This window comes from Balaenoptera musculus, chromosome 18 (assembly GCF_009873245.2).
Source record: "Balaenoptera musculus isolate JJ_BM4_2016_0621 chromosome 18, mBalMus1.pri.v3, whole genome shotgun sequence".
Classification (NCBI taxonomy): Eukaryota; Metazoa; Chordata; class Mammalia; order Artiodactyla; family Balaenopteridae; genus Balaenoptera; species Balaenoptera musculus.
In genome coordinates this window covers 20,518,078-20,662,256 of record NC_045802.1, presented here as the reverse complement: position 1 = coordinate 20,662,256, position 144,179 = coordinate 20,518,078, and the positions used below count along the sequence as shown (strand labels likewise).

The following is a 144,179-nucleotide window of genomic DNA, read 5'->3' as shown; positions in this document are numbered from 1 at the left end:
CTACCTTCAAACCAAGTGTTTCTATTGCTTTTTTGCTTCTCTTTTCATCTATGCCTGTCTTGCCCAACCTACATTTGAAATGTCTTAAAGTTACCCCGTCTCTGAATTCCCACTGCCACCATCCTAATTATACGCAAGAAATTAAATTTTCCTTCCTACTTTGTTTCCTTCTTGTATGTCTCACTAAAATCAATCCTGCATGGAAGCCTAGGGCTTTAATCCATTTAACTTACTGCTCAATGGATCCCTATACACGACACATCTTCAGGCCTAACATGATCTACTTGGAGTTATCAGTCATTTAAATTTATTTTTAATTTTATTTTAAAAATTGTGATAAAAAACACATAACATAAACTTTACTGCCTTAACCATTTTTAAGTGTATAGTTCAGTAGTGTTAAGCACATTGTCAATTTTAAAACGTGGTTAGCTTGCCCACATTAACTAGCAGATGAAAAATGCTTGCCCACTTCCAGGATGCTGCTACAGGTGTCCGGAACTAATCCCACTCTGCTGTCAGGGCAGAAGTTGAAAACCAATAAGTCACTGAAATGGAAGATAGTGTCAGTAATTATGTGATTTTTTTAAAAGCTTGATGCCATTAAAACTTCACAAAATTGAAACTATGAACTGACAAAAAGGATGAACAGAACTCCATATATACTTTGGTCACATTATTAACTGTGTACTATGCATAATCGCTTTTCCTTCATAAAAATTCACATGGCTTGCCCACAGATGAATTTTTAATCCACCCTGGGGAAAAACAGCATCCATGAGCTCCAAGCACCTTAAATTAGCTCTCAAAACTGTCTTCAATGGTCCCACAGTATTTGTCTGGCCTTGTTTTCTGTTATCTTAATTTAGTCAAACTCAATTATGTATGATTCTAGAATAGCCCGGTTGTTTCTACTGGGTGCCACGGTACAATGGTTTTAGAGCAGGTTGTGGAGCCAGGGTCCTCCAGGTTCAAATTCTGGCTTTACCACGTACTATTACACGGTAGTTGTTTGGTAGTGGTAGTGACTTCGGGCAAACTACGTCATCTTTCTATGCCTCATTTCCCCATCTGTAAAGTAAGGATATTAATAGGATCAGTTTGATAGGGTTGTTCCCGGGACTGAGTTAATTCACGTACTTCGAACACTGCTGGCCATGATACGCACACAAATGTTAGCTATTGTTATTCCTGCAACCTCGAATGCCCTCCAAGGTCCGCGCAAATGCCATCGCCCTGACGACGCAGTCACGGACGACCTCCAGACCCCTACACAACTTACAGCGCATTTACAAATACGATCAGCCTTCCAAAGTGCTTGCGAGCGTGTGCGGAGAAGCGGGATCCCCAGGTGCCCGGCCCCGACCCAGGCGCCCGTGGAGGCTGCGAACGCTTTGGGGTCTGTTTCCTCCACGAGCGAGGTACCCATCCACCTGACGCAGGAACAGCTACGCAAACGTAGTGGGGTACTTGAAAAACCGGCAGATGCCCTCAGAGACCGCACGCCCGAGCGCCCCGGGTTACACATTCTTGGAAGCTCAGTGAGGAAAAGGGATTCGGGAAGAGGCGCCGAGCCTCGGGTCAAAGTCCTCGGCTCAGCGCCCCTCCCTCGGCCTCCTGCCGCGGCTCGTCGCGCTCTGGGCCCGGGGCCGCGTTCTTCGCGATCGCACCCACGCGACTCGCCGCAGGCCTCTGCGTGCGCCCCGACCGGGCCCCGTCGTGGCACCGGGGCAGCACGAGACCCAGGTGGGCCGAGGACATCTGGGCCTCTATCCAGACCTAGTCTTACCTCGGGCCGCGTAGGGAAGAGGAGCAGCAGCCGCAAGGGAAAGGCGGGGCCTCAACATGACCGCCAGGGCCACCGTCTCGGCCCCGCCCCTCTAGGGTCCGCCCCCCCTAGACCCGCCCACTCCCCCTCCTAACTCCCGAGACCCTTCTCCTCAGCCCCGCCCCTCATCGGCCCCGCCCCCCACAGTCCCCGCCCCCTCCCTCGCCTCTCACTTCCCCGCAGCGCTTTGTGGGCGGCTCCTCCTTTTCCTGACGCGAGTCCTACGTCAAGGAGCCGCCAGCCGCGTTGGCCCAGACTATTACCAGCGGGCGCAGGATAAGGCCCAGCCTTGCATGAACGTGAGCTCTGGCCCCGCTTAATTCGTGGAATATGTTTCCACGTAGCCTTTTGAAGTTATTTAGAAACCAGGACGTAGTTTCAAATCCCCTCCCCCCCGCCTCCCCAGTCGTTCCAGTTCACCTACTTGGTAGCTGGAGTGAAATAGGAGCCATTTAAAAATCTCCTGTGCTGGAAACATAGTAGAAGCTTCCCCAGTGTCCTCTTTTCTCCCTTCTCTCAATGTTAGTTGAATTGAGCAATACAGTTGTTGGTTGCTGACTTACAACAAATGCTTGCCCTTTTGCTTCCGTTGCTTGATTTAACGAAATTAATTGTGAGTGTACTTTGCCTGTTGAGAAAATTAAACATGATTACCGAAAAAAAATGTTTTTTAACCAACAGCTAAATAGACATATTGTAAATGACTCTTCTGAAAGACAAGGCTAGTTTTGTGGGCATGCAACCTGTCCAGTGGAACAGGACCTCGGAACGAGTCTGAGGTCCTAGTTTCTTTCCTGTGCTGCACTGTTAATAAATTCTGAAAAGGCCCACATATTTCCGTTTTGCACTGGGCCCTGCAAATGACGTGGCCGATCTTCTGAAAGGAGTGGTAGGTGAAGTGACCTCTATTGGAACCGATGTTATAAACATAGATGCCACTCAGGAGACTACCTGTCAGCATTTGTCCCCGTGGCCCAGGCCCATTTGGCCATAGTGACCTATGGACTGAACTAATCTTTGGAGCTGTGGATCGACTGGAATTGGGGCTGAAGATAGTATTTATTTAATCAAAATAATATTTTTATTCTGAGGAAGCATTGAAATGAAAAATTCATTTTACTTTCTACTATTTTTTAAAATTAATTATTAAAAAAATTTTAATTTATTTGATTTATTTTTGGCTGCGTTGGGTCTTTGTTGCTGCCTATGGGCTTTCTCTAGTTGCGGCGATACGGGGCTACTCTTCCTTGTGGTGCGCTGTTTTTTAATACAAATCACTGAAAACGGAATTTTCTTCAAACTGAGTTTCACAACTAAAATAGAATACCCAAGTTTGCAAGTTACTTAGAACTGATAGGAAATATTTGGAGAAACTTAAAGGGGATTTATTTAATAAATTGAGTGCTGTGGGGTGCAGACTAGCCTAAGAACTGTGAGATGAAGTCTTCTACTGAAACGTTCTTGTGTTGATACAGTGTGATGACAACCAGAAGTAAAATTTAAAATTTATTTTACCCAACATAAATACAATTGTAATATATAGCTCCAATAAATTTCTGTTTCTTCTTTAATGTTATATATATAATTTTGTAATATATAATTTGAAAAGATATAAGTATGCGCCCCCCCATATTCATTGCAACATTATTTACAATAGACAAGACATGGGAACATCCTAAGTGTCCATCGATGGATGAATGGATGAAAAAATGTGAGATTTTATGTATATGTGCACAATGGGATATTACTTTGCCTTAAGAAAGAAGAAAATCTTGCCATTTGTTACAAGATGAATGAACCGGAGGGCATTATGCTAAAAATAAATCAGACAAAGACAAATAGTGAGTGATTTCATTTATATGTAGGCTCTAAAAAGCAGTTCAACATGATGACATAGGAAGAGCCTGAACTCACCTCGTCCCAGAGACACACCAAGTCTACAGCTACTTATGGTACTCCGAAAAAGACGTGAAAATTAGCTGAGTAACGCCTTCACATCAGCAAACACATCAAAGCAGGTAGGAAAGGCTGAGACAGAGTCTCGCCATAAACCCAACCCCTGGCATGGCAGCCCGCAATCCCAAGGGACCTCACAGACCCTGAGCTTCTCCCCAGGAGTGAAGGGTTATCCCCTGCTTCAGGCACTCCAACTTTTAAGACCTGCATCTGAGAAATGAGTCTCCCAAACATCTGGCTTTGAAAACCATGAGAGCCAAAAGGCTGTTCTCTCAAATTGATACCACTTTCACCTTACCTGTCTTTCACTAATTTCAAAGCTTCACAAAGCAAAAATTACATATTCCCACTTTCATGATTTCAGTTAGATTCATCCCAAGGTCTAATAAATTTTAATTATATTATTAAATACAGTATTGATTATATTAATACAAATATATATTTGAAAAGAACACTTAAAATATAGAAATTAATAAAAATTAAATCACCAATAATCCTACTATTTAAGAGAGAACTTCATTTAATTTTTCTGATAGGTCATTTTGTTACGGACCAGGTTTCTAGGCCTTCTTAATAGAAATTGATCAGAGGCCAGACAAGAAATTCAGGCAAGGCATTATTGGGGCCCCTGCTGCAGCAGGGGGGAGTGAGAACAAACAACGGTTTCCCTCGCTTGCTTGCTCCCCGAGCGGGGGGAGGCGAGCTTGTTCCTTATATGGGGTGAGGGTAGAGGTGTGTCCAGGGGTCGGCTGGAAGGGTGGCTTAGGTGTTTCGCCCACCGCTTAGCTGGTGTTGTGTCTAGGGGGCATGCGCAGTACCCTGCTTTTGCTCCCAACCCCCTGCCTTTGCTCCAGACTCTTCAAAAGTGGCAGTTGGGTTTTTTGGTCTCTTTGTATCTTTTGTCCAAAATTTGCCCTAGCTGCAGCTTTCGTGCAGTTATTTTTAGTCCCATATAGTTTCTTTGTATTTTGTTGCTTGAAGAGAGGTGTGTCCAGGTGGAAGCCCTGCAGCACTGCAGCATGGGTCCCAGGTCCCAGCCTGTCTCTATCTGATCATTTAAAGTTTGAAAACAGTTGCCTGCAAAACTCTTGTGGCTGATGAATTTTTGGAAGCAGCAGTGACACCTTTTTCACTTTCTAACATGAATATTTAGACTTTTTAAGTTTTTAAGGTAAATTTTGATAATTTATGTTTTCCAAAAAGGTGATCTCTTTTATCCAGATTTTATATTTTTTGTAGCATTTTATTTAAAAAAATAAAAATCTCCACACCTGTGGTTATCACACTTTTCCCCTTGTTAGTGCTGAGTGTTTGGGTTCTTTCTCTTTTTAGCTTGCTTCTTTCATTCAGAGATGATTCTTTTTAGTTGGCCTTTCCAAAGAACAATACTTAGATTTGTGTATGAATTTTTTAAATGGAAATTTAAAATGTATTCCTACAAGAGGGATTATTGGGTCAACTATTTTGAAGATTCTTACTATTCTTGAAATATACTGCCAAATTGCTTTCTAGAAAGTTCCTAAGATTTATGTGCAGTGTTTATCTTTATTTCTCCCTTTCATATATTGGTCATAACTGCCAATTATACCTCAATAAAGTCGGAAAAAAATAAAAATAAATAAAAAACAGGCCAGGGTCACACTATATGTACTGTTCTAAAATTCCCCATCTTTTCTTTTTAACAGCTGTATACTGTTTCATTCTGTGCATATACCATATTTTATTCAACCAGTACCTTATTGCTCTGGTTATCAATGCTGCATAAAAATGACTCTAAAACTTTGTCATGTGATAATATCATTTTGTTGCACTGACTCTGTGAATTCAGACAGAGCACAGTGGGGATGTCTTGTCTCTGATACATGATGTCTGGGGCCTCAGCTGGGGAGAACTAACAGCTGAGGTGACTCAGTAACTGGGGAGTGAAATCACCAGTAGACGTTTTTACTTACATGCCTGGTGGCTGGTGCTGGCTCTTGTCCAGAGCTCCTGCCTCTCCATGTGGTCTGACTTCCTCACAGTATGACAACTAGAGGGAAGTTGGACTTTTTACATGGCGGCTGAAGGCTCTAAAAGTGATTGTCCTGAGAGAATCAGGCAGAAGCTGCGTCCCCTTTTCTGGCCACTTTTGCATTCTATTGGTCACAGTAGTCAGAAGCCTTCCTAAATTTCGGGAGAGGGGACATAGACCCCCATCTCTTGATGTGTCAAAGAATTTGTGGATGTGTTTTAAAACCACCACACCTATTATGAACATGTAGACTCTTTATGGTTTTGTTCATTACAACATTAGAACAATGAACATGTACATACCATATCTGTGTGCACACTGCAAGGATTCCTACAGGGTATATTTCCCATGAACAGGGCATGCACATTTAGAATTTTGATAAATCTACCTAATAACACTCCTACAAGACTTTGCCAAATTTGTGCACCCTTCAGCATATGAAAGAAACTGTTTCCTTATCCCTTTTATTACACCAACCTGTATTTGAACATTCCAAGGTAAAAATATTTTTCTATCAAGGAATTTTTAATGGGTAAACAGTTTTCCATATAATGTATTTTACCACTCTCATTTGCATGTTTAGATTGTTCCTAATTTTTCATTACTGTAAAAGAATTGATGATGTATATCCTTGTAAGTAAACCTTTGCCCGCTTTCTTAATTATTTCCTAAGGACACAGTCCTAGAAGTGGAATCTCTAAGTCGAAATTTATTCTCCTCTTTAAGCCTCTTGATATGTAGTGCCAAAATAACAGAACGTTTATACCATTTTACATTCCCATCAACATCTTCCATTCTCTTTATACTCCTTTCATTAGGCCACATTGCTCGGCTTGTGGGATCGATCCCTTGCCCCCGGCAGTGGAAGCACCGAATCCTAACCACTGGACCACCAAGGAATTCCCCCCTTAGGCAATGTTCTTCAACAGTGGGATATTTTGCATTTTGTAATGTATAACCCAAAGCACATTTCACTACAAATTCCCAATGTGAATTCAGAAATCACATAGAATAACTGTCTAGTTGTAATTCTTTATGATTGGGATGTTTTGATGAATAGAGTGTCTCTTTGCTGCATACCATGTGTTAAAAAAATTAGAAAAGCTAATACCTAGACTACACCATTGTCATTATCTCCCTGCTCCCACTATAGCTGCATTTTCAGAATGATGCTTTGGCATTATTTTCTTATACAGATAGCTGAAATGAAAACATGTAACATTTGAAATGGCTTTATATAATATTTATAAAGCAGTTCAATGCCCTCTTACAAAGTCTCCTGTAAGTATTTCTCTTAGCACTAGGGGTCTTAATAAAATTTGCTTAATAAAATCCCCAATAAACTACTATACTTCTGTCCATCAGTAAGAGCTATGTATTGTATTTCCTTCTTTGTCCTGTTTTTTAGGATGTTCATAACTAAGTTTTACCCAATTACTATAGCACTGTTTACTTTAATCAAGATTTTTATAAATACAGATTTTCTTTTCTTTTCCTTTATTTCTTATTTCTCTCTCTCTTTTGGGAATCTTCGGCTCTGACTACAATTAATCTACCTTCAATAATTTTTAGAAGATGGAGAGGGAAGTTCAAATTATAAATCAGTTGGTAAAAATTACATCTTTAATTAGTAATACAGATGATTTGGAGGTTGGGCTAAATATGTATTAGTTTTTGTATTAGAACAACTTTGAAGCACTTTAAAAATTAGAGTGTGAAATGCTTATTTAGGTCTTCTGCCCATTTTTGATTGGGTTGTTTGTTTTTTTGATATTGAGCTGCATGTGCTGCTTGTATATTTTGGAGATTAATCCTTTGTCCGTTGATTCATTTGCAAATATTTTCTGCCATTCTGAGGGCTGTCTTTTCATCTTGTTTATGGTTTCCTTTGCTGTGCAAAAGCTTTTAAGTTTCATTAGGTCCCATTTGTTTGTTTTTGTTTTTATTTTCATTACTCCAGGAAGTGGGTCAAAAAAGATCTTGCTGCGATTTATGTCAAAGAGTGTTCTGCCTATGTTTTCCTCTAAGAGTTTTATAGTGTCTGGCCTTACATTCAGGTTTTTAATCCATTTTGAGTTTATTTTTGTGTATGGTGTTAGGGAGTGTTCTAATTTCATTCTTTCACATGTAGCTGTCCAGTTTTCCCAGCACCACTTATTGAAGAGGCTGTCTTTTCTCCATTGTATATTCTTGCCTCCTTTGTCATAGATTAGGTGACCATATGTGCATGGATTTATCTCTGGGCTCTCTATCCTGTTCCATTGATCTATATTTCTGTTTTTGTGCCAGTACCATACTGTCTTGATTACTGTAGCTTTGTAGTATAGTCTGAAGTCAGGGAGCCTGATTCCTCCAGCTCCATTTTTCTTTCTCAAGATTGCTTTGGCTATTCGGGCTCTTCTGTGTCTCCGTGTAAATTGTAAAATGTTTTGTTCTAGTTCTGTGAAAAATGCCATTGGTAATTTGATAGGGATTGCATTGAAATTGGGTCATTTGTAGAGACGCGGATGGACTTAGAGACTGTCATACAGAGTGAAGTATGTCAGAGAAAAACAATTATTGTATATTAGCGCATATATGTGGAATCTAGAAAAATGGTATAGATGATCTTATTTGCAAAGCAGAAATAGAGACACAGATGTAGAGAGCAAATGTATGGGTACCAAGGGGGAAAAGGGGGGGGTGGGAGGAATTGGGAGATTGGGATTGACACATATACACTACTGATATTATGTATAAAATAGATAACAAATGAGAACATACTGTTGAGCACAGGGAACTCTACTTAATGCACTGTGGTGACCTGACTGGAAAGGAAGTCCAGAAGAGAAGGGATATATGTATATGTATGGCTGATTCATTTTGCTGTACAGTAGAAACTAACACAACTTTGTAAAGTGACTATACTCCAATAAAAAAATAATTTTAAAAAGTTAGAGTGTGAGTTATTTTGCTATTCACCTTTCTGTGCCTGGCAAAAGAATATAGGAATTTGGGATTAATAAAAGGCTTTATTTTAGGTTTAATCTAATTTTGTTTTCATAAACTATATTTAATAAAACATCTAATGGATTCTTTTATAACACAAAACTATCTGTAGAAGAAAGTTTTGCACATTTTAACATTTTGCATTTATAGCAGTGATAGATCTAGCAACCCTAGGTTGACATCCTGAAATATATATTTTTGAAACATTATTGTGTTTGGAATTTTATCTTTCTATTAGTATGTGTTAGCTTGGAGCAGACCAAGATCTACAAGAAAGGCAAAATCAATCCCACAGAATGAAACCTGGTAAGTGTTTGTAAATGACCATTGCTTTCAGCCCAGACTAGCTCAGTTGAATTTGAGAAGACATAGCCAGTATCTCCTGATTCTTTTAAATTCTGATTTTTTCCAGTCTACCTCCAACTAAATTAAACCATAGAATATGGAAGTCAGCAATGTTATATAAACACTCTAGAAACATTATGTTGTGAATAGGAAACAGGGGGAATGAGCCAGTTCTAAAAATGTTTTTATTGGGATCAACCAGGGAAGAAGAGAGGAGTTTTTAAAACTGTGAGTAAAATGAGTGGAGAGTAAGAGTAATAAGACAATAAGATGTGTGAATAGGAGAGACTTTTATAGATTGAAACCTGATTCAAAATGAAAGAACTAGAAAAATGCCAGGACCATTTTGAACTTATTATAAATGGTAAGGAAAACAGTGATAATTTTATTATTACATTTGGATTACCTGGTATACAAAAGACTATTCCTGCAAAACTGACAGATTTCTGGTATTTTCACAAACTAGTTATATAAAATTATAGGCTAGGATGTTTCAGGAATACACTTAGGTGAAGTCAGAGCTCACATAAGAATTTATATCTCACTTTAAATTTTATCATCACTTGATAAAACTTGATTAATAAACAGACTTTCTTTATAAATCTGGTCCCACATTTCTCAAAGTGACATTAAGAAATTCTAATACCATAGGATTTTATTTAGATTCATGTTTCTATGATTAAATATGAGAATGGTAGGCTAAACAAGGGAGGCTTCCCTGAAAATTTAAGGTGCTAGTGTGCGTTATGAATCTCCCGTTGAGAGGTATGGTACCGTTTTTGTTGCTGAGCATTCTGACAGATTTGTGTCGTCTGGAACACAATTTGGGAAATATTGATCTAGTTTAGGGTTGGTCATGTTCCCATTGAATTAGACCCAATCATAATCTTTTTCTGTTAATAAAGTCCTTAACTCTTTACGTTCCCTTAATCATTTGAGGTCTCTATCTTAGTTTTCAATACCATAGTATCACCCATTTCTCAAACAAGAAACTCCAAGCAATTTTACATTTGACTGCTTTTTATTCTATCAATACCTCCCCCATCAATTGCCAAGTCATGATGCATTTTTTTCAAAGAATTTCCCAAATATTTCTCACTTTTTATTTTTCTGGACTTACATCCTCATCTGGGGACTTTGATCAACACATGCTTAGGCTGTTTCAGCCTTTTCAATAAGCCTAACTTCTCTGCATGGAAATTTTTTTTTTGTTACTGTTAAAGGTGTTACCCCTCCCTCTTCTTTCAACCATGCTGCTGTCCTTGGTTTCCTTAGAGGAAACACTTGTAACCTTATAGTACTTCCCATGTAATTTTAAGAAGGTTATGTGCATGATTCCTATACAAATAAAAACTGCACATGAATCAAAGATTTTATTCAACTCATTAAATGAGGGACCAGTAAGATGTTAAAACTGTTCAAATGGGAGCTTGAGTTACAGAGATTTATGTTTTCTGCTAGATAAAATCAATTCATATTAATTGCTATGAGCAGAAATCATTTGCATTGCTATTAACTGGAATTCTTTGCATTGCTATAAGTTTTTTATAATTTAACTTCTACCTCTATAGAGTTGTAAAACAGCCTAGTCAAGAGAACGTCAATCACAGATGCACATCCCCATGAAATAGGATAATACCCAGAGTGTCCTTAGACAATACCCAGTCTCCACTGGGTTTAGCTTGCCAGGGCAAAGGCCTAGCACAGTACCACTAGATTTAAGAGTTTTAAGGCTTTTAATGAGAACTTGCAAGAAAAAACTTATTCTAGTTAAACAAAATTAAAAATAAATTTCCATGTAGATTTAAATAGTCTATGATTTTAACCTCTGAACAGTACCCCACTTCCCAATCCTCAGGCCCCCAAATACTGAGCTAAGTATACAGTCCCCTGATAATAACTGCATATGGCTTAGAGGTGTGCATACATTTTGTGGTCTTGAACGATATCTCTGTGAGCAAGGGTAGCTGATCCTTTCAAAGATGAAACCCGGGACTTCCCTGGTGGCACAGTCGTTAAGAACCCGCCTGCCAATGCAAGGGGACACGGGTTTGAACCCTGGTCCAGGAAGATCCCACATGCCGCGGAGCAACTAAGCCCGTGTGCCACAACTACCGAGCCCATGTGACACAACTACTGAAGCCCATGCGCCTAAGCCTGTGCTCCGCAACAAAGAGATGCCACCGCAATGAGAAACCTGCGCACTGCAAGGAAGAGTAGCTCCCACTCGCTGCAACTAGAGAAAGCCCGCGTGCAGCAATGAAGACCCAACACAGCCAAAAATAAATAAATAAAATAAATTAATTAATTAAAAAAAGAAAATATGAAACCCACACATTTGGACTCTTTTAGCACCGTTCTTTAAAATGGACACTACTGACAGCATAATTCAGTTATAGTGGGGATACTTGTTCAAATCAAGCAAATAAACAAATAAAAATCCTTACCAATTCATTGGATGCTTTGTCCTTTTAGTGAATGAGATCAGGTCCTTTCAGAAAGCAAACACCCCTGAGAGGCTGGCTTGTTTATGCATTAATCAGCCCTTTAACCAACCAGTACCTCTGAAACTGTCTGTGGTTAACTATGCATATATAACTTCCAGTGTCATGGACCAATATAATAAAAATGACTTTCTAGTAAAATGAGACCAAAAAACCCACAAAGGCCAAAGTGCATGGTCCAATTTTTAATTATTATATTCAACGATGTAAATTACATTTCAGTCAATATAATCAGAACAACAAAGAGCCCAAAAGAAAATAATCATGAAAAATGTTCTTTTTTGAATATGTTGCTATAGGTGGATAATAGAGAGAATCACTAATAACTTTTTTTTATTCCACAATCATAAGTAAATTAAAAGTTGAATCGAATAGTGATTTCCATATATAAAATGCTTATATGCATACTTTGAATGAACATAATGCATATCAATACTAAAAGTTTCAGTGTGGCAAGTGAGTTTGCTTCTTGCGTGTTACCTTATTAATCTAGGATGAATTGATAACCATGTTACACACAGGGGATAGTGGATGTCTAAACTATTTTTACGTTTTGTTTTAATGGCACCACGGCAGGGAAACCAGTCTCAAGGAGGTGCATTGCAAAAGCGGCGGAAGAGATTTTAAAAGAATTTTAGCAACTTGGGATATTCATTTTTGGGTAATATTTTGTTATGATATAATTTAAAAGTTACAGAAAAATTGCAAAATTAATATAAGAAACTCCTGTGTATCATTTACTCCTTTTGCTTTATCAAGGACACTTAGTACTTAAATTCTGAAATAACCTAGTACCATTATTGAGATCAAGAAATTAACACTGATAATAACTCTATTATCTGATCCACAGTTCACATCTAAATTTTGTCAATTTTCCCTTTGATTATTCAAAGTGTGTATGCATGTACGTACGTGAGTGTGTGTGTGTGTGAGTGTGTATCTACCCCTCTCAGTCCAGTATCATGCATTTAACTGCCACATCTCTTTAGTATCCTTTAATCTAGAGCTGTTCCTCAGGTTTGTCTTTTCTGATCCTGATATTTTTGAAGAACACAGGCCAGTTACTTTAGTCTTAGAATATCCTGTAATTTGGATTTTTTGATGATATCTCATGATTATACTCAGGCTTTTTTTCTTCTTATTTTCAGCAGAACTCTCTCTGAAATAATGTTGTATCCTTAGAGCATCATACCAGAAGGCACAGAGGCACATAGTGTTTGTTTATTCCAATATCGGTGATTAATGTTGATCATGTCGTTAAGTTGGTGTTCTCCAAGTTTCTCGACTATGAAGTTAATAATTTTACCTTTGTAATTAAGAAATAATGTATGCCTTGTGACTATGTAAATGTCAAAGATTGAGTTCCCCAGGGAGCAGATTCTGAGATGGACACTAACCTGCAAAAGTTTTAACAGAGAATGCTGTTGGGATAATACTTGTGGAAAGGAAGGGAAGGATACAGGACTGGGCAGAGAGAAGTCAAACTGCAGTGCAGTCTCAAATGGGCCTCAGTGGATCCTACAGGATATTCTGAAGATGGGATGACTGTTAAGCGCTGTCCTGAGTTGATGAGAGGGCTGGGCTTTTATACACTTGCATTGATTAGATATTGATTGTCAGGTGCCCAAAATAAAAGGTATGACCTTGGGTGAGATGGGTCTCTTTGGTTGGAGCAGTTTCCAAAAAGGGCTTATTGACAGCTGGAGTCGGGCCTGCTCACAGACCTCCAGCAGCTGGGGTAAAAAGTCCTTCACACCTCAAGTAGGATCTGAGAGGCACATCACAGCATCCACCAGAGTAACTTTCCTCTTATTAAGCTTTTAGTCACTAGTTTTAGTACTCACTGATGCTTTTCTAACTCTGCTATTTCTTCTCTATTTATTAGCTGCCATTCTACTGTAAAGAAAAGCTTTCCCTTCTCCCTTATTTGTTTGTCTATTCATTCATTCACTATTTTTTATCATATTGTACTCATTAATTTTTATTTTTCAGTGGATTATGTAATCCACAACTAAGATTATTTATTTTAATGCTTGAATTGTGCCAGATTTTGCAAGCAGCTCCCATGTCTTTTTGATATGTTCCCATCATTCTTTAAGCAATTCCTTACTTTCTGGAGTAACAAGATGTTGTAGGCTTATCCCTGTCTCGGAGCTAGAATTAGACTTTTCTCCAAGGAGGCCTGTATCTATAAATTAAGATCTGGGAGCTAAATGTGCTTGTTGCTTCTGGTATGTAATAGCTTCTGGGTCCTTTCAGGAGACCAGACTAGGATGGACACACACACACACACACACACACACACACACACACACACACACTTTCCTGTATGTATCTATTCCTATACTTATTTCTATATTTTTCTCTATACATATTAAAATTAATGGGTTCATATTGAGATCCCCAATTTCTATCCGACATCATAGGTCTAGTCTTCCCGCCTTTCCATACTTGTAATTCTCCTTTTCATCTTCTCTATCTATTGTCATTGATTTTCAGTTTAATTCCCTTGCAGTCAGAGAACATACTGTGAAAGACTGCAATCTTTTGAAATTTACTGAGACATTTTTGTGACCCAGCATAATGTCTGTCTTCATGAATATTCCATCTGCCCTTGAAAATAATATGTATCATGGGGTTGTTGATTGTACGGTTTATAAATATTCATGCAGTCAAGTTAGTTGATAATGTTGTTCAGATATTACATATCTTTACTAATTTTTGTCTAGTCTTAAAAGTGTCCTATTAATTATTCAGAAAAGAATGTTTAAATGTATAACCGTGATTGTGGATTTATCTGTTTTTTCCTTTAGTTCTGTCAGTTTTTGCTTCATGTATTTTGAAACTCTGGTATTAAGCATGTAAGCATTTCTTATTATTATACCTTCCTGATATTATTATTATACCTTCTTTGTCATTATGAAGTGTCTTTGTCCTTTAATTGGAAGGTTTAGTCTATTTATATTTAATGTAAGTATTGATGTGATTAGATTTTGGTCTTTAGCTATCTATTTTCTATTTGTCCTGTGTTTTTATTTCTCTAATTCTTCTTTCCAGATTTCTTTTGGGTTTGTTAACTATTTTTCAGTATTCCATTTTCAGTATTTGGTCAGTATTCCTCTACTGGCCCTTTACTTTTACCTCTTTATATTTTTCAAGTGGCTTTTCTAGGAATCACAATATGCATTCTTAATTTATCATGGCCTATCTTGATTTAATATTATGCCACTTTATGAAAAAATATAAGAATTTTGTAACAGTATAGTTCCATTTCCCCACTCCTCATCCTTTTAGCTCTTGTTATCATTGATATTATATCTACATACATTATAAACCCCATGATATGACTGCAAATGTATGAAATACTATACATCCAAAGTTATTAATTACAGTATTGTTTATAATATCAAAACAAGGGAAACAACCTAAATCTCTATCAGTAAAGGACTGGTTAAGTAAACCATGTTACATCACAAAATGGGATACTATGCAGCCTTATATAAGAAGGAGAAAGTTCTTTTTGTACAAATGTAGAATGATCTCTAGTTCAAAGAAAAAGCAAGCATAGATCAGTGTATGTAGTATGCTAACTTTTGTATTTAAAAGTGAAAAAATACAAATACGTATTTGTACTTGTGTAAAGAAATACTGGGAGAATACACAAATCTACTAAGGTGTGCTAACTATAAATAAATTATAGGGAGTGGATATGAGGGAACAGGAAGCAGTGAGATTCCTAATTATATTCATTTGATTTTGAAACACATGAATCTATTAACTATAAAATGAATTTTAAAGCAAAATGAAAACATTTATATTCTGTACTTAGCTGTAAAACAAATATATCATTTATTTAAAAGTTCTGTTCATTCATAGTTGAATCAAGGGCTATGACTAAAGATGGCCTTGTGCTGCTAAAGTTATCTGCCACTTAGCTTTCCACTTGCTTTTCTATTTTAGATGAAAATGAACATACATCCCCTCTCTTTCATCTTTGCTTTTAAATAACCAATCTTTGTATCCCAGCTTTTTATTCTCTCCAAAGAAAATAAATGATTGATTCAGGAAATGAATGCTACCAGCTACTGAAGAAGGAAATAGATTTACTTTGGGCTATGAATTTTTGTCAATTGCCAGGTCTTTTATTCCCTTGACTCTTTAACCTTTTTGAATGAATTGTTCTTCTGCACGTTAGGTTAGCAAGAGAGTACATAAGTACCGAGAAACATGTCTTTTCTTATGCATAAGTTAACAATGGACTGTTGAGAAGAATGCTGGTTTGTGTGTAGAGACTCTCCTCCTCATCTCAGCCTTGCACCTGGAAGCACTTTTACGACTTGTGTGTAGAAGGAGTGCTTTTTGTGACTACTATGAAATGAAGGGTAGATTATGTATTAGTTTCTTATTACTTATATAACAAATTACCATAAATTTAGTGGCTTAAACAACACAAATTTATTATTTTCCTGTTCTGGCAGTCAGATATCTGCAATGAGTCCCCCAGGGCTAACATCAAGGTGTTGGCGGAGATGCGTTATTCTGGAGACCCTAAGTGGATTCAGACCCTAAGTGGATTCGGACCCAGACCAGCAGGGAAGCCGGTGTGGCTGGACAGAGCCAGGAGAGTTACAGGACATGAGCTCAGAGAGACAGGGCTGGGGCAGGTTGTACAGGAATTTCTAGGCCCCAAAGGACTGGGCCTTTTACTCTGCATGAGGTGGGGAGCCGTTGGACGCTTGAGAGCAGAAGACTGTTTCCAGAAGGATCCCTCTCACTGTTGTGTGTGAACAGTTGTTTAGGGTGGGGTAAGAACAGAAGCCAGGAGACCAGGAAGCAGATTATTGCAGTCATCCAGGTGACAGATGATGGTTTGGACAAAGGTGGTAGCAGTGTGGGGTGATGGATATATTTTGCAGATTGAGCCAATGGTATTTCCTGATGGAGAAGATAGTAAATGTATTCTTCTCTCTCTCTCTCTCTCTCTAAATGTAAATATAAAAGGAAAAACAATTGAATTCTCCCTTTGAACTTCTCCTGGAGCATAGGAACAGGTGTGGAGGGTGTGGAGACTTACACAAAACTATTGTCAATGGCGTGAAGTAGGAGAGTCTCAACAGCTGCAAAAGGAACCTTCCCATTTTGCTGTGTGCAGCTGTATATTTGAATCTTTTACAACAACAATATAGCTTTATGTTACTCGCATAGGTTTTTTAAAAGTTATGGGTAAGACTGACAACTTTTACCAAGGACACATTTCTCTTCATTTACGCAACATGTATGCCATTTTAACATGAGCTTTACAGATATGCAGGTTAATCAAGAGAAATAGTTTGCATCTACAGTTAGCAAGGGCACTGCAAAGTGCCATCGAACCATCTGATAAATATAGCATTAGAAAGAAAAATTCAATCAAGAATGGAACAATTATATTTGTTATTGACTCAGGAGATTGAGATGTAAATACAATTGAGGTTAACAGATACATGATTATAGATTGTGGTGCATTTGTTTAGAAAGGAGAAAAGTTTACTGATTGAAAAGAAAATAGTGGTCAAACCATAATGTTAGAATGCTTGAAGGGAGAGAGGTACAGGCCGGCCCCCCTTTTTTTACAGCAGTCCCATAGTGCAGTATTATTTGATAAATTCAGTATAGATTTCCACATTTTTCATATTGATGTGGAAGGACAACTAATTAGAATGAGTGTGGCTCTGTAGATTCTTTTTCCCAGAATATCAAGCCTTTCTCTGAACAGAGAGGCTTTTCTGGTATTGAATATAATTTTTGAAACATAACGTATGTAAAAATAAACTGAATGCTTTTTTTGAAATTAAGATTTAGCTAAGTGTGAACACATGCATACAAAAATGCCTTGCGGTTCAGAGGACTCAGTGCAATAATTATAGGAAAGTGCTCCGTAAGTTCTAAAGCACTACAGTGATATAAGGCATTGTTTTCCTTCTCACTTATCTGCTTTTGAAGAGGTTTGAGATATTCCAGACACATGGTTTTCTAGATATGTATAATGATGCATTTAAACACTGGTTTTAAAAAATGAATAATTTGAATTGGAAAATTCCTAAACTCCAGGGGAAGGTTCCTTAATTTGGGGGGCTCCTTCTTCCTCATTCTGGATAGTGATCATCTTTATTGCCTTAAACCCAAACCAGAAACAAAATTTCTTCCTCTCCATCATGTTCACGGCTAAGTCTTGTTGATCTCCTCTTCTCTCTGATGCTATGTATTTGTAAACTCAGATTGTTTTGGCTTTAGAAAGGTAATCTAAACCTTATAATTCCCGAAAACATGTCTCCAACAGGGTCTAGAACAGCTCCCAGGAATCATATACTTTAATATTTCTGCAGTGAAACATATGAATAGTCACACCAAGTGGGTAACTAAAAATTATGCATAGTTTCATAGCTCAGGGCAGAGTTTGCCACAAAAGACGTTAGATCAGGTCAGGTATTGTTACCAAATCAGTTATTAAGAATTATTTTTTAGTGTCCAGAACTTTTGGGCTTTGGAATTGAGGATAAAGGATTTGGGAATTGAGGTTAAAAGGTTGTGAGCCTGTTGTGTAATGGTTTCCGGAGGGCTTGATGCTACAGTTCTCCCTTCTCCGATTCATCCCTTATATTAGCAAACAATTTCCACATTTTGTGCTTCTTCACCTCTGCTACCATTGTTTTCGATAAAACTGGGCTGTTCGGTTGTAACCATCATCGACTCCACCTTCCACAGAGGGCTTTCCACTGGCACCAATTTGTAGTTTTTCTGCCTACTTTTTTCAGTGGCAGTCCCATACCTCAACTGTTCTTTATTATTATTATTTTTTAAATTTTTCTTTGAATTTTTGTATTTTATTTAATTTATTTTTTATACAGCAGGTTCTTATTAGTTCTCCATTTTATACACATTAGTGTATATATGTCAATCCCAATCTCCCAATTCATCAACTGTTCTTTAGATCCGACTTCCTCTCTATCTCCCCATCTCTTGTTTCTTACCTATTTTGTAACAAGGGACCAGTGGACTTTGATTATCCCCTGCTCCTCACAACAATCTCGAGGTGCCTGGGACTTCAAGTTTATAAAAGTTGTGGGTGAGAGAATTTTGCCCATTATCTCGATCGAGTGACTCTGCTTCAGGGTTTGAGGGCATTTTCTATGGAATAAAGGGCAGAGTTGGTCTATGGCTACTCAGAAGTTCTTTTTAGTCATTTCTATTCATAGCCCTGTTCTAGAATGATGAGACTGCTGGACAGCCGATGCTAAGAAAGTGTCAGCCATGGTGTAAGAATTTCCCTGTTAGAACAGGATCGTTCTGCCCAGGGACGGCTTACCTAGAACATAATGAGGCCGCCTTCTGTACAGGAAGGCAGGACTGATAGTCTATCATCAAAAGGCTGATCTGAAAAGGAAATGTAACTTTCCCTCATTCTTCCTTCTTATTACCTCTCTATACAATAACATTTGAGAGAAAAATATCACCTATTTTTCTAAATAAAAATAAATCTGGGCCTGATTTCCCCTGTCAGAAGTTGGTGAGAGCCCAGTTTTGTCACTGATGCCAGGAAGCAACAATCTCCCTACTTTCAAGGAATCCAGGTCCTAGTCCAGAAACTTTGAGATGCTCGTGTCTACGGCTGTGCAGTGGGGAGGCTGGGAGGCTCACTCCCTCTGTGCCGGCATCAGGCTTGGAGTGCTCTTGGCAAGGCGCCTAACAGAGGCCTTACTAACTGGCAGATCTTTCGCACTTGTAGAAGTACTCACCCCTTTACTTTCTGAGTTTCAGGAAAACCTTGGCATAAGCCATTACTCCCAACTGCAGTTTAAAACGTTCGTTCCCAGCCTCTCTGCATGTGAAGTGACACACCCTCAGTGCGCCTGAAACAGGCCTGTGGACCAGCCCCCTCTGGGAAGAAACCTCAGACCTTTAGAGACAGGTGCAGGTAAGGAAAGGAGATGCCTCCTTTTTAAGTCCATATTGGTAAAAGAGTCCCAAACAATAGTAGATTGTTGTTTTTTTTCTATTATATGAACACCAAGGGAAAACCAAGATGGGGATAGATTAGTTTGACAGGCTGCCAGACCTCACATGTAAATTTTGCCTATGGTTTTTTTTTTTTTTTAATTTATTTAATTTATTTATTTTTGGCTGCGTTGGGTCTTTGTTGCTGTGCGCGGGCTTTCTCTAGCTGCAGCGAGCGGGGGCTGCTCTTCGTTGCGGTGTGTGGGCTTCTCATTGCAGTGGCTTCTCTTGTTGTGGAGCTCAGGCTCTAGGCGCACGGGCTTTAGTAGTTGTGACACGCGGCCTCAGTAGTTGTGGCACGCAGGCTCAGCAGCTGTGGTGTGCGGGCTTAGTTGCTCTGCGGCATGTGGGATCTTCCCGGACCAGGGCTCGAACCTGTGTCCCCTGCATTGGCAGGCAGATTCTTAACCACTGCGCCACCAGGGAAGTCCTGCCTATGGTTTTTAACTCTGGACATTCCTTTGCCTACATTTTTGTCCCCCTTTCTGTGGGATATAGTCACGCAGGTCCTCCTAACAAGCAGTTACCTCTTTGCTCTTTAGCTAATAATGTTAATAGTTGTCACGTGTTCTATAATTGGCCAAATCCTGTTCAAGGATCTAACTCTAATTCTCACAACTCCAGAAGATATTATTGTCTCCGTTTAACAGATGAGGCTCAGAAAGTTTAAGTAATTTTTTCATTTTAATATTTCTAGTAAATAGCAGAGGCAGAATTTGTTCTTTTTTTAAAAATATTTATTTATTTATTTTTGGCTGTGTTGGGTCTTAGTTGTGGCATACGGGATCTTTTGTTGCTGAGTGTGGGCTCTTTGTTGTAGCACATGGGCTTCTCTCTAGTTGTGGCACTCCAGAGCCTGTGGGCTCTGTAATTGTGGCACACGGGTTCAGTAGTTGTGGTGTGCAGGCTTAGTTGCCCCGCAGCACGTGGGATCTTAGTTCCCTGACTAGGGATCGAACCTGCGTCCCCTGCATTGGAAAGCAGATTCTTAACCACTGGACCACCAGGAGTGTCCTGCAGAGGCAGAATTTGAAGTAATGTCTATGTAACTCTTGAAAGCCCATGAAATTTCAAGCATGTTCCTAAATCTTTTAGCATGAGATTTAAAATACAACCTTCCCTTAATGGCCTTACCATGAACTTTAACTCATTGCAAAATTCACTAAGATAAAGTTCACAAGCTCTGTTATGTAGCTTCTTGTTTTTGTGAACCTAAGGAGTATGGAACAACTCAAACAATTCTTGCTGCACTGCAGGGGGAAGTATTTTATTAGATTATTTTTACTTATGTCCTATAGTTAATTCTCTCATTTCTTCTTAGAGTTTTGGTTTGTAGATAATTAAATCCATGCTCTTTTCTACTTACAGGTGTAAATTGAGCATCTTCCTGAGAGCTGCAGGTACATGTGTAATTCTGTGCCTTTCTTCTCCTAGGTATATCTTCATAACATTGGGGGATCAAGTGGTTGGAGGCCTATGTCGGTCCCATGACATAAATGTTTCTAGTTCAAATACTAAATGATTTTCTTCTCTCTCAGGCTTGGCAGATTTTTCCTCCTGACTTGTCTAATTTTCTTTAGATTGTAACATGGCTATTTTAATCACAGTACGTTGTGATTGCTTGTTAAGGTCATCAAATCACGATTCCCAGGGCAAGTGTTGGAAAAGCGTCACCTGAGTTTGGTTTATTTCCTGTCCATTGTATTTCCCGGATTTCATATTTAAGCTTCTGTATTTTAAAGCAATGACTCTTTTGCAGATTGCGCCGTAAAAGAAAACTGGCTGGCTCACTTTTTGGTGACATTCTTTAAAGTGTGAATCTTCTGTTTTACAGATTAGGTAACAGATAGGAAACTGGAAATAGTTGTACTGGAAGGAAAATAATGTAAAGTAAGAAATGGGAGTGCTATTTGAAAGAGACAGCAACACTTACCAGAAGAGTGAGTCAATAGATTCTCTCTTTTTTTGAGAAGGTGTTGACTAGACACAGTGCTGACCCTTCTTAGCCCCTTGTGTGAAAACTCTTTCTGTCCAGGGATCCAGCAGGGGGAACATTCTGTCCCGCTCACCACAGCTGGTTGGATTGCAGCAACTGGCCATAATCTGGTGAGAAGACTATAAGAGGGGCTCAGAACAAAATCTCTGCCCAAACTGAGAGAACCTGGACCAACCTGATTACCCTCTCTTAGAAATCTGAACAGGGGAGTATAGAAAAGATCAAGTAGTGAGTGGCAGGTGTAGAAGATGAATGAGGTCATGGTGGACCATGAGTGAGGATGTGAAAAGTAAGGAGAAAATGAGGGAAGCCAATGGGTAGGAGCAGGAGGAGAGAGGGGCACCAAGAGGAACGGGCTGGGAGAGAGTAGCTGAATCCCATGGAGAAGTGGGGAACTTGGGCCTGTGTAACCTCAGGCGGCCTTAGGTTTGGTACAGAGCTGATTGTGTTTTTCTTTCTGGGCTTCTGTGGGGCCTCTTTGACATCAGTGATTCCTGCTTGCTCGTTCTATGTGTATCCTGACAATAAACTCCATTTATTGATGGAGGAACTTGATGGAGATTTTTCAACAAATCAGCAGGTCTAACACTCATTTTAAATGGTACTTTGTACCCTCAGCCCAAATTTATTCTTTTATTTGTTAGTGCAAGAAATAGAAAGGATATATCAGAAATTTACTTTTGAACATAATTCTACTGGATGAAGGGCATAGAGTTTACTCATTTTTCCCTTCATTTAAGAGGAACTTAATGTTAGTTATATTCTCCGGGCAAGAAGGTGAATCAAGAGAAAAGACAGCAACCAGTCTATCATGACTGTATCTTATAAGATCAGGAATGCTCCTTTATAGAGAGAATTAATCATGTTGACGGTGAACTATATTTATGGGTTGAAATTATGTTTATTCGGCAAAGTCTAATTTAACCTGTGTTGTAAGTTAGGGACTTTGGGAGAAACTGTACCTTCACAAGGTTAGAGTTCTGTTGAACTTCATTCTTCAGTTTAACTGAGGCAAAGCAGACTCAGACATAATGCAGGCCTGATGGTGATGTGCTCTTGCATCTCTGAATTAGGCAAGAAATAGGGCAAGGGACAGAGAATACAAATGTTGATTCAAAACCCGGCTCTAAAACTTACTACGTGTGAGCTTGGGCACATCACTTAATCTCTACTGTCCTTATATACAAAATGGAGATGATAGTAGTATTAAGCATGGAGTATTGCTTTGTGAGAATTAAATAAAATGATATATAAAAGGACCTAACACAATACTTGGCATCCAATAAGGGCTCAAATACATAGTTGTGAAGGTAGTAGTTGTATGTGTTATAGTGTTGTATTAGTTGTAATTATCAGTGTAGTCCAGAGATTGGCTAACTATGGCCCGTGGGATTTGTCTGGCCTGTTTCTGTAAATACTGTCTTACTGGAAGACAGTTGCATCCTCTCATTTGCTTATTGTCTGTGACTGCTTTCACCCTACAACAGCAGAGTTGAATGGTTGTGATAGATCATATGGCCCACAAAAGCTGAAATATATACTGTTTGGCTCTTTACTGAAAATGTTTCCTGATCTTTGGCTTAGTAGAAACAAGAAACAGTAAAAACTTAACAGTCATACAGATCTGCTCTTGAGTTCTGATTCTACCCCTTAGTTTGGTGAAATTGGGCAAGTTTCCCTCTGAGACTCAGTTTCCTCATTGGTTACAATGAGACATAAACAGATGTTACTGTGATTACATATGGTTGTTGGAATGTATACAAATATTTACATCCGTATCTTCTTTTTACATTCCTTCTGCATTTCTCTCCTATAGTCAGGAAGGTAGGCTGATGGTTCTGGGTTTAATTTAATTGTTTCCAAAAAAAAGGTCAAAACATTGCTAATTTATGCTATATGTACACATTATCATTTACCTATAAGTGGGTAGTTGTACTTCATCTGAATTCTTAGAACCAAGTAGGATTGCTCAAAGCCATGAGCAGCGTAAGCTGTTACTAAATTTAAATTAAAAATATTCTTCTCCAAGGGGAAAATAATTTGTCTTTCAAAGTCATTAAAACAAATTTCTTAAAGAACATTAGATAAATGCACCCATAGCTTCAATATTTATTCATTATGCTTAATATAAATTGAGATAACTTGATATTTGCATCATGGTTATGATTAGAATTCTAAGGTTGACAAGACTTACTCCTTTTGAGTGGTCCTAATGGGTTACTGGACTTGGTCTGATCCATCTGGTGAACGGGTAGAGGAACAAATGTGGTCATAGCTTCCACTTTCTACTGCAGACAAGTGCAGGGATGAATTAATCATAGTCGAGTTCTCTGGTGATTATATTTAAAGGCTGACTATAACGTGACATTTTCATGCAAATCACTCTTCTTTCTCTTCAGTCTTAAAAATGTTTAGTTTTCCTAGATTTGTCATACTCAAAATTGCTCATGAATAACTACTTCCTATTTTCCTGCTAATTCAGAAAAAAAACACATCATTTTTAGAAATTAAATACTTGTAGATATATCCCATTTTTAGAGGTCAGAGAGGCATATTATTAAATGTGTGCATGCTGAGCAAATTAGTTTTGATTTTTTTATCATTGTTTTTTAATTTCTTTTTTTCTTCTATTTAAAAAATTCTTCTTGGTTTACTTTTCTATGTTGACTTAATTCCCGTCTTTTGGATGTTCTTTTTTATAGACCCCATTGTGAACCCTGGGTCTTAGAATGCAGAACTTTAGTAGTGGAGCCTGGAGATGGTGATATTGAACATTTTATCTAATTTAAAATTTTTTTCCCTTTAAAACTAATTTCCAAATGCTATGTTCTTAACACTTTTGCCAAAGGTGGCGGCATTGCCTGAGGGGACCTCTATCAGATGCAGTTTCTCCATCGTTGGGTAGGTGTGTCAAGTTACCAACATATTAATTAGGCTAATTTTTGACAAACGTAGTGAGTTCAGCAAAATCAACATGAATTTTAGAAAGAAGACAGGATAATTCCTCATGAAACATCTTATTTCTATTCTTTAAAAAAAGACTTCCCACATCCCCAGACTTCCCACACTTAATAATGTCTTAGGTATAACATGTACATAGTAGACCCTTGCTAATAAACCTGTTGAGAGAATAAGTGAATTTGCAATCCTGGTCTCTCAACCTGATTTAAATATATATTTGGTGATATGACCAAATAAGCCATGTGGTCCATAAACCAATGGGCCCTTCTTAGACCCATTTTTCATATAAAAGGAGAAAAGTAGAGATTGGGTACCATGAGGGAGGTCTGAATCCCATAGCTGACTTGGATGCTACTAGGCCAGGTGACCTTGGATAATTTCTTTAAATTTCCTGGCTCTTCATCACCACTTCCACTAATGAAGAGCCTGGACTAAATGGTGTTTAAGCTCCTCTAGCTCTTAAATATACTATGTTTCTTTTTATTCATTCCATTTCAATAGTTTAGATCGATCACTTAGGATAAATAAATAGAACTCATACAAAAAATGGGGCTAAATAAATAGAACTTATACAAAGAATTTATCGTTTACATATTCAGACTATACAGTGCTTTTTTTAGGTCTTCTACAGCTCCGGTAGGAATGATATTGGCTGACCATAACCATCTCAGCAGAGGTGAAAAGAATTATCTGCAGCATGCTTCTGAGTTTGATTCTGTATGAAACATGTATGCTGATCAGAGAAATAAGTTTAGGTGTGATTGTGTTTAAGTGTTTAATGTGAGTAAGTTTAGATGTGATTGTGTGATACGAACATATGTTTATTTAAAAGTTGTTACTAACCATAATAATACCACTTTCTATTAAGGAAGCATAATGATTTTTAAGACCATGATTAATTACCAACTGGATAAAACATTCATGCAAGATCTTGACCAGGTGCTGTTGGCTCACCTTTGATTTTAGTTGTACCCATGGTGCAGAGTTCCAAGTCATCTCCTACTGCTGGTGGAATTGGGTCCTAACTGTCTGCAGTACCCTTGATACCACACCCTTAATTAGAATTTTACATCTTCTTTACTTCTGTCTGCTTCCTGGGATCACTTCCAACATAAAATAATCTGCGCTCAAGTTCTTGTCTCAGCTCTGCACTTGGGGTCAGCCCAACTAAGACAAGATCATCTGAATAATAACATATTATTACCTTTCAACATTTGAAATAAATGTAGGATAGGAAGTACAAATTGTACTGTTCTCTAGAAGCCAGAATAAACACCCCTGTAAGAACTCATAATCTTAATTATAAATAAAAACTTAAATAACCTTGGCTCACTTTCAACAAAAATTTAGCTTTTGAAAAAGAGATTTTCTCTGCAGTGTGCATTCTAAATCTATTTGGGCTTTTAAAGTTTAACTGCTCAAGGACTCAGATAGTGGGAACATTTGTTCTACAGCAAGCCTAGAGGCTGTTAAAAAGAGTAACCCGATATCTTGGAGCAGCTAGAAACTACAAAAGGAAGGCTGACCTTGAGAAAAACGCCACAGCAGGAATCCCACCTGTTGATATCTGACTCTTGGTCTCATATCTTAGAAACTCCTTAAATCACTAACAACTTGATTTTTCTCATAAGATTCCCATATAAAATTAAAGCTGTCATTTATTTGAAATTCATCTAAAGAATTTAAGAAAATGTGAGAATTGTGGGTTCCAGAATATTCCTTGCACATGAAGCTGTCTTCATGTGCAAGGTTCATCAAAGCTGTCTTGACTGGACTCCCTAGCACTCAAAGAAGCATAGACTTAGACCCTGAAACGATCATTGACTCTAAGTCCTTCACAATACTCTTGAGGGAAAACAGGTTTTGACTTGTCCAGTGTCAGACAGCAACAGCAGACCTAGGTTTCCTGCCTCACGCTTCTGCTCCAATGGGATCCCATCAAATCCTGAGGCTCCAACTGGATGTAAAAACTTCCCATAATGTGTTAGCTCAGGTGTACATACTGGTGTTAAACATCAAAAAGGAAGAACAGAGCTAAGATGGACATGAATACTATTAAGGGAAAATAAGGAAGCTCTTTGTTTTTGCAAACTGCCTGTAAAGATAATCAAAAATTAACAAAGAAGTTTTGTCTTACTGCATATTTACTGGGGCAAATATCCATTGAAAGAAAGCTTAGTAATATTATTATCGTCCTCAGTTTAGAATGAAATCTTTAAAGTCACAAATATTTCTTTCAAAATCATCGTTATTATTGTGGAATAAAATTCAATGTTAAGTTACAAAACTTTATATAAATTATGAAGTGTCTGAAGGCACCTGTGTTTTTGCGGGTCATTTGAGCAATACCAGGAGGATGTTTCTTGCCCCCCAATTTCCTTCTCACTTGTGTCTCTGGTGCCTAAAATTTTTGCCTTTGGTTCCTGCCTTTTGGTTTATCTTCATGGTGGACAGCTAAAGGGATCTCAGTGAGAGACAATGGATTACCAGCTTGAATTACTTATTAGTGATCTAGCAAAGAGGAGAAACCTGAGGGAATGGCACATAAAGTAAATAGGTTTTGATGTTAAGCAGCAGAGAACCAATGAAGGGAACTCTACATTATGGCGAGAACAAAGCAGAAGCAAATAGTTGTAAAAAATGAGAAGCATTCAGAGAAAGGATAGAAGCTGTTGAATAATAATGTTGCTTATCCCACAGTTTTGTTTAGAATTTACTCTGATGGCTAATAATGTATAGAGGCTTTTTTTTTCTTTTTAATAACAACACATTTACAACATTTATACAGTGTTTTACAGGTTATCAAGCACAGCCATAGCCGTGATCTCACTTAAGCAACATTGTTAGTTAGCCAGGACAGGTACTAGTAGTTCCATTTTAGAGACAGTGAAATTGAGGCACAGGGTTATTCAATGACTTGTCCAAGTTCATGGAACCAGTGTGCAGGGAAGCTAAGATGGGAACTTGCATCTTTTGGTGCTGAGCCCAGTGCTTTCTCTCCTGTACCGAATTGAGCAGGGGAAAGAGTTTATGCTTCAGAGTCAGGTTTGCACTTGCCACTCTTCTTGCCAGCTGTGTGACCTCAGGCATGTTACTAACTGCTCTGAATCTCAGTCTCTCCATCTATGAAAAAGAGTGAATAATAATACCTACCTTGTAGACTTGTGAGGATTCCATCAGGTAAAGTAAGCAGAGCAACCAGCTTAATGCCTGGCACATGATAGGTACTCAATACATGGAGCTGTAAACACCTGGAAAAGATACGAACTGTCCCTATTTCCCTTTCCCTACATTTAGAGGTGAAATGATGAATCAGAGCAACTTTCCTGTTTATTCAATGATATAGCGTCTCCTTGGTTTACTTTAATTCTTGAAACTAGCTCCTGCAAAAGTATGTGTGTGTGTGTGTGTGTATAAATGTATCTGTGAATGTCTTCAGGTACACCTGTACACATGTACCCACAGATGGAACCAGACATAGTGATCAAACATGGAACATTTGTCTGCTACAGATAACTAGAAACGGGATCATTAATGTAAATCTAACTCAACCAGGTGGGTCCTAGCTCTATGACCAAGCTCCAGAAGCACAGGCTTTGTACTCTCAAAACACCTGGATGGTACCTGGAGTTCCCAGCCTGATGACATGGGAGGTTTCGGGCAACTTTCTTTAGCAGACACAGCTATAGACTCAAAAAGTTGCATTTATTTTTGAGTATACTTTATTTAAAATTATTCATTCTTTCTTGAAATCTTTTAGAATAGCCTTGATTAAAATCATGACATAAAAATATTCGCTGTATTTGTTATGTATGGCACAGAATAATTTAACACTTTATGTTTCATTGATTCACAAATGGAAGAAGCACCTTGTGCAAAAGCAGTACAATAACTTAGTTCAATTTGGCTATGGTAGCATTTTAGAAAATGACCATGAGATGGTGCTGTGTCCAAGTAGATTAAGTATGCTTGAACCTGAAAGTTTTCCCTAATTATGGCACTTAATTCTATTCTTTAAACTTAGAAGAATCTACCATTCAACTTAAAGTAGAATAAGGTTGGTCGCTCTGACAATATTGACTAGGAGTGAGTCCTTTGATCACAGATCCATAAATAATTCAAGGACTGTTTCACTGGAGTGAGGGTGTGTTAAAAAGCCTTAGTGGGACTTCCCTGGGGGTCCCGTGATTCGGACTCCGTGCTTTCACGGCCGAGGATGCGGGTTCAATCCCTGACTGGGGAACTAAGATCCTGCAATCTGCGTGGCGTGGCCGAAGAAGAAAAGAAAAGAAAAAAAAAGAAAGGAAAAAACAAAAGTCTTAGTAATCAGAACGTCCCCAGACTAAACAAAGGGCCAAAAGGTACCATTTTATTTAGGATCAATCAACTATGTAAAAGGAGCATTGTTTTCACCACCCTCATAGAATTGTGTTAAAAGTCTTCTCACAAAATTAGGTCAACATCCAGTTTATTTAAAGAGCTGACATTTCTGTTACATTTTAATCTGCTTTGACAGCAATGGAAGGTCATAGAAACATTAGAACATGAAATTCACATTTAAACTGACATGATACAAACATGCACACGTGTATATACTGTGTTTTCATTAATGACTTGCTTTTCCTCCATATAAATATATAAATACTGAATAAAGTGCATGGGAACATGTCTGTACAAGAATACAGATACATGTTTGTCTATATACACTTGAAAAGATAATTATGGAGAGAAAAAACATAACACATTTGTAATATATATGTAGTCAAAAAACTTATCAGGCAGTATTTATGTTCATTCTCATCAAGATTGAGTATATGGGTGTAGAATCTGTAGTCTTTTCTCTAATATATAATGAGATGGGCAGAGTTATAAACTAAGGCAAAATACATTAGAGTAGAGACTTTTTAACATTTGTATCAGTTAGTATGGTATAATCATGAAAATAGTTTAGTTCAAATGCAGCCTAGATACTAGCAGCTTATTATAAATTCTAGCTTTGAAAAAAACCCCTTTCAATGTACCTAAAAGGACATAATTAGGACAGACCTAATGCATTTCCAAATTACGCAACAGAATCTCCCACATTCTTTAGTTTTCAAATATATAGTTTTTTCTAATGGCGTACAGCAAAAACGATTTCTCATTCAATAGAAATGCTTCAGTATTGTAATCACATATCTAACATCCATTCCAATAAGGATGTGCAATTTAACCTAGAGTAATAATATCAAGGTGAATTAACTGCTGTTAATCTCTGTCTCCTTAACAAACTTTTCTTTGAAATATTATATTACTGCTTTTTGGGGGGTGGGATGTCCAGCGTCAGTGAGTAATAAATGAGTTTGTTTTCAGGAAAGTGGAATAAAATTTTGCTCAGAACTACGGTAGTCATAGTTGGGGTCCAGGTTGAAGCTCATATTCCTAAATTAATTGCAGATTTTGACCTCAAGTGGTATTTTCCCCCTCCTTTGTTTGGTTGGTATTCGTTGGCAACCAGTCAGGAAACTTACTGAGAAAACTACCCTTGGAGTTGAAATAAACTTGTTTCTGAGCCAGGTGAGAAGGAAATAAATTGAACTGATTCTCCAAATGTCTGTTAATTACTATTTTTGATAAGTGCCATTCAAATTAGGTCCTTTTCTTTAAAGGCAAAGATCTTGTTTTAATTATTTTTATGTCCTTAGTACCTAGGAAATTTCTTCACAGATGGTGTACACTCAATCAATGATTGTGAATCCAAAGCCGAACAGTTTTAGTAAATAATATAGATTGATCTGAAAGCATCGACTTATCTGATGGGTGCCAACAGGTGGGTCACCTGCGTTTTACAGAGATGTCCTAAGACTCTACTTCTGTCAGTAGCCAAAAACCTGACTTTATTCCTCAATCCTGACACAGTTACATCAATACCACTTACTGCTTAGAGGAGCGCAGGCATGATGCAGTCATTAAAGGGCAAGTTACCAAACACTTCTGTGGTGCTGTTAGGAGAAGCAATTTCTAGAAATGTATCTGGTAATGTTTGATTATCCTTTTGATAGTTTACCTAATAGAGCAAACACTAAACAAGACCACACTGGAAATTCAGAATAAAGCACAAGTAGTAGAAGAGAAAGCAGCAATAGTTATTAAATAACACTTAAAATCTTGTTCACTTCTGAGAAGAATTAATTTGCAGTGCAGCAAATGCCAGCAACTTTGTGAATATCGCAAAATGGCATCTATGAAAAAGCAGGATTGAAAAAGTTGTCAAGTATTTCTTTTAAGTATCTTAGCAATACAGATTTCATAACACCGTCTTTAGTGTCTTTTTGTCGTTGTCATCCAAAACGTGTATCATGGTAAGTCTTAAAGAGAATTTTTTCTTTATGTAAGAGGCCATTATATTCATCCAATGTTTCACTATTTAGAGCTATTTTTGTTTACAGCGACAGGTAACCAACTCATGCCATCAATTAACAACACAGGAGCAAGTTTTACACTTGCAAATGGAAGATAATTTAGATTTATTTATGGCCTCATTGTAATTACACAATAAAAGCTAATTATTTTAAAGACATATAATTTACAATGTTAAAAATAATATCATAAAGCTCACAGCTGAAATGCTGTCAGAATATTTTTGAAGTGCACGTTTTGTGGCATTGAACCCTGCTTTTCACTGACATAATAAAATGAGGCATATAGATATTATTGTTGGTTCCATTAGACTGGCCTAATTTTTTCCAGTCTCCCTATTTTCTTTTCTTTTTTCTTTTTCCTCCCAGATAGGGGGAAAATTGCTCAGTGTGCCCTCCGCAGTTGCCATGGCAACCAGTCCATCACACACAGCTAACCTTTTCATTCACTGTGTTGATATTATCTGTAGGAGCATCTTCTGAATGTTGTTTTCCTAGAGCAACCATAGTGCAGTCGTTATCTGTCGTCTTGTCATCTTCCTTTGAATTCTTTCTTTGTCCCATTTGGAGTTGACTAGACTTGTAGGCCAAGGCTGGGATAGTGTTCACTAAAATTAACTGCAATGGTTTTTTATTTTCCTTGTACTGACACTGAATATACCTGGAAAAGGCCGACCTATAGGTCTTATTGAACAGTGTGTACACTAGCGGGTTGACTGCTGAGGAGAGGTAACCGATCCAAACGAACACATTGAGCAGGGCTCCGATGACATCCTCGTTGCAGGACTCTTTGCAGATGACGGCCATTATGTTGGTGATGAAGAAGGGGCACCACATCACCACAAACAGGAAGAAGACGATGCCCAGCACCTTGCAAGCTTTCTGCTCGTTGCTGATGGACTGCATAGTCCTCCTGCCGTAGGAGCCTGGCTCCCTGTGGATCGACCGCTGGAAGAGCTTTTCTGAAGACAGGGAGCTCTGAGGCAGGAAGCTGAAAGAAGCTAATTTGGCCCGTGTTCCAAGATCACTCACACACAGAGTAGCTTCTTTCTGGAGCGACTTGATGGTTAGAAAGTAGGTGATCACCATGATGGTTAAGGGAATGAAAAAGGACACGAAAGAACCAATCAGGACGAAGTTATCATCGGCGAGTAAGCAACTTCCTTCCTTAAAGACCTTCGAATCATCCTGGAGCCCAAAGACTGGTATTGGCATGGATATACCTGGAGTTGGACAGAAAATGAAACATGGTTATTAAGGAATTGAGTATATGAAGGCAGGAGCATCGCCACATAATGGCTGTTCACAGGATTTTATGTCAGCATTGTTCAAACCTGAACACAGGGACTTCCCTGGCAGTCCAGTGGTTAAGACTTTGCCTTCCAATGCAAGGGGTGCAGGTTTGATCCCTGGTCGGGGAGCTAAGATCCCACATGCCTCGTGGCCAAAAAACCAAAACACAAAACAGAAGCAGTATTGTAACAAATTCAATGAAGACTTTAAAAATGGTCCACATCAAAAAAAAAAAATCTAAAAAAAAAAACTTAACATATGCTTTCAAAGAGAATTAAAATTCCCTTGGACCTACTTACCTGTTTTATAAATATATATTACATAGTTCCTTATATTTACATTGCCCTATATAGACAATCCTTTACTTATAAAGAAATACAATAAATCTAAGTTTAATCTTTTTCATGCTATATTTTTCTGATTAGAACATTATACTTACTAACTGAAGAAGAAACATATTGAGACAAAGAAAAAAATAAAAATGACCAAATGATGCCACCACCCAGAGATAATCATCATTAACAATCTGATGATGTTTATTTTAGGTACACACACACACATCATGCACGCATATTTAAAAACAAATTCAGATTCTATTTCATATACAGTTCTATAACAGTTTTTTTCACCTTACGTATCATGAGCATGGTTTATACAAATAACGTCATAAAATCAAAAACATAATATACTTTCTTTCTAGAAAATTTGGAAAATGCAAAAAAGTAACAACATGTAAAGAATAATAACATGTATTCTTGCCAGTCAGGGGCAACCATAATTTACTTTTTGTGTAGTTTTATTCTTCCATTTCCATGCATATATATATGTGCATGCAATATTTTATGTGCAGTTTTATATCTTCTTATTCCATTTAACATTAAATCATAAAATTGCACATATCCTAAAGTATTTTTGAAAAAATGTTTTCTAATGTGAATTTAAAGTAACTTTAACCAATTTTGATTCTTTTTTAAAAAACTTTTTATTATGGAAAAATTGTAACATATACAAACAACACAAAACAAAACAAAACGAAATCCAGCACAATGAACCTATTGCCCAGCTTCAACAATGATCAACTCAAGGCCAATCTTGTTTCACCCATATCCCTACCTGCTGCAACCCTCCCATGTTATTTTGAAACAAATCCCAGACATCATATCATTCAATCTGTAAACATTTTAGTATATATATATATATATGTACACATATATATAAGCTATGCACTCTTAAAAATCCTAATACTATCACAATACCATTCCTACTCCTAAATAGAAATTTAATATTTCCTTAATATCATTAAATATAGAGTTGGTGTTCACATTTCCAATGTCCCATAAAAGTCCTTATATATTTTTAATAATCTTTTTATAAGTAGAGCATTCCAAAGGGTGGATTACAAACAAATAAGCAGCCAGAGACTTTTCTTATTGACAGATACAAATTTGGGTACATAATGAGACAAATATATGGGAACATGAGTCCATGGTCAGTTGCTTTGTCACTCAAATTTGGGGAACCTGTAAAGGTCTTAGGCTCAGGCAGAGGAGGGAGCAGAGAGAATGAAGGCAACAGTTGGCCTCTAATCATGCTAATTTCTCCCCCATGATGATAGGACCAGCTGGCCACAACCACCATTGTACAGTTTGGGGGAAGTGGGAATGTCTTCCTCTACTGGCCCGGGACTGGTCGGGCCAGGCAATCATGTGTTTGTCATAAAGGAAGAATCAGGATGATGGAGAAAGGAGAGGAAACATGTATCAAATACTCTTTATAACTTAGTTTAAGGTTGCTTCCTTTGTGAAGGGTAGATACCACAGGGGCACCCTGGGAGAGTCAGCAAAAAGTGTCTTCCTAACTCTTGCCCATGTTTTCTTCAGAAACTGTATAATAGGGAGTGTCCTGGTCCCTGCTTCTGACCACCCTTTAGAGTCTAGTAAGTGGTCACAATCCAGCCAGGAACACAGGTTCATTCCAGAGGTGGGAGCTACTGCTTGCTTGACTCTTGCTATCCGTGGAAAAACTTCCTTTGAGGATCTATACTCTAACTTCTGCATACTCAGAACAGAGCTCATCTCCATCCAACTAAGGATCGGACCGTCCTAACCTCACGTCACCTCACACTGGCCATCCTTGCAAGGAGGGTACATTAGCTTGAGTTAATGTAATGCTTAACACAAATCTCCCTCAGTGACATTCGCCACTATCTTCACAGACTGAGTTGTCAATATCTGTCACTTGTCTGTGCAGGGCCATCCCAGGATTCTTGGAAGGTGGAGGCAAATGACATCAGAGCCGTTCTTAAGGACACTCAGTGTGGTTGATGACTCTTCATTTCCGTCATTCCCCTCTGTCCCTGGCCTGTTTCTGGGAACATTCTGTGGGCCAAGAAGAGATGGAAGAAATGTAGCTCCAAGAGGGACATCCTCTGAGATTCTGGATATGCGTCAGTTTTGCTTATCCTTCAAAAAACTCTTGATTGTAAAAGTTAAGACACGGTTTCCAAGAAGAGTGTTTTGTTTTTCTAATGTTTGAACATATTATCTGTGAAAGGTGTTGCCTGTACTAATCTACAGGATCTTTGTTAGTGTAGTTATTCACTAATTAGAATGGATGCAACCAACATGCCTCCATGGATGTGGTGAGGAGAAAATGAATCAATATGCAGAGCACCTATGACAGTGCTTAGTGCAGAGTAGATGTTCTACCAATGGTAGGTAAACATGAGAGTAGCTTTCTTTGCAGGGTTTTTCAGATTAAATACACTAACTTGATTTTTCTCTAATTTTGTTCTATTTTGCTTTGTTTGCGTATGCTGGACTATAATGTATAATAGATCTTAAATCAAAAGAAGTTAAAAAGACTTTTGGCTATTGGCTCTATAGTTAATAAATAATGATGTAATTATTATCTTCTGCCAGGGTGACAAAGGGTCTCAATCAATTTTAGTTTTGTACAGCTAGAACTGTTGACTGCTTTTCTAATGTGATGAATTATAGCCATTATGATTAGTCATGATATACAGAAACAAAATATCAACTGTCCCAGAAAAAAGTATATGATTTTGTTATTCAACTCTTGGGTGTGCATTTTCCTGATTAATACAAAGGAAGTCACCACCCTGAGAGCCTTTTTACCCTATTTGTTTGTGACCTGGTAATTTATATAAGTGGCAATTCTCAATTAACCAGAATATAGGATTACCTAAAACACCAAATTTCAGTCATGTGGAATTCAGATACGTGCCGTGCCCTTGTTTGAGGAGAAGACATACTTTCTCTCTCTCTCTCTTTCATACACACACACACACACACCCCTCCAGAATGGCCCAACTTCTGTGTTCAGGGAGGAAAAGGGATGATGGAACCATTTCACTGAAGTACAGCTTCCTCCATTAGCTCCCTGGGATGAAGAGCCACTTTAAAGCAGCTGGGGCAAGAGGGCACAGGTAGGTCATCTCCTAGGGAGACCTTGGTTTGGAGGGACAGAATCAAACTGATTAGGTCTTTAAATGGCCCATTCCTCTTTATATGTAACAAAAATATCTTGAATGCTCTCAAATACCGTTCTCTTCAGTGTCTTACTCATAATAGATGGTAAGCAAGGGTTTAGGGAAAGAATACCTAGACAGTTAAAGCAATACTCTATAAAAGAGGGGGAGGAATTTATGGCAAAGAACATTTAGATAGACCTTGTGGGTACAATAAGCAATTCAAAAACAAGCTCCTACCAAGAGAGATGAAGACGCTCCCTGATAGCCAAGATTGTGCTCACAGCCATCTCCAGCGCATTAATTTTCTGATTGCTTTGTTTGATAATGGCTGCTTTTGGAGACCTGAGATCTCCTCTCGCTTGAAATTTCTGCATATAAAGCGTTTTCCTTTATGAACAAACAGACAGTAGCTTGAGCTACGTGACTCTGCATTTTGTTTAACATATGTTTCTGAGGACTGGAAAACAGCAATCAAAATTCAGTATGAGTATTGGATCCTCCTTGCTCATTTTTATTTCTATTTATTCAGACTAAGACAATGAAATAATAGGAAGCATTGACACCCAGGAACATGAAGGCTTTGGCTGGTGTCTTTCTTTTAGGGTAGCCCTGCCGAGTCTTTGCGTATAACATTTGCACTTCTGGTTAACATCTTACCACAGTCAGGATAAATCGCCCTATCCCTGTAGCACTGGCTGTGAAAAGCAAGCTTTATTCTTAATCCTAGATTTTTACACTTTAATATTTTGGGACTGAAGGTACTTCTGAGACAGTGTTTCCTTGGGAAATAAGAAGATTGATTTACTAGGGAGAGATCCTCTGATAGGGAACCAGTGGGAATCCCCAGGGCCTCAGGTCAGGTAGGAGATGGAGGGGAAAGAAACAAATACCTCAGGACTCCCATGAAAAAGACCAAATTTTTGTTCATGGGTTTAATTTCCCCTGAAACTACTACTTTCCCTTTGCATTTTAACACAAGCTGAATTTTTTAAAGTTATAAGAATGGATTTACTAGCAGTTTGACAGAAAGTGAATACTAAAGGCTGGTCATCATACCACAGGGAGAGAGAGATGGAATATATAGGCCAACTGGGGCTGGGACTCACCGTCCATCTAATACAGAGTTAGCTCTGAGTTAGCTCAAGAGTTGCTGAATTCCTTATAATTGATGGTCTGCTGACAGGGCAGGTGTACATAGCAGTGAAAGCGAGACATACATGTCAGTTACCCAAGAAATTGTATGTTTCTTCTTAGATTAATTCTGAATATCTCTGACAATAAATCGTAACTTTTCAAAGTACTTTTACATGTATTCATTTACTCTGAATTGATTTTTTTTTTTTTTTTACAAAATTGTAAAAATACTAACCACATTGCCCTATAGGCAGATAAACATTTCATTTTATAGAAAAACTGAGGCTTAGCAAGCTTAAGTAATTTATTTAGAATCACACAGCAATTTAGGGGGAAAAATCAAGACTCAGTCTTAGGTTTCTCAATTCTTATGGCTGATTATTTTTATCTGCTTATTTGTTTCTTTTATGGTAGTTATAAACGTCTATGACTATATCAGAGGTCCTTAACATCGGTTTTAGGAAGAGAGTGATCGTCCTAAAATCTGCAAAATTTGCATTTATGTACATTGTTTGGAGAATGGAGATACAGCCTTCATCAGATTATCAGAAAAGCTTCTGCTCCCAAGGCTGTTAATAACTACTGAATTATATCAACACCCTAACTATAGAACACACGCACACACACACACACCCACACACACCCCCACAAGGATTCTCTACACCTTGATACTTTCTTTTTCATTCTTTAATCTCGAAGGCGAAATTTCCTCCAGTGAGACATTATTTTTGAGGCCAGACAGATATTTTAAAACTGAAATCCTTATAACCAACACCTAGTTTTTTTTTTTTTTTCAATATAGCAGTTATTCTCAACTTTGGCTGCATATTAGAATTACCTGGGGAGCTTTTGAAAATTACTTTGCCTGGGCTCCATTCCCAGAAGTTCTGACATTAGTACCTTAAACAATACTAATGTTCAGGTCCCGCAGGGACATTATTACCAAAACAAAAGAACACCCAGCTGATCCTAATCTACAACCGGTGTCAAGAACCTAAAATGTATAGGATTAAAAGTGTAGCAAAAATGTGTTTAAAATAAAACCAAATCAAGTAAAGTTTTACAATTCTGCCCTTTGCCTTCATTAAACAAATCTATTAATTTTCCAAGGGGCTCAGGCTAACTTCCCGCAGCAAACAGCAAAGGAACATGGAGAATTGATGGAGAGGAAAAGAAACCTGCCCTTTATCCCTTCCCCTTCCTGGGCAAGAGTTGTCTGGGGAAAAAAAAAGTGTTGAGTGAGGTTATTATGTTAAGCCCTAAGTCCTTGTTTCAGTTCTTTGACTGTTATGACTAAATCTCCAAAAAGCTTTTAAAGCTTGTGTTCTGCCCTAGTCCATACATGATACTTGGAAGAAATGCTCAAAGTCTCCTTGCGGTACAAGCAGTCGTGCACTCACTGCGCGAGCTGGTGGCCTTGGTTCCCAGTCCTTGCTTCCTAGAAAGGCGATTTCTTGCTCTTCTGACCCTCACTCCTTTCCCATTGTGTTTCATAGCCCAGAAATTGTGCTTTTTTTAAATTTAATTTTTATTTTATATTGGAGTATAGTTGATTTACAATGTTGTGTTAGTTTCAGGTGTATAGCTGAAGTGCTTTAGTTATACACATACATATATGCATTCCTTTCAGATGCTTTTCCCATGTAGGTTATTACAGAATATTGAGTAGAGTTCCCTGTGCTATACAGTAGGTCCTTGTTGATTATCTATTTTATATATAGTAGTGTGTATATGTTAATCCCAAACTCCTGATTTATTCTTCCCTGTCTCCCCCAGAAGTTGGGCTTTTAATGTGACGATCTTGCACTGAAAGGTAAAGAGATTGAATTCTGACTTGTCAAACATGGATTGTCAGCTGTCACTGGGACACCTGAAAGTCCATCCACATCTCTCATCCCAGGCAGATTGGCGTCCACCCACCACCTTCTTCCCCTGAAACCCAAATAGAATCTGAATGATACAATGGAATTTGAAAAAATTATCAGAGCCTCGTTTTGTTGTTGGAATCACAATAAAGCTACTTTTCAAATTCTTCCATTCAATTTGTCGTCTGTAATAAGTGGATATCATTCTATCCATCAACAGAAAAGTGTTCTTTTCTAGACTGCATATTTAGCAACGTGCTCATGAGCAAAGGTTTATTTGCCAAAAAAAATTCATCTCTGTCCCACATGATGGAACCTCATCTTTAAAGAACTACATGCTTCCATTTGTTTAAAAGGGGGTAGATTTTGGAGTGGTTCCTTCTGAAAGCTTGCAGAATGAAACTCACATGTGACATCTCATTTCAGAGCCTCTGGTCTAGAAAGTGTGTGTAGAAATGGTTACAGTGTCTGAAAAGTGAGCTTGTAGCAGGTGCCCTCATAATCCAGGCCTATGGGGAGTCCGTTATTCCCCCAGCCTCTTTCATCCACGGCTTCTCAAAGCACCACATTTATCACATTACGTTATGATGAAATACAGTGTCCCTAATGCTCGAGCCATTACCAGCGACAGAGCCCACCCTACCCCACAAGGTCTCTGTGATGTGGTCTTAATGTCATTATTCAACCTTCTCGATTTTGACATAGCCATGTGGCGTGCTCTCTCTTCTTTATGTTATATCTTGAACTATCCAGGAGGGTATTACACGTAGCTTGACTTTTCAGCTAATCACATAGTGTGGTCTGAGTAGCTCCCAAGATCCTTCTGGTCCCACTGTGTCTTCCCCCAGTGGCGTGCTTGGTATACTGCAGTGTCCCGCTGCTAGAGTGAAGGGTCCCATTTTGTGTACCTATAGTACCTTGGTGGGTACTATAGGTCTTGTGGGTACTATAGGTCTTGTGGGTACTATTAATCCAAACTTGAGTTGTAGAGGCACAGAGATGCACAGCAGGGGAAACTCCTGAGGGCATGGGCATCAGAAAGAAGCCCATCATAGGAGAGAGACATAGAGAATAGGTTGGGATGCAGGTCAGAGAGGAATGTGGTGTCCATGGCATGTTGAGTTGTTCCTAAAAGACTTGAGCACCATGGGGGAAGGAAGATGCACTGTACATAGTATCTGGGAGGATGGACTCACTTTTTCTTTTTGCCCTGGACCAGTTCTGATGCTACCCCCTCCCCTGAAATGCTCTACCAGCCCATGGGGGGCTCCGGAATTTCTCTGTAGCAAGGACCTAGGGGTGGCAGCTGGTTGGGTGTGGGGAGCCAGGCAACCTGTCTTGTGGCTACATTTGTTTTTAATTTGACTGTTTGATTATTTGGGGGTGGTTTGGAGGCTGTAGATGGAGGTCATGTTCCTAGACCATATTCTACATTTCTTTTGAGACATATCTCATGACATCCTTCTTTCAAGACATCCCTTGTACGAAGCTTTCCCCAAATTATTTCTCTCTGTAATAAGAACTCTTTTTTTCTTACTCTCTAGTCCTTCATCACCTCCATAAATAATTTACACTGAGCTAACTCACACTTCTAATGCCTTAGAATTTTTCTCTAGAAATGTCATTTCAACCATGAGATGATAATCTCATTAATGGCAGGGATATCATTTCTTTTACTTATTGCAGGTCCCTCCAGCATCATGCAGCTCTGTTCATACTTGGAGCTTAGTAAATGCTTGTGGGATTAGTGAGCAAATGAATGAGAAGAAGAGAAAAGATAAGGAATTATAAATGTATAATCAATTTTATAGACACAACTTGCATTTACTGGATTATTTCAGAATATTTTCCTACATTTTTGCCCAAAAAACAAATGAGTAAATGAGGTTACCAATTAGCCATATAGGGCAGAAAGAGGGAAAAGCGATATTTATGTGACACTTAACTTGTATACCTTCTGAGAGAACTATGTATAGGATTAACCAGCACATGTGCTGACTACCTTAACAGCTAAAATCACAAGGGAAAAGATGGCTGTGAAATGCAGCACCTGAGAGAGAATCAGGAGACCTGGGTTTATTCCTGACTGTTCTGACTCATAGATCTAGAGCTGTTGTTTTTCTCAAAGCTCTCTTTCAGGTAAATTAAATAGGTATGTATTAGGAAACTAGAGCATGATACAGTGGGGAAAGCACGGAATAGGGCATCACAAGACACAGGTTGGCATCCTGACTCTGTCCATCACTAGCTGAGTGACCTTAGGCTGCTTAATTTTAAAGCCTCCCTCTGTAAGGTGGAGATAATAAAAAGAGGCCTTCCCTAATTTACCTACAGGGCTTTGGTGAGAAAACAGTGAGGTGATGTGTCAATTATTTTGTAAACTTTTAAGTTGAAAGTGATTATAATTAACTTGGCACTATGCTTGATTCTGTGGGCACCACAGAAGACCTCTGAGAACCTTCGTGAAGTCTAAGATCTTGCAGGGAAAACGAAATAGACGCAGGTGATTTAGAAAGACAGCAGTGCAGGATAGAATGAGATCAAGAGGCAAAATAGGTGACATGGATAAACACTCCTACACGATGTCAGAATGTGATGATCATTGTGGGTTAGTGTCTCCAGGAAAGAGTTGTGTAGGGGTCAGGGTGGCTAAGCTGGGTCTTGTGGGTGAATAGACTCTGGACAGGGGTCAGGTCCAAAGGCAGGGAGACAGGTATACGATCGCTGTACATCCGGGGCCGAAGTGCACTTGGCCTTGCCAGGGCTGAGTTGAGCTGGGTTTGGCAGGCAACTGAACTCAGGAGCAAGGGCACATGTTCATCAAGCAGAGGCATCAAGCAGGTCCTCTGTCTGTGATAGCAATCTGTTTTAGTCATTCATCCAGTGATCAAATATTAATCGAACATACAGTGAACTAGGTACTTTAGGAATTGAGAGGAGGAAGCTGCTTGAGTCTATAATCACTACAGTTCAAGACTTTTGGCTGTCATTCACGAACTCATCAATCCAAATCAAGACAAGGAGGAAGAGCATACAAGGTGTAAGCAGAAAATCTAGGTTTAGCACTGGCATCAAATTGTTAAAATGCAATCAAGGTAAATCTGTATCTACCCTGGATATTTTTTTTAAGGCAGCTATAATGCAGGAGAGCAGTTCTCAAACATTTTGGTCTCAAGACTCTTTTACACATTGAAAAATTATTGGGGACTCCAAAGCGTTTTTGTTTCTGTGGGTTACATCTATAAATATTTGCTGTATTAGAAATGAAAGCTGTGAACGCTGAAGATAATGTATCAATCCATTTTAAAACAAAATGAATAAACCCATTATATATTAACATAAATAATATTTTTTATGAAAAATAGTTATGTTTTCCAGAACAAAACAGTGAGAAGAGTGGCACTGTTTTGCAGTTTTGAAAATCTCTTTAATGTTTGGCTTAATAGAAGACAGCTGGATTCTCACATATACTTCTGCTTCAGTCTGTTATATTGCATGTCAGGTATCCTCTGGAAAATTTCCCTGCACCCTCATAAAAGGATGAAACAGAAGAGGGCAAATGACACTTTATATTTTCCCAGCTTTGCTGAGATATATTTGACATATACCATTGTGTATGTTTAAGGTGTACAATGTGACGATTTGATACACATATATTTTGCGAAACGTTTACCACAATAAGGTTAGTTAACACATCCTTTACCTCACATAATTACCATTTTGTTGTTGTTACAGTGAGAACATTAAAGCTCTACGCTCATAGAAACATTCAAGTATACAGTAAGTATTGTTAACTATAGTCACCACGCTATACCTTAGAGTCCAGAACTTATTCATCTTAGAACCGAAAGTTTGCACCCTCATTTCCCCCAACCCTTAGCCCCTGGTAACCAGCATTTTACTCTGTTTGTATAGATTCCACACATAAGTGAGATCATACAGTATTTGTCCTTCTCTGTCTGATTTATTCACTTAGCACAGTGCCTTCAAGGCCCATCCATGTTGTCACAAAAGGCAGGACACAAATATATATACACCATATTTTCTTTATCCATTCATCAGTGGACACTTAGGTGTTTCCATGTCTTGGCTCTTGTGAATAATGCTGCGATGAACATGGGGGTGTAGATACCTCTTTGAGATAGTGATCTCCTTTACTTTGCATATTATTATTACTATTATTATTATTAAAATAGTATTGACCTCCTTGGTTTCCCGAAAGCATCCTGGAGATCCCTGGAACCCACATTGAAAGCCACTGACGTGTAGAAGAAAAAGCCACCAGCTTTGAATCAGAAAACTCAAGTTTGGATCCCCTATGACTTTAAGCTAGCCACTTAATCTGTCTGAGCTTTTTCTCCCATAAAATGGGGGATTTAATAGTATCCCCATGAAAGGATTCTCATGAGGACTATAAATGAGAATTGCTCTACTGTTTGTAGTAAATACAGAATTGTCTAGCAGACAGAAATAATAGAGAAGAACATTTGACAGCCTTTCTTAGTGGGCAGAGTCCTTCATTCTGTCTGAAAATCCCTGCTGTAGCTGAGAACTCCTACATCCTTTGTTTGGCTCTAACAGAAAGGAAAACCAGCTTGCTGTCATCCTTGCAGCTTAGCTTAAAATCTGTGTCTTGCCTGCACAGAGGTCCGAGAAGAGGGAACCAGTTCACTAGTCACTATAAGGGTCATGTAGAGCAAGACCATCTCCCAGACCGGCTGAGAATAGACTCCTCAGCTCTGTCATTTTCCACAACTGACTAAGTAGCAAGTGGTGAAAATTTAACCACCTCTTCTGCAGATGGTGACAATTAAGTCAACTGCCAGGAGTACTGAGTAATGGGTGTGCAAGGTGATATGACTTTAGAAAGTACATGTTAGGATTCACAGAGCAAGGATAAAAAAGAGTTTTCTCCTGTGCACTTCCTCTGTGGGAACAAGGGCGGCCTGATGACATCTGGGGCTTCTTTCACAGGTGTTGGGATTCGTGGAAATCAGCACGAATGGCTTTCTCCCAAGGCAGCCCCAATGAAAGGTTCTCAAAGATGTATCTACCACTGCTTGCTTTATCAGTCATGGATTTTGGTTTCAAGCAATAGAAGCTGATTGGGCTGATTTAGCAGAAAATGAGTTTAATAAAATGATACTGAGTAGTTCAAAGAATTCTTGAGAGGGCTGGGCTCCAGGCTAAAATTCCAGGAGTAAAATTGCATTGCTGACCCGGTCTGATGAGGAAACTTCTGCTGTTTTCTTTGTCCACTGAGCATCAGAGCCTGCTGCCTCATCAATGTCACTTCTTTACTAGGGAATCAATTATGCAACCACTGGGAACCTGATGGCCCAGCCACCTCCATGCTGGCAAAGACATCATATTTGTTCACTTTGCTCTTGTCCACATCACAGTTTTGCCAGGAACCACAGTTTTGCCATGGTCTTTGCAGGAACCTAGACCATGAGCCAATGTCCTAGCTACCAGGAAGGCTGGGAATTTGAGTTCTGCCTCTCGGGAATTTCTCCAAATATAGAAAGGCTAGTTGAAAGAGACAGGCAGCTATGACTATGCCGGGTACCCATTTCACTGGACGTAGGTATGGCCCGATTTGCAGCTGTTTTAATTGGGCTGGGTGTGGGGAGATGCCTCATCCAAAGACGGCAAGGCTGGAATTTCTGGCCTTTTCCTATTTTCCTCTTTTTCCTAGGATTGTTCTCTTTCTCCGTCATCCCTGCAGTCAGCATATGTTCAAGTATCTAATACTTAAAAGTAAGTCAGTCTGGAAATTACATACCAGTAGCTGTGAACCTGAATGCCTATGGGACTAATGTAGTCATATAGCTGGGTTATGGGTTGGGGTAGAAGATGACAGGAGAGTGGTGCTTGGAAAACTGAACAGGACAATTGGGTTCAATTAAGAAAAAACACATTGCGCAAGCCAAACCAAACAGATCTCTGGGCCAGACCGATGTTTCATTTTTCAATTAGCTTGGCATAGGTTTGGAGCTTTAAAAAGTGTTTTGGGGGTGGATTCTTCTTTATTCACATCTCTTATAGGCTTCTCATCTTGGCCTTGTTCTTGGGGTCACGGTCCCTGCCCTGATAAACCGACACTGTTTCTACCATAAGGCTCGAACACATTTTAATTTTTGTTCCTAAGTCCTTTGATCAAGCAGTGTCTTTCTCAGCGTGGGCTGCAGAGACACTCCCCTTGGACTCAGATCAGTGCTGCTGCCACACAGCTGGATAAGCTCTTGTTCTGACAGGTGTCCCTGGAGGAGGGGGACACAGGAAGTCCCTAACTGGTGACTCCCTTTTTTAACCTGAGCTGGTCTTCTGTATGGCCCTCCTGTCTTAGCCCCTCTCTCTCTGAGCTGGTAGGACACTAGAAGCTTCTTGACAGCTTCCCACTCTTATCCCCCATCCATCTGGTTGGCCCAGACCTCCAAACTTCCCGTCCAGTTTAGGGGAGTCTGAGATGAAGAGCTTTGGGTTTTGATTCTCCTAGACTGTGTTTTCAGCAAGTGTTACTAAAAGTACCACTCTGTGAGATTTCATTTACTCTAACTTCTACAAGGTTATTCCTACCCTGAAATTTTACTGATGTTGGGGGAGATAAAATTTTTATAACAACTGTTGGTGGGAATGTAAATTGATACAGCCACTATGGAGAACAGTATGGAGGTTCCATAAAAAACTAAAAAAAGAACTACCATACAACCCAGCAATCCCACTGCTGGGCATATACCCTGAGAAAACCATAATTCAAAAAGAGTCATGTACCACAATGTTCACTGCAGTACTATTTACAATAGCCAGGACATGGAAGCAACCTAAGTGTCCATCGACAGATGAATGGATAAAGAAGATGTGGCACATATATACAATGGAATATTACTCAGCCATAAAAAGAAATGAAATTGAGTTATTTGTAGTGAGGTGGATGGACCTAGAGTCTGTCATACAGAGTGAAGTAAGTCAGAAAGAGAAAATCAAATACCATATGCTAACACATATATATGGAATCTAAAAAAAAAATGCTTCTGATGAACCTGGGGGCAGGACAGGAATCAAGACACAGACACAGAGAATGGACTTGAGGACATGGGGAGGGGGAACAGTAAGCTGGGATGAAGTGAGAGAGTAGCATTGACATATATACACTACCAAATGTAAAATAGATAGTAGGAAGCAGCTGCATCACACGGGAGATCAGCTGGATGCTTTGTGACCACCTAGAGGGGTGGATAGGGAGGGTGGGAGGGAGACGCAAGAGGGAGGGGATATGGGGATATAGCTATACGTATAGCTGATTCACTTTGTTATACAGCAGAAACTAACACAGCATTGTAAAGCAATTATACTCCAATAAAAGTGTTAAAAAATTTTTTTTTGCAACATTGGAGAGACATTTCTCTGGTCTAATGCCTGCTTCTGAATGCTGCATCTTCCCTAGTCTAAATATGACCTAAGCTTGCAGAAAGATGTACTAATATTGGGTTAAAAAGTAGCTTTAACCAAGAAGTTTATCCAGTTGTTATCAAGAGGATGGTTTATTGGTTTTTAAAGAGCTGAAATAGAGCTTAATGATCATCTAGCGAAGCATCTTCTTTTTACATTTGATGAACCAAGGTAGAGAGATAGTAAGTAAAAAGAGTGGGAGAAACCTATATTTACAGATGTCCACCATAGATAGTATAGGCACTGTGTAGGTGTTCACAGATGTTAGCAAATTTCATCCTCACAAGGCACAAATGAGCCAGGAATTATTATCCCCATTTTACAGGGGAGGAAAACTGAGGTTCCAAAATATTCTATAATTGGCTCTAGGTTTTTCAGTTAGTAAAGGAATGAGCTAGGAGTCAAGCCTAGGAATCATTTGTTTTCTTCTGTACCTTTTTTTTTTTTTTTTAATAAGCTTTACTTTTTAAGAACTTTAGATTTACAGAAAAAATGTGCCCATAGTACAGAGAGTTGTCATATGCCCACAGCCAGTTTCCCCTGTTACAGACACTACATTACTGTGGTACGTTTATTACAATTAGGGAATCAATATGGATACATTATTGTAAGTTCATACCTGATTCCCATCTTTTCAGTTTTTACCCACTGTCCTCTTCCTGTTCCAAGATCCCATCCAGCACCCCACACTACATTTTGGGGTCATGTCTCTTTGGCTTCTCGCGGCTGTGGCAGTTTGTCAGACGTTCCTCATATTTGATGACCTTGACAGTTTGCGGAGTACTGGTCAAATATTTTGTAGAGTGAGTCTCCATTGGTATTTGTCTGATGTCCTTCTCATGGTTAGTCTGGGGTTATATGGGGTTTTTTTTTTGATTAAATTTAATTTTTTTATATAGCAGGTTCTTATTAGTTACATATTTTATACATATTAGTGTATATATGTCAATCCCAATCTCCCAATTCATCCCACCACCACCCGGCACCCCCCGTATCTCACTTTTTGTCATGACCTTGGCTTCATGGTCCCTAGGCTAGTGGTCTTTGACTACATCAGAATGTTTGGTTCGCTCCTTCACTGCTTTTCCTTTATAACTAATACTTTTTTAGGGATTAAGAATGTTCATGGGTCAAGAGCCTTGAGACGCAAGTGAATATTATGTGGGACCTTATACACTGGAGGTAGGAATAGAAACAGGAGATAGAAGTGGAAAACAAACAAAAGGGCTGTGCATTGCCATTGATATAACTAGACTTCACTCTCAGGGCTCTTCAATACAAGTATCCTATTCAAGGTCACAAATAACTCTTTCATAAGCAATAAACAAATATGTAGTTGCCTACTTGGCCTTGCAACGTGGATGTCTCTAATAGGCATCCTAACTTTACACGGCCACGATAGAGCTCTGGATTGCATCCCTCAGCGCTCCACCAACTTTCTCCACTTTCCCCGTCCTAGTTAATGGCACCACCAACCATCCAGGTACACAGCTCAAAAACCAGAGTCATTCTTTTCATTATCCTGTGCTTGCAAAAAACTCACCAACATATTATTAATTCTACCTCCAATATATATTTTATATCCAGATCTGTCTACCTTTCTCCATCTCCACTGCCATCTCTATACTCCAAGCCATTAAGATTCACACCTGGATTACTGCAAGAGCTTCCCCACTGCTCTCACTGTGTCCACCCTTACCCATGTAACCCTTTGCTTGAACCCTTCAGAGATCACCCATTGCACTTAGAATAACGTCTACCTCCTTAGCTTGGCTGCAAGGCCTTCTCTTATCAGCCCAGCCTCCCTCTCGTTCCTTGTCTCCTAACACACATCTCATAGCTTCTTGATGAATTGCTTGAGCTGCACTGGCTACTTTCTGATCCTTCAACCCCATCAGCTGGTTTCCACATAGGACTTAGGACTTGCTGTTCCCACTGCCAGGAACGTGTCCTCCGTGTTCCCATGGCTGGCTCCTTCTTTATCATTCAGCATCAGTTTTAATTCCCTCTCCTTAGTGAGCCCTTTCCTGACAACTTAACCTAAATTAGCCCTTGCTCACCCTGCCTGAGTCACTCTATAGCACATTTCCCTGATTTGTTTTCTTTATAGCACTTGTCATTATACGAATTTTTTTTATTGGTCTATTTATTTGCTTGTTTATTGTTTGTCTTTTTCCATGAATGTAAACTCCATAAAAATCAGGGACTTTTCCCAAGATAGTGCCTGGCACACAGTATCTAAGCATTAGAAAATAAATAAAGATTCGTGGAATAAATGAACAAGCAAATTCAGAGGCCTTTGGGACATAAAAAGAAGAGCAGAAAGCAATTATGATTAGATAATAGACTTTCTCATTACCTTGGTTATAGGGGTAAGGGCAAGAGGTTGCCCAAATATAGGTCATTTGGGGCACTAGAAATTCTAGTCAAATTAGGTCTTTGTAGGTGATGAAGGTAAAGCTATTAAATATGAGGGCTTTCAAGAGATAGTACCCTTTCTCTAATACCCTGCAGTTAATAAGATCTTTCATCTTTACAGCCTAACGCTTCTTTAGGGACACTATGTAGTGGTGGTAGGGATGGTAATAATAATAATAATAATAATAATAACATAATAGTAGTAGCAAATAGTTGTATGATATTTTCTATGTTCTAAGCACTGTCCTAAGTGCTTTACACAAATTAGCTCACTTAATTTTCACAACAACCCTGTGAGATATGTACTATTATTATCTCCATTTGCTGATGAAAAACAAGGCACCGAGAGGTTAAGTAACTTGCCTAAGGTCACACAGTAAGAGGCGGAACTAGGATTTTGAGATGCAGCCAGTCTGGCTCCAGAGTGTGTATGTTTCTTTGCTTTGTGGCCCCAGCACAGTGCAGCCGTCAGGCGTGCAGGCTCGAGGGGTCAAACTACCTCATTTCAGCAAATCTGCTACTTAACAGATCACATCACTCCTGGATTCTGCACCATGAGGTCTGGATCCTGAAATTCATGCTGGGCTCTAGCTATGAAACATGCTGCTGAGTGCAAGCCTTCTTCTTTCTTTGTATCTAAATTTCACATTGAGAGCCATTTAGATGCTATTCACGGGAAGGCCAGTCATGGCTTTCCATGAGAGAGAAACAAAAATGAAGAGATACGATATGGAACCTGTCGTTCAGGAGCTTAAAGTTAAGGAGGAATTATCAACTATAAGTCTTTAATGCACATCTCCCAGTTTTTTTAATTTGACATTTTTACATTAACGTGAACAATTGTAACATTTTAAAAATTGCAATTTCCTCCACTATTTTTTTACACTCATTCTCTTTCCCTGGGTTCCGGCTGATTGATATCCTACACCTGTGCTGATGTTGAGTGCTTTTCTTCCAAGTTAACCTTTAGATGATTTCATGGATGGGGGTGGGGCAGAAACCCTCTGACAATGAATGCAAAAGTGTATGTTCTTCTGACTGTGTAAAACTTTCAGGGGAAAGGTAATCCTGCAATACCCTGTAACACAAAAATGATTCTGGACCATTGAACCTGGATATACAAAGGCTACATTTGTGTGTGTGTGTGTGTGTGAGAGAGAGAGAGTGTGTATGTGCCTCCTGACAAAATCACAGCTTCACAGCTTCATGGTTCCATATCTCCTGGAGAGTGCTTTTCTGAGCATATGGAAGCAATTTATGCTTTAAAAACACATCAAGAGACCCAAGTCACAGTCAAAAATCTAATGAGCCAGTTAATTTTAAGGAAATGCAGGAAAATGATCAAAGGATGAGCTTTTTGATGAATTGTGTATTCAGGTTAAAACACACGTGCACACACACACGTGCACACACACACCACAAAACACATTAGTATCCTGGGGAGAAGGTAATTTGCCAGTTACATACGTGTTAAAATTGAAGCAATTCTTAGAATAAGTCAGACCAAAAGAATACTTTCACATAGACAAAAGACAACTTTCATACAATGGAAACAGGAACTTCTGAAAAATTGCTCAGTTGTCCAGTTTACAAGGGTAGGATGGTTTTAGAGAAAGTGGGAGAGAGAGAGAGAGACCCTCCTTTTAACAACATTTTGGGCATGTGGGGTAGTGGTGGATCCGGTTAAGTAAACTGTGAACTTCTTGATGATACGCTCACTGCTTTTCTAAACTTCGTGACAGTAGCAAAGACACTGTTTAACCAGCTCCAGCCCACTAAATTCTTGAACTGATACATTTTGTGGGGGACAGAATAATGATCCCCTGAAATGCTCCCATCTAACTCCGGGAAACTGAATGCGTTGTATTTCACAGCAAAGGGGACTTAAGGTTGCAGATGAGAATTAAGGATGCCAATCAGCTGACCTTCAAACAGGGCGAGGATCCTGGATCATTCAGGTGAGCTCACTGTAATCACAAGCAGCCTTAAGGTGGAAGCGGGAGGCGGGAGAGCTAGCTCAGAGTGATTCAGTCTTGGAAGATGGCGGCCGGTGGACTCTGGAAGCTGGAGAGGGCAAGGTGATGCTTTCTCCCCCAGCCCCTGGAAGGAACGCAGCCCTGCTGATGTCTTGACTTGGCCCGGTAAGACCTATTTTGGACTTCTAACTAGACTTGAAGGTAACACATTTGTGTGTGTTTTTTTAAGTTGACAGAAGTGTTGCTTAAGTTTGTGATAATTGTTACTGCAGCAACAGGAAGGGAACACACATTGCCTGGACGGGTTCCTTCTCTGATACTTGGGTGTTGCTGTAAGTAGGCACATTCAGGGGGTCAGTCAGAGAGTGGGGCCTCTCCAGCCTTTGCTTGTGCACAGTGTCCTCTGCTCCCACTGTTTTGATGGCATTGCCTTTGTTCATTTGGAGTGAGATTCAACCCGGCAAACTCTTCAAAACTTGATGAGTTTTGATGCCATCCAAGCTCATGTATGAACTTTTAAACCTTCCTGTGAGGAAGAAAACTGTTCCACAATATGAAGAGCAGCCTTGCTTTTCACCTTTATTTATTGTTATTAAAGTGCACTTCACAGCTGTAGCCATGTGGGGTGAAATAAGCATGAGACTGGGGGACAGAAGCCCTGCCTTTTGTCCTTGGTCCTTCCTCTTCCTCATACAAGCTACGGATGTGATGGACTTGTTCTCCCATAAACATTTACGAGAACTTTGTCGAGTTCCTCAAATCCTTTTGATATTTGAATTGAAACCGTGGGTTTAATTTTGGGGGAAACTAACATCTTAGTTCTGCAATTTACGATGTCAAATTATCCCAATATGAACATGTTGTATCTTTTTAACTGGCTAAGTCTTATTATTTTGTCTATAACAGTTTAAGGCTTTTTTGTCATAAAGCTCTTGGGAATTCTTATGTTATCTTTTTTGCATCCAGTGTTGCTGCCTGCGTCAATCTGTGTGGTGGTTATTGTTCCTTTGTATGGTGTGTTACTTCTGAATGGTCAGGTTAAACGTTGGGCTACTAGTATTTCCTTTACAGATTCGCTTCTCATAGGCCTAAGTATTTTTTCTTGAGTTTGTTCTGAGGATTTAAGCTGCCACAGCTGATTGTGTTCAGCAGGAGAAGGGGGTTTTACAGCTCATGCCCTAGCCTGTGTGCCTCCTGGTGATTCTATTTGGCGGGGGGGGGGGGGGGGGGGGGGGGGCGGGGAGGATGGACCTTAGGGCAGAGGACCTCTAGCATTAAAAGGTGGGCTCAAAGGTCCCCCATTTGCCCACACCCTGCCTGGATACCTGCGTGGACTGCTGCTCTAGCTCCCAATCCCCTATCCCTTGGGCTGGGAGGACCAGGAGGAGAGAAAGCTCGGGGGCCAGCTGGGCTGCTTCTCCGCTTTCCCCGTGCTTTGATTCGGCGGTTCTCGACCTCGGAGCACGTTGGAATCACCTCGGAGCTTTAAAATACTGACACCTGGACTGAACCTACAATCTGACTTTGAGCCCCAGGTGAGGCCTAGGACAGAAGGTTTTAAAACTCCACAGGTGATTCTTATGTGCTGCGAAGGCCAAGATCTGCAGCCCTGGGCCTGAACTTAGCCCACCGGCTGGAGGAGGTACCAGCCAAGGTTTCTGTTTCTCTGTTTGGTCACCAGGCAGGCAGTCCCGGCCAAGGGCAGTGGCTCTAAGGGGAAGCCCACTGCACTGTCTGTGGCTCTCGGCACTTTTCCCCTCTGGGCTATGCGTCTCCCACGTGTGGACCTGATCACCTTCTGTTTTCCTAGAGGTTTTTCACAGCTTTTATGCTAGTTCTCCGATTCCCCAATTCCCCGTTTCTGTTAGGTTTAGAAGAAGTAGTCTGCAGTTCCAGTGAATCTGCCTTTGTAATAGCACCTGGAGGCCCTTCTTTACTTTTAAACCTGGAAGACTAAAGGGAAACCGGCCTGAGGAACTAAGCCCGAAGGGTCCTGGTCATCAGCAGCACATATATTTTCCTTCAGAACATTATCAAATTGTAGGGGGAGGGCTCTGGACACAGTGTCGAGTCTGGGATTTGATTCTTTCCTAACAAAGTTTATCCCTCAGAGTTGTTGTGAGCATTAAATGAGAGAAAGTGGCAAGGCCCCCAGTGGCATCTTTTAGGAGATGCTCACAGATGTTAGCTGAACTTGAACTCTTGTGGTGTGAATAGGACAGAAACGTTCATTAACTGATGTGTGACGGGGGGATCAATGCTCTGAGAATAAGAGAATCATCTAGTAGGTGGTGTTACAAATATCAAAGGCTTAGGTATTTCTCCGTGGCTGTGAGCCATACCTTTAGTATTCTCTTCTGTTACGATTGCTTTTAGACTCTGTTAAAACTTAATTAGACTCCTCTGTTAGCCTACAAGAGGGGCACATAATAGAGCTCATACAATTTAGCTCATTTCAGGCTTGTACTGGCTTGAGGTAGAAGCTGCTAGAATTGACTTTTATTGTCAGGAATTCCAGTAGTGGTCTGTTTTTCTTCCTTTACTTTTTTTTTTTTTTTTTAGCCTCTATTAGAATAAAATATCACTCTTCCAGGTCTGGCCCTACCTGACTTCAACTCTTTCTAGGCTGAACTTTTCCCGGGGATTTTATGGTGTACGTCACTAATAAAAGAAGTCAGCAGAGACTCCCTAGGTTCAGGGATGTGATCATATAATTAACATTTGATTAAGGGAAAAACAGATCACAGCCTTTGGTTAAGATCATAGATTACGTCCCACTCTCCCCTGCCAGCCATCCGCAACCCCCGGTTTTAGTTGAAGAGTATTCCTGGAAAAGATGTTGAAGTCCTAATTCCCAGCATCTGTGAATGTGACCTTATTTGAAAATAGTTTTTGTTGATGATCAAGTTAAAATAAGGTCATGAGAATGAGCCCTAATCCAGTATGACTGGTGACCTAACGAAAAGGGGAAATTAGGGTGCAGAGAGAAACACACAGGGATAACATTACATGAAGATTAAGGTAGACATTGGGTGGTGCATCTATCAAGACGAGGAATGCAAAGGATTGTCAGCAAAGCACCAGAAGTTGGGAGAGAGGCACGGAGCAGACTCTCCCTCACAGCCTGCAGAAGGAACCAACCCTGCCAATGCTTTAATTTTGGCCTTCTGGCTTCCAGAACTGTGAAACAATACATTCCTGTTGGAGTCACCCAGTCTGTGGCATTTTGGTATGGCGGCCTAGGAAGCTAGTACACCCTCTTTCCTTCACTCTGCCTCCCCGGAGAAGTGACGCTGTGGGTCGGTCAGATTCAAGGACACTCACTGAATTATTAGGTTGAAACATGGAAAGGCCGATAGTTAGCCACCTTTGACCTTCAGAAAGTACAGTTTCACATGATCCAACCTCACATTTTTCTTGTGTGAGACCCTAAATAGATCTCATTAGGGTGGGCTGGGGGGGCTGTCTCGCATTTCCACTTCTTCCCTTGTCTGGAGTGTGAAGCGGGTCCCAGCTGGGAGATACCCTGGCCATCTTTTTCTTTGGCTTCTGCTTCTGCGTCTGTGGATGCTCTTTATTACACGTAGCCAGACAAACTATAACAGGGGACAGAACTCCAAAGCTTGCTTTCCCTAAAAAGGTCTGAGGTGGGGTGGCAGGTGGGGACCTTTTGGTGTTCTGAAGGGCCTATGAAAATTTTAAGATCTAGCAAAAATCCGAAACACATATATGTAACCTTTTCAAAATAAACATCTAAGTGTCGATACCATGTAACATCTAACGATCAGAGCTGACCCGGCTACATTAATATGCCACATTGAACGTACATGTTTAAGATGATGTGGGTGGAGGCTGTAGAAGTAAGAGTTACCAAAGGTCTTAAACAACCCTGGGCACGGGGGCAAAGGGTCTTTCCTCTGGCTACCACCATCTGATACTTACAACTCTTCCTTGCTGGTATATTCTTGACATTCAAGATAAGAGACTGGATTTAGGACAAAAGGGGTAGAACGAGCCTTTGTCCTGCTTCATCCTCTGGTTATACATTTCTCTTGGAAAACGGACAGTGTTCTAAACAGTGGGTTAAGAACAAGATTCAGGCATTTGTGTCCTGCCAATATGATTCTCATTCTCCTTATAAGAGTACCCAATTTGAACAGTTTTTCTCTGTAAAAATCCCTCATTAAAATAAAGCAAAACAGTAATCCCTCATGGCTTTCTAATCAACCTAATAGGCAATTTAGAAAAGACTTGAAGTAAAGTTGTACCTAGTGTTTGCATTTATCTTTCCAGTGAATTCTCAATAAACCTAATTACTTAACCTCTCTTTTTCCCAACAAAGACAGGTAGGAAGTAAAGACGTAGGAATGTTACTTCACTCACTATGAGCTTATGAAACTCAAGAGATTAAAAACTGCAGCAGGGTTCTGAATAGAAATGAGTCTTCTAAATGGACGTGGGGCTTGGCTAGCTCTCTACCTTATGGAGTATCGATCTGTTAAGTCAGTACGAGTCTTATATATGCCTTAAAGTTTGTGAAAGGTAAGACCAGCTTGTGTTTCTCTAGTGAAGCCTGTTCAACTCTTAGTACAAAATACTAGGGCAAACGGGGCTACTGGTATATCTAGTATGGTGGTTCTTATATATGCTCTCTCACAGTACTTTCATCCTGGGATCAGGGTTTCTTATGAAAAGGCTTGTAACTTAGGTTAAAGGGATATCATTATCTAACTCCTTATCATTCATGGGGAAAATAATTTTTGAATGTCTCCTAAGTGTCAGGCATGATGATGAGCACCAAGGATACAACCTTGGCCGAAACAGTCCCTGACATCAGAGTTTACAGTTCAGTAGAAGGCATTACTAACAGGGTAATACATCCTAGGGTAGCAGCAGTTTCAGGGTACAATGAGGAGCACAGAAGGGCACTTGGATATGGGGACAGATCAAGAAAACTTTCTGTAGAAAGGGATCAAAAACTGAGACCTCAAAAATAAGGCTTTATCCAGACAAATTGGATACATTCCCTAGAGACAAGAAAGCAGAGCCCATAATAAGAACTGAAAGTCATTCAATATGAGGTAAGTATCCTCCAGAGAGAGATGAGTCTGAAGAAGTATGCAAGAGCTATATCTTGAAGGGCCTTGTGAGTCATTTGGAGAAGTTTTAACTTTATCCTGAGGGCGATGGGCAGCCATTAAATGATTTAAGGCGGAGAATGGAAATGATCGGATGAAAGGTCTGGCAGTGTGGAAAATGGATCAGAAGGGAACTAGACCAGTAAAGAGGCTGATGCAGTACACAAGGTGAGAAAGTGACAGACAGCAGTGGGGACAGAGAAAAGTGGAGGATTCATAAGACGTTAAGAGAATTAGTAGAACTTAGTGATTAGGTATGGGTACAGGAAGAAAAATGAAGACTGAAGGTGTTTTAGCTTTGTAGAGTGGAACCTGAAATAGAAAACAAGTTTTAGGGAGAAAGTCATAAGTCAGTTTTGGACACATTGATTTGGAGCTTCTTAGTAAACAGATATGAGTCTGGACCAGGAAGGTGCTAAGAATTCCTCCAGGACAAGCCCCTCAGACAGCTGTCAGGGGAAGACTCTAGGAAGAAATGAGTGCCGAGCTGAGTCTTGAAGGGTGAACAATAGTGGTCGTAATAAAGAAGGGGAAGATGCTCCAGAGAGAGGGAGTATCCTGATGAAAGAGACTAGAACGCAATGAGGAGTTGCCGGTAGCATAACAGGGTTGAGATGGAGTAGAAAGGCAGAGAATAATTCTTTTTTTTTTTAACTGTTAAATTTTCTTGTAATAAAAATTGCACAAATATTCTAAATGATAATACAGAAACGTAAATGATTGCTTAACTGATTTTAATAACATGACATAAAGCCCCTACACTTGATATAATTGTTATGCAAAATACATAGATGAATACTGTCTTCTTTTAAAAATATAAATAAGCAAGACCTGAAAATAGGCAAGTTTCCATTAAATAAATGAAAATTTTAAAAGTTTTGCTTTCCACATCATTTGGAGAAGGGAAATTATCATTTTAAAGAATATTCAAGTTTATTAAACATTTTAAAAAGTATTATAAAATGTTTAACTTTCATCAGCTTCAAGGTTTATGTTACTCCCATATTTTGCATATAACTGTACTTTCAAATCTGCTAACACCCGCTGAATTGATTCCATTCTGGATTCTAAGGCGTCAGTTTCTTCTTGCAAATTTTTCTTTGCTTCTTCTAATACTTCTTGTGTTTCTTCTTCAGAATGGCTAATGGAAACATCACAAATCTGATAAGGTATCATTAAGCAGTCGTTGTCTGCAAGCATGATGTCCTCACAAACATCTTCTAAATTCTGGAGTTGTTTCTTCTTTTACTTCTATTTCTTCCTTCAGCTCTGTGATTCTACTTGTATTCTGTGCAAATCTCTTTGTCTTTTGTTGATCTTCAAAAGTAACATCGACATCTTCTGCAGCCGCCTTCATGGTGGCCGCCATCCTGTGAGAATAATTCTTGATAAGGCTTCCATGTCATGCTTTATGCACAAGGAACTAGGGAGGAGCCGATAAGATTCTAGGCAGAGGATAGACCTGGTTATATTTGTGCTTTACAAATTAGACTGGGTACTAACATGAGCATGAACTAGAAATGGGAATAAGTCAGACCACTTTAGAGAATATAGCACGATTCCTGTCAAAAGGTAAAGTCTCAGATGAATGCCAAGGCAGAGGGGATGGAGAAAAAGGAATGAAATCAGGTGATATTGAGGCAACAGAAATAATAGACATGACCATGGACTCTGGGAGGTGAGGAAAATGGCAAGAATGATGCTCGGGGCTCTGACTTGGCCACTTGATAAGTTAGACAAGATGGGTGAAGGGAAGGAGCAGCTATTGAGAAAAGCAGGATAGATGGGCCATAACCCTTGGTTCTTCATTCTACTGGAGCCATGAGTTGTTTAAAAGACTGGAATTTTTGTTCACTACAAGAAACAATTGTAACTTTGATCTGCAGTAAAGTATTTGTAGTGATGTCACATTATCCTTTTCTCTCAATATTAAGGCTCAGGAATTATTTCACTCTGAAAAACTGCTTTTCTCTAAGGAGACAGCAATACTCAACATGCAGGGAAAAAGAAAATACTACTATAACTTAGTATCTACAGGCATTTTTCTTTCCCAAATAATCAGACACAAAGGTTTTTAGTAATTTGTCCAAGGCCTCAAGATGTTACTGTATGGCTTACTCAGTTTCCAAGTTTCAGCTGAAATAAAAATGGTCAGAAAAGCTTTTCCTGAACATCTTCTCTAAATAGTTACCATTATTACTATGGTGGTACTATGTCCTGTTCGTTCATAGCACTTTTATCTGCTTCAGATTATATTTTGTTTACATATTTGTCTCTCACTGTACCACAGGGTCCTGGGTTGGTGTCTGTGTCATAAAGGGTACTAAATATTTTGACTGTTCCCCTGGCTGGACTTCTAATCTGAGGTCTAAGTCTACTCTATGTTGCTATATAATACATGGAAACCTCCATACTAATTAAGAAATTCCCAATGGTAACGTGAACAAATTAAAGCAAAACCATGGTGCCAGTTATGGTAAACTGGGGGGAGGGTCTGTGGGTGTAGGTTTGTGTTTGGGCCTGAGATGGGGAGGTCTGTGGCAAAGGAGGATTGCAGAGCGAGCTCCTTTATTTTCTTTTGGATGAAGGAAATCTCTGCTGCTTCCAAAGAGAGGAGGAGCTAAGAAGTCCAACTTATACTATGTTGTCTCTGTGACTATATTCTTAAGCAGAGAGATCCTGAGTGAGCCTTTCTCCAGAAGCTGGCTTAATTGGATTCAAACCGGCCAGAATGAATTCTTAATCAGAACATATTTTATTTGCTTAAAATGAATATTGTTGCAGTTACCCCCCTATTTATTAACAAAGTGGTCATTAACAGCTATCAGTGGCTGACCTTGACAGATTCCATTACTGAAATAATGAAGTCTGATGGGTTACTATTATTAACATGTGCTAATGGTTTTACATTTGCCGAGCAAGAGATTGGAGTGAAATAGAGCTGCTTACTCAGGCAGGTTGACCACAGGGAGATGGAAGGAAGTAATGAAAAGCACAGGGAGCTTGATGAAAAATGAATGGCTCCCAGGAAGAATTTCTACAAATGAATGCAAATTCAGATATATATCTTTTAATCACCATGTTGAAAAGGTTGATTACTTAATATTAGAATCACCAGATGTTTTTGTTGTAGGCAGAAATGGGAAACTAAGTGGGAAAATAGGAATTTATCCCTTTAAAAGGTCCTAGTGATTTCATAATAGCTGGTAGGAAACGGAACCAAAATGATAAAATGAAGAAAGCAACCAGGTTTAGAGCCAAATGGAGGAGAAAAGCTTAGAAGCAAGAAAAGGAGAATAAGATGAAATCCTATTGAGTGTTAGCATTTCTGAAACTTGGAGTTTGGGATTCCAAAGGATATGATTTTATTTTATTTTTTCTCCTAAGCAGCTTCCTTCTCACTGACATACTTTTAGATTGTGAAAAATGTCCTTCCCTTATCCCCAAAACCATTATTAAATTTTCAGTACCTCTAGACACATGACCCAGCGACAGATACCAACACAGCTCCTTCTACCACCCCTCCCCCATCCTCAATCAGCTGCGGGCCAAGGAGTAAACTTGCCCTTGTGATATAGTTTGGGAGACATAGAAAGGTCTGTTTTCAAATTGTCTCTCCCACCTTCCCCAAATTTTCCCATCACAGATTCATTTCTTTATATTGCACGTCTTGATCTTTCTGGCAATCTCTACTTAAAATCTCTACCTTCCATTTCTGGAAGGGGTGATAACTTAGAACCCATTAGCTCTTATCAACTAAAACCTTATCCCAAATAGAAGTCCTGTAGGGGCTGAAGCAGATGGAATGAATTATTTTGGAGAAATTTCCCCTCCTCCAAGTGTTACTTTGCAGAGGTGGAAAAGCCCATTTGTGCCTCTCTTACAACTCTGAATAGGAGGTTCCTTCTCTGGCTTAATCTCTATTGCCCAGACTTCCTGGATCACTAATTACCAAACTGAAATCAGTTTGTTTTATGCCTTTACCTATTGCCAAAGAGCCCAAGGTAATGAGGAATACTGGATACATGAGGGGACAACCCCCCTTTAGAAGACAAAAATAGACTGTCTTGCTGTTGCCTGCCCTTTAGTTCCTGGGAGTTGGGGCAGGATCCTACTAATTTCTGACATAAGAAATTAGCTGCGGACTTCAAAATAACCTCTGTGCAAGCATGCAAAATAGAGAACCAGACGACAGCGAAGAAGTTCCTTGTCAGATTTGACTATTACAATGAATCAAATTATTGTACCTTCTGTAAGTGTACTTCAACCCAGCAGTTGGTGCACAGTATATAGGCAATACGTACGGTTTTGAACCAATCAATTTGAGCATTTCACACTTTAGAGGAGATGACTCACAGCAAGTAGCTCCTTGAAAAAACATTTTTTCCCCCTGTGTGTTCAGTCATTAAGGGCCTATTCTGTAGGTACCACAATCTAAGAATAGAGGTAAGCACTGTGTAAGATACGCTCTATGCAAATTAATGTATTAGGGAAGGCAAACTATACTATCAAGTTTAATAAAATATAAGCAGGTCAAGGAAAATTAGCAGGGAAAAAGGTACTGTAGAACTTTGGGATAGATCCAGGGTGGCTCTGAGGGACATAGAGGCCCCCAAAGAGAAACCACCCAAATAGGAAAGAGAAATGGGGAAATAAAAACTGGCTGACCCTTGATTGGAAGATGCAGTTGTTAGTGACTCCTATTAAATGAAGTCTTTGTAAGACAACTTACAACATCTGTTGGGGCAGTTAACTCTAAGAGTGTCCTCTAATTGGTAAGAACTTTGCTGGTAAAATACTCCACTTTACAGAACTTGGAGGCAAGACCTACAGGAAGAGTAAGAAGTGAAGTGAAGGGTGGGTAGGATCGGAAATGATATTTCAACCCTGAAGCCAAAGAGCCTAGTAACTGGGGGAAGAGCAGGCAGGTCCTAAGGGAGATAAGGTGCAAGTGAGGTGAAGTGAGGGTGGAGAAATGGGCAGGTGCCTGAGGGCAGAAGGACTTATTTAGCATTTAAGCCTAACGAAAGCATTTCACAGTCATCCTAAGGGAGATGGGAAGCCATTGAAAAGTTATTAAAAGGTCTTTACTTACATAGCTCATACCTCTGAATTCTGTTGAATAATGAATCAAACCTGTGGTGGTTTAAACACTCAAGTGTTCATCTACAAATTAACTGGGTTAATAGGTATATGTATTGAGTATATAAACAATTTTGGCACCTTTGTGACCAGTTGATTACCATGAAGGCATTTTATGAGAATGAAATATACAGAGTACATCGACCACAGCTGACTTTTCCTTGAGGTAAGTAATGGTATGACTTTCTTGATTGTGAATCTTATCAAGTACTGAAATCCAACTTTTTAATAAAGTAGTATAGGGGGTTAGTTTTCATAAGGTATAATGGAAGTTCGTGAGAGCATATGATTGTTAAATGCAACATTTTCAATAGCACAACACATGAGGCAAAGAGCTATAGTAAGGCAATATACCCAAGGAAAACTAAGTCCTTTGCTTTGTTCATTATAACACTTTATTTGAATATCCCTATTTTGGACTATGTAGAAAAATACTGGTACTACTTATAAAATGACATTTGTTCTACAAATAAAACAAGTTATTGGTGGAAATATTAACTTAAAAGAGTAGAATGCTTTTAAGCACGTGTTGGTCATTTCCGTGTAAATGACTTAAATCACTAATTATACAAGTTTTCAATTTAATCCTCAAAGAAAATATCAAGGACCTCTATACTGACAGTCTCTTTGGTATACCCTGTTTTACCATGTACGTTTGAGAGTAAAAGTTTCTTTTAAAATCTGTAACTTAGGTTCTTTAATTCAGACTTATTTTCCCAGCAATTAATCAAATAAAGTCACATTATAAATGGTTGTACAACTTTGAGTTAGCATATTACTTGTATAGACTTTAAGGGCAAATACAAATTAAAAGCAAGAGGATAAATACTCCTTATTAAAAATAAGGGAAGAGACATTCCCTTCCCTTCTCTTAGAGCATTTTCTTTTGTAAAGTTGTAAATTCTTTCTCTGGCTTTGGGCTTAAAATCTTTTAAAAAGCCTCTTGCAAGTCTTACAACTAGGAATGTCTTTCCCAAGGACCAGGGAGCTAACCCTTTGAAATGCCATCATCAAGGGAGATAGGACCTTTAAATAGCAATAGACATGTCTAGTGGCTATCTTTACAGTTCAGAACTATTGGATTCAAGGCAAACACATTTTGGGGTCATTTACTTAGAGTATATGTATATATGGGTACGTGTATGTATATACACAACCTGTGCTATTGGGGGCAGGGGGCGGATAAATCTGTAGTATGGAATGCTCATCAACATTTATCACTGACTGGAGGATACACAGACCGAAGTTGAAGCACCCCTGAAAGTTGTTAGCGGCAATGGGAATGTGTGGGTGCTCAGAACAAAGTAAACTTTTCTGGGCTCCCTCCAGCCATCTCATGAGACCTTTTTGCTCTCTTCATTATTTTCAAGTTCTGCTGTCTTTATCTTGCCCACATCCTGGGAATCCTAAGAGGATTCATTTGTAAGAGTTTTATAAATTGCTTTGTAGATTAAAATTCTCTATAAGGTGTTTATTACTCTGAGCAGTCCTGACTTGGAGAGATTAGACTTCTGACAGTTCACACTTCCAGGGCTCAGAGAAGTGCATCTGTGTTATTAACGCAGGAGGCCAGCTCACATAGATACAGTTGGATCAGGTGATCCGCTTCCTCATGTGCTTACCTGTGAAGCTGACCTGTCCTTCAGCCTTAGCCTGGCCTCACAGTTCTCCCTTCTCTGCTTCCCTCCTTTTCCTGGGGTCTCTCAGCTCTTGGGCAGAGCCACCCTAGACCTGCCTAAAGGCCTTAGGGTAGGGAGAGGCTGAGGAAAGATAGTGCTGCACAGTGGAAATAGTCATGGACTTCAAGTCAGAAGATGTGCATTTGACAAATTCTGCCTTCTTAATTATGAAATCCTGACTAGCTACGTAGTCTCCTTGAGCTAGTTCTCATTTAACAAATTTATTGAGCACCGACTCTTGGGCTTGGTATAGTACGTGGGGCTGGAGATTCATCAGTGAAGTAGACTACAAACCCCTACCCTCATGGAACTTTCATTTCAGCTGAAGATAAAACATAAGTAAATATATAATAGAAGCTAATAAAATAAGGTAGAGGGAGAAAATGGATAAAATGGATGGGGAATAGATGGGAGAGAATGTGATAACTTCTCTGGGGAGATCAGGGTAGGCCTCACAAGAAATAAGCATTTGAGCAAAGGCTTAAAGCAAATGAGGCAATAGAGCATGTACCCAATAGAACATGTACCTATCTTGGGAAGAACTTCCAAATTGAGTCCAGAAACAGGAAAATAGGAAACTAAAAACTAGTGGTTGACCCTTGCCTGGAACTAATAACAATGACAACAGCATATTCTTAAAATGCTTACTATATGCTAATCATGTAGTAGACATAAAGTTATCTGGCATATATCTTATATCTAAAATATATCTATTCTACAAGCTGGTTACAGCTGACCTTCATCCTGGAAAGTGGAGGCTAACCCCCAAATCTTAACAAATTCCCAGTCTCGGGGAAGGGGCCATTTTCAATTTGAATGTCTTATTCTACAGTCTACCATTTATGGATTTATATCAACATTATGACAGAGCCTGGTACTAATATGAATATGATGTATTATAAAATTGTGGAGACAATTCTTCATGGAACTTTGAGTTGCTATTTCTCCAGAGTATCTTTTCAAGGATGTCTGAATAGTGAACAACCTTGGATGATATAGTGTATCCATCTGAAGCAAAGGGGGAGGTTGCTTACTGCTTATCATAAAAGATTTGGGTTTGTTACACTCAGATTCCTTTTCTCTGTGCAATCTACTGTGGCTCCCTTGGCATTGCCCTGTGTGAAACAGGGCTCAGGCAACCAGCACAAGAAAATGATAATACTCTGGTTGTTACTGCTGGGAATCTCTGGTCCAAGAGTCTCATGTCATCTGCCAGCATCCATGAAACTGTGGCAGGCTAACCTGTTACCTTGCAAGTAAAGTAAAATCTAAGATGCACCCTTCAAACTTCATGTGCACTTTTTGAATGAATTAGCAATTTTGTTAGACCAAGGGAATAGTTAAAGGAATGTAAGAAATGATGATATACCTTATAAACAAATTATTGAAGAATTTCCTGAAGTCTAAATTTTAACTTTGTCCTGATTGAGTACAAAATACCCAGATAACGTAGGAAATAGTTCATCAACTGTCTCAGCACTGCTGCAAAGAGGGGGTCAATTCTCAAGTAGCTGGTTTCCTTAGGCAACTGGGAACCTAGTCAGTCTGTTAAGTTCACAAGTTTATATTATCAGTGGAAACTCTGTTTCCATATTCAAACAAATTTTTTTCCCCCATTTCTCTAAAGGTATGGGGATGTGTTTTCCCTAAAGAGGTCAGACTTCAGGGAGCACATAACATTTGAATAATCTGAACACTCAGCTTTCTTGGATGTGCGATGCTGCCAGAGCCAGGGCAGAGAGTCAAGCTGAATGGAATTACTGAATGTGTTTGTGTGGCTGGAAATGCAGCTTGAAGATGAAATGGAAGGCAAAACTCTGACAGCTTGGTATTGAGATTTAACGCTTGTACAAGGTCTTCGAGGGTGAAGGCATGGCTAAGAACAAAACTATTCAGAACATGTATTTGGAGGAATTGACCATATGACCAAAAGCAAACTCCTACTCAAGAAATTACAAACTAACACTTCCCTAAAATATCATCATTGGATTTTTTTCCCCTTAAATTAGGGAACTGCACCTTTAAAGATGTATAACTATTATACGTAGTTCTTTGAGAGAGACTACTCACAGGGAGTGTACCTTAAATTCCCTATATTTGACCGAGTTTCTATTTTATCCTTCATACAGAATTTATATCATTTATCTTCAGGCACTTCCCCAAGGAAGTCTAGGGTGGCTATTCATCCTTGAAATATCCAAAAGGGCTTATAAAGTAATCTACATTCACTAACAACTGGAAGATTGCCATTTCTAAAGATGGAAAAATTATTCTCAGCTTTTAACATTGTCACATAGAAATTTCAATACTTTAAAATATTTTAAAATAATTATAGGAAAAACACTTTTTGCAAGTCTGCTTTTTTACTCTCAGATAACTATTGTTGGATTACTATTTAACAGTAATACTTGAGGTGATAAAGTCACTTTAAGGAATTGGAAGGGAGTAAAAAGGGAAACTAGATTCAAAGAACAGTGATGACACCAAAAGCACAAGCAACAGAAGAAAAAATTGGACTTCATCAAAATTAAACTTTTGTGCATCAAAGAACACTATCAAGAAAGTAAAATGACAACCCATAGAATGGGAGAAAATATTTGCAAATTGTATCTGACAAAGGTTGAATATCCAGGATATATAAAGAATTCCTAAAACTCAAACATTCTAATTAAAATGGACAAAGGACTTGAACAGACATTTCTTCAAAGAAGATATGCCAAGGTCAATGAGCATATGAAATAACACTAATCATTAGGGAAATGCAAATCAAAGCCACAGTGAGATAACACTTTACACCTACTAGGATGGCTATAACAAACAAAAAAGAACAAGCTTTGGCGATGATGCAGAGAAATTGGAATCCTTGTACATTACTGGTGGGAATGGAAAAATGCACAGTTACTGTGGAAAATAGTTTGGCAGTTCCTCAAAAACTAAACATAAAATTGTCATATGACCCAGCAACTACATTCCTCAGTAAATTCCGAAAATTGAAAATGGGACTCAAACAGATCCTTGTATGCCAGTGTTCATTACAGCATCATTCACAATAGCTGAAGGATGGAAACAACCCAACTATCAGATAAAATGTACATGCAATGGACTATTCAGCTATAAAAAGGAATAAAGTTCTGATAGCGTGCTATAATATAGATGAACCTTGAAAACATGACAAGTGAAATAAACCAGACAAAAAAGGACAAAGTTTTACTTACATGAAATGCCTAGAATGGATAAATTCATATCCAAAGTAGATTGGAGGTTACCAGGGGCTGGGGAAGGAGGGAATGGGGAATAATTGCTTAATGGTCAGGGTTTCTGTTTGGGGTGATAAGTCTAGAAATAGACATTGGTAATGGTTGCATAAGATTATGAATATAATACTCCTAAATTGTATACTGAAAATGGCAAATTTGTTATTTAACCATAATTTGTGTAAATGTACATACCTTTCATTTGTGACTTTTAAATAATTTAGGTTCTAAATTGGTCAAGGGATTTTTAAAACTGACAAAGTAAAATTACTGGGACCAAAGTAAATATATCTGAGGTAATTATAGGCAAGTGAAACTAAAAGGACAAATAGACTACTGTAGGGATAGAATGCGATCAAATTATATGCCAAACTACTGTTTTGAATACACTACTTTATTAGTCAAAACTAGAAACAGAATTGGGAAAATGGCTAATAAAGTATAATATATCAACATGAGGGAATAACTTGTAGCCATTAAAATCATAATTATGAAGCCCCTATGGAAAAATAAAAACACATTAATACATTATATGATGTATCAGAATATAGAATAGCAAATATAATATCTTTGCTAAAATACATTTTATGTGGGAGTCAAAACAAAAATAGTTCTAGGAATAAAATATTTCTAATGCTATTGCTCCAATTTTTTTCAAAAAAGGAAAAGTGAAATATATTGGTGGGCTCAATACTTTCTCTCTCTAGTAATTACCTATTGTGCAAAGTAATGCTGGTGTTTTGAACTAGATTCCCTTTATCCTGGAGCTGTATCAATTATATTCAATTTTAGTCTGAAGGCTTATGTCTAAATTGGGCTACAGTTAATGACAGTAGAGTTAAATCAGTGGTTTAAAGGTGTTATAAGTTAAACTCCAATTAAGTGTTGCTTGGGATCTCACGAAATATTCTCATTTAATGCCAAGACTTCAGGGTTCCTTTTATATAACTATAGGACTATAGAGTTAGGAAATTGGTAGTCCAAACTCATTTTACAAGTGAGGAAACATATACACAGCCTGTATTCTGAAGAAAGCCAGATAGTAGCCCGGGTTGCCTGGGTCTTAATACTCTGCTCTAATCCGGTGCTGCACGTGCATGACAATGTATTATAGCCAGAGGAGCTTGGTGCTGGAAGATTCATCTTCAAAATGTTGTTAGCTTATTGCTGTTAATACTAAATTAACCAAACCCATCATCCCTTCTCTCCTCCTTTAACTTTTAGGATATTTTACATTGTGAGAATTATTTCAGCTGATCAGTAATTAGACTTTTCTGCATGCTAGAAGCTTAATGCAGAAAAAGCTTTCTAAAGACATATAAATGCAACCTGATTTGTATTTCATAGCTTGTGAAAAATCTGTTAAAAGCCCATAAACTAATATTATTCTCTCAATAGGGTCTGTGGTTTATTGACCAAAACCAACTCTATTTCAAAATATCAATAATTACAAAGTGTTAGTAAACTCTCCAGGTAGGCAAATGGATGGGAGTTGGAGATAACACCACCTGTCTTGGTCAGGCCAGTAAGAGGTTTCAGTGCCTTTCTCTGTATCTTGACACCCAACTTGCTCTAAGCATAATTCTGAAGGTCGAAATAGAATCCCTCTGTGCCAGAACAAAAGCCTGTTTGTTCAGCGGCTTGCTGACAATCTTAGGTATTGAGACCTAACAGTAGAAAATATTATAGAGCCGGAAAGGATTATCAAAATGTAATTTAATTCTAGACAAATCACACATAAGTCTTATGATTTCAAAAGACGTCCAGGGAAGTCACTTCAGTTGTATCTTTTGTTTCTTCCTCTTCAATTCTGTTAATGTTCATGATGTGCAATGATAGCTTTAAAATATCATGGTGCTCTTTGAAACGTGAGAAGGTACCTTGTTACCTTGACCAGTTTGGAATGAAAACCGTACTTAAATTTAGATTTTTAAATCAAAGATAAAAGATTATAAAGAATCAAGGCCAACGCACCTGGTTGAGGAAATCAGGATTGGCTCATTAATGGTCAGTTTTGCCAGCATTTATCAAGTGCCTACTGTGCTAGTGATGAGTGAATCAAAGACAATAAGACATGACCCCTCCCTGCACCTGAGAGGTTAAAAACCCAGTATGGTCTACTGCATGGGTTGATAGCTCTGTGCAACACTATCATTGGTTCGTTGCAAACAAGGGTACGTGCAATGTACTTATCTGAAATTTTAGAAAGTGCATATGTGAGGCGATCCATGAGAATAGACATTAAAAAGTCCATCCCAATTCTAAACTGATAGTTTAGACAGTGCTTCTTGGTGCACACCAATTCTTGGGCTTCCCCTTGGTTTCTCCTGAATCAGATTATCTGGGAGTGGGCCCTAAGAATATGCACTTTCCTGTGATTCTAACACACTTCCATTGTTTCCTTAGAGAAAAGTCATCCTTCACAGCAATAGTTTCTCATCCAAGGGTGAAACGGTCTTCAGTGATGGGTCATTATTTTTGTGTCTTTCACATTGTTTCAAAAACTGGTCTGAGAGTGGTTATGAGGGATGCTTAGAGAACTAGTTCACTGTTTATCTTTGAGTCTTTCACTCAGTTTTCTCTAACACTTATAAATGGTTTAGCCAAACGTGAAGAAAACAAAACAGGCAGGTGAGCAAGTGCTGGCTAAGACCATTCCCTGAGGAAAGGGTGGCTGGTGGAGACTTCGTTCTGAAGGCCATACCCAGAATCCCAAAGTTCTCCACTCCCCTGAGGACATTCCCTAGTAACACTGCTCCTGTAATGGCTTTCACTATAATGATATACACAAACAGTCAAAAATGAAACCCTCATTAATGTAATGAAACTATTTCTTAATAAGGCTCTCTGATGCTGAGTTTAAAGCACTAAGTTATTGAAAAGACAAAACCATGAGTTAGCTTTGCTTGAAGTTAGAATGTGAAATTTTCATGGTATGTGTCTCTCATTCTTAGCTTCTATGACGAGCCTTGCCAAACCTGTTTCTATGGAAACAGACATTAAATCTGTGAGAATACTAGAGAAGCTACAATCGAGATGTTCTTGTAAATTTTCATTTGCTGTCCTTTGCCAGGTGATGCCCCCGATGCAAAATGGGCACAGGTGGACCTTCTAAAGATGACTTGCTATCAGGGAAAAATTACAAGGGCTTCTAGGAAACCCTGTTTCTCTTTCTCCCTTTATTTTCCTATCCTCTTCTTTCTTCTTTTTTCCCTCCTTTCTTTGTTCATTTATTCCTTTTATTTATTCAATCAACAAGCATAATTGAGCGCCTATATGTGGTTAAATCTAGACTTTATTCCCATCTTATATGGGTCAGATAGATGTCTTTAGGAGACAAAACCAACCGGGATACTGTCTTCAAGTATATTTGGGGAGCATGTCAGTTAAACACACTGATAGAAGGGCAGGGTTGTTGTCTCTGCATCCCAACCATCCAAAGCATGATGGCTCAGTGCACATCTAAGAATGATGATGCCTGAATAGAATGGTTGGAGCTGCAACAGAACGCTGACAGACTCTTGTATGGGGAGATGTTGGAGAGTTGGGGTAGCTGAGAAACATAAAAGGCATCCCTCCTTTCCCTTTAAGTAGAGAAACCACAGGTACATGGTTTGTGGTACATCATGGACATCTACCAGGGGTTCAGAAACCAGGGCCTAAAACAGAAATAGACAAAATAACCAGTGTGCCAAAGACAAACAACAAATGGAGATCAGCTTTCTTCCAGACAGGCTTGAATATCTTTCATGGATGAAACAAAAAGTTTAATAAGCAACAGCCCTTACCCAATAGGTGGGTTAATTGCTGTATTAGAGGAAAAAAGAGAACCCCTGAGTAGACAGACTTTTGGTTTCTATGTCAACTGGGTGGTTTCCAAAGTTCCTATATCAAATGTAAAAACTGGGTGGTTTCTTTGAATAAAACACACAGTGGGCATTAACTTGGTCATGTTTTAATTATCTGAGTACAGCCTGTAAACAAGGTCACCCATATAAACCTTTACAATGGTTCATCTGGGAGTTAAAAAGGAATAGGAATATGAAAAAGAATCCATCCTATAGAATATAGAGAAATGTAACTAATTTTGGAAATGTTTTAAAAATCTAAGATAATGGCAAGCATTGATAACTTATCATAAAGGTTGTCATGGCCATATTCTAATAGGAATTGAGCAAGAAGTTTCTATCCACCTGTACACCCCACCATAGCCAACAGTCCTAACTCCTGAAATCAAGCTTTAATTAAAAAAATAAGAAATATGAGGCTAGATTAGAAACTAAATTTAGGAAGACATTTTAAAGTACCGGCATACTTCACGCTTCCGGACCCTGTGGCCAAAACAAAGGCTGTTACCCCTCACTAAGCAAGAGAGCAGAATACAGGGCAAGATCAGAAGATGCCACCTTCTAGAATTAAAATCAAGAAGGATCATAATAAAATGGATGAAACTCTTCATCTGCAGAATTCTTCCTAGAAGCAACTCTGTAGAAGAAAGTTTTGAAAATGTATCTGATAAAAACATATCTTCCTGTTTATCCGAGACTCCAAGGTGCCTCTCTTAGCCAGCACCTGTAACATGACTAATGCAAGCAATCTTAGAGCCATAACGTTTATATATAATGGGCTATTTTGATGACTGAGATGAAATATTGAAAGAGTCCGAGAGCTAAGAAATCTTCAGCATTCTTTCAGTGCTGTCCAGGGGAAAGATGTTCTGATTCTTGATGACCGGTCTTGCTTATTTAAAGACAAATATCCCTAGAGTGGAAAAGGGCATCTAACTCATCAGTTAGAGTTAAATGAATTTAGACATCCTTTAAAGGATATTTTGATATCTCAATCCTTTATCAAGCTATATCATGTCTTTTGCCTGCATTCTCTTTCTGGAGAGTTCTGTCTCATTCTCCATTTCCCCAACTTTTCCCCCTTTTTCAAAGCTCCACTCAAATGTACGTTTTCATACAACCTTCTCTTATCCCCCAATTCTGGTGAGTTCTTTGCATTTATATTATAATGGCAAATTCTGTTTTCTGTTGTAGATCGTGCTCCATTAGACTGTAAGCCCTTTGCTGTGTACTTATATTTTGATTCACGTTTTAAAAAAGCTTAAATGTATGCGTCAAACCCTTTGCTACGTGCTTGCTTGTATATTTGTTCAGTTCTCACTGTGTCCCTCACGTGCTTGTACTGCCTCTGGCCCATTATGAATCCTCCCTTACTTCACATTGCTATTTTGTACAGCCATCTGAAGGGATTGCCCTGCCAGGAAGGAGACTCCCAGGCCAGTGAATGGGTCCAGGAAAATGGGTATATATTACCTATGTATTAAATAAGTCAGCTTACTGGAATTTGACTCATGTAGGTCAACTTCCCAGAGTGTGATTATTCCTGGGCAAAGCAGGGGAAAAATCTGAACTTGCAAAGTTGATGTCTGGACTGTAGAATGTGGAGACCTTACTGATGTCCAGCTGCAATGGTGAGATTCTGCCTGGGAGACCCATGAGGCCTCTAAGAGACACATTACGTGCCTTCTCATAATGAGTTTAAAAAAAAAAAAAAAACAGCCAATGGAAAACTACCCTGAGATGCTATGTAGATTCTGACATGAGAGAACTGGGCTTAGGAGTGGGACAATTGTCCCACACTTTCCAAATAGGTCTTAAAAATCTCAAACTAAAACTCACCATCTGGTGGGGAAAAAATTCCACATCTTTCTTACAGACCCTACTAATTAGGCATTTATAATAACCACAACATGATTGGTATTAAGTAGAAAAATAAAAGTAGTTATTTTACATAAATGTTAGGCTTTCATAGAGTATGGGGAAAGCAATCTCTAAAAATAGCTTTCTGAAACCAAGTGCACAAGGAAATAAGTTTCTTAAAGATGCTTTCAGCCTCTGACTCTAGAAATTAATTTTTGGATAGGCATTATCTATTATATAACTTGGGCTTAAGAGGAAGTATATATTTTTTTGTTTTCTCTGGGAACTCATCCGGTGAGGGAATAAACAGATGATTATAATATGTGAAAAGATAATACATGTAAAGGTTGTGGAAGACTCCAAGCAGGGCAAATACCTAATCCTTGGAGAAAAGGGAGAAATCGAGAAGGCTTCCTGAGCCTGGCAGCTTCCACTCCTTCTTGGAACACAGTCACCATGCTCTGAGGAGCCCAGGGCTCCTTGGAGGAGAGGAGACCCGAGACACTCAGTGTCTGTCCCCAGCTCAGCTCCCAGCCGACAGCCAGCGTCAACCACCAGCCATGTGAGCTCTCCATGGCAGATGTCCAGTTCAGAAAAGCCTCCAGATTGTCGACTAGAGGCCCAGCCAACAACACATGGAGCAGGAAATCACCCAGTGGAGCCCAAGTCAACCCACAGAGTTGGAAAGATAATAAAATGCTGGTTGTTTCCAAATTAAAAAAAAAAAAAAAAAGAAGGCTTCCTGGAGGAGGTGGTGCCGAAAGAATAGTAGAAATTAGCCCAGCAAGGAGATGAGAAGGCATTTGCAGCAGAAGATGCAAAAATTAAGGTGAAATGACGTGGGAATTAGGGGCAGTTTATTGTAACTGGAGAAGAAAATGTGAGGCAAAGTATGGTGGGAGATGAAATGGAAGTGTGGATGGGGACCATACTTACAGGGCCTTGTGTCTCTCACTGAAGAATCTATAATCCATCGGCAGCAAAGTCATTCAAGCGTTTCCAACAAGAGTGATTTAGTTAAACCTTTATTTCATAGGGTGACTTTGGTGACAAGGTGGAGACTGAGGGCAAAAACCAAACAAAAAAACCCAAAACCCTGTGGACAGGGAAATGCGTGCAGTATCACAGGACACATGATGCGGCTGAATGAAAGGAGAGAAGGCTGATGTATGAAACAACTAGCAAGTAAAAACCAAAAAACCCAAAGGACTAGTCAATTGCTTAGGTGTGGAGGTGAGAAAGGGGAGGGATTTTGGGTATCGAGTGACTGAGCAGATATTAATGCCATGTTCTGAGATAGAGATTTCAGGAGGAGGAATGGCAGACGATGAGCACAGCTTTTGATCTGGTAAGACTGGGGTTCCCGTGGGCCTTCTGGCTAGAAGCGCTCAGCACATAGTTGGATGCAGGAGTCTTAAGCCCTGGGGAGCACTGTGGGCTGGAACACAGATTTGTTAGTTCCTCAGTGTTCTGCTAAGAGCTGAATCCATGGAAATGGAAAGGACCCAGCAAAAGCAAGGAGGAGAAAAAATAAGGTAGAGAATGGATCTCTAGAGAACACTACCATATAAGGAATAAGAGAAAAAGGAGCTAACAAAAGCAACAGATCAGAGAGGGAGGAGAAGATGATGAGGAAGGAGACAGTTTTGAAGAGGAGACGTCAATACACACAAATAAATGCATAAAAGAATAGTAGATAAGGTATGATATGTATAAATAAAATTTGGATCAAGATGGTATTCAAGCACATGTCCATGTGTCTATACTCCCTCCTAAAATTCCATTTAATGATTAAAAAAGATAAAGCACATTGATCAGAATAAATTATAACAACCCAAGAAAATGTCAACTCGTTAGTATTTCACAAATGATGGAGGACTCTCTGGAAGACAGCAGATGGGACCTGGTTTAGAGAGAAGTAGAAGTTGAAGAAAGGGCCAAAACAAAAGAAAAAACTGCAGTAGAGGTCAGCAGGGTCTGGAGGGCACAGCTTGAAATGCAAGCCTAGAGTCGAAGGATATACCAGTAGAAGGGGACTGAGGGGGCTTTGCTTGGCAAGACTCACTCCTCTCCTGCTTGTGCCCTACATTGAACGGTCACAGAGAGGTTCAAGGTCTGCACAGTACCTGTGGGTGCTGGTCTGGAGAGATAGGGAGCGATGAAGGGCAAGTTCACTTTTATTCCCTATAGTTGGAGCCGTTTGACTTTCTCACATTGAGGCTGTATTCATGTATTACCTGAGTACATTATTAAAATAGAAACAATCTTTTGGATTTAACTGGGAATCAGGATGGTTTTAGTGACCTTGAAGAACAGTAAAAAGGAGGGAGGTCAAAGCTGGATGGTGCTTGGAGGTATAAACGAGAGGTGACAAAATGGAGCAAATGAGTAGAATCTTCAGAGGGAATTAAATCAGAGGGAGGGAGATGGAGAGGAGTCAAGAAAGATTCTTCTGGGAGGGATAGGAGGTAGAGACAAAGTACGGAAGAACCTGCGTCTTCTTGGGATACCAATTTGGAAATTGAGAACTGAAAGTGGAATTGGCACGTGGGAGTAGAAACAGAAAACGAATTGCGCCTGACGGCCCCTTCTTAGGGCAAAAGGGAATAAGATGGTCTGCTTAGAGAATGGCACCCGGGGTTGATAAGAAGACTTGAATAGGAAAAAGACTTGAAAAAATCCACTAAGGACGAAGCAAAGGATTGACAGCAATGAGAGTCGAGGCAAGGTTGGAAACCACGGATAGGTGGTGTCCGATTCACAGCATGTGACTTTCTCCAGGAGCGCTTGGTTACAGAACGCAGCAAAACAGTAAAGTCCGGTTGTGCAGGGTTGGCGTTTTGTTAGGCCACTGAAAGAACAGGTACCAGGGCACAAAGGGTGCGGGTGATAACAGATTGATCAGATGATCTGCTATCGCTCCTGACTTAGTGAAGATTCCTACACAAAGGGTGCGGGTGATAACAGATTGATCAGATGATCTGCTATCGCTCCTGACTTAGTGAAGGTTCCTACCCGCGGGCCCAAAAGGGATGGATAGATTTGGAGCAAGTATATACCTCCATAGCTTGTGAGTTTCTGACACAGTCCAAGGGCAGGAGGGGTGATATGTGGATGCTGGTCCTCTGCTTTAAGTGGCCAGAAGCAATAGGAGTCCCAGCCCTGTGCTTCCTCCTCTAACTTCTCCTCCTTGGAAGAATGATGAACCAAAAGCCAAGAAACTCAGTCTATGACGAAGGTCAAATTAACAGAGGATAAAGCGTTTCTTTTTCATTGGGTCATTTCTTAATTTTGTCCACCAGTTTCCCGTGGCCACGGAGAGTGTATGCTACTAAGTGCTGTTTTATTCAGCACGTAGTCCCATGGCTATGGCTAGAGTTTGCCCTGCAGAGAGAAGTCAGCTGTCACTCTGGAAGGCTCTGAGCTGCCCAGGCCAGTAAACCTCCTCTTACCCATGGGACAGTGTCCTGAAGGACAACCAAGGACACATCCTCCAAGAGCACAGTCTTTGTCGTGATGTTATGTTCTTAAGTATGAGACGAGGTGGTCTGGTGGGGGAGATGTCCCCAAATTCCCTGCACCCGTGTACAGAAAGAGACAGGACCGTTGCACTCAGGGGTCAAGAGAAGGTGGTGGGCTGAGTGGCAGGGCAGTGACAGTGACAGCTGGCTCCTTGGCAGCTCTCTGGCGCTGAAGCACCCTAGGGAAGGCCAGCAGCCCCTCTCGCCAAGGCCGTGAGCATCCCTGCTCTTGGGCACCAACCTGCTCCTCTGCAGGCTGCGGCAGTGCCCAGAGCTCCTTCCTGGACCTCTGATGCGCTAATGCGTTGTGGCAGGGACAAAAAGATGGGGGAAAAAGGGGAGGCGATTTTACTTCACCCAGGAGAGAAATTAGAAGATAGAAGAAACTGAGGGAAAGGCGACTTAGACTAATTCTTCCCAAGTTTCTTTTTGTATCTCGGTAGATGCTCACCTACAATGTGATCTCTTAAGCAGTGGGAGAGAGAACAGGTAACCCAAGTCCTTTCCTGTCCTGGTTGCATGATGAGTATCTGAAACCCAGCTCCTAGGCTGACTCCTGGCAGTAAGGGACTCGGGCATAAACCTTGTAAGGTCCTAGAGGAGAGACTCCCAAGTGGGTTCCGCAGATATATTTGTTTCTGACGGTGGGGTTAGGGATGTCGCCCACTCTAAAGGGCAGCAGAACACCATCTGGTTTTGAGCCCATTTTATTCAGCCAATTTATTTTGTGTTTTTCCAAGCCATTTTTTTTTCCCCAGAAGATATGTTATGATAGGAATACTCAACATACACATTTCACTATCATTCCTTTTGGACCTAAACATGCATTCAAAATGTTTTAAACCTAAGTGCTAAAATTTTAGGTTTTATTTGTTTATATACTTTCACTTTATTCCATATAGAATTTGAGGCTGCTTACAAACCACAAAAAATAAACAAGACCAAAAATATAGTACACAGGTATGCCAGGAAAAAGGTCTAGAAAGTTGACTTAAAAAGTTACATGCAGCTCTAATACAATTTTCTTTTCTGGGACTAGATAGAAGCTCATTCCTAAAAAAACTCAAGCAAGTGAAAATGGTCAGGAAAAGTCTGAAAGAAAGCAATGAAGGAATACTAGATTTAAGAGATAATAAAAGCCATATTACATATCCTCAATTAAAAATATACTGCAAGTGAATGAACAGACTGATCAATAGAACATAAAGTCCAGAAATAAACCCAAATACATACATGGGAACTGAGTATACTAAAGGTGACATATCAAATCAGTGGGGGAAATAAGGGGTATAATAAGTAGCTGTGTAGAAATAATAAAATTAAACCACAGGTTAAATTCTGGATGGGTCAAAGACTTAAATGCATAAAACAAAACCATAAAAATAATGGAAGAGAATATGGAAGAATTCCTCTTATAATTTTGTAGTGGGAAAGGCAATTTTAGTAATGATTCAAAACTCAGAAGCTGTAAAGGAGAAAAGAACATTTATAGATAAAATTATATAAAAATAAAAGTCCATGTGGGGGGAAAGAAAACCACTATAAACAATGGCAAGTGACAACACACTGGGAATACATAGATAAATCGTGAAAATACAGACAAAAAGTTAATTCTTCTATTTTATGTTAGGAAAAGTCCAAGAACCTTACAGAAAGGAGTTCAAATGATGTTGTAAGCTCTTAACATTTATGAGACAAATGCTGTATTTATTTAATCATTCAAGCAACCTCACAATATACGTACTGTTATTATCATTTATTCATCAGGAACTGAAGGTGCAGAGAGGTTAAGTAACTTGCCCAAGGTTACACAGCTTATGGGGACAGAGCCAGATATTTGGCTCCAGGCTTTTGCTTATAACCACCAAATTCTACAGCAAAAACAATAAGCAGCCAACCATAGAAAACATAATATAAATTTGCTCATAAACATGAAAAGATCCTCAGAATACTATATGATCAGATAAATACAATTTAAAACTATAGTGACATATATCATTTTCACTGTCCCTCAAACCTGCCTTATTCAACCGCACTGTCTAGGGAGGTAGGTTTTTTGACCTGCCTGAAGGCATGAGGTTGGACCCAGTGATCTAAGCATTTGGTTTCGGGTTCTATGTGTGGTGTCCCAGTTTGTGAAGGCAAAGGACAAAATAAATGGACACAGCTTGTCTCTTCTTTTATAAAAGTAATAGTGCATAAAATACAAGGTCATGCTTAGCCTTGAGGAAAAAAAAATCTTATTTACACTCATGATACTTCAAAATTACTCTATGAGCTGCAAATATATTTCTGCAATGAAATGAGCACAAGAAAAAAATTAAATCGGTGTCTTTGCTTGCTTGTCAGCATATGACAATGTGAAAATAGTCATTTTCACATTTTCTATCTAATATATACTTTAACCTGCTAAAGATGGTCAAGGAATAAATAGCATCTACTTTCTTTTCTCACATGGCATTAGCAAGGCAATCCTCATGAGGAAAAGGTTTGCTCCTTTTATATATTGTAGTTGAAGTCACGGTTTCCCCTGATCAAGGGAATTGGGTTTATGAAGGCAAAATGAAAAAAAATCCAGAGAACCTCAGGATCATTCTTAATCTAATGCTTCCATCTTTACTCTTATCACTTCTTTGCTCAGAGAAGCTCACAAATAGAAAACTCAGTTGATTTGTAATTATGTTCATTTTCCTCAGAGTTAGATAGAAGCCTTGGCAAAAATAAAACGACCAAGCCGGTTGCAGTAAGGAGGGGAAAGACGAGGCTAATTTCAGAAATTCCTAGTGCAAGAAAACTTGAGTAGTCTATAATGTGGTTGCCAAGGTTGCCGTCTGTTAGATCCTCCCAAACTTTGAGGGTCAGCCATCTCCTCCATAGAGCCCTCCCTCCCATGATGCAGGTGTAACTGTTTCATTCTTGATCATCTAAAGCACTTTCATCATCATCATAACTTGTGGCAAAACTATACAGAAATATATAAGGGAAAATATAACAATCCTATCATTCTTTCTAATTTTACCTTTTTTATGTTGTATACATTTTTTTTAAAATTTTTATTGGAGTGTAGTTGATTTACAATGTTGTGTTAGTTTCAGGTGTATGGTAGGTCCTTATTAGTTATCTATTTTATATGTAGTAGTGTGTATATGTCAGTCCCAATTTATCCCTCCCCATCCCTTACCCTCTGATAACCATAAGTTTATTCTCTACATCTGTAACACTGTTTCTGTTTTGTAGATAAGTCCGTTGGTACCCTTTTTTAGATTCCACATATAAGTGATATCATATGGTATTTGTCTTTCTCTGTCTGACTTGCTTCACTCAGTATGACAATCTCTGGGTCCATCCATGTTGCTGCAAATGGCATTATTTCATTCTTTCTTATGGCTAATTTTACCTTCTTGACAAGCGTGAAGTCTTTCAGTAGTTTCTCAGCGCTAATATGTAAATGTCTCCATATATTATTACTATTATCTTACCCGAATGGGCCCAGGCCATGCATACCACCCTGAAACTTATTTTATTTTTTTGCACTTAACATTCCTCCGGTTGAATATCATAACCCCAACTCGATATTTTTAAGAGCTGCAAAATATTCCATAATTTAGATAAAAATAATACATTCAGCCATGACCTAGCCCTTCCACTTTTCTGCTGTTTCCCCAAATTCCCATAGATTCTTACGTGTACTTTTGTTTTTCTGTAGAACAGATTCTCTCAAGTGGGGTTGGTAGGTCAAATTTTAATATTGAATAACTTCTGCTAGATTGTCCAAGAACAAACAATTCAAATTCACACAAACAGAATCTGAGTACATAGGGCACCATATCCAAAACTGCAGTGGGTGTTTTCACTCATTTTAATGTTGCCAGTTAGATGGGTGAAAGTAGTATTGCGTTATTGTTTTAAATTACATTTCCATGACTGTAAAAAGGCTGAGCATTTTTCATGAGCTTTGTCCATTTTAACTTTCTGTGAATTGCTTGTTCATTTAGTTTACCTATTTCTCTGTTGGGTTGCTTGTCTTTTCATTTTTTATCAAAATGTGCGTGGTCTTTGTATGTTAAGGATAGCAACCCTGGGTCTGTTATTCACAGACATTGAAATTTTTCTTTTGACTTTGTTTATATTGATTTTAGCCACATAAAATGTACTATTTCTAGTGTAGTCAGCTATGTCTATATCAATCTTTATGGTTTCTGCATTTTTTGACTTGTTTAAAAAAGATCTATTGTGCCACTAGGTTATTTTAAAATTATAGAAAAACCTATGAATTGGGACTCAGGGTGAATGAGGAAATAAAACAATTTAGTGGGGTTATTTATTTTATATATAATAATAGAAATATCAGTGTAATGATTATTTGGGATGAGACTATAATCATGAAAGGAATGGAAAAGCCAAGTAGAAATTCAAACTAACTGGGATGGGGCGAGGGAAATGAAGAAAACATTGTGTAAGTCAGCAAACATATGAAACAGGGAAGAAAATGAACTATTACAAAGAAAGATACATGATGAATGTAAAATGGGAGGAATAAAACCAATTATGTCAGTTGTCACAGTAAATGTAGACAGGCTGACTTTTGTTATCAAAAGGCAGAGACTGTCAGATTTTATTTTAAAAAATCCATCTGTAAGTTACTTGTGAAAATATATTTATTAAACAAAAGAACAAAGATATTAAGAATGAAGAGTTGAGAAAAGATAGACTGGAAAGATTCAAACGAGGAGGAGGAGGTATGGAATACTAGTTTCAAATAAAGCAAAATTCAAGGCCCCAAACTGTGTCTCAGCGGGGATTGGGAGATCAAAAATTGGAGTTAGGGCTGTCTAAGCAGTCAGGATTTCAGGGGTTAGGATTCTGGAGTGAAGGGAAGAGAAAAAAAGTAAGGTAATGGTATGAGCCTCCTTTCCCTTTAAGGCATTTACCAACTTGTGAGAAGAACAGATCTCCAGAGGTTGAGTAAAGACATATACACACTACTCTATAGAAGGGAAGTCTACTCAATTCTCTGTAATGACCTATATGGGTAAAGAATCTAAAAAAGAGTGGATATGGATAACTGATTGACTTTTTAATTAATTAATTAATTTATTTATTTTTGCCTGTGTTGGGTCTTTGCTGTGTGCGGGCTTTCTCTAGTTGTGGCAAGCGGGGGCTACTGTTTGTTGTGGTGCGCGGGCTTCTCATTGTGGTGGCTTCTCTTGTTGAGGAGCATGGGCTCTAGGCACGTGGGCTTCAGTAGTTGTGGCATGCGGGCTCAGTAGTTGTGGCTCGCGGGCTCTAAAGCCCAGGCTCAGTAGTTGTGGTGCACAGGCTTAGTTGCTCCACGGCATGTGGAATCTTCCCGGACCAGGGCGCGAACCGGTGTCCCCTGCATTGGCAGGCGGATTCTTAACCACTGCACCACCAGGGAAGCCCCTGATTCACTTTGCTGTACAGCAGAAACTAACATGACATTGTAAATCAACTATACTCTCAATTAAAAAATTAAAAAAAGAGTTAGCAGCAGCCTTATAGTGCTGAGGAGACAAAAACTGGAGTTGAAAAACAAAAACAAAAACAAAAAAAACTGGAGTTGAGGGCTCTTCAAAATGGAGAACACCTTGGTTCTCCATCTGAGGTCATGCAGGAATATATCCCAGGTGTAAGGGCAAACTGAAAACAGACCAGTGGTTACAAAAACTCAGCCTAAACCTGGCTTAATCCCTGATTGGATTTAGGGGACCTATTCTAACTGCCTGCTAAAGTTAAAGGACCCCTGTCTGAAGACTGAGAACATCAGTGGAGTATCCACATTTTTTTCCCCCAATGTCAGTGTTTAATAAAATTACCAGGCTTACCAGCTGACAGAACCAAGCAGAAAAAGACCCCAGCAAATAGAAATTCCCAGGTAACTAAGATACCTAGATACCTGTGATTAGTATTTAAGAAAATAGATGAAAACATGGAGGGTTATTCCAGAGAACCAGAATCTATAAAAAGAATCAAGTGGCAATTCTAAAACTAAACATGCAGTACCAAATTAAAAATAAAGTATATAGGCTTAAATAGCAAATTAGAAGTAGCCGGTGAGAGGATTAATAACCCAGGAGAAGAAAAGTCAGTAAAATTATCCAGACTAAAGTAAGAATTGAAAAAAGGTGAAAAATGTAGATAAGCATTTAAGAGTCATAAACATGGGTAAAAGTTCTACCATACAAGAAATTGGAGTCTAAGAAGTGGGTGGGGGAAGGGAGAGAGAATGGGGCAGAAGCAATATTTGAAAAGATAACGGCCAAGAGTTCTCCCCAAGTGACAAAAGGCATTGAGCTACAAACTTAAGAATCAGTACAAACACCATGTAGGTTAAGACCAGAACTAACCCACATCTAGGCACATCATAGTAAAATTGCTAAAATACAAAGAAAAAATCCTAAAGCAGCAGAGGGTGGTAAGAGACGGTAGTTTCTCAGGCAGCGGTCCCCAAACTTTTTGGCACCAGGAACCAGTTTCATGGAAGACAGTATTTCCACGTATGGGGAAAGGGGGGGCGGGGATGGTGCAGGCGGTAATGCAAACGATGGGGAGTGGCAGGTGAAGCTTCCCTTGCTCGACACCCGCCGCTCACCTCCTGCTGTGTGGCCCGGTTCCTAACAGGCTGCAGACCGGTACTGGTCTATGGCCCGGGTGTTGGGGACCCCCCCCTGTTCTAAGGAACAACAATAAGTCTGACAGCAGAGTTCTCACAAAGAAGCAATATAAGCTAGAACTTCAGAATGTTACCCATAAATTGCTGAAAAAAGATAACTGCCAAATTTGAATTCTGTACTGAACAAAAATATGCTTAAAATGAAGGCAAAATAAAAATGTTATAAAAAGTTTTTTGTTATAAAAATAACAAAATTGAGTTAAATATTCTAAGGTTTTGGCATCATTTAAGAAGAGATAAGGGGCTTCCCTGGTGGCACAGTGGTTAAGAATCCGCCTGACAATTCAGGGGACACAGGTTCGAGCCCTGGTCCAGGAAGATCCCACATGCCACGGAGCAACTAAGCCCGTGCGCCACAACTACTGAGCATGAGCTCTAGAGCCCACGTGCCACAGCTACTGAAGCCTGCGTGCCTAGAGCCCGTGCTCCGCAACAAGAGAAGCCACTGCAATGAGAAGCCCGCGCACCTCAATGAAGAGTAACCCCCGCTCGCTGCAACTAAAGAAAGCCTGCATGCAGCAATGAAGACCCAACACAGCCATAAACAAACAAACAAACAAACAAACAAACGTGATACAAGTAATTTGTATTAGCCTCTTTCAGGTCAAAAATGAATGCTGTAATCACTAAAAGGATTTAAAAGAATGGGATAACTAACAAGCTTATAAAGGGGAATAATTAATTAACAATTCTTGATTAGTCTAAAAGAAGGCAAGGATGGAGAGAATCTGGAATATAGAATAAATGGGAAATAAAAAGAAAATTGTAAGAGGGTAAATTTAAAGCCCAATATATCTGGGTTACATTAAATGTAAATGAATGAAATATTCCAATTAAAAGATAGATTGGGGACTTCCCTGGTGGCACAGTGGTTAAGAATCTGCCTGCCAATGCAGGGGACACAGGTTCGAGCCCTGGTCCGGGAAGATGCCACATGCTGTGGAGCAACTAAGCCCGTGCGCCACAACTACTGAGCCTGTGCTCTAGAGCCCATGAACCACAACTACTGAAGCCCTCGTGCCTAGAGTCCATGCTCTGCACAAGAGAAACCACTGTAATGGGAAGCCCCTGCTCACCACAACTAGAAAAAGCCCATGCACAGCAACGAAGACCCAACACAGCCAAAAATAAATTTATTAAAAAAAAATGGCAATGTTCAAAAAAAAGTTTAAACAAAAAAAGACAGATTGACTAGATAAAAACAAAACAACTTTATATGCTTCTTACAAACAATGTACTTAATATTAAGTCAGAGAGGAGTTTGACAGTATATAGGATGGAATAAGATATATCCAGAAAATGACAACGTAAAAAAACTGGCATAGCTATACTAATATCAGATGAAGCAGACTTTAAAACAAATAGCATTACATTTAATAATGATAAAAGAATCAATACAAAAGATAACTTAAACTTTGTATGCAGCTAATGACCCAAAACAATGTAGAAAATGTAAATGAAAAATTTTGAAGAGGTTTGTGATATAATTAAAGACACCATTTGAAAAGGCACCAGGACGAGAAAGATTTGAACTAAATTCTATATAACCTTTAAAGTACATTCCTACTAAATATTTCAAGACCTTAGGGGAAAATCAGAACCCTCCCAAATTTAATAAGGCTACAAAAAGAAACCTTATAAGAATAATAAACCAACTAACAAAGTCATAGAAATCCAATTTCACTCATGAATACATTCCAGGCATGCAAGGGCAGTTTAATATTAAAATCTACAAAGAAAATGAAATACATCAAGAAATTGAAGGGGAAAATCTGATATCAATAGATACTGAAAGGGCTCTAATAATTGGTAGAAGAAAACATGTTAGACCATGTACAAAAATTCTAGCCTAAGGATTTAAATGTACAACAACAAAAAAACAACAATGGAAAGAGAAACACTAGAAAAACAATTCGGGAGGATATTTATGCTAAGTCCCTTCACTAGAACAGACATTATTATTTTTTACCTTTACTAACTCCTCAGACACACATCTCACAGACTTGTGGTATAGAGCCTACATAACTTCAGCGTTCCTTATGTCTTCTTATCTGCCTTCCCCGACCACATGGTCAGAGATCTCTGAATGCATACCTTAGTATATTCAGTGCCAAGCACATAGTAGCTATGCAGTAAAAGTTTGGCCAAATGGGTGATGACCCCTGACCATCACCCCACAACTATTCATTCCAGCCTGCCTGCCTCCTGGGGTGATGGCTGAAAGGAGCAGGAAGCAGACTGTCTTACTGGGCAGTAGTAAGGGTATAGGCTTTCAAATAGGATTGACCCAGGGTGATTCCTGGTTATGAGCTATGTCATCCTGTGCAACTTATTTCTCTGCAGCTTATTTTCCATAAGGTGCTTTGAACACGACTGTGTCTCTGGTCGTTGCTCAGAAACAGCCCTTACTACTAGTGCTATTATTAAGCTTGACTAAGGCAGGGAAAGGGGTGGCATTGCGGCTGAGGGTAAAAGATTGGGTGACTCTCCCCGCGTCTGTCTCACCAATGGGACAGTGTCCAGGGGTAAAGCTAAGTAAATTTGGCAATAGCTCGGCTCGCTTCCTTCACGTTATTCTTGCCCCTCTAATTGCATTTCCCTCAGCAACTGTCGATCTCAGTCCTCAACCCTGGCTGCACCTCAGAGTCACCAGGCCCTGCCATGGACCAATGAAATCAGAACTCTCCCCAGGGCTTTTATGTGCAGCTGGGGTTGAGAACCACTAGCCCTTCATTCTCTTGATCCTTGTAGGAGGAGTCCAAGATTGCACAGGCCCAGAAACTACAAGCATATTTTGGGAGCGACATCTGTTTCCCAGGAAGGAACTTATTAAGTTCAGCAGTACAAGCAGGGTTTGGAGTCCTTGATATCAAGCCTGCCACCAAATCCCAAAGTTCCTTGTGTTAGTAGATACTGGCACCCATGTGGCCGTAAGCAGGCACATCGTTCCCACTTGGCAACTTGAAAACAAATCCCAGGGAATTTTTGGTTATGAACCAAGCCTGCTTAGGGGACAGGTACAATTGATTTAGCTGCCTGGGAGCTATTCCTTTAGCTTCCACTACCTGGGCTTTCCTGGCTGTTAGTTGTGTGAGAGAAGATCAATACTGGCAACAGATGAAGGTGTGTAATCAACCTAAGTGAAGTGGGTTGAAATCCTCTGGCATGTTTTATCATAAGAGGAAGAGGAAGGTTGCAGAAGTGCTGGGTACCCTATGAGCAAGTCCTGCCACCATCCTCTGTCCTCACTTTCTTTCTCCCTCTGAGTTATGGCACCTGGTACCTTCTCTATCCCCCAGAAGCTGTGTATTCTCCAGTATGGGGCTCTGTATTCTTATACTGACCACAAGTCCAGTGATTATAAATATTGAGGTCTCTGGGGAAACTCAAGATTTAGGAATTTAGAAACTTGAACTGAGTGAATTTGAAAGTGTGAGATGGGGAAAGTTTTTGGAGGTGGCCATGGCACAGTTATTCTCGCGTTTGGCTCTATTGGTTTATATGTTTTTACCTGTGCAAAAAAAATACAAATCTATGTTGTCAGCCAGTGACATTAACAGATTTTTCTTTCCTAAAGCAAATCTAATAATTACTATAACATGTCTTGCAACAAGCAAAACAGTACATTCAGGATGTCAGGGTTCAGTGCAACAAAACAGGACAAGTCTACTTAGAAGGCATGAACCGTCATTTCAAATGAGATTCCAAAATACCGTTCCTACTTACCTACTGATATAGTCCAAACAGCAATTATTTTCAGAAATGCTTTAGTTCTGGAGTTGAATCGGCTGTGATGGATGGGATTCTGGATGGCAACATAGCGATCCAGGGAGATGGCACAGAGGTGCATGATGGAGGCCGTGGAGAAGAGCACATCCAGGTAAATCCATACGGCACAGAGCTTGCTAGGCAGAGGCCACTGGTACCCTATGATGCAGAAGGTTAGCATCAGTTAGTGACCTTGAACTTCTCTGGTGTGTGGAATTTACCCTGCTTTGAACAGTTTCCATCTTGGGAAAAGGTACAGGTAACAGCAAAGGGCAACACAAGATATTAATATTTTTAATATTTCAAAAAAAGCCTGATGGCAACTGTACTTAACTACAGTAAGATTGCACTGGCTGAACACAAGGTTTGAAAACTTCTTGTGGCTGGAATCATGCTGGTGTGTTGTAAACTCAGGTTGTGTCTCCCTGGGGTTTCTCTCGTTCTGTCTCCTCTGCCTAACAAAATCTACCTCTTTTTTGTTTTTGATGACTTCGGTCAGGAGCTATGAGGTACTATGGGTTCCTCTATCGAAGCACCTCTTGCAGTGTACTGTCATTATTTATTCACAGATTGTAGGTTGCCTGAGGTTAGGCCATCTCTCGGCCATTATTACAACTGCTCAGTCTTGCACAGTGATGGCATTTGGTGGTCTCTCAAAAATGCTACTGGTGTGAATGAAGAAATGATTAAAAATCCAGATTGGGAATTTCTCTGTGAAAATGAAAAATAATTACCTCCTAATACTTTGGGGGTTAAACTCAAACTTGTGGGGTGTGGGGTGAAAATGAAGACAGTGGTAAAGAAAAGCACAGTATTCTTGTCCTGAGAAGTGTTTCAGGGCAGTGGTGCTCAAACTTTAACGAGTCTCAGAATCTCCGAGATGGTTTCTTAAAATGGGACTGCTGGACCCCATCTCCAGGGGTTCTGATTCTGAAAGTGTGCAGTGAAGCAGTAAGATTTGCTTTTCTAACAATTTCCCATCTGGTACGGATGCTGCTGGCCCAGGGACCACACTTGGGCAACTGCTGCCCAGGGCAGTGGTTCTCACCCAGGGCTGCACATTAGAATCAGCTGGACAGCTTTTCTGTAGGTCCTGATGCCCAGCAGGGTGGGTGGAGGGCGCCCCAAACATTAAAGTGATTTAAAGCTACCTGGAGAATTCCACTGTGAGACACACTGCAGGACGTCACCTGCTGCACTAGGAAGGCAGGGTATGCCTTCTGGACACACAGTCTCCTGTTTCTGTTTGTTTTAGAGGGAGATCAAACGGTTATATAAACCTTAATTAGTTTTGATGACAATATAAGCAATGGTGTTAAATCTGTGCACAGGTGAGAAGGAAAATGATGAAGACCACCTTTCTTTCACGGCATTCTGGACCCACAGAGCTGAACGAACTCTCTAGTCACAAACATACTCTCTACCAAAATGCCACCACCGATGTTTAGAAAAGTAAAGGGTGCAGGATACAAGTCGGACTTGGTGCCTTTCACGCCATTTGCAGAGAGCTTGAGCTAAAAGGAGAGACTTTTCTTAGCAGCGCCTGGGGGGAAGCCATGCTTTGCCTGGTCGGAACTGATGTTGACCCTGGGAGGAGTTTTCTCTGCAAGGAGGCAGCCGCGGGCCGTAGTTTGGGTTTCCGTGGTGGGGATAAGGAGGGGGCATTTCCTCACCCACCCAGCGGTGTCCGGGGGACCAGTCCAGGGACAGGGGCATCTCTGGGCAGGAACCAACTGTGCGCGGAGTGGTGGCCGCCAGGGGGCGCCGTTGCACCCCGAGCCGGAGGCTCCGGGCAGATCTCGGCTTCCTAACCCGGCTGGCCGGTGCCCGTCCCCACGGGCCGCTCGGGGGTCCACCTGCCGCTCGGAGATCCCCCGCCTTCCCCCCACCGGGCTTTTGGTTCCCGGACAGGCCCTCTGAGAGTCATCTCCCACTCCTGGAGTTTGCCTTCAACGCAGCGGGGTTTTAGGAAGCGGGAACCTCTCCAGGATGTCTGGGAAATGACAGGCGAATTTAATCAAATCATCCTGGTGTGACATTGTGAGTGGTCAAGCGGAGGCTGGCCTTGCAAAGAGCTCTATCGACCCTGTGCAAACCGGCGCGCCTGCGCTCCATTGCTCACCTCCTTCCTCCTCCATATTCCTTGGGGCTGGGTTGATTTTTTTTTTTTAATCCTTAAGACTTGGCCAGAACATCCCTTCTAAAAGACAGTGCTCATAACTTGTTTCTAGCTCTGGGTGACTGCTGGTGTGCCTGTATCAGCAGTCTGCTGGTGTGCCTGTATCAGCAGTCTCAAGATTCTCTGCCCCCTTTTAAAGAGAGAAATCTAGCTGTATTACTCATAATTTGTAAAGAGTATCACATTCTGCTTCCCGCTGAAGCCATCCCAGTGTTTGCCTACTTGCTGAGAGGTCTGACTCTTTCAAACTCTATTGAGAAGAAAGCAAGATTAATCTCTTCCCATGTGTTTCCCACCCTCCTCCAAACCAGACGGGAGGAGTTTAAGCCTATGCATTTTTAAAGAGTTGAGGTTATAATTCAAAGGTACACTTCCAAATTAGCTTCTCTGGGCAGGGAACAATTTAAAACTGGTGTAATTCATTTATTCTAATGGAGACTCCATATTTTAACAGTAAACCCACTGCACCACTAATGTTCTCTCTGCAAATGTTCCAAGGTAATTGGGAAGGTTTTACCCCTTCATTAGAAGTGCTGAAAACAGTGTGACAAAGATAAAACTGTCTTGTCTTGAGGGCTGGAGTATTTGGTTGAGAATATAAAGGAGAGAAAACCAAGTGGATTCAGAACGACAGATGTCATTGCTTTATGACTGTATTGGGACCTTTATAATTCTACATAAAATGTACATGTTTTTCAGCACAACACCTTATCTCCCTGCATAAAATACACACGTTTCAAAGCACAAAACTCTCCAGTGATCACACATAACAGGTTGTCTGATTTCTTAGAATGTGAGATCTCATTTTAAAAGTACAATTTAAGTAGTATAACATGGTAGACCCTCCTGTATAAACAAAGCCTTGCGCTTAGTTTGCCCCGTGAGCCCTGACTCATCTGCTAATGACATGCACATGCTTTGTTACCAGTGTGGGTACAGCTGGGAAACTAACGCCACTCACCATAAAGGATGGTTAATGTGGACACGGGCATGACAAGGAAACCCAGCAGCATATCAGCTATGGCAAGTGACATCAGGAAATAGTTGGTGGCATTCTGCAGCTTTTTCTCTAGGGACACTGCCATGATGACAAGTATGTTTCCAGCAATGGTTAGAATAATCACTACAGTTGTCAACAAAGCAGACCAGTTCTTTTCCTGGAGATGAAGTAAGGAGAAGCAGGGTGGTGACAGGCAGCCCTCACAGGAAAGGTTGGTTCGATTTTCTGAGTCCACTGTCCAGTTAAACGCATCTGAAGTGTTAGCTTCTCCGGAGTTAAAGTCATTGTTGTAGAGCCTTGTGTCATCATTTAATTGCATTAAGAAGTTTGTAGTTGAGCTCAAAGAAGTGTTTTCGTCACAGAGAATATCCATCTCTAAGCTGGAACTTGTAGCAGATGAAGTGCCGAAAAACTGAGTTACAGGCTCTGCTCACCATTCAGCTTTATGTCCCCATGCTCTGTCACACTGAGGCTGGCGTACGTGCTGGGCTCCTTTGGTTGGCTCTTTTCCTCCCATTATTACAATCGTAGTTAAAGAACTGCGGTGGCTTCCTTATACTTCCTTCCTTCACAATTTCAGTAGAATCCTTTGTCTGATTTCATTTTTTTCTCCAAAGCAAGGGCAAAAAAGCAGAATGAACTTTTAACATAGAGGTTGCTGAGTTTTTTTAGCAGTCAGGGAGAAAAATGTGATCCTGGCCAAAAAAGAAAAGTTTTGTAACCCCCGGGAATCTCTCTTAGCTCTGTCTCATTCAGTTGGTTTTGCTGATCATTACTCGTTGAGCCACAGCAGCATTAAAACAGCAAGCAATCCAAAACAGTGGGGCTGTAGACACTCTACCCTGGCAGTCAATTAAAAATACATCCAGGGTTAATTCCATAGTAATTGGATGTACTTTGGGATATAGTTCTCCGTCGGTCTTAGGCTGAATCGCCACGGCTGCCGGCAGGAATGTCAGCTTGTATCATGTGGCTTCGTTAATCAAAGAAAGAAAAAGTCTTCAGCAAAGATCAGCAGACAACTTTCCACTCTAGAAATTCTCATTGAAACGACTGCATTTCGGCCAAGCAGCCTTTCAAGCCAGCAAGAAAATTATACGGCAATAAAATACAGCAGCCTGAGAGCGCTACAACTCACATAGGTCTTCGGGGTCCACACGGTAGACACACTTGGCTGTTGTGTGACTCGCTGCATCTCTCGTGGCGATTAAGCCGGCAGAAAGGCCCTTGTCCCTGAGCGTCCACCAGCATCATAGTAATTCGATTTCTGTTTTGCTGACTTCAAAAACTGCCTGGGAGAGTCGAGCCAGTTCCAGCGCTGCAAGGTCCGCGGCGGCTCCCTCTGTCCCCGCCTGGCTGGGTCCCTCCCTCCCTCCCTCCCGCGGGGCTCGCCTGGGCCGGGCGCGCGGTGAGACATCGTCCCCAGCCCCTCTCAAAGTCGCACAGAAGACATCGCAGGGCACAAAGTAGGCAGACGCGCCTGCACACGGGCGCTCGTGGTCTCCCCGGGAAGGGACTTGCTGCCCGGCCGCCTCGTTCACTCCGGCAGCCCTCCCTCTATCTGTGTGTCATAAACTGCAAGGTAGCGACAGCCAGGGAGGGCGGACCAGACGGGCTTTTTTTTTTTTTTTTTTTCCTTCCCTCTTTTTGCTACATATTAACAGCGGGAAGTTTCCCATTATTTTTAAAAAAGAGAGAAACGGGAGAAATCGCCCTTTGTACAGATCCCTAAGGCAGGTAAGCCCCACTGTGACGTTTTCTAGGGTGAAGGGTGAAGAGAGAATGTAAATAAAGCCAGAGAATGGTATAATCGGTGCTTCCACGCAGAGCCCACCGAGCTTGTGCCTCAAGTGGAATTGTTGACATCGGTGACTTGGGCTCAGAGTGGCCGAGCAGATTTTTGGTGATAACGCTGATAAACTATCAGTACTGTTTATTATCAAATACATACATCATTCAACTAGCTTATTTTCTTCGGCAGAAATATACCCCCTAGAAGTAATTCAATACCTCACATGTGGAGGAGAATAAGTTGGTTTCTCCAGAGGTAACACTAAGGACAACCAGCTTTACTTCTAAGAAAGCTCCTCAGATTTTTAAAGAAGGCAGATATGTCAGGGGCTCTGTGTGTGTGTGTGTGTGTGTGTGTGTGTGTGTGTGTGTGTGTATCTTCTTATTTTTACAGGTGGGAAAATGGATTCTTTCCTGAATAGTTGATGTTTTCTAGGTTTCTGCCCATCTTCTTATTCTTTACACTTTCCCGAGACAAATTAACCTCCTCCCATGCCTTCAACATGTTTTTGGCCAAATCTGTACCTTCACGGTGGATTATTTTCCTCAGCTCCCAACCTAAATATCTAGCTGCCCAGCAGGCCCTTCTGTCTCTAGCCTAGGTAGAACTTGACCTTAGCATCGTTTTTTTTTTTTTTTTTTTCCCTCACATCCTGCCGCCCACCACTCAGTGCTTATTTCCACCCGTTCACTTGGTTAAGGAATCACCATCTCTTTCCACATCTATTCCCTCGTTCTCACGGCCCGATCTTAAGAAATCTCCAGTGCCACCTCTGTGTACGTATTTCTCAAATCTCTTCTCCAGCCCGCAGCTCTCACTTCTTTGGTTAAAGGCGGCTGCATCATTGTCTCTTGGGCTAGAGCATGAGTTCCCTCCTCACTGCCCCTCTGCCTCCTGAGTAGGGGTGGGGTGGGTGAGGATAAGGGGTGATCGTCGCGTGTTGTAGACCCAGCAGCTGAGAGAGCACAGCTTTTGGGGTTAGAGTTTCCCTAGTTTTGAACCACAGCTCTGTAACTCATAAGCAGCAGAACCCCGGACAATCTAGTTGCTCCCTCTGATTGTAATGAAGCTGAAATGCGATAACGAGTAGAAATAATGTAGCCCATGTCTGACTGCTCTTGAAGAATGTTAGCCATTTTAATTCTTAGGAATATTCTTATTGATATTACTAAAAACCACGGCAGTTTGTGTTTGCATTCCTTCAGTCTCTGTAGGGCACGTGGATTCTGTCTTTGCCCGTCCCCACCGCTCCCACTTTTCAGGCCCGGACCCCTGTAACTCTCCCACCAGCAGCCTACATGCAGATGAACTTGCCGGTTTCTGAGGATTTTTAAGCATTGGTACTTGCAGTTTCCTGTGTCTGGAATACTCTTACTACCCCCCCCCCCCTTTTTGTGTCCATTTGGCAAATTCCTAGTCAGCTTTCAAGGCTCAGTTCCAGTGTTACGTCCCCTGAGAATCCCAGGCCACCACTTACCACCTGTGTGACCTTGATTAAGCTGCTTAACCTCTCTGGGCTGTGATTTCCTCATCTGTAAATAGGGAATAATAACAATACCTACCTCAGCGGACTGATTTGAGGGTTAAATAAACTTACGTATATGCTTGGCACCTTTTACACCCTCAGGAAAGGTTAATTGTTACTGTTGTTGAGCTTACTGTTAGATAGCTTTCTGTGGCACTCCTTCCCTGTGTAGGCAGAGACTATAGCACCTTCTACAGTCTTCTATGTGAACACTTCTCACACTGTATGTAAGCCCCATGAGGGCAAAGACTATGTTATTGTTGTTCAAGGTGGGGCATATAATTGGTGCCTAGGTATGTTTGAATGAATGAATGATTTATAATTACCTGTTTACATGTCTGTCATCTTTATTAGATGGTGAACTTCTTGTTCATCTCTATACCATCAATACCAAACATGATGTCCCTTAATGTGATGTCCTTGGTAGATGCATTTTGAAGGAATATATGAATTGATTGTTAGCATACATTAAAAAGCAGACTCAGGGAGACACCTCTAAATACTTTTTAATTATTTTGTCCAATGGGATACTAAACTTTATTTTTAAAAAAGACAAAGGAAACAACAAGGTCCTACTGTATAGCATAAGGAACTATATTCAATATCCTGCAATAAACCATAATGGAAAAGAAATGAAAAAAAATGTATATATATAACTGAATCACTTTGCTGTACACCAGAAACTAACACAACATTGTAAATCAACTATACTTCAATTTAAAGAAGTGGGGCTTCCCTGGTGGCGCAGTGGTTGAGAATCTGCCTGCCAATGCAGGGGACACGGGTTCGAGCCCTGGTCTGGGAAGATCCCACATGCCGCGGAGCAACTGGGCCCGTGAGCCACAATTACTGAGCCTGCGCGTCTGGAGCCTGTGCTCCGCAACAAGAGAGGCTGCGATAGTGAGAGGCCCGCGCACCGCGATGAAGAGTGGCCCCCGCTCGCCGCCACTAGAAAAAGAAACTAAGAAAGAAACCTCGCACAGAAACTAAGACCCAACACAGCCATAAATAAATAAATTTAAAATAAATAAATTAATTAATTTAAAAAAAAGTGAAAAAAAAAAAGGCAAAGGAAAATATGATGGAAAAAAAACCACTTCAGTGTTGGAAAGTGATTCTAAAGCTTTTTGATGCTAAATCTTGTTTTACTGATTGTTGTGTTTCAGTTCTTAAAGAAATCTGATGTTCTCAGGCCATTATTCTTCCTGAAGAACAGCTAGGTTTCCAGTCATGGCAAAGCTAGTCATATGAGTTTCCTGGTGTATAGTTTATATTGTGAGAGAATTTTTTTTAGTAACCATCTAAGATTATTTGTAGTTTCTATTGCAGTTTTGTGAATGCTTGTCAAGGACAAAGCAATATGGGCAAAATCTCAGTCCTTGACTCCTGGTACTTAAACAGAGCTTGTCTATTAATAGCATGAGAATTAGATTTGGTCGGGGTGGTTTCTTGCAGATCAGACACCCCTTTGAGCCTGGTGAACGGGGTGTGTATTGGCTGCTGTAGTGGACACTGGTGTGTGGCGCCTCTCCCACTTCAAGGCTGAGGCACTCACTCTCTCTGCTGCTGGAAGTGTTGGTAGCTGATGGCTCTCAGCTGATCCGTGGAAATTACCCTCAAAGAGGCCACCGTGCCCATAGTTGTGCCCCTTTCCTAGGGCAGCCAGCATACAGTGATTGGTCTGTTGTGAGGATATAAAAGTCTGGCCCCCTTGCCTCAAGGCTGGACAACACTTAAGGGCTGCCCTGGTTCCAGAGCTCCCCACCTTTGTTGTGGTTGCACCACAGATACACTTCTCCCCCTGCCTAGTCCTGTTTCCCGACAGGTGTTGGTCTGGAGCTTTCCACAGTAAATCTGTACACGAGGGTTCCCAGGGAACCCAACCTAAGACTTCTATTTTTAAACTTGTGTTTCAATGCCTTGATGCCACCTCTGGATGAGTTGCATGTCTTACAGAGAACAGAGAGATAAGTATTGTCTATATCGTTGCATGCTTTCTTGACACAAACTTGGAATTGTTTGATAGACAACTGGCTTTACTGTCTAATAATTGTGAGAAGGAATTTGAGGTCAACAACTCCAAAATGAAATTTATTATTTTGGACAGAATTACTCCAGTACTTAATTGGACTTTCTTTAAGGGTACATTTTGCAACTAGTTTATTCTGGGGGATTCACTAAAAAATGATGTTGATTTTATTTTTTCAGAGACTGCAGTGGTATTTATAGCCTTTGTTTGAATTTTTCCAGACTAAATTTACTGGGTTCTGAAACATTAGTGTCTTAGAGACGTTAATATATGTAAGAAAAACATAAAGTTCCTTGAGCAATTGAACCTGGAACATACAGCATCCTGTAGCCTCTCTTAGAGATTTACAGTGCACAGAAGCATGTTAAAGGCTCTGAGAGATCCTGCAGTGAAGGCATTTGTTTCTTATTTTTCCCACTTACCCCCAGCCCCCAGAGCACTCATTGCAGGAAAATTTATTTGTTAAAATTGAGTTATATTTTACACTCATTAAAATATTAAGATCTTAAACGGTTCAATGCATTTTGATAAATATATTATACACCCATATAACTATTACCCAATCAAGACATCTACCATTTCCATAATTTCTGAAAGTTCCCTTATGCCCTTTTTGGACCTTCACTTAAACGGAAGCATGTAGTACATGCTTATTTTGTGTCTGGCTTATTTTGCTTAGCTGTATGTCTGTAAGATTCATTCATATTGCTGTGAGTAAACTTTTTTTTTTTTTTTTTAATGGATTGCAGTCTGGGAAGCTTAAATGGCCTGGACATTTGGGGTATCAATCACTTATTTTTATTCAAAGAAGCATAGACTAGATCCTTCTTCTGTCTGTTCTTTATAGGCTTTGTTTTTAAAGACAGTGGCCACCTTAACCTCCGCTCAATTGTATCTGATTTTCTTCTAAATTGGCTGCATAGAATTTGTTTATTTCATGATCATTCTTCACAATATGTCCCCAAGATTTCTATTAATCAAATCTTACTAATGGTCTAAGAATGAGAAAAAGAATTTCCCAGATTTCCTGAATGATATGTAATCCATCATTTCCTTTGGATGTTCCAGTTCTGAGGTTTGGAACAAGCCAGACCGCTTGACCACTGCATGCTTGGAAAGCAGTGTCTTGCATTGCCTTCTGTTAATGTCATTGGCATGTGTGAAAAGAAACAACTACTTGAAATTAGCTAATGACTGTCATCTGTCTTTTCAGTTTTCCCACAGTGGCGTCTAGTTTTAACAATATTCATAAATTTAATGGATAATTACCAAGTGCTGTGTCAGACACTGTTTTGGGAGCTGAGTAACACCATGAAGATGGACAGCGTTTCTGCCTTAATTCATTCACTTAAGGAATTGTTGGAGGTAGCAAGTGTGAGTATAGGGTTGAGGTATAAACTGGGCTGTCAATGGCCTGTTGATGGTATTTAAAGTCTGAAACTGGGCGAGATCATCCAGAGAGTGAATGGGGATATGAAAAGAAAGAGTTCTGAGGACTGAGCCCTGGATTACTCCAGTCAGGGAGTTGTAGAGGGACCAGCCAAGAAGATGGAGAAGGAGCAACCAATGAGTAAGGAGGGATGCAAAAAGAAAGTGATATCCTGGAAGTCAGGTGAAGACCCTCAAGAACAGAGAGTGCTATTGGGTCAAATGATCCTGGTAGTCTGAGTATAATGAGAACTAAGAAATGACCATCATATTTGTCAAAATGGAAGCCTTTGGTGGCCCTAACTGGAACTGTTCCAATGGAGTGGTTACAGTAAAAGTCCAACTAAGTGGGTTTAAGAAAAAAATGGGAGGAGAAGTTACAATGAATGTGAAGAACTACTTTGAGGATTAAAAAAAAAAACAAAACACAGCAGAATAATGCAGTAGTAATTGAAGGGTGATAAGAGGCAAAGACTTTTTTTTTCAGGATAGGATAAATTATGACATGTTTTTGTGCTGATGGGAATGGTCCAGTAGAAAGGGGGAAATTGACAGTGCAATAGAGGCAGGAGATAATTGCTGGAATGATGTCCTTGATCTGATGAAAAGGGATGGGTCAAGGACACAAGTGGAAGGGTTCCTCCATCATAACAAGAGAGAAGACAGAATACGTGGGCTCAGATACAGGCAGCTGGTAGATGTATTGATGTCAGATGACGACCAGAGTACTTTATGAGGTTTGTATTTTAGTTAGGGGAGAAAGTAAATATATTTATGTGTCAATTTAAGTTCTGTGGTGTTGTGATAGAAATGGATGAGGGACATTTTGTATAAGGGGATCAGGGAGGGTCTCCTGTGGTCTTCGGATCAGAGCTGAGGTCAGGAGGGTGAGGAGATGGGGGGAGACTCTCAGCAGCAGCAGCAGCACGTGGGGAGACCCTGAGGCTGGGCCAAGCTTGGTGTGGCGGGAGGAGGCGAGGTTCTGAGGACGGGATGGGATTGGAGGGGGGAGGTTGGTGCAGGACGAACGCTGAGAGGTGGTCAGGCATCCTTAAGGATTTTTGGGCCAGGATGAATAGCCTGGATTATATTCCAAGTACAGTGGGAAGTCACTTAGGGTTTCAGGGAGTGACATACCATAATTTAAGCTATAAAATGTGATGCCTATTTAGATGAAGGCATTGAAGAGTCCATTGGATTTGGCAACATGGGTTGGTTGGTGACCTTGATAAAAAACAGTTTCGTCGAAAATGTTAAAATGTACAGGAGCAACGTGGTGGTGGTGAGCAGGGCGAGTTCTGAGAGTGTGAGGTGGAAGGATATAAATTATATAGTGTCTCCAAGTGATAGGTGTTATGGAGAAAAATAAAGCATGGGAAGGGGATAGGCACTGGAGCAGGGGTTGTAATAGTAGGTGGTCAGGGAAGGCTGTATTTGATCAATGGCTTGAAATAGGAGAGGGAATGATCCAGGCAGATATATGGGGAGTGGGGTGAAGATTGTTTGGCAAGTTTCTCTCTGAGCAAAGGCCTTGAGGGGCATGACTAGGGTGGGTGAGAAAGCAATGAGGTCAGTGTAGCTGGAGCAGCATGAGTGGGCCGGGAGTCCTGTGGATAACCTTCCACAGGTCACTATGGGCAAAGGATTTGGCATTTGGTCATAGTGACGTGGGAAGCCATTTGATTTGGGCGGAAGTGTGCTATACTCTGACATACATTTTAAAAAAATTATTTATTTATTTATTTATTTATTTACTTATGGCTGTGTTGGGTCTTCGTTTCTGTGCGTGGGCTTTCTCTAGTTGCGGCGAGCGGGGCCCACTCTTCATCGCGGTGCACGGGCCTCTCATTATCGCGGCCTCTCCCGTTGTGGAGCACAGGCTCCAGACGCGCAGGCTCAGTAGTTGTGGCTCACGGGCCTAGTCGCTCCGCGGCATGTGGGATCCTCCCAGACCAGGGCTCGAACCCGTGTCCCCTGCATTGGCACGCAGATTCTCAACCACTGCGCCACCAGGGAAGCCCCCTATACATTTTTTTAAAAATAATTTTTATTGGAGTATAGTTGCTTTACAATATTGTGTTAGTTTCTGCTGTACAGCAAAGTGAATCAGTTATATGTATACATATATCCCGTTTTTTAGATTTCCTTCCCATTGAAGTCACCACAGAGCATTGAGCAGTGTTCCCTGTGTTATACAGTAGGTTCTTATTAGTTATCTATTTTATACATAGTAATGTATATATGTCAACCCCAATCTCCCAATTCATCCCCCCGCCTTTTCCCCTTGGTATCCATAAATTTGTTCTGTACATCTGTGTCTGACATACAGTTAAACTGATCACCCTGGCTGCTTTGAGAACAGAATGAAATGAGGGGTGAGTAGCGGGTAGGATGGAAGCAGGATGGAAGCAGGATGTTGGTTTCAGGTGAGAGAATGGTGGCTTGGACTAAGGTAGTGGTAATGGGTTTGTGAGAAGTGATCAGATTCTGTGTATAATTTGAAAACAGAGCCAACAGGACTTGCTGATGGATAGACAGGATGTGGCATGTGAGAAAGAGAGCAGTGACAGGACGCCTGAGGCTTTAGATCTGAGCAACCGGAAGGATGGAATTGCCCTTCCCTGAAGTGCTCCAATGGGGAGCAAGTTTTGGGTCAATATGAGATCAGTTTTGGACATGCCAAACTTGAGATGTCTATGACAAACAAATGACTATGCTGAATATAAGGGTCCAGGGTAGAGTGGAGAGTCCAGGCTGCAGATGTAAATTAGGAAATTGTCAGCGTATAGAGGGTATTGAAAGCCATGAGATAGGATGAGATTTCCCAACATCTGAGGAGAGAAAGAAGCAGTTGGAGAGCTGAATCCAGTGATAACCTCAACATTTAGAAGTGAGGAAGAACCAGCAAAGGAGACTTGATGTGTAGGCGTGGTGAGGAAGGGGGAAAAACAGAGAAATATTTTCTTCCCTTGGTGTTAGAAGAAAATATTTCAAGGAGGAGAGAAGGCAAATGAAACACCGTGAAGCTTTAAGATTCATATAGTTGAAGAGCATTTCATTATGTGGGAAGTTACTCACACGTTAAATAAAAGCAGGATAAAAACTCAAAAGAGTATGACCTCAATTTCAAAAAACACATGTGCATGGTCCTAAACTGAAAGGAAATGCATGAAAGCGTTCACAGTAATCACCTGGGCCAAGGAGTTATGGTGATTTCTTTTCTTATTTATGTTTATTTTGGATTTTATAAAACTTCTGAAGCATGTATGTGTTATGTTTATAAACATAAAATAATTTAAAAATATTTAAACTAATTAAAGGTCATAGGAAGAGAGCCAGGGATAATCTTCTGTTCTAACCATGACTGGGGTGCACTGGCTTCAAGGTGAGATATTAAAAAAAAAAACCAAAAACAACAGCTTGTTCTCGTTAGGCATAGCAGTTGTATTATTCAGGATAATTATTGACAAATGGCAGAAATCCAAGACGAAGAAGCGTCAAAGGAGATTCTTAGGTAATTGACAAGTCCAGGAATGGAACTGGTACTTCAGGCATGGCTGGATCTAATGGCTAAAAAGGTGCAGACTCTATTTCTATCTCTGAAATCTGTTTTCCCCTCAGTTGACCTGATTCTCTTCTACTACACATGGCTTCCTTCGTGGGGCTGGGAAAGATGGTTGTTGGCAGTTCTGATTTTACATAATTGAAACTTGTGAAACAGGATTTAACTTTGTGACATTCCTTTATCACATGCGGGGAAGACCCTGACTGGACCTGCAGGGGTCACTTGCCTGTTTCTGAACCAGTCATGGTGGCTGGGAGGAATGGAGCCCTCGAATTGGCCAGTCTGGGACCTGCCACCTGCCCATTCCTGGGGGGAGAGGTCAAGGCAAAGTGATTGACTGCTTCCTTGGGACTGTATAGAATGGACCCCTTTCCCAAATAAGGATTTCTGCCCAGACTAGTAAAACGATGACTATCCACTCTGTTAGTGGAAAGTCATACTTGGCTTATCTATTTTTTTTTGCCATGTGTTTTCATTCAGTCATATAGGCTCTGGTGCCCAAGTCATACTTAGGTATTACTATGTCTTAAAATTGGTTTTTATTTTAACTGATAAAATACATGCATATTGTTAAAAATCCATGTAGAAAAGGATCTGCCTTCCAATCATACTGCCCATATTTTAGATCCTCTCAGATACTTTCTTTGCATATGCAAGTGTGTTTGCATGAGTGCATACATGCAATATATAGACATATAATATATATGCATACATGTGATATATGTATGTATAATATGTATTAAATTTTTAAATGTATAAATTAAAAAAATATAGGCAATAGAATTCTTCTGAAGGACACGCCAGGATTCATTTGACCAGTCTCTTCTTGATAAACAGGCAAATAATGTATTAGGATTGAAAATACTAAATTTCAAAGATACTACCAAATATCTATTCAAAATAATATGTTAATTTATATTTCCACCAACAATTTAGTAATATTTTCCCCACATCTAACACAGCGTTCTTTAAATTGGCAGCTCTAACATTTTCACATCTTATGAACCACCATTTGGTTACTCTAATAAAATTTGACTCATTAGAAAACAAAATTATTCTAATGAAGATATCTATGAATATAAATGTTTATGAAGTATTGTTACTTAGGAAAAAGTTCTTTTCACTTATGTATAAACTTTCAAGGCCTAAAAAATGTAGCAATTTTTGGAAGCCACTATTTTAGTAGCCACTTAAAAACCCTGACTTTCACTTGGCGTATCTTCATCCCTCATTTGGAGACTCTCTGCTTTTATCATTTCCATCAATGTTCATTTTAACTGCATTTTAGTAACTTGGTTCCAGGTAATTTCTCTCCAAAGCTCAAGTGCTTTTCTCTGGATGATTTGCCATTAAAAAAGTCAAAGACTGTAATGTGTTTGGAGAAAATACTTCACCTACTAATGCACTGTGAAATTTTAACACACAGGACTTGTGCGGGGCTGTGTCTGTGATCACGGTCTTTACAGAGCTTCTGACTTAAGTGTATGTGTACCTTTACTTATCAGCATTACATAATATCTATAAAGGAAGAGAAAATCATCATGCTCACATTACTTGTTGCTTTCTTTCTGATATTTCCTTCCAGTTTTGTTAATTATATCATTTCTGAACTATTCTGGGGCTTATAATGTTAAATTCATTTTGTGATCATAATTTTCACGACTGCTCTAGTTGTGAAAACTCCTACAGTTTGCTGGCACGACTGCTTACCAACATCTGTTCTGCCACTGCTGTCTAGTTATCTCTTGGTTGATTGAAGATTGTTCTTTAGCGGGTTCTTAAAAATGAGTCATGGAACTGTATTCCCTGAGTGCTTAATAGTTCAAAAACATTTCTCTATCTTTACACCTTAGTCTAAAATTCTTGTCACATTTTCTTTCCTTGAACACTGTGTGCATATATATATATATACATATATATGTGTGTATATATGTGTGTATATATATATATAACCATTTTCAGGTATGATTGACATATAAAAGAACTGTACATATTTAATGTATACAACTTGATGAGTTTGGAGATAAGTACACATTTGTGAAACCATCACCATTATCTATGTCATAAACATATCTATCACCTTCAAAAGTTTCCCCCTGCCCTCTTATCATTTTTTTGGTGATAAGGACACTTAAGGTCTACCCTCTTAGCAAATTTTTAAGTATGCAACACAGAATTGTTAACTGTAGGTGCCGTGCAATATAACAGATCTCTAGGACTTCCTCATGTTGCCTAACTGAAACTTTGTACCCTTTCACTAATACCTCCCCGTTTTCCCCTCCTCCCCAGCTCCTGGCAAAGACCATTCTTTCTACTTCTGTGTTTGACTATTTTAGATTCCTCATGTAAGTGGTATCAGCTAGTATTTGTCCTTCTGTATCTGGCTTCTTTCATTTAACATAATGTCCTCCAGCTTCATTCATGGCACAAATGGCAGGATTTCCTTCCTTTTAAAGGTTGAATAATATTCCATTGCATGTGTATATCACATTTTCTTTATTCACCCATCAACGGGCATTTACTTCCATTGCTTCCGTGTTTTGGCTACTGTAAGAGGGCATTGTACATACTGTCTTACCGTCTTCTGGGGTTGAATATGGCTGTGTAGAAGTATGAGTTTAGTGAGATTGTTTCCCCTTTCTGTCTTGATGCTCAGAGGACTTTTTTCATTTGTTTTAAGCTTTTGGTGTCTAGTTAAGTTTATCAGGAAATGTATTATTCTTGCTTGTTTGGTGTCAGTTTTTCTTGAAACATAGTGTGCTCTTTTAATGTGTAGATTAAATTCTTCTTGAATCTCTGTCTCTCTCTCTCTCTCTCTCTCTGTGTCTCTGTTTCTCTCCATCTCTGTGTGTCTGTGTTTGTGTCTGGCTCTCTGTCTCTTGGCCAGATTCAGTTAAAACGTTGTTTGATGTATTCCACTCAATAGGAAGGTGGTCTTAGTGATGGTCTCTAGAGCAGGGGTCATCAAACTGTGACCCTCAGGCTAAATACTACTTGCTGCCCATTTTCTCAATAAAGTTTTATTAGAAGACAGCCATGCTCATTAACTTGTATATTGTCCATGGCTTCTTTTATGCTACATGGCAGAGTTGAGTAGTTGTGAGAAAAAATCATTTGGCCTGCATATTCTAACATATTTATCTGGCCCTTCACAGAAAAAAAGAAAAAAAAGTCTGCTGATTCCTACTTCAGAAGAACTAATTCTCTATCACCTCACGATTGTCTCATTTAATTTTTCTATGGTAGTGACTCTAAGAATAAGCCAGAAACTTCCATTTCTCATCTCTGTCACCACAGTAGAGAGCATGTGAAAATTTGGCATGTAAACAGACGTTTCATGTTATTTCTTAGCCATGGACTTGACCACATTTTTTGTAAGCCATCAATTCACTTTTCGGGAGACTTTAAACTTTTAAAGGTTTAAAGGTAAAGAGCAAAGTTAGAATATTTTACTATTGGTCATCCTTTTTGATATTCAGAAGTCTGTCATGTAATATATCAATCTTTCATGACTGTATAACTGCCCCCAAATTTTGTTAGTATCTGTTTGGGGGGGGGGTGGTCGTCATGATCCATGACTTTCAGAGCCATTTACAATTGACTCTGTTGGCCAAGGAATGTAATGGAAGATTGGAGAACATAAAACAAATTTATTCACCCAACCATCCCTTTCTTTTCCATCCTACTTTTTGACTTCCATTTGCAGGCATATTTTTCATTTTTGTAATCAGAAGTTACAGTGATTATACACTGACTGTATGTGCTTTTCTGAAAACAATATAAAGCCAGTAGGGAGGCATCATTATTGCCTGGGAGAGAACAATAATGGAACCAATAGGCAGGGCACTAAAAACATGCAGCGTGTTTGATTTTGTTGACAATGTACTTGTTACTTTCCCCCTAAATCTTTGATTTTTTTAAACTCAAAGACAATTAAAGATGGTTGTTGAATGGTCCACTACTTTTCTCTTCTTTGAGTGAATAATGCTGGGTGATTTTAAGTTTTGCTTATTTGTCTTTGTTTTCAACCTTTGCTCCCCTCAATCTTCTCCAAATTCCACCTGTTCTGGAGCCCAGATGAGAACTGAGTGGTGAGGCTAGAGGCCCCATACACGGTAGCTGTTCAGTCAGTGCACCACGCCAAACGATACGCCAGCTCTCACTGAATCTGATGATGATCTGCCTTTTAAATGGAAACATGCTAGCACTGATTGCCATGCATTTCAAAATCTTTCAATACTCAGGTCTTTTTTTTTTTTTTTTCCTGCTGCATTTGAATTTGGGTCCTGGAGTTTCATCATCACTTCTTCCTTCAATGACACTTACTTTAATGACACCCCACGGAGTCAGGATCACAGCTCCTGGATGTTCAAAGCAGTGTGTCACAGCCAGTATTCTTTCAGACAGCACGTTATACACCCGTATCTGTCTGTCTGGTAGGTTAGTCACCACCTACCGTTTGTTTTCCCACCCCAGAAAAGCATGTAAAATTGGAAATATTTTAAAATCCTCTGGAATTGTCTTATTCTAAGCTGGCATGAACATTCCTTTATAATAGGCTTGTCCACATTGATGTTGAGTTATACTACTGGTTATGAACTCTTGCTACGTTTAAGAATAATAGCAGCTGCTTTTGTATGAAACTTATAGTCATATCTTGTTCTAAAACCAAGGAAGAGAAATGAATGCTTATGGAACCATGTGCCAAGTATTATGCTTTACATACATGTTATATAATGCTGGCAACAACTCTGCGAGAGAGGTGAAGTTAAGAGTCTCTGACACAGATGCCCCTCAGAAGTCAAGAGATGTGCCCAAGTTTAATCTCACAGGCCAGTGCTGGAGTTGGGATCTTAACCCATGTCTCCATTTTTCTTTCTTTTTTTATGACATCATATTTTCTTTGACTATATATTTTAAATTTTATTGTGTCTTGGCTTTTAAATTTTAAACTGTGCAATAACTGCTGTTTGTTTTGCTATGGACACTTCAATTTTATTTTACCTTTATTATATTGCTATATAATATATTACAGCAAAGTTCACATATTGTAAGTGTGCAGCTTGATTAATTTTTCCTATAATGAACATACCCATGTGGCCAGAACTTAGGTTGAGAAAGAGAAAATTCCAGCATATAAGAAATCCACTTTATTTTCCCTTTCCCTCTCTATCCACTCCAAGTGTAACCGTATCCTGACTTCTAACAGCAAAAATGAGTTGTATCATTTATTAAATTTTATGTTACTAGAATTATACAGTATGTACTTTTTTGTATAACTTAACGATACTTTATAAATATTATACAAGCACATTATTTATACTTTGCTAATTATTTTCTGTTTTTAGCTGTCATTTTCTTTTTTTTTTTTTAACATCTTTATTGGAGTATAATTGCTTTACAGTGTTGTGTTAATTTCTGCTGCGTAACAAAGTGAATCAGCTATACGTAAACATATATCCCCATATCCCCTCCCTCTTGCGTCTCCCTCCCACCCCTCTAGGTGGTCACAAAGCACCGAGCTGATCTCCCCGTGCGATGCAGCTGCTTCCTACCTACCTGTCATTTTCTTGAAGAATAAAATATTTTAACCCAATTCAGTTTTGTCTAGTAATTACTTAGTGCCGACTGTATTTTCAGCACTCAAGGGATTTGATGTTTCCATACAACAGGTGTCTTATCAGATCAAGGAATTCAATAGTTTTTTTTATTATAAAAATAATCCATTCTCCTCGCTTAAAAAAAAAAAAAGCAGTAGATATAGAAAATAAGAATAAAAGTTGTACTTGTTCACCCACCACCTCTCACGCTCACTTCCCAGGGGCAGCTACCATCTTTCTCCTCCCTTTTTCTAAGCATTCATGAGATATTTGACTTTTCTTGGTGGCAGCCTGGTATTCTGTTTTGTGACCTTAGGCTAGTTTACTCATTCTGAGCCTCCATTTCCTCTTCTACCTCATAGGATTATTGTGAGGATTCAATGTGATGACACCTGGAGAGTACCAAGTAGAGGAACTGGCATGTGATGGGCCCTCAATAAACAGAACAATTAGGATTATAATTATGACAGTTGTTAATCTGCTTTCATAACAAAGCACTTTTATGAGGTAAGAAAGGAAGGTGCTTCGTATGATACTCTCAGATAGCATTGCTCATCTTATTAAAATGTCTGTTCCATTTGAATCCTTATTTGCACACGAGCAGAAGCAAGTTGGAAGCTTGTCCCACTCACAGAAAATGTCAGGGATAATGGTTTTGTAATTTGCTGAGTTAAAATGTCAAGCTGCCTGAAGGGAAAAGTTCTGGGGCTTAGACTTCTCTTACGAGCAGAGATATAACAAAGTTCCATCCTGGTATTCACAGCTTGTGTGAGTATAACACATTTTTGGTTCATATCTCCCTATTTAAAAGCACTTCTAGTGTCATAGTACAAGGTCTCTAATTTCTAAAATATTGTATTGCTTTTTGGTTTGAGTTTTTTAATCTCGATAGAACTAGTTCATGACACTTTCCTAAAGGCTCCAGCTTACCTTCAGCTGTCATACAACAAGCTGTGAGATAGGTCAATGTTGATTAGATTCACACACGAACTCATCAATACAACCACACTAGTTTACTTTGAATCAAGTAAGTTTTGCTGCTTACCTTTGCACATCCCAGAATACTTACTCATGTACTGATACAATCCTGAGGTGCAGTTCACAGACCCACTGCAGATGTGGTACCCTTATTGTCTGTGAGGGTCTTAAGGACTAGCTGTGTTTGATAGATCTAGCTCAATGTGTAACAGTGTGAAGACCACAGCCGTGTTAAATAAATGCATACCTGGGTGGATGAGTGCTCCTCGCTATGTATAATAAATATGTTCTGAAACAGTTATGGCTAATTTTTGTAAATCTGGATTTTATGAGAGGGAGGGATAATGGCTATTTTAAATAAACCTGAGAAAAATGCTTCTGAGAGAATTACGTCTTAAATTGAATCATTTCTTTCTAAGACAGGATCAGAATCACCTTTTGCAATTATTTGTGGGCACATTGAGAGCATAAGAATGGGCATAAGCATACAAGCATAAAAATTAGGTTTCACTCATGGTCCACACAGCCCAGTAATATAGATATAAATATAAATAAATTGATTACCGCTTATGCTATCCAGCTTGAAAAACAGATGTCCTCCAAACCACCATGTTTCTCTTAAATATTCTCCTCTTGTTTTTCTAATTATTGAAGATGAACTGATTTAATGATGAAAAGTGAGGTAGAATCAAAACAGTTTGGTTCAACTACTGGAAAAACGATTTTCCCACTGAAATGGAACATCTCAATGCCATTATATAGTTACATCACAGGTTAATATATAGGTTAATTAATCTGGGCAGGTGCATGTTTACAACTGTAATCAATACTGGTAATATAAACATTTATGTAAATTTACTACATCACACTATATTAGCCTTAAAATTAGTACCCTGGTGGGACCAAAACAATAAGGTATGTACCTGTGGTGTATCCTGCACATTTAAAAAATATTCCATTTGGTTCTGAGTGTTGACGTAATTGTGAACATGGCTGTCTTCTTTAGAAATTGTTTGGCAGTAAGAAATAGAACCCGCCTGTACTAGCTTAAGCCCAAAGGAACTTGAACTGGAAGGACACAGGAGTATGTGTCTCACAGATCTGCCAAAATACGGTCCGAAGTATCTGCAGTATTTTACATTCACACTAGCTATGCACGAGTAGTTTGAGTTTTCCATATCCTTGTCGGCACTTGGTGCCGTCACTTTTAAATTTTAGCCATTATGATAGGTATGTAGTGATATCTCATTGTGTTTTTAATTTCTAATTCCCTAATGGCTAATGATATTGAAGATCTTCTCATGTGCTTCCTTGTCAACAGTATACCCTCTTAAGTGAAATTTCTGTTCACATCTTTTGCCCATTTTCAAATAGAATTCTTATTGTTGAGTTTTGACAGTTCTTTGTATATTAAAGATACTGTCCCTTTGTCATATATGTGGCTTACAAATACTTTCTCACTCCATAGCCTGTCTTTTCATGTTTAATAGATCTTTAACAAAGCAAAAATTTTGATTTTAATGAGATCAAATTTATAAAGATTTCCTTTCATGGATTGTGATTTTAGTGTCTAGTTTAAAAACTCTTTACTGAACCCTAAACCCCAAAGGTTTTCTATTTTGTTTCTAAAATTTTTATAGTCTTACATTTTACATTTGTCTGTAATTAATTCTGAGTAATTTTTGTAAAGCTGTGAGATTAGGTAGAAGTTCTTTTTTTTTCCCTCTATAGATGCCTAGTTGCTCTAGTACTATTTGTTGAAAAGGCTATTTCTTCATGGAAATATTTTGCACCTTTGTTAAAAAAAAAAAAAAAGTTGAGCATGTTGGTGTGGGACTACTTTTGAATTCTTTATTCCATTATCTATGTGTCAGATCTCTCCATTTATTTTGATCTTTGATTTCTTTCATCAGTGTTTTGTATTTCAGCATACAAGTCCTGTGCATGTTTTGTTAGATTTATATCTGATTATTTTATATTTTTTGAGTGATTGTAAATGATACTGCATTTTAGAATTTGATGTCCTTTATTCATCAGTAGTATATAAAATACAATTTATTTTTGCATCTTTATATCCTGTGACCTTGCTAAACTCATTTCTTTATCTAGGATTGGTTTTTGGAGATGCAGTGGGAGTTTCTGCATAGATGATCATGTCATTTGCAAATTGGAACAGTTTTGTTTCTTCCTATCCAATCTGTATGTCTTTTATTTCTGTTTCTTGCCTTATTGCACTGGGTAGGTCTTCTAACACTATGTTGCGTTAGAATGGTAGAAGTGGACATCTTTGCCTTAATCCTGTTTTTCACCATGAAGTATGTTAGCTGTAGGTGTTTTGTAGATGTGCTTTATAAAGTTGAGGAAATTTCCCTCCATTCCAACTTTTTGAGAGTTTTTAATCATGAAATTTGTTAAATGCCTTTTCTGCATCCACTGGTCTGATCTTGTGATTTTCCTTCTTTAGCCTGTTAAAGGCAACTACATTGATTTTTTTCTAATTTTGAATCAGTCTTTCAGCCATGGAATAATCCCCACTTGGCAATGGTGTTTAATTCTTTTTATATTGCTGACTGTATCTGCTAATATTTGGTTAAGAATCTTTGTGACATATTCATGAGGGATATTGATCTATAGTTTTTCATTTTTGTACTGTTTTTGTATGGTGTTGGTATTGGGGTAATACTAGTTTTATAAAATATGGAAAATGTTTTCGTCTTTTATTTCTGGAGTAGATTGTATAATATTGATGTTAATTATTTAAATGTTTGGTACAGTTCTGCAGTGAACACATCTGGGGCTAAGATTTCTTTTTTGAGGAGTTTTAAAATAAAGAATTCAATTTACTCCATAGTTATAGGGCTATAAAATTAACTATTTGCTACTGGGTGAGTTGTGATAATTTGTTCTTTCAAGGAATTGATCCATTTCATCTAAATTGTCAAATGTATGTGTGTAGAATTATTCATGGTAGTTATTTATTCTTTTGATACCTACAATGTTTGAGTTATATCTTGGGTTTTATCCTTGATGTTGGTAATTTGTCTTCTTTCTCTTTTTTTCTTGCTCGTTTGTCAGTTTTTTTCTTTTCAAAGAACCAGCTCTTTGTTTCATTGATTTATCTCTCTTTTCATTTCCCTTGATTTCTTATTTCATTCTTTGCATTGGGTTTATTTTGCACTTCTTTGCTTCGTTTATTGACTTGAGACTTTTCTAACGTATGCCTTTAATGCTGTAAATTTCTCTCCCAGAGCTGTTTTCACTGCCTCCTTCAATTTTTAATATACAGTATTTTCATTTTAATTAAGTTCAATTACCTTTTATAGCCAATAAACGTCTTTGACCCATGGATTATTTAGAAGCATGCAGTTTAGTTTCCAAGTGTTCAGATTTCCTTGTTATCTTTCTGTTATTTCTAGTTTGAATCCACTGTAGTCAGAGAACAGATTTGGTATGGCTTTAATGCTTTACAATTTCTTGAGGTTTGTTTTATGGGCCAGGGTATGCTCTACTGTGGGGAGAGATGGCCTTTTAGTAGGTAGTAGTGAGCATCCTGCCTCTCCAGCTAGGCCTCCCAGGATACCACCTCATCAGGGGAGGGAGAGGGCAACTTGTTTCTGCAGGTGTGGGTAGAAGTCCAGGTTCCTGTGTGGTTTCCACTGACACTAAGGTAAGGATAAATGTCCTAGAGACCTACTCAGTCTTCTCTAGCACCACCTTAGAGTGCCTCACTACAGCCTGGCTAGGGTGGAAGTGTAGTCTCTTCACTCAGCCTTTGCTGGATGGGAGCACAGTTTATTTTGTGGTGTGTGAAGTAGAGTGGTTATTATCTAAATTTTCTGTCTTCCTAGGCTGTTGCTTTTCTGATCCTTTGGCTAGAGAGAGGCTCTGGTTGAGACATTTCTTGGTTACTCCTGTTGGTATTTCCAGGTTGCTGCTTCTCCAGCACCCAGTTTGGGTTATATGAGACCAAAAGAAAACCCAGGGTACTCACAACCGTGGTGTTCCACTATTGGGTCTCAAGGACCCTAGTCATTCTGCCACCCACTTTCTACCTTTCAGAGTCTTATGTTCATTTTATGTGTAACATCTAGGGCTTTTATTTATGCTTAGTGGAAGGAATAGGGAGAAATACATCTATTCTTTATTCCTGGAAATGAAATTTCTCTGGCTGGAATTTTTGAAGACCATCTCAGAATTACAGGCAAAAACCATCTGAATGGCCCATTTTGGGGTCAATTGTCCACTTCTGTTCTCTTTATCTGTAAGGAGGTCAGCAGCCCCATGGCTTATTACCTACTCAGTTGGGATGGTGGAAGCAGAGCCTCTGAAAAGGGAATTTGAATAGGCTGATATTCTGGGAGATGGTTACTATATAGACTCTTAAGGTTTTTAAGAGCTATTACCTTATTCCTCATGTGTTCCATTTTTGAGGAGAGATGTCAGTTGCTAAGTTTAGCAGTACTTGGGCCGTCCGAAAACTGTGTATAAATGAACAAATTAAATATGAAGTGACACGAGGTGATAGACTGAATATTTCTTTTAGATTGTAAGAGCTAAACTTTAAACTATCAATAAATCGTGGATATTAATAATCTTTAATAGTAAATGAGGAAGAATTACCACATAACAATCTTTGTAAATCTTTGAAACTTGATGCAAATGCAAATTCCATATGCATCACTTCAACATATTAGTTCTAAAATACAATCTGTTAATCATAGCCTACTCCATCAGAAGATGTTCATTACATATTCCTGACAAATTCCAGCTGTCATTTTCCTGTCAGGAGTTTGACATTCTCTACAGTGTTTGCTGTGCATTTTTAACAGTATTTAAAAATCAGTTCAATTCCTGCAAATGTAATTAGGTTAGAGATGTTCTGTCTCTGCTAAAAAAAAAAAAACCTCTCTAATTGAACAGAGGGATGTTTTCTGTAACCTCTTTCCAGTTCCAGTTACCCTGACAGTTCCTCATTCCCACCCCCCTGCCCCCGTTTTTCTTAAACAGCTTCTGGCATTTTCCTCATTCATTAACTATTTCTTAAGGGCCTTCCATTTCCCAGGCAGTGCTCTAGATGTTGGGTATGCTTATGTGGATAGGGTGGAATTATGTTTCTCCCTTATAGAGCTTCCATTCTATTTGGGAAGGTAGATCACCATATACGTGCTAGTATGTGATGTTGGGCCAAGTGATGATAAGTGCCCAAAAGAACAATGGTACAGTGTTAGAGGATAGAGAGTGAAGAGTGGGGAGTATTTTAGATGGTATTCTTAGGAAAGATCTTTCTGAGGAGGTTATATTAGAGTTAAGAGCTGAATAACAAGGAGAATCCAGCTCTGATGAGAACTAGGGCAAGAGAGCTTTGCAGGCAGAGGGAAAAGCAAATGTGAAGACCCTTGATGTGTGATTGACTTGGGATATTTGGGGAACAACAAAAAGTCCAGTGTAGCTAGAGTGGAGGGGGTGAGGGGAAGAGTCGTGGGACATGAGATTGGAGAAATAGGCAACTGGCAGATCATGAGGAGCTGTGCAGGTCCTGGTAAGAAGCTTGGAGCTTAAGAACACAAGAATGCTTTGAGCTGTGTAGAAATTGACTGCAGGAAGCAAAGGAAGCAAAAGTAGTAGAAGAAAGTCCAGATGGAGGTTGTTGCAATAATCTAGGCATGAACCGGCTGGTATTGGTGGACATGGTCAGGCGTCATTGGATTCGGGACATATTATGAAGGTAGGTAGAGCCAGTGGGACTTGCTGATGGCGTGAATGTGAGGTGTGAGAGAAAGATAGGAGTCGGGGCAACTCTGACCTTCTTGACCCAAATAACTAGGATGCAGTTGCCTTTTACTGATAAGTGAAAGGTTATGGGAGAAACATATTTTGGGGTGGAGGGCAAATGTTAAATTTGTTCAGTCGAGGTGCTTCTTAGACACTCAAACATAGATAGTAAGTGAGCAGTTGAATATGTGAGCCTGGAATTGAGATTAGGACTGGAGTATAAATGTGAGGGTCCTCAGCATTTACATGATCTTTGAAGTCATGGGATTGGAAAAAAAATGCCTAAGGAATAAATTGAGATGAAGAGGAGATATGACTGAGCTCTGGGGTGCTCCGGAGAAGAAAAGTCAGTAAGAGAAGGGGAGGGCTAGCTGGCGAAGGAAACTGAGGAGGAGTGGCCACTGAGATAGGAGGAAACTCAGGACAGAAAAGTATTGTGAAGTCCAATAGAAGAAAGTCTTCCAAGATGACCAGAGAGCATCTGATGTTGAGAATTATAAAATAGATATTGTTTTATGACCTTGTTGACAAGAGGGGTGTCAGGGATGTCAGTGGGATGAAAGTATGGTTGACATAGATTGAGAACAGAATGAGAGGTGAGGGAAAGAAACATGAGGTTGGAGAAATAGGCAATGATCAGATTGCGTAGGGCTCTGTGGGCCCTGGTAAGAAGCTTGGGAGTCTAAAGAGGAACAGAGAAACTATGCAGTAGCTGGAGCATAAGGAGGGGTGAGGGGGACCTGTTTCTGATGGAAAATGTTGCAGTATGTTTGTATGAGGATAGTAATGATTCCATAGCAAGGATGCTGGAAGTGCTAAGAGAGAAGAGATAGTTGCAGCTGCATTAAACATACTCTACATAGAGTAGAATAAGATGGGGATTAGATAGGATAAAAATAAAATACAGCAAAATAAAATTAGATTAGAACGGCATAGAAAAGAATAAAATATTTATATTTCATATGCATTGTAAACTGTTAGAATTTTTTTTAAGTGTTTTCTTTCACTATCTCTTTTAACACATGCTTTCCAGTTTAACCAAACACAGGACTGATCACGTGATGTGGACATGTGTTTTTGTGTGCCCAGTACCCATCTTTCAGTGGGGGAACTGCTCTCTCTTAAGCCTAGGGTTCTGATGGACCTGTTTTACTGCTTGCTGACCTCTGGGGTGAGCTCAGGACCCAGCCAGGCTGGTTGTGGGACTCTTATCTCTCTCACTTCTGTGCTTGCTCTCGAAGGTGACATGGATACAAGAACACTGAATTAGAATCTTGTGAGGTTTTATTTTTTAAAAATTTTATTTATTTAGTTTTGGCTGCGTTGGGTCTTCGTTGCTGTGCGCAGACTTTCTCTAGTTGCGGCGAGCGGGGGTTACTTTTGGTTGCGGTGAGTGAGCTTCTCATTGCCATGGCTTCTCTTGTTGTGGAGCACGGGCTCTAGGCGCACGGGCTCAGTAGTTGTGGCTCGCGGGTTCTAGAGCTCAGGCTCAGCAGCTGTGGCACCTGGGCTTAGTTGCTCCTTGGCAAGTGGGATCTTCCTGGACCAGGGCTCGAACCCGTGTCCCCTGCATTGACAGGCGGATTGTTAACCACTGCGCCACCAGGAAAGCCCTCTTGTGAGGTTTTAAATCTAGATCATAGGAGACAGAATGTCTCTTGCTTTTTGGGAATAACCTGTAAGCCTCATATAGGAAAGAATGGGATAAATATACAAAGAGAAGTGGAGACAAACAAAGCCCAGAGGTGGAGAAAAAAGTGTGAACAACATCCCTCAAGCCTCCAGATCTATTTGTGCTTGAGAGTATCCGCCCTTAAAATTTAGCCAATAATTTCTTCTTTTTCCTTAAGGTAGTTTGATTTCCATTTCTGTCAGTTGCATCTGCAAGAGTCCTAACAATACTTTATATTATATCATGCAGTGAACAAATGACATGTTTTTAAAAGTGCCAAGGTCATCAGATGATCAGAATGGTAATCAAGAAAAATGTTCTGGTTGTCATATAGGATTTCCATTTCTGTGTGGAATAGGGGTGGATATACTAAGAAAGGAAATGAGTGGAAAAATATGTTGGTTACATTTTTTTTTCCTTTAGTTTCTCCCCTCAGTTGGTTATTTCCACCCACCTCTAAAAGAAACAATACTGTCATGCTGGCTGCCACGTGCCCAGATTTTGGTCATAATGCTGAGATGTATGTAAAGTAATTGAGTCTGTGGAACTATGGAAGCAGGCTGTGTCTACTTAGCGAGGGTACCCACATTCATCTTGGGAACCCACCATGGTACATTCTCATGAAAATAAAAGAAAATCTCCTGACTGGAACAAGAAACTCTATATCCCTAACAACATTTTACTGTGGTATTTGAATAGATAGACTGGCAATAATGCCAAAATATGGAAGAAAGCCATTATTCACTAGGAATGGCTTATTTCTGTTCATACAATGTGTACAAGCCCACATGAGTGCCAACTTGGCTTCTGTGTGCTCAGTAGGAGATGATCAAGGTCACTGGGTTCTAAGCAATGGTCCCATGCTTATAAGTGCATTCTCTGACCCGTTCTCCACCCACAAATTCATCCCCTTTTCTCTGAGGCCCTGGGGTTGCAAGACACCTTACCTGTGTGAGGGAATGTGGTAGCCATGTGGGGTGACTGTCCCCTGCCCGCCTTAGGCTGTGATGCAGAAGGGAGGCTCAGGGTGCAGGTGGCTCCCAGCGTCTTCCACGTCTGACATTGACAAGACACTCTACTTCAACCTGGGTTATGTTTTATCTTGAAGTGGAGCTGTTGGTCTCCTCCGTTTTCTACAAACACCCTGAAGACGTTCTTTCAGGCCCATTCTGCTCTGCAGATCCCCTGCATAAAAATCAGTGTGTACAGCTGGCTGATAGGGCAGTCTGAGTAGCACACATTATATATATTCAGAGTATCCTTCTCCTTGGAAAACACCTAATTGTCCTTAGACTAAACTTGTTTTCTTTGGTGGCAGATTAAAGATGGCCCCATTAGGAGGTAGATCTTCTTTCCTTGAATGTGGGCTGCCCTATGATGGCTTGACCAGTAGAGCGTGGGGAAGTGACACTTAGCCAGTTCCAGGCTTGGCCACTAAGTTTCCATTTATTGTCTCTTAAAATGCTCACTTATGGGGCCCTGGGCCACATGTACACCGTCAAACTGCTCTGCTGGAAGGCCCATCGGGAGACTCTGAGACTACATGGAGAAGGTGAGGGGCCCTCACCTGCTAGGCACGTGAGCACAGACATTTTGGACCTTTTATCCAGAAAAACCACCAGCCAGTTACCACTGAGTGATCCAAAATGGTACCATCACAGTGCAGAAGAGTTGCCCAGACAGGCCTTCTCCAAATTCCTGACCCACAAAATTAGGAGATGGATACAGTTGGTTTAAACCCCTGAGTCTGGGGCACAGTTTGTTAGGCAGCGGTAGGTAGAAAAGCAGAATAGCTTCTGACTTGTCTCAGAGCGTTTTCTCCTGAGACCCCTTGGTTTTCAGGCAAGTAGACTCTCAGGAGCCCCCCAGCCCCGGGGTCTGTGCACATGCCTGAACTTAACAGCAGCATCAACGTGAGCTCGCCCTCTGCCTGCGACCCGTCTGGGATTTTCTCACCGGTCCACGGGAGGACCTCGTGCAGCTGCGGTGTGGCTGCCCCCTGTGCTCTACCTTCCCTGCTCCCTCCTCCACAAACAGCCCCCAAAGCCCAGACTTGGGTAGTTTTTCCGAAGGTATTTTTTGGGGACGGGGGAATTGGAGGAGAGAACTCCATCATACACCATGTAACAAAAATGCATCAGAATTCCCCAGTAAACCAATCTGTTCCTTTGGTTTTTGCTCACCCGTGCATGTGTCCTTCCATCTGTATAAAATTCCCCCATTATCCAGAGGAATGCAGCTGTTCACAGTAGACTGCTTACCCCTTTGAGCCCCGAGCAGAATACCTCTTCCTCCTCAGCCTGTCCCTTGGTGCAGAGTAGGGAATAAGGGAGATATATTTGTTTGAAGAAGGGCCTATGCACAGGAGATCAGCTCGGTGCTTTGTGACCACCTAGAGGGGTGGGATAGGGAGGGTGGGAGGGAGATGCAAGAGGGAGGAGATATGGGGATATATGTATACATATAGCTGATTCACTTTGTTCTACAGCAGAAGCTAATACACTACTGTAAAGCAATTATACTCCAATAAAGATGTTAAAAAAATAAAGAGAGGCCTATGGAATATTCATTGGTTTTTCATGATTTTCCTTTTGACAAAAATTCCTAATTCAGCTCCATGTCTTAAGTCCTGCCACTTACCTCCGCAGCTCCTTCAGGGCTGAGCAGGGCTAATCTAAGGAGCTCCATGAGGCGACCTTCTTCAGTCTAGGATGTTAAGATGCTAGGAAGGTTTGTGCTCTCGCCTTCGGGTACAGCTCTCCTGCTACAACCCGGGCAGGTGTGTGGCCCTGTGGGTAAGCCCGTACCTTGGGGAGCTTGAAGGACTGGAGATTGAGTTTTATTTATTTATTTATTTATTTGAAATGAGTGAATATTAAGTCGAATTCAGTCACATTAGCAGGTGGGCAGAACCCCCATCCAGGCTGCCTTTTGGATGTTTTCACAAGAAGAAAACTACCTTGTTCCTGTCTGTTCCAGTGTATTCCTTCTCATCACGATTGAAACAGGTAGGTGGGCTTTACCACCTCCCAATGTCCTGGACAGCCCCAGGATGGGTCTAGAATCTGCCCCACATGAGTTGTGTCTGAAAGGAGCTGGGCGTTAGTACCTACTTTGTCATAGTTTTGCAGCTTGCTACCAACACTGTCACTGTGGAAGTAGACTATGGGGCTTGGCATCCTACCTGACCCCAAGCAGGTTCCAAGGGCCTCACTTGCCAAGGATTTGACTTACAAGGAGCTAAGCCATTTTGGTCTCATCACTAGTTCTTCAAGGCTGACCTTATACTACTTGTTTTATTCCCTGAGGGCGACCAATTTTGTGCTCCTCTTTTCCCCCGTTTGCTCCACTAATAGTAAGAATTCAATCACTGAAATCCAAGTTGTTCCACATAAGCTTTCCTAGGAATAGCATCTTCTCTGAGTGCTTCAGCTGTGCTCGATTCTGCCAGGTGTGCTCGTTGTGATCTCCTGCAAAGTTCTCTGGATAGTAAACCCATATATGGAGTTACCTCTCTTTTATTATTGAGATATACTTGACATATAATATGGTGTAAATTTAAGGTGTATAATGTGTTGTTTGATAGATTTATATATTGCAATATAATCACCACACTGTTAGCTAACACCTCCATCACATCACATAATTACCATTTCTTTTTTGGGGTGAGAACGGTTAATCTAGGCTCTTAGCAACTTTAAAGTATATAATACAGTCTTGGCTATAATCAGTACTGGGTATTAGATATACAGAATTATTCATCTTATAAGTATATGTTTGTACCCTTTGACCAACTTCTCCCCAGTTCTTCCTCGCCAACCTCTGGTAACTACCATTATACTGTTTTTATAAGTTCAGCTTTTTTAGATTCCACGTATAAGTGATATCATACAGTATTTATTTGTCTTTCTGTCTGTCTTTTTACACTTAGCATAATGCCCTGCATGTTTTTGCAAATGGCAGGATGTCCTTTTTTCTCATGAATTAAGTAATATTCCATTGTGTATAATGTACCACATCTTTGTCCATTCATCCATTGACAGACACTTAGGTTGTTTTCATATCTTGGCTACTGCAAATAATGTTGCAATAAACATGGAAGTGCAGATATCTTTTTGATATCCTGTTTTCATTTCCTTTGGGTATATACCCAAAAGTGGGATTGCTAGATCATATGGTAGTTCTAGTTTAATTGTTTGAGGAACCTCCATACTGTTTTCCATAGTGGCTAAACCAGCCTACATTCTTACCAACAGTGCACAAGTGTTCCCTTTTCCCCATGTCCTTGCCAATAGTTACATTATCTCTTGTCTTTATGATGATAACCCTTCTAATTGGTGTGAGGTGATATCTCATTGCAGTTTTGATTTGCATTTCCCTGATGGTTAGTGACATTGAGTATATTTTCATATGTCTGGTGGCTATTTGTATGTTGTTTTTCATTCAGTTCCTTTGCCCACTTTAAAATCATATTTTGAGTTGTATGAGTTCTGTATTTTGAATATTAACCCCTTACCCATATATATGGTTTGCAAACATTTTCTCCCTTTCCATAGGTTGCCTTTTCATTTTGTTGATGGTTTCTTTTGCCGTGCAGAATCTTTTTAGTTTGATGTAGTCGCACTTGCTGATCTTCGTCTTTTTCTGTTTTTTTAGTGTTATATCCAAAAAATCATTGCCAAGACCAATGTCAGGGAGATTTTCCCCTATGTTTTCTTGTGGGAGTTTTACAGTTTCAAGTATTGTGTTTAAGTCTTTAATCCATTTCAATTAATTTTTATGAGTGATGTAAGATAGGGATCCAATTTTGTTTTTCTGCATGGTACCTCTCTCATGCTGTTTTAAAGGAGACTCTTGACATTGTTACCACATAATCCTTCAAATGTCATTTGGTGTCTTGCCAGAGAAATGGAGGCTTTTGTGGATTTGAGAGCACATGTAGTTTCTAATGTCCTACTCTACAAAAATTTACCTGATTTCCAAGAATTTGTGCTACCTTTAAGACTAAATACTCCAGTAACAGTTCAGTGACACACACACACAATGCAGATCTTACTTATTCCTGGCTATGTTCTTCCTGAGAAGGTTTTTGATGGCGTGTAGCTTTGCCATGGCATGGTTCCTTTGTCTACTTGCTGACTAGCCCCAGCAATAGTTCTGTCTTTAAGCAATCCTGTCTCAGTAGGTGAAAAAGTGTGGGGATGTTGGATTAGCCAAGACATATCTACTATGTTCCTCCTTTCTCCTTCCTTAAAGTCTCCATTTCTTAGGAACCTGTGTTCTGTTGAAGTTAGGTTACACATAATTTCCTGCCTGCAAATTCTTCTGAGATTTTGTCAGTATGGTAACTCGCATAGTAATGCGTGTGTCTGACTCTCCATCTGTAACACTCAATACCTAACAGCACATTTCCCCAACAGTTGTGATGCTGGTGATAAAATAGCTGTACAATTTCCATCAAGCTTGTAGGTGATGCCCAGGGGGCATCATGACTTGATTCAAGTTGATTTCTGTGTATTCTGAGTTTATCTGCTTGACAGTCATGGTGAGGATGTATTTTTGGTTCATGGAGGTCTGAGTATGAGGCATAGCTTAGGAATTATATCTCAGTCACCTGTGGCCAGATCCCTGATAGACACACTTTTTAGGAATGGGAACTGACAGATTTAATACAGAGATTCTCAAAGCCAGCCTGGGACCCTTTTAGAGGAAAAATTTCACAGGCAATTTATGACAAACAGAATAATAACCTTGAAGCAGGGAACTACAATTCCAAGCAACAGAGAAGACTGGGAATGAGAAAAGCTAAGATGCTATTATATCCATAACCAAGAACACAGATAGGCTGAGAAGACTGAAAAAAATGGCTAAAAATTGGAGGTTTGAAACTATATAAATGTAAGGTGGAAATTGAATTCTGTCACTTAGATTTACCTTTGTAAGCTCCAAATTACTCATCTGTGAAATAGGGTAATGGTACTGGCTACCTCATAGAGGTGTTGAGAGAATTAAAGGAGATAATGCCTGTAATGTGTTTGGCATGGTACCTTGCACATAATAAATTTAAATGTTAAGAATTATTTATTGTTATATCAAGGCTGATTTGCTAGACATAATCTAATTATATAGGGGCTTGGTTGTAGTGGAGCATTGACATCTGTGTACAATAAAGATAGACTCAGAGTAGGCTTTGGAGTTTTTAGGAGATGCTGGTAATCATTTACTAAAAATTGATGGGTTTAAATATGACAAGGGTCTTTTGCTTTATAGCTGCAATGGAAGAAGGTGAAAGATCGTGAAACTTAGAAACATGTTTGAGTGAGTTTGTGCCATTTAGTGGCCATGTGTATGGACATGTTACTTAGCCTCTGAGCTGTAATTGATTCCTTTATAAAATGGGAATGATAATAATACCCATCATAGAAAATCAAATTAAGTAAGCATTGATAAATATAATTTTATACATTGAAAGATAATATTATGGACAGGCACAAAATTAATTTGCAAGTAGATTTTCTTAGAAAGGCTATCCTCAAAGAATTTTCTGTTAAAACTTAGCTTCCCTTTGAAATCCTTAGAGAGGATGACAGTGGAACATATCAGCAGTTATTATATGAAGGTTAAAATGAAGACCTTGAGCTAGATGTCAAAACGAATGTTTCCTTGGTAAACTGAAGTACTATTTATATAACTTGATGCAAGCATCTGACTTATTTGCAGTACATGTGGAGTTTATTCTTTCAACAAACATTTATTGTGTTTATACTATGTGCTGTACACTAATAGTAGGAAAAGTTTCATAGAAAAGGTAACACTTAAGATGCTTTTCACCAGATTAAGACTTAAGTACTTGCTATGTGGCAGATATTACATTGATTGCACAGCATTTACTTGGCCCAACAACATTATGTGTTAAGTACTACGGAAACAGAAGCACAAAGGCTGAAATAACTTGCCCAAGGTTGCACAACTAGTGAATTGCAGAGTTCACAGTCCATGCTTTTAACCCCTCCACTCTTTGGTGATGACCCCCCACACTAGAAGTCCCCTTTATACACTTAAATTTTATTCTATACTTTTTCGTTCATAGCATTTGTCAATTTGGGTTATCTTTACATGAAGGATGGACTGTCTGCTTAATTTATCCTCAGTGCCTAATAAGGTCCAGCACATAGTATCCAAAAAAATACTAGATGAATGAATGAACCAGATTGACAAAAGGGAAAGACTTTCCAGGCAGAGGAAATGGTGTGGCAAAATCGTGGAGGCATGAAATGACACAGGTATTCTGGAAACAATAATAGCTACCCATTGTTGACCACAAATCATATACTAAGCAATTTGTCAGTGTGTCACATACATAAATTCTCACAAAGGTCCTTCAGAACAGGTATTATTATTATTCCCATTTTATAAATGAGATCAAAGTTCAAATAGATGACTTAACTTGTTCAAGATCACATAGCTAGTAAGTGGTGGATTTGGGTTCAAATGAAGATCTGTGTAAATCTCAAACACAAGCTAATTAAATAGTAGTATCTCCCTGTTGGTAGTTCAGAATGGCATCAGAGATAGATTTGTTCTTTAGAACTTAAAGCTCTCAGAAAACTTGGGAACTGGTATTTAAAGTATTTAATTCAATAGAAACTAAATTGAGTTGTAGTGAGGTGGATGGACCTAGAGTCTGTCATACAGAGTGAAGTAAGTCAGAAAGAGAAAAACAAGTATCGTATGCTAACACATATATATGGAATCTAAAAAAAAAAAAAGTTCTGATGAACATAGGGGCAGGACAGGAATAAAGACGTAGATGTAGAGAATGGACTTGAGGACATGGGGAGGGGGAAGTGTAAGATGGGATGAAGTGAGAGAGTTGCACTGACACATATACACTACCAAATGTAAAATAGATAGCAAGTGGGAAGCAGCTGCATAGCACAGGGAGATAAGCTCGGTGCTTTGTGACCACATAGAGGGGTGGGATGGGAGGGGAGGGAGACGTAAGAGGGAGGGGTTATGGGGATATATGTATATGTATAGCTGATTCACTTTGTTATACAGCAGAAACTAACACAACGTTGTAAAGCAATTATACTCCAATAAAGATGTTAAAAAAAAAAAAAGGCTAAGAAAAAAAGTATTTGATTCCCATAGGGTCTATAATCAGTTAAAGTATAAACTACAGAGTAGTTTACACATATGTATAGTAGATGCATATCTTTAGTTACTTCTCTACTCCTGGATGCTCAAGTATTTATTTGCATTATTTTTGATGTATATAGAGAACATGAAATGTTTTTTCTAATATTCTAAGTGTCTCATTTTGAAATGTTGAAGTTACTGTGTTGAGGCAGATTCTGACATAATTTCTATTGAGATCTTTGGGATAAGTTCTCTTCCCTATGAGTAAGAAGTGGGATCTCTCAAAATGAGGGTGATACTCCTGACATCACCCATCTGTGGAAGGCAAATCATTAGAACTTGGAAGGCACACGTGAAAAGGTAGAAGAGGGAATTTATCACTGTCTTCATTCTTGTTCCCTTGGATTTTTCAGCATCGAGGTATGCTTGTGGGTATTCCTGGCATGCAGGGAAGAAAATGACCCATGGCATGTGAAGGCAGACAGTGAGATGACTTAGAAGACCCCTTTTTGGAAATGAACATGATATATCTTGTATTTAAACCATATCATTCATTGGTTCTCAACTCAAGCTGCACTTCACATCATCTGGGGGGCTCTTAAAAAATGCTGATGTGCAGGGAATTCCCTGGCAATCCAGTGGTTAGGACTTGGCACTTTTCACTGCTGGGCCCCAGGTTCAATTCCTGGTTGGGGAACTAAGATCCCGCAAGCCAAGTGGCAAAACAAAACAGAAATACTGATGTCTGGGTCATGCCATATTCTAGACCAATGGTTCTCAAGTTTGGCTACACACTGGAGTTCTTTGGGGGAGTTTTAAAAGCTACCGATGCCTGGCAGAGACCCCAGAGTTTCTGATTTAATTGGTTTGTTGTAAGGTCTGGGTGTTAGGACTTGTAAAAGCTCCCCAGGTGATTCTGTTGTGCGACCAAGTTTGCGAATGATGATCATAAACCAATTGAATCAGAATCTCGAGAGATTATCAAGTTCAGTGATTCTTGAACTTGTACTCACAAAAGAATCACATCAAAGCTTCTTAAAACCAGGATTCCTGGGCTCTATCCCCAGATATTCTGACTCAGTAAGTCTGGGGCGGGGAACCCATGAATTTGCATTCGTAACAGACTCCCAAGTGTTACTGATGCCGCTGGTTAAGTGGCCACTGTTTGAGTCGCCCTGATCTAGTTTTACGTTACTCCTAGTACTCATTTTCTTGTAATTAGTCCCAAATTTTAACTAAAATCTTGTGTGAATGTTTCAGCATTAACTCAGTTTTGCTTGAGGATATAAGAAAAGGGTCCTATGTTGTGACCTAGGCCAGAATATTAAACAGGAGTGGCAGTCCTCCTTGAAGAAGCTGTAAGTAATAAGCAGGTAAATCTCTGGGTGAATGGGATGGTTATGAGGTCCAGGCGTCAGTCTTCTCTCTCTTCCACCTCACATTCTTTTCCATTATCAATGGAGCATCTGGGGTTTGATATTTTTTAAGAGGTACGATGGTTTTACCTTGGAGTAAACAGTAAGACTTATTAAGACTACAGATAAAAGTGACTGCATTTTAAAGAAAACACATTAGAACTTATAACTCAAAGAGTTTTGCTCCTTCAAAATATTCACCTTGGGAGGACAACCGCATATTTGAATGAGGGTGCAAATGCACCCAAATCTTTTGTTATATTCTTTTTCAGAGATGTTTTTTGAACTTAGCTGACAGACTTTGGAATATCTTTATGATATCATCAGTAGCAAATTTTCTTGAAAATATTTTTGATAAATAAATTTTAAACATACAGGAAAGTAGAGAGACTAGTACGAGTTTCCATATACTCAACATCAAGATATGTTATCAGGATTTTTCCATATTGCTTTATCTATAGCTTTTTCTTTTTTTTCCCCTTTTCTGAAGTGTTAGAAGGAAAATATCACATGTCATTTTACACCTTCATGCTTCAGTGTACATCTCTAAAAGGGATATCTTTAATATAACTACAATGCCATTATCTTAATAAAATATTAATTCCTTAGTATCACACAATACCATTGTTTCAAAGGTGCAAAGGTCTCTTTTTAATTTTTCTTCAAGTCAGAATCCAAACAAGATCTATGCATTGGATATTATGTTTCCTAAGACATTTTTTCATCTATATTGACTCCATTCCTATTTTTCATTTTCATGACATTTTGACTGGTTGCAACACCTGGTCAGTGACTTGTCAACAGAAACCTCTAGAAGATCCTAATTTTAGAATAGTTTTATTTGCTTCATCGTGGTGTCATGTAATGTTTTTCTATCTCCTTTTTTTTTTTTTTTAAGTAACATTAGCTTTAGACACTTGATTTGGTTCTGGCTCAACATTTTTGGCAAGATACTTCACTGGAAGGATGCTATATGCTCCCTATTGCATCACATCAGAAGACAGTGATGTCTGGTTGTTTTAATCCTGAAATCCTGATCCTTCCTTTGTGAAGACCCCTGTGAACCCATGGTTTAATGCTTTCTTTCCATTGATGTTTGTTGCTTGACTCAATTATTTCACTTAGGGACTGCAAAATAGTGATTTTTAACAGCTATCCATCATTAATTAAGACTATTTAGTTATCCTGAAATACAGTTCATGTAGGTTAAGGCAGAATGACTGTTTAATTCTTTCCTCTTAATTTCTAATTGCCAGCTTTCAGAATAAGGAATTGTTGACCCAGTTCTTCCAAAGGTATTCAATGAGTTTTTTGTCTTTCCCTGTATCTCATTTAACATTAGCATTACTAATTCATGGATTTTAAAATATTCATTGTTTTCCAATCAGTTGCACTCATTCTTTTTGATAGAAACTCTAATGAGCTCTTTTACCTTCTTAACACAGCCCAGTTGTCTTTGATGTATTCTAACTGGCGCAAAATGTCCCAATAAATGTGGCAAACACTTGACAGGTGTTTGCCAGAAAACTTTGTTGCATATGATGAAAAACTGAGCTTGGTGATACCAGTTTTGTTTAAAGTAAGCAAGGAAACAGCAAACCCATATGTAAGCATAAAGTAAAAATAACAAAGTTTTTGTAGTTGGTAAGCTTATCTTAGAGGTAGATCAAAAGGGCAACAATGGATTTTTAAAAAAATTTTGTAGAAATTGAGACCCAGACCTTTCAATTATACTATTTTGGTGAAGGGATGCCTGTATGGGTTGTAAAAAAAAAAAAAAAAAAATATATATATATATATATACACACTATATACATATATACACACACACATATATATGTATATATATGTATATATATATATATACACATATATGTGTATATATATATATATATATCCTAGTGACTCTGGTAGGAAAGTTTCAACTATTAGTCCTTTCTTTTCCCCCAACTATTAGTCCTTTGCATTAAATTTCTTTTATTATATTTTTAAGTTCTAAAATTTCAGATTTTTATCCATTTATTTATTTGCTGAGACTTTCTATTTTTTCACTTGTTTCAAGAATGTTTACAATTGCTTGCTGGAGCATTTTTATAATAGCTGCTTTAAAGTCTTTGTCAGATAGTTCCAACATCCATCTCATCTCAGCGTTGATGTCTGTGAGTTGTCTTTCCCATGTGACATGGGGCTGGAGGATTTTCTGGTTCTTCGTGTGCCCCAAAATTTTGGATTAAATCTGACACATTTTGAATATCAGGTTGTGAGATTCTGGGTCTTGTTAAATCCTATGGTGAATGTTGATATTTTTGTTTTAGCAGCCTGATTAGGTTCAGGTTGAAAGTTTAAAACTACCTTCAGTGCACTGTGGTTTCGATGTTAACTCAGTTTCCAAAGCCTTTGCAGTGTTATTTGAATGTATTACATGTGTGCATCAACCAGTGGCCAGTCTGGGATCTGGGTGGAGGTCATTTAGTTCAGTTCTCAGAATCTTTTATTTTCTGATTAAGATCTTATCCATATGTACACAGGTCAGGGGTTATCCCAGGAATCGATAAACAACTTTGTGAGGTCACTTTCATAAGCTTCTTCACCACTACAATCTCTTCAGTACTTTCCAGCTTCCTGGGGAATCTCCTTTTTCAGTCTTTTTGCCAGAAATATGGGGCTTTAGTTATCCTGGTCTACCATGGATGTCCATAGCTCCATCCTCATATGGGGACAAATGGTGGGGATGCCAAACGGAGGGGAGAAAATGGCAAACTCACCACTGGTCTGGTACTACTTTGAATTGTAGTCTTTACCCCAGTCTACCTGTCATTACTTTACAGAGTTTCCCAATAGTTTGCTCGTGCATTCTGTCCAGGTTTTAAAACTGAATTCAGTGGAAGAGACAGGAGTGTGTTTACTTCATCTTACCCAGAACCAGAAGCTTTTGCTGAGAATTTAAAGATTGAGAATTTTTTTCCTAAAGGGCCAGATAGTAAATATTTTAGGCTGGTAGGTCATACAATTTCTGTTGCCACTACTCAACTCTGCTGTTACAGCACAAAAGCAACCATAAACAATACACAAATGAATGGTATGACTGTGTTACAATAAGACTTTATTTTAAAATGGGTGTCTGGCCTGCAGACCATAGTTTGCCAATCTCTGTTTTAGACAGTGAATGCAATGCTGACCGAGTGAAAGATGTTTAGCAGGGATGTGGAACGGCAGTAGGAAGTGTAAAAAGTTTTATCATTTCACTGTCAAAATCTAGCATGGATGCTGAGAACTTCAAGAGTTACCAGCTATTTTATTTTGATTGATTTTAAAAACTCTGATGCTCCCATCTACTAGGCATTTAAGCGCTAAGGGCTTACTTCTTGAATTGTAGGCTAAGTTGCAGTCTTACACTCTTCATGACCTCATTACTTGGCTTTGTTCTTTTGAGCTATTTGGTGTTCTGGGCTGAGATTTAATTACCTATGTCTTTGCTCAGTGTTGATTTTTGACAGGGTTAGGGTGGGACAGTTAATTGGCTCATTATCTGAGCCTGAGTATGCCTAAGCATACTTGAGTGGTGCTATCTCTGTAAGTGTCATCCAAGAGAATGACAAGCAAGGATAATGCTTTCATAGTGCAAGACTGACATTTCTAACTAACTCATGGAGACATATCAGCACAGTATTTACTATTTACCATAGCAAAGATGGCTGATATTAGTCCTGGTTAATCAGAAGCATTCTTTCACATTTGCCTCCAGGCCACACAAGTCAATTAGACGTATATTTTGACCAAAGAAACTCAGCCATTGTTCAAGTGTGGAAGCCAATGTGTATGAGGGTCTACTTGGGTTGCCTCTCAGGCCTAAGCATTATCCCAGTAACTCCATTCTTCACCATGGGAACACACAGAAACAGTTTGGTAAAATCCCAAGAACCAAGGAGAATTGGCAGAGCTGTATTGTCTTGATTTCAAGAGGAGATCTGTCAGGATAACTGCAATTTTCAATTTTATATTCCAGACTAAAGTCTGGTCAATCTTGTGCAAAACGGGCATCCCTAAAGGTTCTGAGACTTCCACCTGCCTAAGATTTCACATCTAGTGGAAGCTGATAGGAGGCTGTATTCAGGGGTTCTCATTGATGTGTCCAGTGGACCTCTCCTTTAACCCTACTTTCAGCAACTCTCATTTGAGGAGCAATGGGCTTTGCCATACTCTCCTCTTTGAGGAGCTTATAATGAGGAAAACAAAAAGGATAGAAAGGGAAGGAAAGAAGAGTAAGAAAGAGGAAATTATCAAACCAACATTTCTTGTAAAAAGAATAGCTTAATACTTTCATACAAAAGTAAATCATTTAATCTCCACAACCACTCAGTAGAATGTGTGGGCTGGGAGGAGTCCTGGTGGGACTCCGTGAGGTTCCTCAGTGCCCTTGACCCTGCGGCTGCAGCAGTTCCCTGATCTTCTGGCAGAAGCTCTAGGCTTAGAAAATGGATTTTCTTCCCATAGAGTCTAGGTGCCTTTTAAACAGCTGGGTTTTTTCTTTTTTTTTAAAGATTGATTGATTGATTGATTGATTGCTATGTTGGGTCTTCGTTTCTGTGCTAGGGCTTTCTCTAGCTGCGGCAAGTGGGGGCCACTCTTCATCGCGTTGCGCGGGGCTCTCACTATCGCGGCCTCTCTTGTTGCGGAGCACAGGCTCCAGCAGTTGTGGTTCACGGGCCCAGTTGCTCCACGGCATGTGGGATCCTCCCAGACCAGGGCTCGAACCCGTGTCCCCTGCATTAGCAGGCAGATTCTCAACCACTGCGCCACCAGGGAAGCCCCCCCGTTTTTTGTTTTTTTGTTTTGGCTATATCCCAGGTGCTCAAGCCCCTCAGTTATAGCCCTTCCCACTGCAGGTTGGAGTAGGTTTCCCATCGATACCATGTCTGTCTTTTCTACCTGTTGCTATGTGGTCCCTCTATGTGCAGTAGCTGTCCAGTCAGCCCTCAGGTCTTCTTCAGGAGAAGTTGCTCTATATGTAGGTATAGATTCAGTCTGTCTATGGGAGGAGATGAGCTCAGGGTCTTCCTATGCTGCCATCTTGCCCTTCCCCCTCATTTATTTTTTTAATTTATTATATTATTATAGAAGCTCTCATGGATATATAAGAGGGAGATTAAATTCTAGAATAAAAGACATTTCTGCTGTGGAATCATCTACCTACCCTGTACTTTGTGATATTCTGTCCTTCGTGAAAACTTAACATCCTTGGGACTTCCCTGGCAGTCCAGTGGTTAAGACTCCATGCTTCTACTGCAGGGAGTGTGGGTTCGATCCCTGGTCGGGAACTAAGATCCCACACGCCACCCGGCATGGCCAAAAAGAAAAAAAAAAAACCTTAACATCCTTCATTAATATAACTCATGCAAAGGAGATAGAAAAGAGGTAAAGTTTTTGTTAGAGATGCCTAATATATTAAGATAGGTCATAATTCAACAATCCCTAGTGGTACACTGTGGGAGTGAAGTCCCTACTGCAGGTGTTCAGTTTTACTGTTAGAAAGGTCTTCCTCCTCAATAAAATGAGATGAAGAGTATTGATGTGTGATGGTCCCAAACACATGAAGGTTAGTTACCTACCCAAAAGGTATCTTAGAAGAGACAATTAAGAAAAGGAAGCAAGAACATACATGTCTTTTGAAGATGGTATGAAGAGAGGCAGAACATGTATAAGAACTTAAATTTGAGACTTGGAATTTTGGTGAGGACAAATTCTGGGTACTTTTATTTGAAAGGTCATTTTTACATTCTGGGATGGTACAAAATAAATTGATTTGATTACCCTAATTTAGGTGTCACTCCTACAGAGATTCATATTTTCAGGGACTCAAATGGCCTAACTTTTAAGGCTAAAATTTTCTTAAGGTTCTAAGGCCCTTCTTGCCTGGTACTGAGGTGTAGCAGAGACAACTGTTCAGGTGATACAACATTGATAGAACATCAACTCTGGGGCATTGCCTTTGGGTCTAAACTTTACTTCCTCACCCTAGGATGTTACTCACTGTTAAGACTCACTGTGACTTTAGTAATAGTGTTTTGGAGAAAAACGAAACAATAAATATGTGTACAGATTTTTATAATTAAAACAATTACAAAAATAGTAAAACAGTGAAATATGATATTTGATTACATTTCATGCCTGTGTGGCCCAGTTACATACAAGTGAAGGGATGTTCAGGATTTTAAGTATATTTCTCAAGATTGTATAACTAGTTAGGCAACAGTTGTTTGAACCCATGTATGTTTACTCTTTCCACTGACTAGTTCCAAATGGCAGTACATACCAGAATCATTTGGGGGAGCTTTTAAAATATGAACATATTTGACTCTAGTAAATCTCCAGTAAATCTGAGTGTCTGGGGGTATGTTCCAGCACATGTGCTTTAAAAAATCTTCCCCGATAATTCTTTTTTTTTTTATAGTAATTTTTAAAAATAAATTTATTTATTTAATTTATTTTCGGCTGCATTCGGTCTTCATTGCTGCACGTGCACTTTCTCTAGTTGCGGCAAGTGGGGGATGCTCTTCCTTGCGGTGAGTGGGCTTCTCATTGTGGTGGCTTCTCTTGTTGCAGAGCACGGGCTCTAGGTGCATGGGCTTCAGTAGTTGTGGCGCGCGGACTCAGTAGTTGTGGCTCATGGGGTCTAGAGCGCAGGCTCAGTAGTTGTGGTGCACGGGCTTAGTGGCTCCATGGCATGTGGGATCTTCCCGGACCAGGGCTCGAACCCGTGTCCCCTGCGTTGGCAGATGGATTCTTAACCACTGCAGCACCAGGGAAGTCCCCCAGATAATTCTGATACACAGCCTCATGTAAGAACTCTGCTAATCCAAGCTGAATGCTAGGTAGAGAGTCTTGAATGAATGACACTTATTTACAGTTATTCAAGCAATAGACTTCGAGAACAAATGCTTTTTGCTTTTAGCAAGCAAACATCTACATATTTTGTGAACTTAGTAGTTAACAGTTGGATTTTTATGTAGAAGAATTCTGTTTGAAACATACTTGGAAATCTATTTAAAAATATAGAGCCTACTATTAGGATAGTGTTTGTTTTGATTTTCTGAAAAAAGTGCAAATCATTGTCTGTTTTAGGAGTTGGCCTATCTTCAGGTTCCATTCCCAGATTCCAACCATTCCTAAATTTCGTTCAAGGATTATTGGCTTTTATTAGCTTTCTTTTCATAATTCCTATAAATTAATGTTTCCTACAAGTAAACATTAACTCCATTATTAGTCTTCAAATTTGATTAGAACAACAATAAAAATAATCACAGTGTAATCCAGAAGGTTGTTATGGCCTATTGACTATAACCTTGGATTTCTGCTGTATTTTATTTATTTATTTGTTTGCTTACATCTTTATCGGAGTATAATTGCTTTACAATGGTGTGTTAGTTTCTGCTTTATAACAAAGTGAATCAGCTATACATATACATATATCCCCATATCTCCTCCCTCTTGCATCTCCCTCCCACCCTCCCTATTCCACTCCTCTAGATGGTCACAAAGCACCGAGCTGATCTCCCTGTGCTATGCGGCTGCTTCCCACTAGCTATCTATTTTATATTTAGTAGTGCATATATGTCTATGCCACTCTCTCACTTCGTCCCAGCTTACACTTCCCCCTCCCCTTGTCCTCAAGTCCATTCTCTATATCTGCGTCTTTATTCCTGTTCTGCCCCTAGGTTCTTCAGAACCTTTTTTTTTTTCCTCTTAAGATTCCATATATATGTTAGCATACAGTATTTGTTTTACCCTTTCTGACTTACTTCACTCTGTATGACAATCTCTAGGTCTATCCACCTCACTACAGATAACTCAATTTAGTTTCTTTTTATGGCTGAGTAATATTCCATTGTATATATGTGCCACATCTTCTTTTATCCATTCATCTGTCGATGGACACCTAGGTGGCTTCCATGTCCTGGCTATTGTAAATAGAGCTGCACTAAACATTGTGGTACCTGATTCTTTTTTTTTTAACCTCTTTATTGGAGTATAATTGCTTTACAATGGTGTGTTAGTTTCTGCTTTATAACAAAGTGAATCAGTTATACATATACATATGTTCCCATATCTCTTCCCTCTTGTGTCTCCCTCCCTCCCACCCTCCCTATCCCACCCCTCTAGGTGGTCACAAAGCACCGAGCTGATCTCCCTGTGCTATGTGGCTGCTTCCCACTAGCTATCTATTTTATGTTTGGTAGTGTATATATGTCCATGCCACCCTCTCACTTTTTCACAGCTTACCCTTCCCCCTCCCCGTGTCCTCAAGTCCATTCTCTAGTATGTCTGTGTCTTTATTTCTTTATTCCCGACTTGCCCTTAGGTTCTTCATGACCTTTTTTTTTTTTTTTTTTTTTTTCTTTATATATGTGTTAGCATATGGTATTTGTTTTTCTCTTTCTGACTTACTTCACTCTGTATGACAGATTCTAGGTCCATCCACCTCACTACAAATAACTCAATTTCGTTTCTTTTTATGGCTGAGTAATATTACATTGTATATATGTGCCACATCTTCTTTATCCATTCATCTGTTGATGGACATTTAGGTTGCTTCCATGTCCTGGCTATTGTAAATAGAGCTGCAATGAACATTGTGGTACATGACTCTTTTTGAATTATGGTTTTCTCAGGGTATATGCCCAGTAGTGGGATTGCTGGGTCATATGGTAGTTCTATTTTTAGTTTTTTATGGAACCTCCATACTGTTCTCCATAGTGGCTGTATCAATTTACATTCCCACCAACAGTGCAAGAGGGTTCCCTTTTCTCCACACCCTCTCCAGGATTTATTGTTTGTAGACTTTTTGATGATGGCCATTCTGACCAGTGTGAGATGATATCTCATTGTAGTTTTGATTTGCATTTCTCTAATGATTAATGATGTTGAGCATCCTTTCATGTGTTTGTTGGCCATCTGTATGTCTTCTTTGGAGAAATGTCTGTTTAGGTCTTCTGCCCATTTTTGGATTGAGTTGTTTGTTTTTTTGATATTGAGCTGCATGAGCTGCTTGTAAATTTTGGAGATTAATCCTTTGTCAGTTGCTTCATTGACAAATATTTTCTCCCATTCTGAGGGTTGTCTTTCATCTTGTTTATGGTTTCCTTTGCTGTGCAAAAGATTTTAAGTTTCGTTAGGTCCCATTTGTTTATTTTTGTTTTTATTTCCATTTCTCTAGGAGGTGGGTCAAAAAGGATCTTGCTGTGATTTATATCATAGAGTGTTCTGCCTATGTTTTCCTCTAAGAGTTTGATAGTGTCTGGCCTTACATTTAGGTCTTTAATCCATTTTGAGTTTATTTTTGTGTATGGTGTGAGGGAGTGTTCTACTTTCATTCTTTTACATGTAACTGTCCAGTTTTCCCAGCACCACTTATTGAAGAGGCTGTCTTTTCTCCACTGTATATTCTTGCCTCCTTTATCAAAGATAAGGTGACCATATGTGCATGGGTTTATCTCTGGGCTTTCTATCCTGTTCCATTGATCTATATTTCTGTTTTTGTGCCAGTACCATACTGTCTCGATTACTGTAGCTTTGTAGTATAGTCTGAAGTCAGGGAGCCTGATTCCTCCAGCTCTGTTTTTCTTTCTCAAGATTGCTTTGGCTATTCGGGATCTTTTGTGTTTCCATACAAATTGTGAAATTTTTTGTTCTAGTTCTGTGAAAAATGCCAGTGGTAGTTTGATAGGGATTGCATTAAATCTGTAGATTGCTTTGGGTAGTAGAGTCATTTTCACAATGTTGATTCTTCCAATCCAAGAACATGGTATATCTCTCCATCTATTTGTATCATCTTTAATTTTTTTCATCAGTTTCTTATAATTTTCTGCATACAGGTCTTTTGTCTCCTTAGGTAGATTCATTCCTAGATATTTTATTCTTTTTGTTGCAACGGTAAATGGGAGTGTTTTCTTAATTTCACTTTCAGATTTTTCATCATTAGTGTATAGGAATGCTAGAGATTTCTGTGCATTAATTTTGTATCCTGCTACTTTACCAGATTCATTGATTAGCTCTGGTAGTTTTCTGGTGGCATCTTTAGGATTCTCTATGTATAGTATCATGTCATCTGCAAACAGTGACAGTTTTACTAGTTTTACTTCTTCTTTTCCAATTTGTATTCCTTTTATTTCTTTTTCTTCTCTGATTGCCGTGGCTAGGAATTCCAAAACTATGTTGAATAATAGTGTTGAGAGTGGACATCCTTGTGCTTTTCTAAGAATTTGTTCATTTCTTCCAGGTTGTCCATTTTATTTGCATATAGTTGCTTGAAGTAATCTCTCATGATCCTTTGTATTTCTGTAGTGTCAGTTGTAACTTCTCCTTTTTCATTTCTAATTCTATTGATTTGAGTCTTCTCCCTTTTTTTCTTGATGAGTCTGGCTAATGGTTTATCAATTTTGTTTATCTTCTCAAAGAACCAGCTTTTAGTGTTATTGGCCTTTGCCATTGTTTCCTTCATTATTTTTTCATTTATTTCTGATCTGATCTTTATGATTTCTTTCCTTCTGCTAATTTTGGGAGTTTTTGTCTTCTTTCTCTAATTGCTTTAGGTGTAAGGTTAGGTTGCTTATTTGAGATGTTTCTTGTTTCTTGAGGTAGGATTGTATTGCTTTAAAATTCCCTCTTAGAACTGCTTTTGCTGCATCCCACAGGTTTTGGGTCATCGTGTTTTCATCGTCATTTGTTTCTACGTATTTTTTGATTTCCTCTTTGATTTCTTCAGTGATCTCTTGGTCATTTAGTAGCATATTGTTTATCCTCCATGTGTTTGTACTTTTTACAGATTTTTTTTCCTGTAATGATACCTAGTCTCATAGCATTGTGGTTGGAAAAGATACTTGATATGATTTCAATTTTCTTAAATTTACCAAGGCTTGATTTGTGACCCAAGATGTGATCTATCCTGGAGAATGTTCCATGAGTACTTGAGAAGAAAGTGTATTCTGTTGTTTTTGGATAGAATATCCTATAAATATCAATTAAGTCCATCTTGTTTAATGTATCATTTAAAGCTTGTGTTTCCTTATTTGTTTTCATTTTGGATGATCTGTCCATTGGTATAAGTGGGATGTTAAATTCCCCTACTATGATTGTTTTACTGTCAATTTCTCCTTTTATGGCTGTTAGCATTTGCCTTATGTATTGAGGTGCTCCTATGTTGGGTGCATAAATATTTACAATTGTTATATCTTCTTCTTGGATTGATCCCTTGATCATTATGTAGTTTCCTTCTTTGTCTCTTGTAATAGTCTTTATTTTAAAGTCTATTTTGTCTGATATGAGAATTGCTACTCCAGCTTTCTTTTGATTTCCGTTTGCATGGAATACCTTTTTCTTATCCCCTCACTTTCAGTCTGTATGTGTCCCTAGGTCTGAAGTGGGTCTCTTGTGGACAGCATATATAGAGGTCTTGTTTTTGTATCCATTCAGCCAGTCTTTGTCTTTTGGTTGGAGCATTTAATCCATTTACATTTAAGGTAGTTATTGATATGTGTGTTCCTTTTACCATTTTCTGAATTGTTTTGGGTTTGTTTTTGTAGGTCTTTTCCTTCTTTTGTGTTTCCTGCCTAGAGAACTTCCTTTAGTATTTGTTGTAGCGCTGGTTTGGTGGTGCTGAATTCTCTTAAATTTTGCTTGTCTTTAAAGGTGTTAATTTCTCTGTTGAATTTCAGTGAGATCCTTGCTGTGTAGAGTAATCTTAGTTGTAGGTTTTTCTCTTTCATCTCTTTAAATATGTCCTGCCACTCCCTTCTGGCTTGCAGAGTTTCTGCTGGAAGATCAGCCCTTAACCATATGGGGATTCCCTTGTATGTTATTTGTTGCTTTCCCCTTGCTGCTTTTAATATTTTTCCTTTGTATTTAATTTTTGATAGTTTGATTAATATGTGTCTTGGCATGTTTCTCCTTGGATTTTTCCTGTATGGGACTCTCCGCACTTCCTGGATTTGATTGACTATTTCCTTTCTCATATTAGGCAAGTTTTCAACTATAATCTCTTCAAATATTTTCTCAGTCCCTTTCTTTTTCTCTTCTTCTTCTGGGACCCCTATAATTCGACTGTTGGTGCACTTAATGTTGTCCCAGAGGTCTTTGAGACTGTCCTCAATTCTTTTCATTCTTTTTTCTTCATTCTACTCTGCAGTAGTTATTTCCACTATTTTATCTTCCAGGTCACTCAGCCGTTCTTCTGCCTCAGTTATTCTGCTATTGATTCCTTCTAGAGAATTTTTAGTTTCATTTATTGTGTTGTTCATCATTGTTTGTTTGCTCTTTAGTTCTTCTAGGTCCTAGTTAAATGTTTCTTGTAGTTTCTCCATTCTATTTCCACGTTTTTGGATCATCTTTACTATCATTACACTGAATTCTTTTTCAGGTAGACTGCCTATTTCCTCTTCATTTGTTTGGTCTGGTGGGTTTTTGCCTTGCTCCTTAACCTATTGTGTGTTTCTCTGTCTTTTCATTTTGCATAACTTACTGTGTTTGGGGTCTCCTTTTCACAGGCTGCATGTTCATAGTTCCTGTTGTTTTTGGTATCTGTCCCCAGTGGCTAAGGTTGGTTCAGTGGGTTGTGTAGGCTTCCTGGTGGAGGGGGACTGGTACCTGTGTTCTGGTGGATGAGGGTGGATCTTGTCTTTCTGTTGGGCAGGACCACATCTGGTGGTGTGTTTTGGAGTGTCTGTGAACTTATTATGATTTTAGGCAGCCTCTCTCCTAATGGGTGGGGTTGTGTTCCTGTCTTGCTAGTCGTTTGGCATAGGGTACTGTAGCTTGCTGGTTGTTGAGTGGAGCTGGGTCTTAGAATTGAGATGGAGATCTCTGGGAGAGCTGTTGCCGTTTGATATTATGTGGGGCTGGGAGGTCTCTCATGGACCAATGTCCTAAACTTGGCTCTCCCACCTCAGAAGCTCAGGCCTGATACCCAGCCAGAGCACCAAGACCCTGTCAGCCACATGGCTCAGAAGAAAAGGGAGGAAAAAAAAAAGAAAGAAAGAAAAAGATAAAATAAAATAAAATAAAGTTATTAAATTAAAAATATTATTAAAAATAAAAAAATTTTAAAGTAATGAAAGGAGAGCAACCAAACCAAAAAACAAATCCAGCAATGATATCAAGCACTAAATACTATACTAAAAAAAAAAAAAAAAAAAACAGAGTCCTAGGACAAATGGTAAAAGCAAAGGTATACAGATAAAATCACACAAAGAAGCATACACATACACACTCACAAAAAGAGAAAAATGAAAAAAATTAAAAGAAGAGAGCAACCACATCAATAAACAAATCTACCAACAATGATAATAAGCTCTGAATACGAAACTAAGATAAACTTAAAACCAGAAACAAATTAGTTGCAGGAAGGAAATCCCGAGTCTACATTTGCTCCCAAAGCCCACTGCTTCAATTTTGGGATGATTCATTGTCTTTTCAGGTATTCCACAGATGCAGGGTACATCAAGTTGATTGTGGGGATTTAATCCACTGCTCCTGAGGCTGCTGGGAGAGATTTCCCTTTCTCCTCTTTGTTTGCACAGCTCCTGGGGTGCAGCTTTGGATTTGGCCCTGCCTCTGCATGTAGGTCACCTGAGGGCATCTGTTCTCACCCAGACAGGAGGGGGTTAAAGGGGCAGCTGATTCGGGGGCTCTGGCTCACTCAGGCCTGGAAGAGGGAGGGCTACGGATGCGGGGTGAGCCTGCGGTGGCAGAGGCTGGTGTGATGTTGCAGCAGCCTGAGGCGCCCCATGCGTTCTCCCGGGGAAGTTGTCCCTGGATCACAGGGCCCTGGCAGTGGTGGGCTGCACAGGCTCCCGGGAGGGGAGGTGTGGAGAGTGACCTGTGCTCGCACACAGGCTTCTTGGTGGCGGCAGCAGCAGCCTTAGTGTTTCATGCCTGTCTGTGGTGTCAGTGCTGTTAGCCGCAGCTCACACCCGTCTCTGGAGCTCATTTAGGCGGTGCTCTGAATCCCCTCTCCTCATGCACCCTGAAACAATGGTCTCTTGCCTCTTAGGCAGGTCCAGACTTTTTCCCAGACTCCCTCCCCTCTAGCTGTGGCACACTAGCCCCCTTCAGGCTGTGTTCACGCAGCCAACCCCAGTCCTCTTCCTGGGATCTGAACTCCGAAGCCCGAGCCTCAGCTCCCAGCCCCCACCTGCCCCGCCGGGTGAGCAGACAAGCCTCTCAGGCTGGTGAGTGCTGGTCGACACTGATCCTCTGTGCGGGAATCTCTCCGCTTTGCCCTCTGCACCCCTGTTGCTGCGCTCTCCTCCATGGCTCCGAAGCTTCCCCCCCGCCCACCCCCCATCTCCACCAGTGAAGGGGCTTCCTAGTGTGTGGTGACTTTTCCTCCTTCACAGCTCCCTCCCAGAGATGCAGGTCCTGTCCTTATTCTTTTGTCTCTGTTTTTTCTTTTTTCTTTTGCCCTACCCAGGTACGTGGTGATTTTCTTGCCTTTTGGGAAGTCTGAGGTCTTCTGCCAGCATTCAGTAGGTGTTCTGTAGGAGTTGTTCCACATGTAGATGTATTTCTGATGTGTTTGTGGGGAGGAAGGTGATATCTACGTCTTACTCCTCTGCCATCTTGAAGGCCCCTTCTTCTGCTGTATTTTAAATACCTGCCATCTATCTCCCTTGGAGAAGGTGATCCCAGATCAGAAAAGAGAGGCTCATTGTTTATGCAGGCAGATTTGATAGTGTAGTAAATCTGGAAATCTTAACAACAACAAAAACCTTGTAATATACCTTTGTGGAGACATTTCTAAAGAATGAAACCCCTTTCTGAACTGATGATTTTGTGAACATCACAGGGGCAAGACTGAACTGCTGGGCCAAATTCTTGGTTTGATATCGAATATGAGTAGGTGAGGCCCTTATATCTGAGCATTTTGAGGGATCTACATACTACGTTCACAATGAAATTGGTCTCTCTTCTCCTTAAATGCAGTGGTCAAGCTGCTGAATTCTGCACCTGTAGCAACTTGTGGCTGATTTTCAAGAAAAGCCTAGGGAATCACAAATTATACAGTAACAGGCCATGTACAAAAGTTTAACAACATGATCTCATGTAGTCTTTGCATTAGACATATCAGAAATTAAAGAAAATAAAGACAAATTAAGCAGCAAATATTAAAATTTCGTTGCTCTCAGCATGTATGGAGGTGGGGTTTGTACAATCATTTGCTTAGTGTTTTCACTGTCTGGACAAAGCCCTCTTTTTCAGGTATTTTGTACAGATATCTAGAATCCTAATACTAAGTGTTAGGAATCATGAGGTTCTAGTTATTTAAAGAAAATTATGTTTATCCCTATTAAATCTAATAATGAGATCTTTGCAAATAATTCAGACAGCAGTGCTGTCAATCAGCAGAGCTTCTGAGAGGAAAAATAATTGCAGTGGTGCAGTGAGGTGTATAGGGAAGTGGAACGTTTACACAATTTCTAGCCTGATGTCTAGTATCTGGCTAGATAAGGTGGCTTCTACCCTTACTGAAGACTTGTACTCTAACATTACAGTAGTTATCCTAGCTATTGATTGAGAAAATATTATGATATGTTGGTAAATAAATGCATAAAGAATAATAAAGGTAGAAAATCCCTCTCTTGGCACTTGCAGCAGAATAATATCAGTAGATGTTTAAACTAATGAGCTAAGGTTGTTGGGAACAGGAAATTTACATGGTCTTGAAGTATAGTCCCTTAGATCGCCTACTACTCTTTTTTTCCATTTTGAATTTTTTAGAAATTGAGATATAATTGACATATAGCATCGTGTAGGTTTAACGTGTATAATGTATTGATTTAGTATTTTTGTATTTCCATCATAGCATATGCTAACCCCTCTATCATGTCACATAATCATTTCTTCTTTTGTGGTGAGAACAAGATGTAGTCTCTTCTTGCTATTTGGATGATGCTGTGTGTTAGATCTTCAGAAATTATTTACTGGTTCCAAGTTTGTACCCTAATGATCCCCTGTATTTCCCCGAAACTCCAACCCCTGGTAACCACCATTCTACAGTGTTTATGAGTTCAGCTTTTTAAAAATAGATTCCTTACGTAAGTGAAATAATACAGTATTTGTCTTTCTTGTCTGACTTACATCACTTGGCATCATGCCCTCAAGGACCATCCACATGGTCACACTATCAGGATTTCCTTCTTTCTCATGGCTGACTCATATTCAATTATGTATCTAAAAACACACTACATCTTTATCCATTCATCTCTTTTTTAAAAAATTAATTAATTAATTAATTTTTGGCTGTGTTGGGTCTTCGTTTCTGTGTGAGGGCTTTCTCTAGTTGCGGCGAGCGGGGGCCACTCTTCATCGCGGTGCGCGGGCCTCTCACTATCGCGGCCTCTCTTATTGCGGAGCACAGGCTCCAGACGCGCAGGCTCAGTAGTTGTGGCTCATGGGCCCAGTTGCTCCATGGCATGTGGGATCTTCCTAGACCAGGGCTCGAACCCGTGTCCCCTGCATTGGCAGGAAAATTCTCAACCACTGCACCACCAGGGAAGCCCCTATCTGTTCATCTTTTGATGGACACTTAGTTTTCGTATCTTGGCTATTGTGAATAATGCTGCAATGAATATGGGAATGCAGATATCTCTTTGAGATACTGATTGCAATTCTTTTGAATGTATACCCAGGAGTGGGATTACCAGATCATATGATAGTTGAATTTTTAATTTTTTGAGGAACCCTCCCATACTGTTTCCACCGTGGCTGAACCAATTTATATTCTCGTCAACAGTGTACAAGGGCTCTCTTTTCCCCACATCCTCACTAGCAGTTTTTACCCCTTGTCTTTTTGATAATAGCTATCTTAACAGATATGAGGTGATATCTCATTGTGGTTTTTATGTGCATTTCCCTGATGATTAGTGATGTTGAGCATCTTGTCATATACCTATTGGACATTTGTATATCATCTTTGGAAAAATGTGTTCAGGTTCTTTACCTATTTTTTAATTGGATTATTTCCTTTTTTGTTATTGAGTTATGAGTTATTTCTATAGTTCTGAATATTAACCCCTTCTCACATGTATGGTTTGTGAATGTTTTCTCCCAGTCTGTAGGTTGCCTTTTCAATTCATTGTTTCCTTTGCTGTACAGAAGCTCTTTAGTTTAATCTAGTCCCACTCATTTATTTTAGTTTTTGTTGCTTGTTATTTTGGTGTCTTTTCCAAGAAATCCTTGCTAAAGCAAATGTCAAGAATATTTTCTCCTATGTTTTCTAGCAGTTTTGCAGTTTCAGGTCTTACATTTAAGTGTCTGATCTATTTTTTAAAAATTTAAAAAATTTTATTGAAGTATAGTTGATTTACAATGTTGTGTTAATTTCTGCTGTACAGCAAAGTAACTCAGTTATACATATATATATATTCTTTTTCATATTCTTTTCCATTATGGTTTATCACAGGATATTGAATATAGTTCCCTGTGCTATACAGTAGGGCCTTGTTATTTATGATTTGTTTTGAATTAATTTTTGTTAGTGATGTAAGATAGGGGTCCAGTTTTATTCTCTTTTATGTGGATACCCAGTTTTCTCAACACCATTTATTGAAGATACTGTCCTTTCCCCCATGGTGTGATCCTGGCACCCTTGTCAAAAATTAGTTGACCATGTATATGTATTGTTTATTTCTGGGCTCTGTATTTCACTGCCTTATGTGCCTGTTTTTATACTAGTACAGTACCATTTAATCACTTTGTAATAAGGCGTAAAATCTGGTAATGTGATGTGTTCAGCTTTGTTCTTTCTCAGAATTACTTTGACTCTTCAGGGTCTTTTGTGGTTCCAAGTAAACTCTAGAAAAGTTTTTCTATTTCTGTGGACAATGCCATTGGGATGTTGATAAGGATTGTGTTGACTCTGTAGTTAGCTTTGGGTAGTATGGACATTTTTGCAATATCAGTTATTCCAATCCAAGAACATGGGATATAGTTCCATTTATTTGTGTCTTCTTCAATCTTTTTTTTGTCAGTGTCTTATAGTTTTTGTTGTACAGATCTTTCACCTCCTGGGTTAAACTTATTTCTAAGTGTTTTATTGATTTTAATGCTATTGTAAATGGGGATTGCTTCCTTAATTTCTCATTCAGATAGTTCATTGTTAGTGTATAGAAACACAACTGATTTCTGTATGTTGATTTGGTATCCAGAGACTTAACCGAATTCATTTATTCTAGCAGTATCTTTTTTAGTGAAGTCTTTAGGGTTTTCTGTATAATATCATGTCAGATACAAACAGGTAAGTTTACCTTTTCCTTTCTGATGTGAATGGGTTTTATTTCTTTTTCTTGCCTAATTGTTCTGAGTAGGATTTTCAGTACTACATAGACTAGAAATGGCAAAAGTGGGATTCTTTGTCCTATTCCTGAGCTTAGAGGAAAGGATTTTAACTTTTCACCATTGAGCACAATGTTAGCTGTGGAGTTGTTGTATATGGCCTTTATTATGCTGAGGAATGTTCCTTCTATACCCAATTTATTGTGTGTTTTTATCATGAAAGGATGTTCTATTTTGCCAAATGTTTTTTCTGTATCAATTGAGGTGATTATATGATTTTTATCTTTGATTCTATTAATGTGGTATATCATATCTATTGATTTGTGTATGTTGAACTATCCTGAGATAAATCCTGCTTGATCATGATGAATGATTCTTTTAATGTGCTATTGCAATGGAGACATATGCCTGTGATTCACTTAGCCAAGTGATCAGATTTAGTGTTCCTTATGGTGAGACAATGAGTATTTTGTGTCCTGATTCAATGAAATAAGAAGTATACAATATCACCCCCGTAGCATTTTTTGCAAAAAATATATTAGCTGAATCTTTTAGTTTATAGATTCATCAGTCAGACAATTAATTACATGACATATTTTACAAGACCACTGGCCTGGCCTCTGGCAAAAACTCAATGCCATAAGAAAAAGAGAGGGTACAGTTCTGTATTAAAAGAGACCAAAGGAAAAACAACCAAATTCATTCTCTGGATCTTGTTTAGATCCTGGGTCAGAAAAAAACCCCTAAACTTTTAAAATATTTTAGGATATTACAATGTTCATTGCAGCTCTATTTACAATAGCCAGGACATGGAAGCAACCTAAGTGTCCATTGACAGATGAATGGATAAAGAAGATGTGGCACATATATACAATGGAATATTACTCAGCCATAAAAAGAAACGAAATTGAGTTATTTGTAGTGAGGTGGATGGACGTAGAGTCTGTCATATAGAGTGAAGTAAGTCAGAAAGAGAAAAACAAATACCGTATGCTAACACATATATATGGAAGATAAAAAAAAAAAAAGGTCATGAAGAACTTAGGGGCAGGACAGGAATAAAGACGCAGACCTACTAGAGAATGGACTTGACACGGGGAGGGGGAAGGGTAAGCTGGGACAAAGTGAGAGAGTGGCATGGACATATATACACTACCAAATGTAAAATCAATAGCTAGTGGGAAGCAGCCGCATAGCACAGAGAGATCAGCTCGGTGCTTTGTGACCACCTAGAGGGGTGGGATAGGGAGGGTGGCAGGGAGGGAGATGCAAGAGGGAGGGGATATGGGGATATATGTATATGTATAGCTGATTCACTTTGTTATAAAGCAGAAACTAACACACCATTGTAAAGCAATTATACTCCAATAAAGATGTTAAAAAAATATTTTAGGGTATTGGTGAAATTTAAATATAGTGTCTCTCTTCTCCCCACCCCCCACTTCTCCTCCTTCAATAGGTATGAGAGTCATATTGTGGTTTTGTAGGAGAATGTCCTTAATTTTAATCTTAGGAAATGATGCTAGTGTACTTAGGAGTGAAGAAGTGAAGTCTGCAATTTACTTCAAATAGACCAGGAAAATATTAGAAACAACATCACAGGTGAGCGCACAAGAGAGTGAGAGAGAATGGGAATATATTGCCAGTAATGTTAAAAATTGGTGAATCTAGATGAAGGGCAGATGGCTGTTCATGTGCTATTCTTCCAACTGCTCTGTAGCTTTGAAACTGTTCACGATTAAAAGTTGGGGAAAATCTGCTTATTGAGTCAAACACACATGAAAATCTCCTAAATGTGAGAGAAAGCTGAGTTCAATAATGTTTTTGAAATAATTTGAATTTTATTAAACATAAAATCAACTACTTATCTTTGAACAGTCAGAATATTTTATGTGGATGACATATTCTTTCAGCCTATAAGCGTTGCTTGCTAACATGTAGACTCACACATCTCTTGAAATAAGTGTAAACCTGCTCATGCTCAACTCTTGTAGGTACCTGTCTCCTTGGAAGGAAGTCTCTTATCTGTAGAGGTTAGCTTCCTTGTAATCCACGCTAGTCTGATGGAACTCTGTGCCAAGTGTAAAGCTACTCTTCATTTCAAAAATAAAAATTACACCCTGTGCAGCTGCTTCGGAAGATACTGTTCATTCTTAGGCTGATTGTAGGGTATTGTTCATTCTTGGGATGATTGTATCTGCATCGTTAGGATGGCTGCTCTGATTCTGACCTCTGTCATATGAACATTTCCAATTCTGTGGAGAGAAACACTTTAGTTCTGTATAAAATCAAAATTGGTTTGATATATTTATCTTTCCATGGGTATCCTGTTTGCTCTTCAACTTCTGGATCTCTTATTCTGATGGGGGCACATTTTACTGTGCTTTGTAACCACTTCCTGAGTCCCTGCTCTATGCCCTCTTCTGTTCTAAGAGTGGATACAGCTGTAAATATAGTTTTCCAATAAAACGGTAACTCCAGAAAGGGGAGTTCATATTTAAAAAGCATGCTCATTGGGGGCTTCCCTGGTGGCGCAGTGGTTGAGAATCTGCCTGCCAATGCAGGGGACACGGGTTCGAGCCCTGGTCTGGGAAGATCCCACATGCCACGGAGCAACTGGGCCCGTGAGCCACAATTGCTGAGCCTGCGCGTCTGGAGCCTGTGCTCCGCAACAAGAGAGGCCGCGATGGTGAGAGGCCCGCGCACCGCGATGAAGAGTGGTCCCCACTTGCCGCAACTAGAGAAAGCCCTCTCACAGAAACGAAGACTCAACACAGTCATAAATAAATAAATAAATAAATAAAAGAACGTGAATTTCTAAAAAAAAAAAAAAAGAGTAAAGACAAGATATTTAAAAAAAAAAAAAAAAAAAAGCATGCTCATTAATTCAGACTAATAAACAAAGACAGGCTTGAAATATAAAGTATTTAAAGTATTTTTTCAATTTTTAAAAGACATCTTTATTATAAAATATAACAAAGAATTGCATAAACACACGTATAACAATGAATCAAAGCAACTACCTTTGTAAGTTACCCATTTGAAGAAATAGAGCTTTGTTGATTTACCTTAGAAGCTTCATGCACCTTTATATTTGCAATTCCTCATTCCATTTATAGCCCCTTCTGTTTCTTCTAAAAGTAACCACTGTCCTGACTTTTAATGCAATCACTTTTTTGCTTTTATTGTTTTGTCACCC

At 39.4% G+C, this 144,179-nt stretch overlaps 2 protein-coding genes and 1 pseudogene across 6 annotated transcripts in view; all 3 read right to left on the bottom strand.

The window, feature by feature from the left end:
• The window catches only part of ESD (esterase D), a 22,069-nt gene extending 20,174 nt beyond the window's left edge, over nt 1-1,895 (bottom strand). Inside the window, exon 1 of one of the 5 annotated variants that reach the window (XM_036831644.1) lies at nt 1,790-1,895. The gene's annotated coding sequence lies outside the window, so the exon portion shown is untranslated. Of the gene's footprint in view, nt 1-468; nt 549-995; nt 1,021-1,433; nt 1,458-1,789 lie in introns of those variants that run through there. The other 4 variants (XM_036831648.1, XM_036831647.1, XM_036831645.1 and 1 more) reach the window with 4 other exon arrangements.
• Nucleotides 1,896-31,422: 29,527 nt separating this feature from the next.
• Nucleotides 31,423-89,983, bottom strand: HTR2A (5-hydroxytryptamine receptor 2A). Its single transcript, XM_036831643.1, has 3 exons — nt 88,697-89,983; nt 85,515-85,715; nt 31,423-32,244 (listed from the first exon to the last, which is right to left on the bottom strand). The coding sequence occupies exons 1-3, from the start codon at nt 89,106-89,108 to the stop codon at nt 31,445-31,447; spliced, it is 1,413 nt and encodes a 470-aa protein (XP_036687538.1). The 5' UTR covers nt 89,109-89,983; the 3' UTR covers nt 31,423-31,444.
• LOC118884190 lies at nt 56,702-57,159 on the bottom strand (annotated as a pseudogene).
• Nucleotides 89,984-144,179: the final 54,196 nt, after the last annotated feature.

Bases quoted from the DNA above. Each gene is read 5' to 3' on its own strand.
- HTR2A (XM_036831643.1), bottom strand. From the start codon at position 89,108: ATGGATATTCTCTGTGACGAAAACACTTCTTTGAGCTCAACTACAAAC. The intron at 85,716-88,696 runs GTGAGTGGCGTT...TCTGCATCATAG, and splicing joins CACATTAACCATCCTTTATG to GGTACCAGTGGCCTCTGCCT. The intron at 32,245-85,514 runs GTAAGTAGGAAC...GTCCAACTCCAG, and splicing joins TGTTTGGACTATATCAGTAG to GTATATCCATGCCAATACCA.